General features: G+C 54.6%; 6 protein-coding genes across 9 annotated transcripts; 3 read left to right on the top strand and 3 right to left on the bottom strand.

Moving 5' to 3' along the window:
• Positions 1-383: 383 nt before the first annotated feature.
• Positions 384-3,606, bottom strand: LSM7 (LSM7 homolog, U6 small nuclear RNA and mRNA degradation associated). The gene is made up of 4 exons (XM_081076458.1): positions 3,568-3,606; positions 3,385-3,475; positions 2,105-2,176; positions 384-666 (listed from the first exon to the last, which is right to left on the bottom strand). The coding sequence occupies exons 1-4, from the start codon at positions 3,571-3,573 to the stop codon at positions 524-526; spliced, it is 312 nt and encodes a 103-aa protein (XP_080932584.1). The 5' UTR covers positions 3,574-3,606; the 3' UTR covers positions 384-523.
• Positions 3,607-3,642: 36 nt separating this feature from the next.
• SPPL2B (signal peptide peptidase like 2B) lies at positions 3,643-19,629 on the top strand. Of its 3 annotated transcripts, XM_081077946.1 has the most exons (16): positions 3,648-3,755; positions 7,465-7,584; positions 8,348-8,530; positions 9,082-9,171; positions 9,765-9,904; positions 10,473-10,615; positions 10,789-10,885; positions 11,690-11,806; positions 13,530-13,611; positions 14,071-14,145; positions 14,223-14,285; positions 14,359-14,458; positions 14,867-14,944; positions 16,538-16,698; positions 17,707-17,872; positions 18,045-18,264. In XM_081077946.1, the coding sequence occupies exons 1-16, from the start codon at positions 3,711-3,713 to the stop codon at positions 18,122-18,124; spliced, it is 1,740 nt and encodes a 579-aa protein (XP_080934072.1). In that variant the 5' UTR covers positions 3,648-3,710; the 3' UTR covers positions 18,125-18,264. The 3 variants fall into 3 exon arrangements, with proteins under 3 accessions (XP_080934071.1, XP_080934072.1, XP_080934070.1); XM_081077945.1 differs by having other exon boundaries at positions 3,643-3,755; positions 16,538-16,764; positions 17,707-19,629; XM_081077944.1 differs by having other exon boundaries at positions 17,707-19,629.
• A 16,262-nt stretch (positions 19,630-35,891) lies between these two features.
• TMPRSS9 (transmembrane serine protease 9) lies at positions 35,892-56,692 on the top strand (the record flags this gene model as incomplete). Its single annotated transcript, XM_081076813.1, has 18 exons — positions 35,892-36,033; positions 39,038-39,165; positions 40,413-40,480; positions 40,590-40,769; positions 41,472-41,509; positions 42,341-42,454; positions 42,678-42,849; positions 43,900-44,174; positions 46,209-46,345; positions 47,095-47,413; positions 48,514-48,685; positions 49,340-49,611; positions 50,143-50,279; positions 50,805-51,204; positions 54,039-54,210; positions 54,876-55,141; positions 55,247-55,383; positions 55,940-56,692. 18 exons carry the CDS (start codon positions 35,892-35,894, stop codon positions 56,099-56,101), a joined length of 3,291 nt encoding a protein of 1,096 aa, XP_080932939.1. The 3' UTR covers positions 56,102-56,692.
• A 141-nt stretch (positions 56,693-56,833) lies between these two features.
• TIMM13 (translocase of inner mitochondrial membrane 13) lies at positions 56,834-57,494 on the bottom strand. Its single transcript, XM_081076814.1, has 3 exons — positions 57,321-57,494; positions 57,164-57,232; positions 56,834-57,014 (listed from the first exon to the last, which is right to left on the bottom strand). The coding sequence occupies exons 1-3, from the start codon at positions 57,438-57,440 to the stop codon at positions 56,916-56,918; spliced, it is 288 nt and encodes a 95-aa protein (XP_080932940.1). The 5' UTR covers positions 57,441-57,494; the 3' UTR covers positions 56,834-56,915.
• A 9,464-nt stretch (positions 57,495-66,958) lies between these two features.
• On the bottom strand, positions 66,959-87,355 carry LMNB2 (lamin B2). 2 transcript variants are annotated; one of them, XM_081077642.1, is made up of 12 exons: positions 87,050-87,355; positions 80,868-81,004; positions 77,514-77,670; positions 77,148-77,273; positions 72,586-72,756; positions 72,366-72,491; positions 71,955-72,175; positions 71,555-71,834; positions 71,377-71,484; positions 70,476-70,595; positions 70,109-70,222; positions 66,959-69,408 (listed from the first exon to the last, which is right to left on the bottom strand). In XM_081077642.1, exons 1-12 carry the CDS (start codon positions 87,326-87,328, stop codon positions 69,367-69,369), a joined length of 1,881 nt encoding a protein of 626 aa, XP_080933768.1. In that variant the 5' UTR covers positions 87,329-87,355; the 3' UTR covers positions 66,959-69,366. The 2 variants fall into 2 exon arrangements, with proteins under 2 accessions (XP_080933768.1, XP_080933767.1); XM_081077641.1 differs by lacking the exon at positions 66,959-69,408 and having other exon boundaries at positions 69,768-70,222.
• Positions 87,356-97,054: 9,699 nt separating this feature from the next.
• On the top strand, positions 97,055-99,336 carry GADD45B (growth arrest and DNA damage inducible beta). The gene is made up of 4 exons (XM_081076977.1): positions 97,055-97,337; positions 97,426-97,527; positions 97,896-98,118; positions 98,358-99,336. The coding sequence occupies exons 1-4, from the start codon at positions 97,294-97,296 to the stop codon at positions 98,469-98,471; spliced, it is 483 nt and encodes a 160-aa protein (XP_080933103.1). The 5' UTR covers positions 97,055-97,293; the 3' UTR covers positions 98,472-99,336.
• The last annotated feature ends 4,183 nt before the right edge of the window (positions 99,337-103,519 follow it).

Raw genomic sequence — 103,519 nt, 5'->3', positions numbered from 1 at the left:
TGTTGGGAGGAGCAGGGGAAGGGCCCTGGGTGAGCTGGGGCTGGACTGCGGGGAGGTGAGAAGGTTGGGCCAATGCGGAGCCTCCATCTGCTCTGTTTTCTGAGGGCAGCATATGGAGGCATTGAAGGGACAAAGCAAAGCGAGGACGGGCTGCTGGGAGGGGAGCTGCCTGCTGAGAGCTTGCTGGCTGGTCCACCATCCCGGAAACACTCTGCAAAGACTCCAGATTCACATGCCCCCATCCCCTGGCCTGGACGGTGCACACCTGGGTCTTCACACCCCAGTCCCCAGCATGGACCACAGCTGGCACTTGACATCTCTGCTGGGCCAAACCCAGACTTTGCCAGAACACCAAGGCCAAAAGCAAGGCTCTGGGGCTCCTAGAAACATGAAGTTTGCAATTTTATTAAGAAAACAAAAAACGTAACCTATACAAAAAGGAAAGTGCTGTTCCTCTGAGTCACACATAAGGCAGGAGGGGCAACTGCGAGTCCAAGGGCAGCCCTGTCCTCGCCTCCGTCTGCTAGGCCTCCTGCTGCTGGATGAAGGGGTTGGGGATGGCCTCCATGCCGTCCTGCGGGCAGATGAGCACGACGGAGGTGCCCCTGCACACCACCAGGCCCAGCTGGCGGGTGTCCTCCGTGAGCTTATACTGGTCGTCGGGGTCTGCGGAGGAAGAGGCCGGGAGTGAGGACCTGATACTGAGCCTGGGGTGGGATGGGGTCTGAAGACCCAAATCGAAGGGTACCCCGATCATTCCCTCCCTTCTCCCTCAAGGACCTCGGTGGGGAAATGCTGGCCGCGCGGCAGACCAAACACCTCCCAAACCAGACATGTAGCCTTTCTCCCTGCATCAACGTTCAGGGGAGAAGCCTGCCCTGGTTCTGCAAGTGAGAACACAGAGACCCAGGGGACCATGGGCTATGGGGTGGAGCTAACAGGGGCACTGGCACCGAGCCAACAGAGGGCAGCTGGAATACAAATTGGTCTGCGGCTCTGAGTTTCTGCACAATGGCAGAGGCCCCGTGGGGCCCATTCACCCGTGTCAGCGGGGTGTTAATGGCAGGGTGAGAGGGACCCCATGGAAGTAACAGCAAGCTCAAGGGGAACTCTTCGGAGGTGACAGCAAGTACAAGTCCCCATTATTGTTACTGCAAGATGTTGGGGAGGGGAGTCAGGCGGCCCCGTGAAACCAGGCAGATCTGAGAGGCAGTCTTCCACCGTCAGATCCTGCAGGGACAACGGCTGTCTGGGCCTGACCCTCCCCTCCCGGGAACCGTGCAGTGTGTCAGGCCTCCGCTGGGGACGCAGACTCACTCAACAAGTGAGTCCGCAGCCTGGTAGGAGACACTCTGAGGAAGGAGACGCAGCCACACCTCTTAGGGCCTAATGGCCCTAGTGCTTTGCACACTCAAGCTAACTTGGTTTCCCCATGGGCCCCATGCAGTGAAGCGGTCCTACAGACGAAGAAATGTATCCACCCAAGGAGGCAGACCCAGGCAGGAAGAGAAATGATGAGGGCAAAGAGAGAGGCTCCCCGGAATTGGCTAAGCTGAAACCATGCTTCCCCCTCAAAGAGGGCCTTTCCCCTCTGGCCCCGTGACGCTCATGTGTGGCTCCATTAATTTTTCACCAGAGTAACGTGTGTGTCAAGACACTGACAGTCCCCTGAGGGACACCGCCCTCCCTCCCTCCCTCCTTCCTAGGCCTTGGCATCCCCTTAATGCCTGGCTCAGGATGAGCCAGAAAACTTGCTGGCTGATGGGCCAGGGCTGGCCTGACTGCCGTGGGCTGCTGTGAAGGGTCTGGGGACTTGGAGGGACAGGAGCTGGGGTGCACACACATGCCGGGGAACACTCTTAGTGCCCAACATGGGCCTCAGGACCAGTGAGGGTGGGTCAGCAAAACACGTCCGCATCCTTTCAGTCCCCAGACAACCGCCTATTGAGCTTGCCTGGAATGCGGGGTCAGTGAGAGATGGAACACACCTGGGAGAGGCCTGCTCCACAAGGACCATGCTCATCATGAAGATGGCAGTTGAGTGGGTCTGGGACAGTAACAACGGCCCGGCAAGGAGGCCTCTGAGCCCCCTGGCTGCGCTCACCTCTCATGTATTCGATGGTGCCATCAAGCACAAGGTTGAGGAGCGGGTCAAACCCTTTCAGGATTCCACTGGCTTGTGGGAATGACCAAAAAACGAAACAGAAAGGTGTAAGATCAATAGTCATTTGGGAGGCAGGTACCAAATGCCACCAAGTCGCATACATTAAAATGGCTAATTTTATGTTCTGTGAATTTTACCTCGATTAAAATAGGCATCCTAGGTTATGGCTTCCTGACCAAGTGATGTACCTTTGCACCTGAGACGGGGTGCGGGGTGCGAGCCCGACAGGCCCCCCATCCTTCCCCCCCCCATGCCTCTCCCAGCCGTCTCTCCGGCCTGCAGACCTGCGCTTCCGCTTGTGCCGCCCCAGCTCCCAGCCCTCCTCTTCCAGGCTCCCTCTGCCCCGGTCTCACCTAGGGGAGGCGGGCACCCCACCACGTCAGCCCTCTGCTTGCCCGTTTTCCCTGAGGTGGGAGCAGACGCTGCACTGCCCTGTCCTCACCCTCCCGCGGAAGGTGCAGTTGGGCACCATGTTAACACGCAAAGCTGCAGACTGCGCCAGGTGCCCCCGGGAGGCTACGGCCAAGGGAGGGCCGGGAAAGGCTTCCCAGAGCAAGAACCTGGGGCTGCGAGCAGGACAACGACCGGCAGCTAACCAGGTCACAACTTAACCTCCTAACCGAGAGCACTCCCGGCCGACAGAAAACGGCAGCCGCGCAGCCGTGGCGGACGAAACCCCACGGTTGCGCTGCGGTGCAGGAGGGCCGTCTCACCGGGGCAATGGGGAGCCCCACAACGCTGAGCAGCAAACAAGGTGTGACTTGTTTTTCACAGGCTCCTGTCGTCCACACCGGCAGTCCCACTGCAGGGCTCGGCGCGGGCCGGCGGCCCCCACGGGACGCGCGTGAAGGCCGGAAAGCGGCCGCGCGCCCCACGCCGCCCAGGACCCACCCACGCCCCACAACACTCGGGGCCCAGCGTCGGCAGCGCGGAGCCTGAGGAACCCCGGTGTGGGGAGGCCAGTGAGCCGCGGCAGCGACAGAAGCGCCCCGGAGGCGAAGCCCCGGCCTCGGACGCCGCACGGGGGGGGGCGTTAAGTTCGGCCCCCTTTCCGCGTCTGTTTCCGGCCGCAGAAGGGGCGACGCGGCTCCGGGCTCCCGGCGTCGCTGGGAGACTCGCGCGGGTTAAAGCGCCTGAGCTGGGCCCGGGCACGAGCTGTCACTCTCGCCGCGGGTTACTGTGCGTTAATCGTCAGGAGGGTGCGGGAGTCGGGGCCTCACCTTCGCGGCCTCCCTGAAACTTCACCCGGATGGTTTTGTCGATGTACTTGGACAGATCTAGGATACTCTCCTTCTTCTTCTTCTCTTTGTCCTGCAGGAGAAGCAGAGCGTGTGAGGCGAAGAGCGCCGCCGGCCCTGGCGCAGCCCGCCCCTTCGGCCCCGCAAGCACAGCCTCGCGCTCACCGCCATTCTGCCGTGTCGCGCCGCTCTGCGCAGGCGCCGGCGTCGCGCCCTTTGACCCCCAACTCACGCATGCGCAGAATTTGTACGGCGCTGGGGCGTTGCTGGGAAACATCTGGCGACGCCTGCGGCGGGGACCAGCAGATATGGCGACGGCGGCCACCGTGGCCATCCTCCTCTTCGTGGCCCAGGTGAGGGCTTCGGCGGCCCCGCGGGCCCCGCCAGATGCGGTGACCCGGCCCCTCGTCCTCGGCCGCGCGCACGACCCCCGCTGGGCCCGGCCTGGGGGCAGCCTCTGGGACCCGAGCCCCCGCGCGGACGGTCCGCGCGCCGGCCCGGAGCCCCGCCGTGACCTTGCGGGCCTGTCTCTGGCCCGGCTCCGTTCCCCGCCTGGGAAGCCCTTCCCAGCCGCTGCGTCACTCGTTTCCGTGCGGGTCTGAAGTTTGGGGGCCCCTCTTCCTCCCCCGGGCCCTGCTGGTCTCGGAGTCCCTAACCGCCGCGGACCCGTCCGGCTCGGTCGCCTTGGCCAGGCGGCTGCGCCTCAGTTGCCCCTTAAGCACGATGCTAGCGCCCACCCCTGCGGTTTCCGTGACTGTGCAGCGCGGCACCCAGTGCCTGGCACAGTCGGGGCGCGGCCAGGAGCCCAGCCCTGGAGGGGGGTCGAATTTCCTTCTCACTTTTACTCCATGACCTTGGGCAAAGGAGTCCCCCCGCTTTGGTCGTCCGTTGCTCCTCCGCAAAAGGAGATAAGAGAGAGAGTGCATGGGGTGATGAAGGCGCAACATACTACTTTTTTGTCATTTAACGTTAAGGGTCTTTGGTGCTGGTGGGGGACTGACCATGAGATGGCTGATGTACATTGTCATAAGCGCATCTTTTATTTCCAAATCCTTCCTCTCCCTGGATTCAGCAGCTCAGGGAATGGTGCCCCTAACAGCTGTAGAAACACAGCCGTTAACCCTGACCTGTCCACTCCAGCCCACCACCATCTCTTCGCTGTAGCTCCCAGTGGGCAGCTAGCGTTCTCCCTGTGGCCACTTTTGTCCGCCACATCGCAGTCCATTCTCAACACAGCAGTAGTGATCTCTTTTAAAGTGTCTCAGGTCTTGTGCAGATGACAGCTTTCAGGTGGCGTCCGGGTGCATTTGGGAGGCCTCTGATCCCTCTGACCAGGAAGTGCCCCTCCCTTTCCAGCTCTCCTGTATTGGAGGCAAGCTGCTTTGTTTTGTTTTGTTTTGTTTTTTCTGTTTCCCTGGAATGCCGGGGTCATCCTGGTGTCAGCTTCGCTGTTGTCTCCCCCCAAGCTCTCCGGGACGCCTCTGTACTTCCCCCGAGCCTGTTTAATCATATTCCTCACTGGCCTGAGCAATTTGAGGGCCAGGAGTTGGAGCTCTCCAAATGTTTTGAATGAGAGCAGAGAGAGGGGATGAAGGGGCATGGGAATACCTCAGAGCGAGTGGGAAGGCTTTTCAGAAGCAGTGGTGCCTGAGGGCTGTTCTGAAGCAGGAGTAGGAGTTTGCTAGGTGGTGCAGGCTGAGGGAGGGCACTGCAGGTGGTCGGAGCAGCGTGAGCTGGCAGACGTGTGAGAGCTGATGACTTATTTGGGGACGGTGAGGGGTCCACTGTGGCTGGTGTGGAGGCTGGTCTGATACCTAGATCCTGAGATAGATGTCAGTCTAAAGGAGGCCCTGGGAGTGCACTGGAAGGCAGGCTGGGGCTTCCCCCTCAGCTCGAGGGCCACAGGAGTAAATGATAAAGACAGAGGGTAAAGGGGCAGGCTGGCTATGTGGCCTCCCTGGGCGGGGCAGGGAGTGGTGGATGGCTCATGGTTCTGGGGCCTTTGCACTTTATCCCAGGCAGGCTGAAGCTTATCCTTAGCATGTAACTTTGGGAGAGTGAGGAGCACAGTGGGGCCTGCTCTTCCTAGAACAGACCTCTGGATGTAAACACACCCTGAAACAGGACGGTGCCCCCCGGGTGGGTCTGGTTCTTCCTGGTACCTGGGAATAGACTAGCTCCCCACTGGGCCCTAAACTCACTTGCTACCATTTTGAGATCTGGGCCATGGCTTTGACCTTCCCCAATAGGCCCACATCCCCCAGTTGCTATGAGACGTGTAAACAAAGGCCTGAACAGAGGCTTATCAGCAGATCTTAACTAATGTCAGTGCCACCCCGCCCTCCTCCACTAACCCCACCACCACCTGGCCCACGCCCCCCCCCCCCCCATCCACTGGAACTTCTGCTTCCCACCTGGGTCCTCGTTTCTCCACCGCCTCCCAGAACTCACCACATCCTATGAGAAGGAAGACTGCCCCAGCCTGGGCTCTAGCCTCCCTCAGATCCCCAGATGTGGATGCTGTCATGGTCACCCTAAAGCACAGGTTCCCTGGAAGTTCCTGGATCTGCTCGGTGTTGTGACATGTCAGAAGGTGGCTGATCCTGGTTCTCCGGGTGGGGATGGGCCGTGCTGGGACATGGGCACTTGCAGCACTGGGTCCTTTTGATGAACCTGTGGTTCCTTTAACTCAACAGGCAAGGAAACCACATTCAAAGTGAAACCTTGCCCTCACCAGCATTGGACACAGCACAGGTTTAGTTGTGCAAGTCGTGGGGAGGAAAGTCTGTAGCTGTGCTTGTGTACTCCTAAATGTCCTTTTTATAAAAAACTAGTTTCTACCCATTCCCATTTTACACAAAGGACAGTTTTTACCAACAACCCAGCTCTCATGGATCAGGGCTCAACAAACATTTTCGGAAAGGCCCAGACTGAATATTTTCGGCTCTGCGGGCAACTGTCCAACTCTGCAATGGTAGCCGAGAGCAGCCGGAAGCCCTGCATGCAGGCACAGGGCAGCCATGTTCCAATGAAACTTTATTTGCAAACACAGAAGGTGGGCCAGATGAGGCCTGAGGGTTGAGGGACTGTACACTCCCCGCAGTGACCCAGGGTCAGGAGGTGGCTCTGACCATGGGGTGTCCCATCGGAAGGGGCATACACTGAGCACGGTGCTTGGGGGCAGTCTGGTGGAGAGAACCTGGAAGAGGACCTCCTAATTCTGCCCCCCTGTTAAGGGACCGAGGTGCCATGAGAAGTGTGTGGAGGTTCTGTGGGAGCAGAGGCAGGTGGGGGCAGGATACTGCCTTAGTGAGGTTCTCTGACACCACCTCCGTCAGCTTCCCTACACACCCAGCTTCTTTGGAGCTTGGTACCCTGTGAGCACTGCTTTGGCAGTCAGCACCTCACTCAAGGTGACAAAAGGAAGTGCCCGAGATGACGGGCTAGCTGGAGCAGTGGCAGTTGGGGACTGTAGGGCCGGGACTTGCACCGGCGCCTGGTGTCAGCCTCCGGGCTGTGAGGTCAGGGCGCCTTCACCACCACTAGATAACCAGGCCAGGATGAAAAGCTCCCGGAGGGCCTGGCTGTCTGAGAGTCTGTCCGTACCCCAGGCTTGGTGTACGGGCCCACCTTGGCAAAGCAGCGTCCGTGCTGTGGGCATGGGCCCTGAGGTGCCGACTGGCGTCCATCCCCATCATGTGCCCATTGTTGGGAGCAGCTGCTACCTGTTTGTCTCCGTGGCAGGCTCTCTGGCTCTGTCTGGAGGCATATGTAGCCCAAGGACAGCAAGGCTGCAAAAGGATGTGCTCCAGGAGCGCAGAGCGCGTGTCAGGCCAGGAGGGTCCAGGGCCCATGGCATGATGCAGCTGGGCACTAGCAGGGCCGTGGTCACACCCGGCTCTCCCCAGGGACACTTGTCCCTGAGCTTGCCACCCTCCCTCGTTTTCTCCCCCATGAGATACGTACGATTGTGCCCCATGTGTCTTGTTGGAGGGAGGAAACCAGCCCTACCCCCATGGCTGTCCTTGTTTGGTCTGACCCGTCCCTGCCCCATTGCTCCAGGTGACCTGTGAGTACGGCATGGTGCGCGTGGTCTCTGAGACGGGGGGCCCCAAAGGCAAGGACTACTGCATCCTCTACAACCCACAGTGGGCACACCTGCCACACGACCTCAGCAAGGCGGTGAGTACTGCCGGCCCGTAGGCTCGGGGTCTTGTCTGTCTTGTGGCTGCCCCCCTTCCCTCCCCGCTGTCCAGAGAGACCCTCTAGGAGACTCATCTGCTGAAAGCCAGCTGGGGGGTAGGAGGACCTCAGCTGGGCCACCAAGGTAGGATTGGGTCACACTCAAGAGGCCGTGGGGCCTCTGGAATCTGGGGCATTCCCAGAGGGGCCCTGCAACCTTTCTGAGCCTCAGTTTCCTTGGTCATGAACTGTCAACAAACAGGCCCTGCTGGAGGCACTGGCCGGGCTTCCCTGTGCTGGCCTGGGGCTGGCTGGCAGAGGCGGCCTGGGAGGGGTGACAGCGGAGGGCATGGGTGAGCGCCTGCCCCTTCCTCATGGGAGCAGTGCTCCTCCACCCAGAGGCCCGCGTGCTCTAGAGAGGGGGGTTCTCACCACTGAGGCTGCTTCCAGCCCCTCGTGTCGCCCGTGGACATGGGAGGCAGAGCTGGAGACGCAGGGAGGATTCCTGGGGGTTGGCTCAAGCGCACGCTGCCCTGTCCCTCTGTCCTTGGCTCGGGCGTGTGCATGTGGTGTCTGCAGGCCCCACCCACCTGCCACGTGGGGCTGAGACCTGGTGGGGCCGAGGGGACGGGGACTCAGGGATGGTCACTGCGGTGGTCCGGATACTGAAGCCATCCAGCAGGCTGACAACTTGGTTCCCCTGAGGACTCGGCTCCACCCTGGCTTTGCTAGAACAGCTCATGTGTGGGCCACCTTCCTTCAGTCTCTCCTACAGCTGCGGGACTGGACGGCCTCCATGCTCTGCTCCCCATCGGACCTCCCCGCCAAAGGCTTTAGCAACCAGATCCCTCTGGTGATGCGGGGGAACTGCACCTTCTACGAGAAAGTGCGGCTGGCCCAGGGCAGCGGGGCACGCGGGCTGCTCATCGTCAGCAAGGAGACCCTGGTACAGCCGCCTGGGTGCCCCTCCTGGGCATTGGGGACCCTGGGCGACAGCTGCCCTGCAGGGCAGCAGGACCTGCCAGGGGCAAGAGTTGGAGGCAGGGAGGAGCCCGAGGGCCTCAGTGCCATGGGTCTGGACGGCCATGGCTGTCGACCTGGGCCTTTGGACCGTGGTCTTGGAGGGGGCTTGTCCCAGAGCAGTTCTGGGGCTGGGGACTATGGGGCCTCGGAATGGAGCTCCGGGGGCACCTTCTGAAGAGCAGGTGGAATGTGCCCAGGTATCAGCCTCTCCTTCAGGCTTTCCTAGGGCAGACTGGCCCCTAATTGAGCTGCCCCCAAGGTTTAAGTGAAGGGCAAACTTTTCCTCCCCAGTGGGGGATGGGGAGGAAGGATGAGCCTGCCAGTGTCCGTCCTGGCATGTCCCCTCCCTGCCTGGCACCTGATGGCCCAGCGCATGTCTGGGACTGTTCCATTCCCTCAGGGCTGGCTCTGCAGGCTGCCCCATCCTGGGTGGGCTTTGGTCAGCCAGTAGGTCTGCCTCCTCTGGGCCCCCAGGTCCCCCCAGGAGGCAACAAGACACAGTATGAGGAGATTGGCATTCCCGTGGCCCTGCTCAGCCACAAAGACATGGTGGACATTGTCAAGGTAGGGTCCCCTATCCCCTGCAGTCTGAGTACATGGCGGGTGAAGCCGTGCCAAGGCTGCCCCTCGCAGGCTGGCTGTGGGTGATTCTTGGCTACCGGCCCCTTGAGGGAGGGCCCCCAGTGCTCTCCAAAGTCAGGAACGTAGGCCCCAGAAGCGCTCTGTGGACGCCCAGGCTGCAGGCTTGGCAGGCCTGACACTGCCCACACACAGACTGAGCGCCAGCCCCTCCCGTTGTTCGCACACGCTGGGCCGGCCTCCTGTGCACCCAAGGCCCATGTCCATCTGTGACGTGCGGTACTGGGTCTGGGGCAGGCAGGTGGCATTTACAAGTCAAATGGGAATGTCCAGTCTTGGTGGAAACTTTCAGAAGGGCACAGTAAACGTTCCTGACCACAGGCTTCACGCCTCTCCCCATGGGGGCCTCCGTTGGCCGCCTGGGTGCTCCCCAGGCCACCTGCACCCTCACACACGCACACGGGGCCGCTCGCCTGCCTTCAGAGCAGATGGCCGGGTCAGGAGTGGTGGGTGAAGGTGTGGGTGAGGGGCCTACGGGTGGCAGCCCACCTCGAGCTCCTGTGCGTCTTCCGAGGCAGAGTTTTGGCCGAGCAGTGAGGGCAGCGCTGTACGCCCCCAAAGAGCCCCTGCTGGACTACAACATGGTCATCATCTTCATCATGGCCGTGGGTACCGTTGCCCTCGGGGGCTACTGGGCCGGGAGCCGGGATGTGAGGAAGTGAGTGCCCCACGCAAATGTGTGCGCGCGTGTGACAGACGGTGGCCCTAACTCATCCTGCAAAGTAAAAACATGAAAGTAGCAGGACTGCCCACAAGCCCAGAGAACCTTCTGGAATACTGCCGCTGTGGACACCCAGGAGAGCCGGCCAAAGGCCCTGAGAGCCCTGCTGCCTGAGATCCTGCTCTGGTGCTGGGGTCTGGGCCAGGCCTGCCCAGGCAGGGGCCGCACTTCGGACAGGGGGTCCCTGGGTGGTCCCAGCGGTGGTTGAGGGCATCACCTAGCTTTCACAGCATGGCCCTCGCGTGACCAAGGACACGTGCAGGAGCCCTCCCTGCAAGGACCCCAAGCTCCTGGACAAGGATCTGAGGTCCGTGGGGCAGGTCTGGCTCTCCTGTTGTGGGGTGGGGGCACTGGGAACATGCGGGTGCGTAGAGGGCAGACAGGCCAGGGGAGCACGTGGCGTGTCATCGTGTCCCGCTGAGCCTCCCTCCCCGTCTATGGTCCTCGGCCCCTGAGGCTGTGCCAGCCAGCCAGGCATCCCTGTGACTCATGTGTGCCTCACAAGAAGGTACATGAAGCACAAGCGGGACGACGGGCCCGAGAAACAGGAGGACGAGGCCGTGGACGTGACGCCCGTCATGACCTGCGTCTTCGTGGTCATGTGCTGCTCTATGCTGGTGCTTCTGTACTATTTCTACGACCATCTTGGTGCGTACGCAGCGGCCGCAGCCCCGCTGGAGAAATGCAGCAGGTGGAGGGTGAAGGGGGTGGGCCTTGGGTTGGTCTGTCCCTTCCTGTTACTGGGTGCGTCACTGCCTGGGTGTGTGGGGGCACGGGGCCCTGGCGGCCCTCGCCTCCCCTCATTGCCGCCCCGCCCACAGTCTACGTCATCATCGGGATTTTCTGCCTGGCCTCCTCCACCGGCCTCTACAGCTGCCTTTCACCATTGGTCCAAAGGCTGCCGTTTGGCAGATGCAGGTGAGCCCTTGTGGGTGGACGTTGCCCAGCCCCGCCCGGCCCCTCGCCCATGGTTCTGCTCGCAGAGGTCCTGCCTCACAGCCAATCACTCTGTCTCCCATTGCCTGGGCCCTGAGGCTCCCAGCTGTGCTTCCACAATGCGAGGACCCCTCTCTCCCCCATGGCCTCCAGGCCTTCTGGCCTAGCACGGGCATACAGCAGGTGCTCACTCAGTGCTGACTGAGGGTGATCACAGGCCTCGGGAGCAGGGCAGAATGGGGAGGCCTCTCTCTCCCCATATCCCCTCCCGGGAAGGCCCAGTGTGGATGCAGGGGCTGAGTGGGGTGACGTGGCTGCATGTGGGTACTGAGCAGGGGTGGGCCAGGCCTGGAGGCTCCCGACGGTCGGGGGCTCTGTCTGCTTCTCCCAGGGCAGGTGGGCAGCTGCTCAAGGGTGCTGTGGGCTCTTGTGGGCAGGCCAGCTTGGTGACACCTACGTGCGCTCACCCTAAGTGCCTGCCACACCTGGCTCTGGTCTGCCCTTGGCAGCCTCCCTCCTAGAAATGTAACAAAAGGCCAGGGGATGGTGGATTTAACAGAGAATGTGAAGTGGAGGAAAGGGTAGGGCCGGGTGGAATCGGTGTGGGGCTGCTGCGGGCCTTTTGGGCAGGAGTCGAGATGACCTCTCTGGGCACTGGGCGGGGATGAGGCTGGGGTCTGGACGGTCACAGCTGGGGGAGATGAATTTGGTCAGAGGTCGGAGGTGGCTGGTGAGCGGCATGCTGCCCCTGACGGCCACCCCCGCCCCCCCACCCCACAACCCCAGGGTCCCCGACAACAACCTGCCCTACTTCCACAAGCGCCCTCAGGTCCGCATGCTGCTCCTAGCGCTGTTCTGTGTGGCCGTCAGCGTGGTGTGGGGTGTTTTCCGGAACGAAGATCAGTGAGTGCTGCCCCTGGGGAGGCCCCCAGCTGGTGGGTGGCCCCTCCCTCCTGAGGGCTGTCCTCAGGCGCTCCGAGTGCTGGACCGTGACCTCCCGGTGCCTCCTCCGAGGCCGTTTGGGGGCACCTGGAGTCGGTTCACCGCCTCGGTTATTAAAAGCCCTCCTTTCAGTCCTCTGGAAGTGGTGGCCTCCAGGCGTCCGCCCTGCCTGCCTGCCTGCTGCCCGCGTCTAGTTTCCTTCAGTTTCTCCGGGTGCCACGTGAGCCGTGATTAGAAACTGGATAGGAGGTGCTGCAAACGCTCCTGGCCCGGGCACCCCGAGCCGAGTCCTGCAGGGTCCCATGTCCTCCAGGACACTCCCCGGCCCTGGCGCCACTTGTCCCCACGGCTGCCGTAGGGGTGTCCAAGGGGTGTGCTCAGCTAGCATCCCTCATGGATGGTGCAAGGAGGCCGGCTGGCTTCCCCTCGGCTCGGCCTCCCCTGCGAGGCAGCATGCCCACAGCCATGGCCTGGAGCCCGGGCTGGGCCGGGAGGACAGAGCGGGCCTGTTCCCACCAGCCCCCTCCTGTCGCTGACACTGTCTGGCGCTCTCTTTCAGCCTTTCCTGGGGCAGTCAGTACTCTTGGCGGCACCTCCGTTTGGAGCCGCAACAGTTTTAACTGGCAGAAGGAAAGTGGGAAAGTATTTAAAATCCTTTGTACACAAAGAGAATACTAAGTCACAGTTAAAGCTAAGCCAGGAGACTTTCTCCGTCGTATAAAGTTAGAACAAGCCATGGTGCCTGCACCTCTGGGCACACGCAGCTTGCGGCTGCCTACAGACCTTCCCTGCCCGAGCCATCTTAGCCCGTCTCATGGGAAGCACCTGATGAGTGACATGGGCAGGCGGAGTCCAGAGCGGGTGCAGGGCACTGCAGGAAGGGGCTCACAGAGTCTGGGCAGGGGCCGTGGGGCTGGGACAGCATGATCCCCAAGGCCAAGCAGGTGGGGCCACACGGCAAACGCCACCTGTCTCCAACAGCCCTGGTGTTGAGCCAGTTATGTCTTAGAGCCTAGGTGTGGGACGTCACAGCGCAAATGCAGCTTGTGTGGCGGTGGGATGGCGGCAGCGACAGTGTTGGGGTAATGCAGGCACTTGGGGTGGGTCTTGCCTCTGCGTCCTCCTCTGCTTCTTGTTCCCATGGGACTGTCCTGGGGGACTCCAGACGCTCGTCCTCAGGGCCTGCCCTGGCATACCAGGCCCCGAGTTCCCATGGGCAGAATCTATAGAACCTGGCTGGGCACAAGTTTGTAAATTAGCTTTTAAATATTATGGGAGAGAAATTTGAATCCAGTAGAGACAGTCTCCCCACCCTGTCCTGTGATCTGGGTGTGAAAGTCACAGCTACAGAGGCACGAGGCCCTTTCAGGGGTCTGCCTCTTTCTGGCCTCTGGCGTCTGCGTGCAGGAGTCATTCACCCCCGCCCCTGCGGTCCATCGCTGGCCTGCCTGTCCCAATGTGGTGGGCCTGTCCCGCTGGTCTCCTGCCCCAGCATGGTGGCTCATCCCACAGGTCTTGGGCCCACACTGCTGCCTCTGGCAGTGCCTGAGTCTTCACAGCACAACAGGGTTAGGCCAGGTGTAGGATTTTGCAGACTGCTTGGTGGCTGAGGAGAGAGGGACCCAGTGGGTGTGGCTCTTTGGGAGCCCCTGTCCCAGTGGTTGATGCTGCTCTGCCCTTCCAGGTGGGCCTGGATCCTTCAGGACGCTCTGGGCATTGCCTTCTGTCTCTACATGCTGAAAACCATCCGCCTCCCCACTTTCAAGGTGAGGGCCATGCGGGCGGGGCCCGGGCGGCCTGAGGCCTGCGGACTTCTTCCACGCCAGTCGTAGGCCTCGAGCGGCCCAGGCTTGCCTGCCACCAGGCTGTGCCTTGGTCTTCCCCTCTGAGCCCACAGACCCAATTCCCACTCAGAAGCACAGAGGGACTGGGCAGAGGGCCGTCACCGGCCCACACCCATAGCTGACCCGTCATGAACCGTGTCTCTCAGCACTCACCTTTGCTACCTTTCCCATAGCTGGGAACCCTAGAGTGGGACTTGTCCTCTATCCCTACCCTCCATGGGACATCACTTCTGGAACACTCTCCTGTTGCTCGAGGGCCAGGGTGGGACTTGCTCAGACTTTCTCAGAAAGGCTTCGTCCCAGTGGGGAAGCCTTGTGAGGGAGCCGAGGGTGCGGGGCGCGTCGGGGTCCCGGCCGGCCCCTCAGGACACCTGTCCGCAGGCCTGCACACTGCTGCTGCTAGTGCTGTTCATCTATGACGTCTTCTTCGTGTTCATCACGCCCTTCCTGACCAAGGTGGGCGCCCTGCCCTGCACCCCCACACCCTCCCCCATACCCCACCCTGCCCGCTTTCTGACGCCCCCCTGTGTTAGAGCGGGAACAGCATCATGGTAGAGGTGGCGACTGGTCCCACGGACTCAGCCACGCATGAGAAGGTATGTGCAGGCCCCGGTGGCCCGAGGGGGGTGGTGGCTCGCTGGGTCTTCAGGTGCTGCCCCCTCCCCACAGCTGCCCATGGTCCTGAAGGTGCCCAGGCTGAACACCTCGCCACTGGCCCTGTGTGACCGGCCTTTCTCCCTCCTCGGATTCGGGGACATCCTGGTCCCAGGTACGGGGACTGGGCACAACAGTGGGTGCCCCACGGTCCTTGTGTTGGGCTTGGGGGCCAGTAGGTGGAGATGGAGCCAAGCAGGTGGGGACAGGATGGTGCTGGTGGGACAGGTGGTGGGGAGGGCTGGTTGAGGGGACCCCGGGGGTAGCTGTGCCTGCGTTGATCACAGCTGCACAGATGTGCCTGCCTGGGTTGCCATTGCCCCTGGCCCCCGGGATCCCCCCAGGGCAGGACCCCTGTTCCCTCCGTGCTGTGGGATCTGTGCAGGCCCACTGTCTCGTGCTACAGTGCCGTTCTGAGATGGTGGCATGACCATCCTGAAATAGCAATAACAGCTGCTAGATGGGGTGACACAGCGGCCGGCCCTTTCCCACGGGGGTCCCCGCCCACGTCCTCTCCCCCCAGGGCTGCTCGTGGCGTACTGCCACAGGTTCGACATCCAGGTACAGTCGTCCAGGATCTACTTCGTGGCCTGCACCATTGGTAAGCACTGACCAGGAAGGGCGGGGCCATGGCCTTCACACCTCCATCCGTCCCGTCCCTGTCCCCTGTCCCCAGCTCCTGGAGCTGGGCGGGGGCCAGCCTATGCTCACCGCATAGTCCTGTTTCTCACTTTTCCATGATTGTAGTTTTTCTTTTCTCTTGTCTCCTTTTTTTCTTTCTTATCTTCCACTGGTTTCATTACCAAAGCCATTGACACAAGGTGACATTCCTCATTTTCTCTTGAGCCCCAATTGTTTTTAAAAACTTGCCAGCCAGTTTGACTGTGCCCACCAAGAAGTGAGGTGCACACTCAGCCCTCCTCTGCGGGAGCAGGCTGGTGGGGGCGCATGTGCCTGTGCCCAGCGAGCAGAGTACGCAGGCCCGGCAGCCCTGACACCAGTGGAGGGGGACCCGTAGGTGCCACTGTAGCACCAGACTGGCCTTCGGGTGCGTTTTCGGGTTACTACTGCCTGCTCCTTCCCACCCTGGCCCCTGCAGCTGCTGGCACGTTGTACCTGAGCCTTCCCTCGGGTTTACAGTCCTTGAGATTATTCTGCAAAGAAAGGCACAGCTGCGTAGGTTTCCTGTGAACCGCAGTGCCGGTGGCTCCCATAGTCCCATCAGTAGGACCCCTTAGGCCTGCAGACGCCAAAAACTGTCCTTCCATCGCCTCTGAGTCACTCTCTCTCTTGGGGCGCTCAGGCAGTGGACACCAATATGTAGGCACCTTCTGAGTGAGCACGTCACTGGGAAATGTGGGGTGCGGCTCAGGCAGAACAGAGCCGAGTGGAGGCTGGAGACTGGCTCGGCCCTGGAAGTCGAAGGCTTATTTTTTTGTAACTTTTACTTTGGAACAATTGCAGGGTCACTGTTGTACAATGAGTACCAGGGACTCCTGCTGTCAGCTGACCAGTTGCTGACATTCTGTCATATTTGCTTCCTTGCATTCTCTCTCTCTGTGCGTGTATGTGTGTGTGGTTATATGTTCACACTCACACACGTAAAGGTCCCCACTGTTTTATTCTGAGCTGTGAGCACACTGCAGATGTCAGCCCTTCACCCGTAATGCTTCACCAAGGGTCTCAGGAACAAAATGTTCTTTGCCAGGGTCACCATTTAGTGATCAAATATTTGATTTCCCAATTCTTTACATATGTTACTGTAATTCGAAATTATTTTTCTAACTAAAGGTTTATAAAAAGCAGGTTATTGGGGCCTATTCATGGCTCTTTTCTCCAGCTGCTTCTGTGGGTCCAGACCCTTCCACAGCTGCCAGCTGCTGATCAGAAAGCCCCGTGGTCTCCTGTCCCCATCCTCTCCCCAGTGTCCTCAGCCTTTTGGCTGCACCATCGCTCCCTCCCCTCTTCTCACTGACCCCTGACTCACATTTTACCTGCCGCCTCGGGGCCTAGTGGAAGCATGTGTCCTAGAAGACGCTAGAAGGTTCTGTTCATTTCTAGAAGCACCTAACTCTTGTTGGCTTGCCACTGTGTCATGTCTGTGGTGGCCCCTGCCCTGGGCATCCCTGCACGCGGCGGCGTGGCCTCCCAGACTGGCCGGCCCAGGTCACACCCTAACCGTCTCTCCCTCTAGCCTACGGCATTGGCCTCCTGGTGACGTTCCTGGCCCTGGCCCTCATGCAGCGCGGCCAGCCAGCCCTCCTCTACTTGGTGCCCTGCACACTGACGACCAGTGGTGCCCTGGCCCTGTGGCGCCGCGAGCTGGGCATGTTCTGGACGGGCAGCGGCTTTGCGGTGAATACCAGTTTGCTATGACTGTCTGCGACAAATAATAGCCCATAAGCCCTAACTAGAATTAAAGTTGAGTAAATCCTCCAGTTTTACACCTCAACCCGCAGCCCTTGTCCGGTGGTCCATGTCTCCCCATTTCTGGAGCGTTTTCATGTGGGTGTCATGACTGTGTGGCAGTGGGGGCTCCAAGCCATCCCCACAGAGGGGACAGCCCGTGGCTGTCGTGACGGGTGGGACTTGGTGGTGGCAGTCCTATAGCATGGGAGCAGCCCATTTGATAGGGCACCGGCTCCGGCTGCTTCCACCATTGAGAACACAGCACCACACTGGGCAAGGGTGGGCACTGGAGCCCCTCGGCCAGGGCGAGAGCTGTCACAGCTCAGGCGCTGGGCTCTGTGGGGGACCTGGCGCCTCCTGGCCCAGCCAGGGAGAGTGAAAGCAGGGAGAGTATGGGCCAGCCCAGCCCTTCCTTGACGCAACCTCAGCTCAGCACGCTGCCCGCAGGAAGGGGCGCCTGGGGCGTCCCCACCTGTGCTGCGATGCCCTCACGCTCAGCGATGCTGCCAGTTACGTCACTGTGTTCTGTTCTTGGGGAAGTGGAAACATTCGTCCTGTCCATCCTGGCAAGGAAATGCCTGGAAAGAGCAGGGCCCCGGGTGTAACCACACAGTGAACCCTACGCTCGGGCCTGTGCTCACCAGCCCCAGCCAGACCCTCTACCAGGCCCTTGGGGAAAGCCTGGGTTCAGTCCCCACAGGTGGTGGCTTTGCCACAGAGCTGGCGGGCTCTTCTTGAAGGTTTAGGAAGGGGAACAAGCCAGCAATGTCGGAGTCGGCTTTCTGCCTTGGGTGCCCTTCCGTGGCCCACATGCCTGCCTGTGGGACTATACCCGCTCATCCTGGGCCTGGAGCTTGAGCTTCGGGCCTGACTCCTCTGCCCTGCCCGTCTCCCCCACCACCAGGCCCTGCTGGCCTGCCCTGCCCCACCTCACCGCCGGCCTCTCTCTTGCAGAAGGACATACCTCAGCCTTCTTGGGCACCGGCTGCAGCTCAGGGCCCACAGCCTCCAAAAGAGTCCGAGGCCACGCTGTCCCAGCAGCCTCCGGGTGAAGCACAGGTCATGCCTGCCCTGCCTGCCGAGCAGCCTCCAGAACTGACCAAGCCCAAGGATGTAGCTGGTGTGTCTACCCAGGAGCCCATGGGCCCGCCAGGTGCCTCAGCCTAGGGGGCAGTGCAGCCTCGGCCCCTTGCTGCCGTTTCCCCCACCCCCTACTGAGACTGGACCCGCTGGCCCCCAACTTGGTGCTCTGGTCTGGCCAATGCTCACATCTCCTGCCTCCTCGAGCCCAGCCGCACCTGGACCCCAGCCCTGCTCCCAGCTCACGTGGCTGCTGCATGTCCTTTGGACCACCGACGTTGCCGTCCCATGACTCCAGCTCCGTCATCTTTCTGGTGGGAGTCTGTTGGTGGAATCTCAAAAGGGGCAGGAAGTGTCACGTCGCCCGCCGATGGCTGCAGCCCCGCCACATTGGTGCTTACCCACACGGCTGCTTTCTCCAGGTCTCCCTAAACGCGCCTTGCCCGGGGCAGGGGGCAAGGTGTCTGCCCCGAAGCCCAAGCCGTGGCTTTCCCTTTGTGGTCCAGCCAGTCCAGTGCCGAGAGCCCAGGTCCCAGAGGTGTGGACTGGGCCATCAGCCCAGCTGGCGGAGGCTGAACCCGCCTCTGGATTGGTAGTGGGCCCGTGAGGAGGGGGAGCTGGGCTGAGGGCTGCCAGCAAGGCTGGCAGTATGTGGACAGTGCTGTCGGGCAGAGCCCTGAGCCTGTTTCTTCCATCAGCCCGGGGGCATTGGCACCTGTGCTCCAGCCAGTCCCTCCATGTCTTAATAAACTGCCACGACTTTCTGAAATTTCGGTGGTGTCGCCTCACTTGGACTGCCCTTCCTGGGGTAGGGGTGGGCACCAGGCTGGGTCGACATGCCCTTGGGGTCCACAGGGCCCCGTGTCCCCAGAGCCCTCAATGGCTGGCTCTGCCATTTGCATGGGCTCCACTTTGTCCCCTTCTCACATCACGGGCATCTGCAGGATCTCACCCCATCCTAGTGACACAATTCGCCAGCCTCCAGCTGCAACGTGGGCAAGGCAAGCCCACCATCACCATGAGGAGCTTCTGGGATGTGGGAGAATATTCTGAACTGGCTTTTCATCTTCTACCTCACCGACAGGGCTCTAAACCTCACGACATATGGGTGGTAGAGCTGGTCCAGAGGCCCCCGTGCCCTGGCAGCCTCCTCCCATTGTGTCACATGTGTCACCACCACTCTGAAGCCAATGACAGTCACCAGGAGCTGTGGACCAGGCGGGCGGTCTTGGCTCCGGGGCCTACCCCTCACCCTTCTGTCCACGCAGAGTCCAGACTCAAGTTTGAAAAGATATTTCCTTTGGCGTGTCCTGAAGGCACAGGCCCTCCAGCCATGTGGTCCCCATCCATCTGTTGCAGACCATGAACGCTGGGCCAAACCATAACCCACTCCGAGAATACCAGTGCCAGACAGACTCACACACCATCTTTGTTAGCCACGCTTCTCATGGGAGACATTTTATTCCTAAGAACACAAACAAGTCATCTTCCACCTTTCCGTGTATCAATTCCTGGAAGGGAGAGCAGCTGGACCAACAGCCCCACGGAAGCTCCTGGACTTGGCGGCCGGGACCCAGACGCAGCCACCTGGGCGGAGGAGCCGCATGGACTCTGCCTGCCCCTCGGCCTTAACCTAAGCCATTTTGTAGGTCGGTGTCAGAGCTACAAATCTTCTGTTTTGGAAATTTGACAAATGTCACGACTTTAGAAGGCGATGTTAGTTCCTAAAGTTTCCGTTTGCAGTTTTGGCCTTGCTTCTGTTCCAATCTTATAATTAAACAGCACTTTTGATTTGTAGGACTCGGCCTTTACCTTGCCCGCGGTGCAGTGAGCTCGGTAGCCGGGATACGGTGGGTGGGGGCGGGGCCCTAGGCGGGGCGGGGCCCTAGGCGGGGCGGGGCCCTAGGCGGGGCGGGGCCCTAGGCGGGGCTCTAGGCGGGGCGGGGCCCTAGGCGGGGCGGGGCCCAAGGCGGGGCGGGGCCCAAGGCGGGGCGGGGCTGGCTCGTCCTGCCCGGACACCTGAGGTAAGGCATGAGTCAAATCCACGACCGTGCCCGCTGGCGCTGAAAAGGGGTTTTTGCTGCAGTGCTGCTAACTGTTGTGTGGGTGTTGTGTCCTAATTAGTGGCTTAGAAGTAACTAAGTCTGTTCCCTATGTTTTGGATACTGTTAACTTATTCGCTGTTATCTAAGGCGTCTGGAGGGGGATCCCCACAGCAGGAGCCGAGACCTGTTGTAAAGGTCCAGGTAGCCAATGTTTGAGACTGTCACACAGCCTGCCACAACTAGTCAACTCTGCTGCTGTGGCCGAAAACATTACAGACAACGTGTGAACAAACGGCAACTGTGGCCCAAACTATTGGTGGACATCGAAACGTGAGTTCCCTATACCTTTCACATCACGAAAAACTTTTTTAGTATTTTCCAAATATGTAAAAACATAAAGCCCTTTCTTAGCAAGCAGCTGTGCAAAGGCAGGCAGAGGGCCCGATTTGGTCAGCTGGACCCCATATGCCAACCCCCAGTCTGCAGGAACGCAGATCCTGAAGATATGGGCTGAGTGTGGCCAAGGGAGCTGGCCAGAGTGTCGGGGGCCAGTGTTCTGTTGTCAACAGCCCCTCCTTTCCATGTACAGGAGGCGAGTCTCTAAGGCCACTCATCCTGCAGAGGGCCAGCCCAGGTTCACGTGAACTCCTCCAGGCTCACACTGAAACGTGCTGCTCACCGGCATTACCATCCCTTTTGGGGGCAAAAAGACCCCAACCCTTGGTAGATGGGCCGAACACAAGAACACAGCCGCCAGTGAGGTTCAGGGCAGATGCCGCAAAGCCTAATTTACACCAGCAGGGAAGGAATGAATGGCTTTATCACTGCAAAGTAATTGTAGAATATTTACAGTCACAGTTGTTTGTAAATTTTAACTATTAGCGATCCACCACTAAACTATCTAAAAGGAGAGCCTCAGCGAGGACTTGGGCAGGTGTCTCACCCTGACTCTGAGTCCTCTGTGATGTGGGAATGGTGGCACAGGGGACAGGCACAGGGACAACCCTGAAATCTGGTGCCTGGAGTGGCACTGAGCAGTTGAACTGACCTGGCTGTCTGTCCATCCTACATGACAACTGATGGTGGGTTATGCTTTTGTGAGGGTGGTGGGCCCCAAGAGTTCACATCTTGTACTTAAGCTAAAGAGTGGAACGATGCTGTGAAGACAGTGATTTCCTTTTACTAAGCAGTCCAGAGCTTACCCAGTTTTTATTCATTCATCCATTCATTCAGACATTCAAGCAGTCTTCATTGAATGCCTTCTGCATGCCAGGCTCCCCTTCTCTGACTTGGGCTGGGGATGCGTGAGTCTCAGAACCCCTCTGGCCCAGGTGGCTCACCCTGATGAGGAAGGACAGGACACAGGTCAGTGCAGGAGAGGCCCCAACTCTGACTTGCAGGGGGGGCAGGTATCAGGGAAGACTGCGTGGAGGAGGTGACTTTTGGCTGAGCCCAAGGGATGCAGGAGGGATGGTTCCAGGCCATGGTGGGGGAAGTGAGCATGGCTGGTGCCAGTGTTCAAGGATGGGGGGTGAGGAGCCCGGATGGAAAGGGATAGGGGTTGCCAGCCACGTCGGGAAGGCAATAGCATGTCACTAGATGGTTAGGGGGCTGTAGCTCCAGAAAAAAAACACAAAACCAGTGGCTGGGGGAGAGAGAGAATGGTGGCCCCCAGGAGTCACAGGCTGCTCTTCACACAGCTGTCCTGGCTCAGAGAAGGAGGCAGCAGTGGGAAGAACTCAGGTCTGGAGCCAGATGACCTTGGACACGTCACTGCCCTCTGGGGCTGCAGCTGCCTCTTCTACCAGAAGGGGTGACAGCTACTTCTTTAGGGTCATCAGAAGCACCAGAGAGTCTGCACATATTCAGTAAATGGGACCACACTGTGTGCAGCTGGGACCCCAGGGGATGGCAAAGATGGCAGTTCTAACAGAGGGCACAGGCTCGCAGAAGGAATAAGCAACGTGCTATGGAAGCTGGAGGGGAAGGCTGGGCTGCCGCATGGCCATGCGAGGTGCCCAGGTGCATCAGAACAGACCAAGCCATTGCTCCAGCCAGACTGTGAGAAACACACCAGATGAACCCCAATAGAGGGGTAGCTACCAAATTCCTGACCCCCCTCACCACTGCCCAAGGCGTCCAGAACGAGGAATGTCTGAGAAACTGTCATAGCCTGGAGGGTTCCAAAGAGACCAGAAACCTGTCACATGGGACCTGGGACAGAGGACATAGGGAAAACTGAGGAATCTGAATAAAGCACGTGTGTTAGTTAATAATGTGTTGATATTAGTTCATTAATTGTGACACTAAGGTAAGGTGTAAATAATGAGGACTGGATGTGGGTACAAGTGAACTAGTAACTTCTCTGTAAATCTAAAACTGTTCTAAAGTCAAAAGTTTATTTTTAAAAATATTGTAGCAGAGAGATGGCTCCCCCATCTCTCTGCTGCCCTGAGCATCTGCTCTCCGCGGGTCCCAGCACCCCTCCTCTGCCCTCTGTCCACGGTCACCTGCGTGTGTGGGCTCACCTGCCCAGGCCCTCCCTCCACCTGGACGCCAGGCTCCATGTGCAGCAACCCCAGGGGCCAGGGACGGACAACCCCCGTGGCTCCCGGGCACCCAGTGCGTCTGTCCACTCCTTTCCCTCTGCTGGTCGGGCCCCTTCCCGAAACTGGTGGTAGACTGATGGGACCCGCCTGGGCCCGGGGCTCCTGATGGGCTCACGGGGCCGGCTACCCAGTGTCCTTTTGGAGTCTCCGCCCAGGCGGTGCTGAGGGCGGCAGGCCAGGCTCAGGTGCGCAGGGGAAGGGCAAACAGGAGGTGGGCAGGGGAGGCTGGGGAGGCTGGTGACTGAGGGGCGGGGGGCGCCCCCAGGCTGAGTCCGACCCCAATGAGTGATAGTACTCCCGTCCCAGGCCGCCCCCGCCCCCGCCCAGGCCCCGCCCCCACCCGTGCCACCCCCTAACCCAGGTGCCACCGCCCCCAGCCCGGGTGCCGCCCCGCCCCGCCCGGCTCCCTAAGGCCCCGGCTCGGCGGCGGGAACGGGACGTGGTGCAGCCTCCGGCGTGGCGCGGTGAGTCGGGGGTCCCCGGGGCGCGGCACCCCCTCCCGAAATGGGACCAGGGCAGCTCCTCCCTCCCTGTGCCTCAGTTTATCCAGGACCTCTCTGTGTGGTAGCGGCTTTGTAGCCGAGTGAACGGGCTGTGTGGACGCGGTCGCGGTGTGTGAATGAGGCCGGGCTGTGTAGACATGGGTGGGTTGTGTAGACGGCCGTGTAGAAATGTGGGCAGGCTGGCTGGACGCAAACAGGCTGCGTAGGTGCTGCTGGGTGTGTGAATGTAGCCGGCCGTGTGTACAGACATGGTGGGAGCACACTGCCAGTGCCGCCCCCCCAGGGCGCCCCACACCCCACAGCAATTTTCCCGCATTTCTGAGAATTAACTTGGCTAAAACCGAGCACCATGCCTCGGCCTGGACCCTTGGTGGGGCCCGGGGGTGCGGCAGGAACGTGCTGGACAAAGACCGGTGAGGATTGCCCTGTGTGAGATAAGGGGGCGCCCTGCTGCTCTCCCTCTCCCTTGTCGCACAGCCTTTTAGTGGCTGGTGAGTGAATAAACGACAAAGATTTCCGGGTAAGCTTTTGGGGAGGGTGTGGTCATAGGTGTGAAATTGGGGGTGGTGTTGTCTTTGTCTGGGGAAGGGGCTGTCATGCATTCAGTTACATGTGGCAGGAAAGCCACCTTGGGCACACATTGTGTGCTGTCCTGGAAGTGCCCGCACTTCGGTGAGGATGGCCAGTGCCAGGGTCCTCTGGAGCCAGGCCCTCACCCTCCTTTCCCATCTCACAGGGGTCAAAGCTAGTCTCCAGGGTGGCAAAAGGTTTGGGGAACATGTGTTCACATCCACACAGGCCCCCAGCCATGGATAGTGTCCACTTGTTGGGACTGTGAAGAGAAGCCTTTGTGACCCTGGTCACAAGTAATCCACGTTTCGTGCATCATGACCGTGGGACATAATATCTGACGAGCAGGGGTGGCGGCCCCCATAGCACTATCTATGGCCGGGGGCCAATGGAGCCCGCACACCCGCAGCCCGCCCTGCGTGTCTGCGGCCTGGCCAGGTGTGCTGTGGGTGTGAGATGGTGAGTGTGACTGTGCGTATGGTCATGATTGTGTGTGGTTGTGTCATTGAGAGGGTGTGGTTGTGTGTCTGTACAACGGTGTGACCACAGTGTGTGATTGTGTATGGTTGTATTGCAATAGTGTGTGGTTGTCTGTGGGCACACTCCCTGGTACTAGTTTCCTCATCTGGAAAACGGAGCCAGAGTCACAGGCACTCACACAGCTCTGACGGCCACACACGTTAAGTCCACCTTGCGGCGGGCAGCGTTCTTGTCCGGTCAGACAGAGTCCAGACATTGGTCCCCGCTTGTCCACCCACAGCGCGTGGATCCCAGCAGGCGGGTATGCCGCCCATGCTGGCTCTTGCCCCAGCCCTCTCAGCATCTGTGTGGCGTTCAAAGTTCCTCTGCAGAACTCGGAAGGTTTAGGGCGTAAGGCATGGAGCTTGGAGACTCTGCAGACAGAAGCATGTTGGGTGGCCTTTTGTCAAGGCTGGGACTCCAGCTCAGAACGACCCGCTTACAGAAAGCTCTGCTCTTGTTATCACAGCTGTCTGTCAAGAGTCTGGAGCTGTGGCAGGGTGGCGGAGGCCCCGCCTGGGACCCGGGGACCGCAGAGTGAACAGGCAGAGGCAGGCTTTCCCTTGACGGTGGCCAGGTGAGTCCTGGGTCCTGGAGAAGGAAGCTGGGAGCAGAACAGCAGTGGGGGGGTCTGGGCTGCTGTTCTCACCCTGCAGTAAAGGAAGGTGAGCGAGCCGTGTGGATGCTGCTTTGTCAGGTCCCCGTCTTCGTTGCTCACCTGCCTCACTTGGACAGCAGGTCCTGGGGTAGCAGAGGCCCATTTCATGACAGAGAAGCTAGCAAGCAGCAAAGTGGGTGGGGGTGGTGCATCCTGGAATTCTAAGAACTGCGTGTGTGTAAGACAGGAGAGGGAGAGAGACAGAGACAGGGAGAGGCAGAGACATAGCTGTATAGAGACAGAGATATAGAGAGAGGGACAGAGAGACAGACAGACAAAGAGGCAGAGACACAGTGGAGGTCATCTCTCCAAGGCTCAATTTCATCATCGATAAAATGGGGAGAGTCGTGCGGGTCCCTGGAGGGCTAACGTAACTCACTGATGTCGACGGCCCACACACACGTTAGGCTTGGGCTTTGTGCTCTCCTGGCATGAGCATCTCATGCACATACGTGGGAATAGCTGTGCGGAGCAACGTCCGTGAAGGGAACCTGCGTGACCCTAAAATTAACACAGAAGATGACCTTCTTCTGGGTCGTTGGCTGATATCCACAGAAAGCTTTGTTGTTTTTCCCATTTTACCTCTGTTAATTAAAGATAATGATTCTGGAATCATTTTAGTTGCAAAGACGGCAGGGAGAGTACCCGCCTACCCTTCACCCCGCTCCCCCTGGTGTTCAGATCTTACCTAACCACAATGCAATGGCCACTAGTAAGAAATTAACATCGTGTGACACTCAGCAGACTGCGTTTGAATTTCCCATGTTCCCACTCATGTCCTTTTTCCATCGCAGGATCCAAGCCTGGATCCCCCATTGCGTTCAGGATCATTGTATTCTTTTAAAATTACACAAGTCCTAAGTGATTGGAAGTTTCTTTTTCAAATCTGCACGGTTTATCCATTTTCCTGGGTATCACCCGTGTTTATCGTCTTCTCCGCTTGACATCTCCCCCCCGCCGGATCTCTGACTCTCTTTTCCCCCCGTGCACGTTAGAAAGTTACAAGAACACAAGATATCATCGCCACAAATAGTTTTCTCACAAACAACGCTTCCCATGAAAACTTAACAAAAAGTCCACAGACAAAAAGAAGAAAAAGCAGACCGAGCTTATTAAATTTCCTTTAGGCTTGCTGAGTGATTTATTTCATGAAGTTGGGGCAAAGGGGAGGGAGGTTTCCTGGCTCGGTTCGAGTCTGAGGACAGGGAGTGGGAGAAACCGGAGAGGCTGCAGCACAGACAAGTGATGTCTGTTCCATAAACAGGCCTGAGCTGCGGTGGGACTGAGAAAGGGCAGGCACGTGGGATGGGAGAGTGGAAAAGCCATGATCACCTTGGATTAGGAGAAAGCAAAAAATCATACAGAGCAAGAGTTGAGAGTGAGGAGGAGGAGAAGTTTAGATGCCCGGGGGCAAAGCTGAGATGAAGTTGGGGTTTTATGGCAGTTGATAGCTGGTCCTGCGTGGAAAAATGGGAACCCAAGCACTGTATCTCCTCTTGGAGAGGTTGAACCACTGCTGTAACCAACTAGGTAAAACCGGTCGGTAAGCCCAGGAGAAGATTCACAGCGGAAGGACAAGGGACTAAAGATGACATGAAGAGAAGGGTGCAGGATGGGCTATCGAGAACAGAGTGCTTGCTTCCTGGGAGGTAAAGCGGAAAGGCAGGCAGAAGGGTCACAGGCTATGGAGTCTTGTGCATTAGTTATCAGTTGCTGTGTAACAAATTATCCCCCAAATTTAGCAGATTAAAACGAACGTTTATTATGCCTATTTCTGTGGGTAAGAATTAGGAAGTGATTATCTGGGTGGTCCTGCCTCAGGGCCCCTCATGAGGCTGCAGTTAAGCTGCCGGCGTGGACCGCCTCATCTGAAGGCTCAGCCAGGGCTGGAGGGGCCCCTTCCAGGATGGCTCCCCCACATGGCTGCTGGCGGGAGGCCTCAGCTCCCCCATGGGGCTCCATGGTGTCCTCACAACGTGGCACTGGCTCCCCCCAGCCCCCAGAACAAGTGGTCCCAGACAGAGAAAGGCAGAAGCCACATGTCTTTTATGATGTAGTCTCAGAAGTTCTATTCCATCGCTTCTGGTACATTCGGAGCGAGTCATCAAGGCCAGCCCACACTCAGAGGGAGGCAACTTAAACTTTGCCAAAGAGAAGATGGCAAAGACTTTGTGGACATGCCTTCAAACCACCGCATCTTGTGACCTTGGGCAGGTCACCTGGCTCCTGTGTGCCTCTGTTTCCTCCTCAGTCAGATATAGCTGTCTCCTAGCAGAGTTGTGCTAATAAATCAGATATGCATGTCACTGTCATTTGGTGCAATGAATTCCTCCCAGCACATTTCCATTCTCTTGAGGAATGACATACCAGGTGTAGTGGTCAAACAGCAACCTTGGAACTGCAAGGCCAGAGTGCAGAGTGAGCTAGCTTGTTCTCTCGGTCAGTATTGTGCTAAAGAGTGGGGAGCATGTTGTGGCTGTTCTCTCCGTGGCTCCCTTCTCCCAGGGTTAGCCACTTCTCCCAAGGGGGCTCCAAGGGACCCCAGGCACTGGACCTTGGCAGAAGCCATCCTGCCATCTCTTTCCATGGGTACAGCTTATATAACCCAGGAGAAAACAAACAAAGCAGGGGAGGCAGAGGTGACTGTCATGAGGATATAGATAAGCACATCAGGCAGAGGGCACAGCACGTGCAAAGGCCCTGAGGCTGAACTGTGCCCCCTGTTTTTGAGGAACACTGAGGATGCCCAGTGGCTGGAACTGAGGGAGGGAGGAAGTAGGAGCTGCAGACAGACAGCAAAGAGCGGTTGGGACCAGGTCACGCAGGGCTTTTGCCCTGAGGGAGAGCCACATGGAGATTTGAACAGAGGCGGGACATGGCCTGACTCAGATTTTAGCTGGCAAGGATGGAAACAGCCAACCCTCAATGAGGTCGGGACGATGCTCTCCGTAGTCCAGGGGGGAAGTGAGGGGCATGGCCCAATTCTAGATATCGTTTGAAGATGACTGACAGCATTTGTTGGGCAGACTGGATGGGGGCTCTGAGAAAGGCCTCAGGACCCCAGGGAGTTCTGGAGCTTCTGTGTGAGATGGGAAAACTGGGAGGAACAGGTATTTGGGGGGCACATGAGAAGAGATATCAGGAACTCAGTTTGGTGTATGTCAGAGTTGAGAAGCTTGTCAGTCATTGGATTGTAGTGAGAAGTTGCTACAATTTTGGAGGTTTGAAACAGCTCCTGTTTACCATCTCCCAGTTTCTGTGGGCCAGGAGCTTGGGCACAGCTGAGCTGGCTTCTCTGCTTAGGGTCTCACAAGGCTGCAGAAGCAGTGCTGCCTGGGCTGCCATCTCATCTGAAGGCCTGACTGGGGAAGGACCCACTTCCAAACTTGTTCAGGTTATTGGCCAGTGACAAAGGGCCCGGCTGTGACTGGCTGCCAGCTGGTGGCCACTCTCAGCTCCTAGCGTCCTCCCATAGCTCCTGGTCCCTAGGCCTCTCCAGAACAGCCCCCAGTCGGTTAAGACGGAGTCTTACCTAATGTCATATAATCGTGACAGTGACATCCCATCACCTCCGTCATACTCTACTGGTTAGAAGCAAGTCACAGGTCCAGCCTACACTCAAGGGAAGGACATTAACACAGGGGTGTGAACACCAGGAGGTGCGGGTCATGGAGGTCACCTGAGGTCCCCCAGAAGGAATTCCAGTAGCCAGTTGGACTTGAGTTGAGAATTCAGACGAGTCTGGGCTGTTATTAAAACCACAGACTGGATGGGATCCCGGGGGTGGACACATAGCTGCAGCTAGTCCATGAAAATAGTTATTTAATCTTCTTTAAATGGCCTACTTTTTAAAACTAAAAAAAAATTTTTTTAAGGAGACTTTGTCACTGACACTTACAAATGGAAAACATGTAAGAGAATGCTACTGAAAATGTAAAAGAAATGGGAGGAAAACCAAACAGTGTTTTTAAATTGTTACTGTTCTCCAGGGCCCAGACGTAGGTGAAGCAAGCAGGACTGTCACCGTGCGCCAACATTTAGGGGATGCCGAAAAGCTCAGTCATAGAAAGAAATAATATTGTAGTGCAATATTGTAAAATATATGGGTGTGCAGGGGACCTCAGTAAGCAAAATTTCACCATTTCAAGCAAAGACAGCAGCGGACGGGGCTGGGATTAGGAGGAGAAGAGCCAGGCGAGTTGGGTCGGAAACTGTCTTTATGTAAAAATGCTGACATTTGGTCATGAAAAAAAATTGTTGCATGAAAATGTCCTTTATCTTGTGGACCCAGGTTTTTGGTGTCCCCTTACCTTTTGCCCTGAGGCCAGTGCCTTGGTCGCCTTGGCTGCGCATGCTCCTGGAAGGCTCTGCACCTGAGGCTCACTCTCCCATTTTGGAAACAGATGCTGGCAAGCGTCAGAGTGGCATTAAGGACACACTGGTCTTAAACTGAGATTCCCGGTGTCATCGCCAGGAGGCTGCGAGCAGATGTGCTTCCTGCCTCATCCATAATTTCGGCTCAGTTCCCAAAGGCCTCTTGCATAGCACTTCCTTAGAAAGCTCCCATATTTCTCCACCTTCTGGCAGATGAAGACAGATGGGTGGGTAGGGTGACCAGATGTCCCGATTTCCAGGTTCAAACTGGAACAGTTTCAGGTAACCGAGGATGATTGGTCCCCCAAGTGGGAGTGACTTGCTCAGTGTCACGCCATCACCAACAACCGAGTTGGGATGAGAGTCAGGCCTTCTGGCTCCAGCGTGGGACAGAGGACACCAGGACAGTGGCATGTGTTCAGCTGGAGGCTGGTTGAGCCACAGGCACAAGTTGGGGACATTGGCACTCACAGTTCCCAAGTTATGCCCGCACTAAACATTGGTCCCGTCCCTGTATCCTGGTGCGCCCTTCAGATCTCAGATCTGGCACCAATCCTTCTTGAGGCTGTTAGGACCATTCCTGTAACCGGGTACAGATAGTGAGTGCACCCCTCGCCCACCCGTTTCTCTCATTCAGCAACTCCAGCTTTGTCTGGGGTGTTCTCATGTATCTCTCAAGCTCAGGTGGTAACTTATCCTCCTACGTGGCTTTCAAAAAAAATCGTTATGCCCCATCCTATCAAGGGCTCTCTCGTAGCTTGAGGTCGCCGTGTGGAGCCAGCCACCGCCCCCTGTGCTCCCTTTCATTCCTAGTAATCAGCTATCTTCCCTCTTTCTACTTGGCTTTTGTTTTCCATTCTCTCCCACTCCAAATCTCTACCAAAAAAAAAATATATACAAATAAAGCAAATTCTAGAAGAGATTTTGTAGCCTAAGATTAGGAGTGTCAAGGACCTTCCGGAATCTTCCATCCCTTTGCCTCTCTCTCAAGCAAAACACCCACTTATCTGAGACAGGCTGTCTCCAATCCATCTGAGTGAAAAGAAAAAGATACATCTAAACAGGCAGATTTGGTTTTGGGTCTACCCAACACCAAAGGATTTATTTGACTGCCTTTTTTTTTAAAGCCCTGAGTGAGCTTTACATCTTGGTCAGAAGTTTACTTGGATTTAGAATTATGGGTGTTTGTAGAAAGTTAGGTGTCAAATGGACGCTGCCTTATGCCTGGAGACTGATAATTAGCCCATGACGATTCCAGCTCCTGCTGCTCAACATGAGGTGGAAGAGAAAGCGAGCCACACAGGTCGCTGCTGGGAGGGGTGGAGTTCATCTTGGCAAAGCTACCGATCACACAGCCCTTTACCTTTGGCAAAATTGTCTGCTTTTCACTCAAGTGGCAACTGTTTGCAAAGACTGCAGGAAGATGAGAGCGTGAGGAGGTGCAGAGGCTCGTGTCTGTCCTTGAGGAGCAGACGGGGGTCGAAAGACTCTGTAAACTGGGCATGTCTGAGCAGCACTTCATAAGCTGGGGCTGCACTGTTTTCTGTGCTTTGAGGACTGCATCTGCACCAGACATTCCTGGTCTTGTGTTCGCTGTGATGAGGAGGACCACAAGTTCCGCCCGTCCATTCTTTGCTGACTTTTCTCAACTATTTTTTCACTGCGATAACATAAAATTCACCATCCTAACCATTTTAAGTGCACAGCTCAGTGGCATTAAGTATATCCACACTGCTGTGCTGCCATCCCCACCGTCCCTCTCCAGAACTTTCCATCTCCCCAAACTGACACTCTGTCCCCATTGAACACTCACTCCCCGCCCCTCCCCCAGCCCCTGGCCCCCACTCTCTGTCTCTGTGAATCTGACTCCTCTGGGGACCTCCTGTGAGTGCCATCACACAGTGTTTGTCCTTCTGTGGCTGGTTTATCTCACTGAGCATCACGTCCTCAGGGGCCATCCACGTTACAGCAGGTGTCAGGACTTATTCGGGAACAGAATAAACGTGGACTGGCTGGAGCGGGGAGCAAGTAGTGCTGCGGAGGGCGTTGCGGCGGAGCATTTGAACTTGGTGCTAAGCGTAGTGAGGAGCTAAAGAAGGGCAGGGAAGGAACACGGTCATGTTCGTACAGACCACACTTTCTCCCCCGCAGCACAGCTGGCATTTGGGGCCGTCCTGGGCGCTGTGGGATGCTGAGCCGCATCCCTGGCCCCACCCACTCGATGCCAGGAGCACTCCCAGTCGTGAGGAACCACAGATGTAACCAGATGTTGCCCAGTGACTCTGGGGGAAGAATCATCCTGGGGGAGAACCCCTGCTGTAGGCAGATATCCTTACTTGTATGGAAAAAATGGATAGGTGGGGGCAGACCTGGAGTTAGCAAGAACACCACTAGCCCAGGGAAAGAGTGAAGGTTGTGAGAGTGGGGATGGGTAGGTGGGGTCCCTGGAGAGGAGGAAGGAAACAGAGTGGCCAGATTTGGAGGGGACCAGCAAGGAGGGGAAGGAGGAAGGAAGGGTGACAGAAGACTCCAGGGGTCGGTCTACAACCATGGTCTACAACCACAGATGGGAGAGGTGGTACCCATGGGATGAAGGAGTGGATACTGTGATTGGCAGGCCTGGGTCCATTGGGGACCAATCACTGATGGGGGATAGGCATGAATATTGTGATTGGCAGGCTTGAACCCAGTGGGAACCAATTACCAATGGGGATGAAGGAGTGGGTACTGTTGATTGACAGGCCTGGATCCAATGGGGACCAATCATGGATGGAGAGAAAGGGGGTAAATACTGTGATTGGCAGGCCTAGCACTATGATTAGGGTCTGACTTCCCCAAAGAAAGAAATTCTGGGAAGACAAAAAGGACATTGTCACCTACATGCCATAGAAAATTAGAACCAAAGGGTCAAAGCTGATCAATGATCAGCTGTAACTGAGGCCAGGAAAGGTAAACTGCTTCTGGGAGTCACAGAACCAGTCAGATTGAAGCCAGAGTGTAGACGTTGGTCTTCGGGCGACCAGCATTCCTCCCACTCAACCCATGAAGACAATGGGGGAAGAGCAGGTCCCATTTTCAAGTTTCTCTTCCTACCAATTACCCAGTGCCTGGATCAGCAATCAATCCTCTCAACCAAGTCAGCACTGGGTAGCATTGCCTGCAGAGCCTGTATTAGTTTCCTGGTGCTGCTGTGACAAAGTGGGCCAAATAGGGCTAAACCCAGGTGAGGGCAGGGCTGGTCCTTCCGGAGGCCCCAAGGAGAATCGCTTCCCAGCTTATAGAGGTGCCACGTCCAGTGCAGCTTCTTCCATCTCTGACTCTGAGCCTCCTACCTCCCTCTTACGAGGACCCTGTGATGACACTGGGCCCCCGTAATCCAGGGTCGTCCCCATCTCAGGGGCCTTGACTTAATCCCACCTGCAAAGTCCCTTTACTCTGTGAGATGACATGTCCACAGGTCCCGGTACCAGGATGATGTCTTTGGGGACATTATTCTGCCTGCCAGTGTCCAAGCAAAATGCCATTTCTATGGAAGCACCAGAGACACTGTCAGAATTTTTGGATCAAACAGCCACTGCCTTTTCTGAGCCTTGCTTGGTTCAAAGGCAGATTTTTGTAGCCTGATTTTTATCTGCTCCCCATCAGGCCTGCCAACTGCTGGATGAGGTTTCTCTGCCCTTCGAGGGTCGGGCCGGGGCACGGGTGCGCTGGCGCGTGAGGGACGCCGAGGGGGGCAGAGCTGGCCCGGCTTCGCCTGGGTTTCCTTGTTTGTTCATAGATACTCACTGCTGGCTCCCCTCATTCTGGATATTTCTGTGTGGAAACAGTTCCAGTGTGTCTCATTGTCCCCTGTGGTTCTTGAGCTTCCAACTCTCCCTTCTCACATTCCAGTTTCCAGCAATTTCTCTCTATCTCTCTTAATTATTTTCTTTTTCATTATGGTTAATTATATGTAACATAAAATTCACCATCTTAACCATTTTAAATGCACAGCTCAGTGACATTAAGCACATTTATGTTGTGCAACAATCCCCACCATCTACCTCCAGAACTTTCTCATCGTCCTAAACTGACACTCTGTTCCCATTGAACACTCACTCTCCTCCCCTTCCCCAGCCCTGCCCCTACCATCTGCTTCCTGTCTTTGTGGATTTGTTTGTGGTACTTTGTTACGCAGCAGTAGCTGACTGACGCACTTTCTCTACATTGTCCCTTCCTTCCTTCCTCCCTCCTGCCACAGGCTTTTGACACGTTTTGTTCTCACTGTATGGGCAGCTGTTCCTTCCGTTGGGCACTCACCAGACTCTTAATTATCCTCCAGAACTCAGGCAACTCACTCCTCCCTCAGGAAGCCTCCCCTGACTTCCTGTCTAGTCCCACAGATGCATCTCTATTTTGGAGCCTTTATTGTCACTGTACTTTTAATTTACTTAGGTCTCTGCCAGTAAGGTTTAAGCTTTATGAGCTCAGAGAATCGAATCGGCCTCATTCTGCGCTGGGTACCCAGCACAGAGCAGCCAGGTTGCAAATATCAGGCAGAGAGAGAGCAAGTGAATGGTGCTTCTATATTCAATGCTAAGTAGCAGTGGGGCCCCTTCTGTGCCCTAATGATGGTGATGACAAGACAATTTAGAGAACACAGGGATCCTTAGAAAACCCACTGGGTGGGGGGAGCAGGGGCAGCTGGGGCTGAACAAACTTAGTGTGTGTGTGTTTGGGGTGGGGGGACATCAATGAGCTCATACACTAAATTTGAGTTTCCAGCCCTAATCACAGAAGTGAATCTTGGTGTCTTTGTCCCTAAAACATTTCATCAACTGATTCTTAGTTCAAGTGTGAGAATAAAGGGGTAAGTGTTGTGTAGCCTCACTCCCTGCCAGGCCCATGCCCCGCCACCCCCACGCATCTCCCCTTTCTTGTCAGCTCTGGATGGTGGCAGTGAGGCACAGAGCAGCTGTCCCCAGCAGAGACACGTTCCCTTGATAGGATGGAACATTCTGGCTGGGCTCCAGCATGCGGTTCCAGACTTAACAGGAAACATACTGAAATTTACACTCGGGTAAATTTGAATTTCAGATAAACAACAAATAATTTTTTTTTAAAGTGTAAGTATATTCCAAGTTGCACAAGACATACTTATACTGATTAGGGACTCCAGAGAGTTCTCCAGAGAAATAGCACTAGGGTTCTCCAGAGAAATAGCACCAATAAAATAGAGAGAGGAAGGGAGGGAGGGAGAGCGAGAGATTAGGAAATGGATCATGCTATTGTGGGGCTGGCAAGTCTGAAATCTGCAGGGCAAACTGGAAACTCAGGAAAAGTTGTGTTGCAGCTTGGGTCCAAAGGGAGTCTGGAGGCAAAAGTCCTTCCTTCTTAGGGGAGCTCAGTCTTTTCTCTAAAGCCCATCAACTGATTAGATGTGGCCCACCCACATTCCAGAAGGTCGTCTGCTTTACTCAACGTGTACTAATTTAAATGTTAATCTCATCTAAAAATTACCATCATAGCAACATCTAGAATAATGTTTGACCAAACAATGTGGCACTGTCGCCTAGCCGAGTAGACACACAAAATCAGTTATCCCAGGGACATAACTTACGCTACAGAAGTATGTTTTGTTTATGTGAAATTCAAGTTTAACAGGGTGTCCTGTGTGGCCTGCCATCCATCTCTAGTGGCCTGCAAAGCAACTCCATGGCCTCCCAGGAGGCCCCCAGCCTAGTGGGCACCTTCACAGAACCCCATCAAGGGAAATAAGGATCTGATTATCCCCCCAACTTCCTTCTCTGTGGTTTTCTAATGGGGAAAAATATGACGAGGCCAGATATGAATCACCCTCCACCCACGCAGTGCAGGGAGATCCCAAGGAGCCAAGGCAGATGGTGGATAACGAGGGCCACCTCTGCAGAAAGCAGGAAGGTGATTTGGCCACTGAGGAGAGGACGGCTCCTCTGTGGACTGAGAATGCCTTTGGCTTGGTCTCGGGAACATTAGAGAATCATCCAGCGAGGGGCTGAATGGGTTTTGCATTCAAGGCTCTGTCTTAGGGCTCTTCTAGTCACAGCTGGCAGAAACCAATTGCCTTAAGTGAAAGAATTTGTTGGCTCTTGACGGTAAGTTTCAGAGGCTAAAGTACCAGGGCTCAGCCTGTCACCACCTCCCAGCTCTGCTTTCTCAGAACGGAGACCCTGGAGCTCCCAGAAGCAGCAGAGCCCTCTATTTTGAGACATCTGACTTCCAGAACAGCAGGATAAGAAATCTGTGTTCCTCTAAACCTCTAGGTTTATGGTAATTTGTTACAGCATTCCCAGGAAACTCATACATATTCTTTCCAGAAATGGACCCCAGTGACCTACGGGAAGCCCACATGCACCAGCCTAGCCAGCATGTGGAATCCATTTTTTAGGGCTTTTTTTTTCAGTTCCAGGTGTACAAACCAATGTAATAGTTAGGCATTTATACCCCTCAGAAAGTGACGACCCCCCACTACTACCCCTCTGACATCGTATACAGCTGTTACAATTCCACTGACTCTATTCCCTGTGCTGTGCTCCACATCCCGTGACTATATATGTGTATACACATTTAATTATAGGTGGCATTCCATTTGTTAAGGCTTTTTTGAGTGGAGTCCGTTGGTGCCTAGCGCACTGTTGATGGCTGTCACATCTCCACAGGTAAGACCCTGGCTTAGGGGAAAAGAAACGCCCTCCTGTGCTGATACCATTTTTCTGCCCCTTTATTGCTGGCATCCAGGCGGCTGTCGTGGGGTCTGGGAGCCATGGAGCCCACCATTGGTGAATTACAACTTGTGCCCGGGGCAACAAAGGAAGTCCCTGCTCAGGACACCACGTGCCGCCGAGCAGCTCTGTCTGCGGCGGTGGCCACCAGCATCGTCATCATCACCCTGGCAGTCCTTGTGGGTAAGTGGCTGAGGGCTGGCATGGGTTCACATGCCAGGTGCCTTGCACAGAGACTCTCAGACTTGCCTCAGTGGTGTCTGCGTGATGGTCCCAGAAACAGGGCTGAGCGTGCATACATGGAATTGAAGGCTGGCCCTTCTTCCAAGGGAGAAGACGAGCTGGCCAGTGCCCAGGCACACAGTCTGGGATGGGTGGGCACATGGGCAGCTATATTTGGGTTTCTCACCAACAGCGTTCTCCAGGGAAGTTTTCATGGCCAGGTTGAAATGGAGACAAATAGGGATAGGGAAAAAATTTTCTTAAAAATCTTGAGAAATTTGAAAAATACCGAAAAGTATTTTTAAAATGAACTATTGTCTATGTTCCCACCACCCACAATCACAATTGCTCCCATTTCATATTTGTTTCCAGTCCATATTCATAGAATTCAAGATGAAATGTGCAAAATGATGACCCATCTATATGGTGTGGGGCTGCAGTTATAAAATAAACAAAGGAAGCTCTTTTTATACTTCAGTAGAATGATCTAAAACTTCGTTCCAATTTTAGTATATGTGCTGCCAAAGCGAGTACGTTCTTATCTTTTTAAATGTATGTGTGGAACATCAAAGTCTATCTTACAGCCGGGCACGGTTGACTGAGGCCCCCTCTTGGCTGTGGGAGTCAAGGGCAGGAAAATTCGGCTCTGTGTGCGTCTGTGCACGTGAACATGTGTGCATGTGTATGTGTGTATACATGCGCCGTGCATGTATCCTTGAACCAGGGAGGGGTGGGAGCAGGGTTTCACACCTTTATTCTAGAAGCACAGATACATTTTGGGAACAAATATACCGTATTTTGCTAAAATATAACATACCGTATTTTGCTGTGTATAATTACACTTTTTTGCCCTAATTTGTGAGGGGAAAAAAAGAATGTGCATTACACATGGGTAGTACTAATTCTGTATTTATATAAATGTTTTTAATTCTTTTATTTATGCTTATGAGTTAAAAGTGTAATTGTAGAAATCAATAACTATATCTATATGCAAAATAAAGCCCAGGAATACGATAATCGGTTTTGTTGAACTTACGACAAACTTGCAATGACGAAGAGTTCTTGGCTTTCTATGATGCGTAAGTATCGTAAATTATTTTTTTAATCTGCCCCTTTTTTAAAAGTTTTTTTGGGGGGGGAACAGTGTGTTTTTCCAGGACCCATCAGCTCTAAGTCAAGTTGTAGTTTTCAATCTAGTTGTGGAGGGCGCAGCTCACTGGCCCATGTGGGAATTGAACCCATGACCTTGGTGTTATGAGCACCGCACTCCAACCACCTGAGCCAGCCGGCCGCCCCAAATGTTGTAAATTTGATACCGCTACATGAAATTTTTCATACCTTGTATCTGTTCTTGTGTTTTGAAATTATTTGGTACATAAAATTTCTTGTACAATAATATGTTAAAAAAATAAATGCTAAGGGCGTCCGGTTGCTTCAATGGTAAGGGCGCAGTGCAAGGTCACCGGTTTGATTCTCATATGGGCCAGTGAGCTGCACCCTCCACAACTAGATTGAAAACAATGGCTTGACCTGGACCTGAGCTGCACCCTCCACAACTAGGTTGAGAAAACCAATGACTTGGCGTGGAGCTGATGGGTCCTGGAAAAACACACTCTTCCCCAACATTGCACCCTCCCCAAAAAATAAAAAGCAAAAATAAAAATAAATGCTAAAATTCCTTTATAATACAAAAAACATGTACCTAAATGTAAACAAATAAAATTTTGAATTAAAAAATTAAAACGAAAGATTTTTTTTTTCTGAAAGTTTGGGCCAAAAACGTGGTTGTGCAATATACACGGGTGCGCATTATACACAGCAAAATACGGTAATCCCCAGCAGGACCCCTGAAACCAAGGAAGCCTTTAAGATGCACTTAAAATTTTAAATTAAAAAAATATATATTTTAAACTCGAGGTGAAAATGTATCTCTTTCCCCTTTAAGACAGCTCACAGCTTCCAGTGGAGGTGTTAGCCTTGGGGGGACGTAGGGGTAGGGTGCTGGGACCTCTCTGTCCGGTTTCTCCAACTTCTAGGGGTCTGTGATTATTTTGGGGGGGAGTGTAAAGGCTTAGTTGGGTACAGAGCATAAGCAATTTGGTCTACATGACAGGGTGCTCATTTTCCTTTATATTTAGTTTTTGAAGAGAAAACAAACCACTTTTAGAATTGGTTTTGAAAATTTGTTCTATTGAATAGACAAATATGTAAATATCTGTCTAGATGGGTACTCATTCAGAATAAATAGAATCGGGAGCCGGCTTTCACGGTTTATGTGGCTGCTGCTTTCGTTTCCTTATTTTGCAATTATGACCATTTTTTGCTAGTGTGTCCTTTTGACAGTTCCAATATATTTTCAACAGAAACGTGTTTTCACAGTTTACGTGCTTGCTATCATAGTCTTTGTTTACGTTTTTTAATGATTATCACTCCTTGCTAGTGTGTATTTTTGGCACAGTGTCTCCGACAGTTGGAAAGCCATGTGTTTTCAGAGGGTGGGCATCTGGGGCAGGGGGCCGAAGGTCCTGATACCCGTGACTGACGGTAGCTGTGCCCCTGTGGTTTTTGGTGTCCCTTTCCCAGGGAACAGGTGGGGACTGTTGTTCCAAAGTGCAAGGAAGGTCTCCTGAGTCCCTTTCAGCCATTTTTGACTGAAGTTGGTTTCAGGCCCTTGGACCAGACACAACTGATGAGACAAAAATGACCGGGAGCTAGTTCTGCCCTCAGGCAAAACCTGGGGCCCTCTGGGGCTTCGTGTTATACCTAGGGGCCTCCAGGTGGGTGACATGTGAAAGCTGAAAAGGGGGCACTGTTAATAATCACTCAGGACAACCCCTGGGAGTCAGCGCACTCACCTGTTTGTCTGGGTGACCCAGCCCCTGGGTGGTGGGGGCCTTCAGGGCCCCCTAGCTGAGCCCCGACTCTGCAGTTGGGCTCTCTCACGGGGCCCTGGTCTCCCCCGCAGCCTCCCTCTCTACACAGGGCGTCGATGTGGAGCACACAGCCGAGCTGCAGGGCATCTGGTACGCCTGCAGCCTGCAGCAGGAGGCCTCCGATTACTACCGCACCCTGACGCCCACCCTGGAAATGCTGGTGAGGGCCTCCCATATGCAAGGGGGTGGCCGGGGGCTTTCACCCAGAGGAGCCCCCAGGCCCGAGCAAGCCCAGCAAGGCGAGGCCCGGGCAGGCGCTGGGCAGGGAGGTGGGCCCCTGGGGGAACAGGACAGGTGGGTGTGGCGGGACTGGTGTTTTCTGGAATGCAGGGGAGGGTGGTGTTGGTGGGAACTGACTCCAGCAGGCCCCATTGAAAGGTTGCAAACTGTCTTATGGTAAAGAATCAGAATCCTCATACATGGCCAGTAGGAATGTGAAATGGGGCAGCTGCTGTGGAAAACAGTCTAGCTTTCATCGAAAAGTTGTTAAATATGGAATTACTATCTGACCTAGCAGTTTCGCTCCTTGCTCTATACCCACGAGAAATAGAAACACACTTCACACATCCCTTGCTCACGTGTTCACAGCAGCCAAAAAGTGGAAACATCCCAGACGTCCCTCAGCTGATGATGGACACACACAGCGTGGCCCACCCATACACGGGACTGTCACTCCGCTGTGGAAAGGAGGGAGGCGCTGACACTTGCCACGTGGAGGGACATGAACACACGGTGCTCAGTGGATCAAACATCCATTGCAAAATTTAAGCGTGAATTAATGCAAAAGTACAAGTCTGTTCCTCCGTGGCACCTCTCATGTTTCAAATGCTCGGCAGTCACCTGGGGTGGTGGCTGCCATACAGGGTGGGGCAGATATAGAACATTCCAGGAATTTGTGGAATGTTTTATAAGACAGAGCAGGTCTAGATGCAGGCAAGCCCTGTCCCCATCCGCAGTCGGTCCCCATTACCCAGTCCTACTTCCAGCCCCCGACAACCACTAATCACTTCCTATCTCTGAGGACGTGCCTGTCCTGGATGTTTCATAGATGTGGAATCACACACTGTGGCCTTTTGGGTCTGGCTTCTCTCACTGGGCATCATGTTTTCAGGGTTCATCCACAGAGTAATGAGTGTCAGTGCTTTGCTCCTTTTCATGGCTGCGTAATATTCTACCCTGTGGATGGACACATTTTATCTACCTGTTGACGGAGCAATATTTTCATATAAATAACTTTGAAATGCCCTTTCCTGTAGTTTACACTGCTCAGTGAAGTCACTGCATGTATTGGGTCTAAGAGGAGGTGCTTTTCCGCCCCGCTTCTCCAGCTCTCTGCACACGACAGGTCTCCTCGGGGATGGGAGCCCATGCTGCCGTCTCAACATTGCTGCTGTGTTTCCGTTGCAGTTTGTAAGCAGCTTTCGGAAGACAGAGTTGGAGGCCAGCTGCGTGGGCTGCACGGTGCTAAGTTACAGGTGTGTCGGGGCCTCCTTCGGGGTGAAGGAACCTTGGTGGACACCCCAAGATGCCGGAAGAGTCCAGGGAGAAGAGCCCTCCCTCCAACGGCCTCTCTCCTGCCTGCAGGGATGGGAACTCCAGCGTCCTTGTGCGTTTCCGGCTGCACTTCCTGCTGCTGGCCCTGCGGTCACTGGACCTGGGCCTAGAGCGGGAGCTGCTGCAGCAGGGGCTCCGAACAAGGCTGCAGGGCCACGGCATCCCCCTGGGTGCCCACGGCACCATCGTGTCTGCCGAGCTCACAGGCAAGTAAGCAGTCGAGGCCCGAGATGTCATGAGGGACATGCTATGGGAGGGAAGCGTTAAACTTGGGGTTTTCAATAATCACCCCCTCCCGTGAAAGGGAAACACATGAGTACTTGCTTCACCCTCCAGGCAATAGCCACCTGTAAATGGCCAGAGTGTGACTATTTCCCTCTTTGCAGCCCACTTCACTCTGCTATTGTAGCACAAAATCAGCCCAAGACAATGCATAAGTGAATGGACACGGCTGTGTATCAATAAAACTTCATTTACAAAAACAAGTGGTGGGCCGGATTTTGTCGACTCTGGGTACAGAGATAAAAGTAAACGCTAAACTCTAAAACCTGAGGATGTATCAGGTTGTTGTCAGATTGAAGGTGGATCACCTAGCCCTTGCCCTACAGGACATTTGTGGTCCCCTCCCTATCAACGCTGACACACCTGAGGGTTGAATCTTAGTGACTTAATAGAATGTCCTGCGGTGGTGGAAATGTTCCATGTCTGCGCTGTGGCACCCAGCAGCCCCCTGTGGCCATGGAGCACCTGTCATGCAGCCAGTGAGACCACAGTGCTCCATTTGGTTTTCTCTTAATGGATTTCAGTTAGGCTTTAAGTGGCTCCTGTGGTGGACAGCTCTCTGCTTTGCAATGTAATGTTTTCAAAGAACGTCGCCACCCCCTGACTGAGCTAATATCTCTTCACAGGAAGCCAGAAGGGGCCGTTGACAGAAAGAGACTTGAAATCAGGTATGCTTTCTCTCTGTCACGGGCTCCCTGCCCTCTGCCAGGTTTCCTGTGATTGCAGCCACTGCGAGAAGGTTCCTAAGACCTGGTTCTCCTAAGAAGACGCCCAGGGCGAGCTGGCTGTGCACCCCAGCCTCCTCCGGGGGACAGATTCACAGTCCCGTGTGCACACAGGATTTGTGGATGAGGCACTTTGATTTATGTGGCCAAGCATGAGTGAGAGAAACCTTGTTGGAGGTTTTAAAAGCGGTGGAAGGCTGTTGTTAAAGAAAAGACAAAAAAACAGTTTATGGGGGGGAAAAGGAAAAAGAGTAAATGTCACCTGGACTCTCATCACTTTTAATATTCTGGTGACTATCCTTCCAGACAGCTCATGACACATATATAGATACTTATTTAGCTTCACACCAGTGGTCCTCAATTAGGGGTGACCATGTCCCCAGGGGACAGTGAGTGATGTCTGGGGACATCTGTGATGGTCACACTGCAATGCTCCTGGCATGGTGCCCGGATGGCCCGGATGGCCCCCCACAGAGAGTGACTGGGCTCCATTAAAGTGGTTAACATGGCAAGCTTACATTATGTGTTTTACCACAATTTAAAAAATTTTTAAAATTTTAAAAATTTAACCACAGCTTTCTCACTTTTTTAAAACATGGCTCCTGGAAAATTTGGGGGAGTACACATGATACACGTACACTTACGCTGCCCAGCCCTGGCTCCATGCTGACCGACATTCTTGTGTTGTGTCCCTGCTAATTCTGAGAAAGTCATCTCAGAAACACCAGAGGCTGGGAGCGATGGATTGAGGGTGGGAATCCACTCTGCCTTCAGGTCGCTGTCCAGGGAACGCCTTCTCCTGCAGGGACAGCCAGTGTGTGACCAAAGTGAACCCGGAGTGTGATGACAAAATGGACTGTTCCGATGGATCTGACGAGGCCCACTGCGGTCAGTCCCCCCCTGCGGCAGGAGCCCACCCCCATCCCTTCCCAGGGTCAGCTGCCGCTGGGCTTCCTGGCCCACGTTGTACAGCAAAGCCAAGTGGGGGGCCTTGGGCATGTCCTGGAACGTGGGAGCTTTGTGGATGAGAGACTCAGGTGCATATATGCCAAGGGAGCATGGCCGTGGTCCTGCCTTCTTGGGGTCCTGATTGGTGATCTGTGTCTTGCAGACTGCGGTTTGCAGCCAGGCTGGAGGACAGCCGGCAGGATTGTGGGTGGCATGGAAGCGTCCCCCGGGGAGTTCCCTTGGCAAGTCAGCCTCCGAGAAAACAGCGAGCACTTCTGTGGGGCCGCAGTGATTGGGGCCAGGTGGCTGGTTTCTGCTGCCCACTGCTTCAATGAGTGAGCCCCACGCCCCTGTGGCCCAGAACCCCCCCACCCCGTACCCCATCTGCCCTGCCACCCTGCAGATGCCACCTCTACTGAGTGTCCTCAGAGCCCCTTGGAACTCATTTTTGTCTTTCTCTCTTTACTTTTCCTTTACTTTTTTGGTTGAATCCAGATACATTTCTTTTTTCAAAACATAGTTTTTAAATGGTGGTAAAACATGTATAACATAAAGTTACTATTTTAACCATTACAACTCAGCAGCATTAAGTTCATTCACTCTGCTGTGTAGCCATCTCCATTGTCATGTCCAGAACTTTCCACCTCCCCAAACTGACACTCTGTGCCCATTAGTCACTCACTGCCCGCCCCTCCCCCAGCCCCTGGCCCCACCATCTACTCTCTGTGTCTGTGAATCTGACTCCTCTGGGACCTCCTGTGCGTGCGGTCACAGTGTTTGTCCTTCTGTGTCTGGCTGATGTCATTGAGCATCACGTCCTCCAGGTCCATCCACATTGTAGTGGGTGGTGGAGTGTCCTTGCTTTCTAAGGCTGGATAACATTCCAGTGTGTGGATATGTAATATTTTGTCTGCTTTAACATGTCTCACCCTAATCGGAGCCCTGTTGGAGCCTTGTGTGTGTTTAAAATGTTCCTAATTCCCACACTGTTGGTGTTTGTTGCATCGTGACTTTTGACAATGTTGCTTAAAAATATCATCTGTCTGGATGACTGAGTTTTGGGGCGCCCCTTCCCATTTGCCCGTGGTGATCGCCTTGCCCGTCCCGCCCCCAACCCGCCCCCCCAACCCGCCCCCAACCCGCCCCCCCAACCCGCCCCCCAAACCGCCCCCCCCAAACCGCCCCCCAACCCGCCCCCAACCCGCCCCCAACCCGCCCCCAACCCGCCCCCCCAACCCGCCCCCCCAACCCGCCCCCCAACCCGCCCCCAACCCGCCCCCCCAACCCGCCCCCAACCCGCCCCCCCCAACCCGCCCCCCAACCCGCCCCCAACCCGCCCCTTTCCTCCGCCCTCTGAGCTGCGCTGTGGTCGCCCCGCCCCGCAGGTTCCAAGACCCCACGGAGTGGGTGGCCTACGCGGGTAGCACGCACCTCAGCGGCTCGGAGGCCAGCACGGTGCGCGCGCGCGTGGCGCAGATCATCACGCACCCCGCCTACAACTCCGACACGGCCGACTTCGACGTGGCGGTCCTGCGCCTCGGCAGCGCCCTGCCCTTCAGCGGGCACGTGCAGCCCGTGTGCCTGCCGGCCGCCTCGCACGTGTTCCCGCCCAGGAAGAAGTGTCTGATCTCGGGCTGGGGCTACCTCAAGGAGGACTTCCGTAAGCGCTCACCTCCCCGGCAGAAGCCCTGCGGACGGCACAGGCCGTCCTCCGTCCCCTCCTTATCCGCGGTTGCTGAGTTGCGAGCTCGCTACTTGCTAACACCTGTCTGGAACCTCAAAGGGGCGCAGACGGGAATCCGTGCGCACTTGCAGACGTGCACAGAGCAGTGACACGTTGCAGTTGGAACCAGGCAACGTCTGCCTCTTTGTTTCAGCTCAGATGTGAAGCGGGGTCCTTTTCCTGTATATTTCCTGTCACATTTTTTTTTTTGCATTTTTGTGCTTTTGTGGTAGATTGTGATGTATGGCCCCCAGCGTAGAGCTGATGCGCTGGCTGCTGACCCTGAACAAAAGGCTGGGCTGTGCGTTCGTGAAAACAACACGTGTTAGGTCAGCTTCCTTCAGGCATGAGCTACAGCACTGCTGGCCTTGAGTTCAGCGTTAATAAGGCAATGATACGTGAACTTGAAAATAAAAAGCCTTTCAAAGGGAGAGGCAACAAGCATTTACTTGAGATCAGTAACAATAGCTATTCAGCAACCATTCAGACAGAAGAGGGGGAACAGATTTAGCAAGGGGTGCAGAGAGGTGACACCTTAGCTAAGACCTGGCCAATCAGGCAAAGCCAGACAGGCAGAGTCAGAGGACAGGAGAGCGTCCTGCAGAGAGAATCCCCATCATCAAGCAAAGTTCTATTGGACAACGTTGGTCCAGAACATTCTTGAGCTACAGTGCCCAATACAACAGCCACTAGCCTCCGGCCAGCTCAGCAGGTGAACAAGTCTACAAAGACGTTGCCTGTCAATGACTCTGGAGCCTGGGGTGGGGTTCCCAGGGCTGAAGCCCTAGCAACCGCCCCCGCCACACACATACCCCGAGTTCAATGAGAATCTGAGAATCCGACACAGCCCGACCTCCCTAGCAGTGCCCATTGGCTTCCGTTCTGGAGTTTTCTCAGGTCTGTGTCTGCCTGAGAAGAAAGAAAAATCGTGGAAGAATAGGATTTTTGTGATAAGGAAAGATATTTGCTACAAAGACAGGAGATCTAAATATCTAATTAGGAGAGAAAGTCTTTGATGACTGAATTCAGTCAACAAACATTTGAGCCCCTCCAGCTCACCAAGCATTGCTCCAGCGACAGGCAGGAAGCAAAGCACATTAAACCCCTGCCCACGTGGCGCTCACTGTCTGGACCAGCGCCGTCCAGCAGAACTTTCCTCTGTGACAGATGTTCTCTATGTCTGTACCGAGCACTAATGGAAGACACCAGCCCCGTGAAGGGTGGCCAGTGTGACTGAAAACCTGACTTTTACATTTTATTTCATTTGACTGCATTTAAATCTACATTTACATAGCCACGTGTGGCCGGTGGCTACTGTATTGGACCTGGCAACTCTAAGGGCAGCAAATACTAAACAAGACAAGTGATAGATGGTGATGAACGCAATGGAGATCAATAACCAGAGATGGGGGGGGGGAGAGATGCAAATTTAAATAGGGTGTTCAGAAGGGGTCCCCTTGAGAAAGGAGGGGAAGGAGGAAGGCAAGCAGATTCTACAAGGGCAAGCATGCTAGGCAGGTGGAGCAGCATGTGCAAAGGCCCTGGGGTAGGCAATCCAGACCTGGGTGTTTAGGCTAAGTCGGGGTCGGGGGAACGCACAGGAGCATTGGAAGAAACACACAGTATTACCTGATTTAATGTTTAGCCAAGATGGCACTGGCTGCTGGTCTAAAGAAAGATGCCAGCAGGGTAGGACTAGAGTAACAGCCGGCCCCGGTAAGAGGAGAGGAGCTGAGGAGCCCAGTCTTGGATGTTAACCTAGACGCATCTTCATTGTCAAAAATGTTATAATCAGTGGGCGTTTGTGGAGCGCTTACTCTCTGCTAGTATCTGAGGCTAGTGCTGCAGCAGCTCTGCTTACCACTGGGGAAACTGAGGCTCAGAGAGGAGCTGTCCTTCAGCCTCCTGGCTTGGGGTGACTGCCTGGGGCCATGGAATGCTCACCCTGCTTGTCTCTTCTGTCTTTGGCAGTGGTCAAGCCGGAGATGCTGCAGAAAGCCACTGTGGAGCTACTGGACCAGGCCCTGTGCGCCAGCCTGTACGGCCACTCTCTCACAGACCGGATGGTGTGTGCTGGCTACCTGGACGGGAAGGTGGATTCCTGCCAGGTGAGTCCTGCTGCCGCAGAGCACACAGACAATGGCACACCCACTGAGGTGCACTAGGAAAGGCCCCCAGGTTTCTGCCCCATGGCTCTCCTCCCCCCGGTGGGGGAGTCCTCAGTTTCTGGTCCATCACCAGGGTGTCCCTTTGCTTGATTTTTAGCACAGCTCTGGATTTTCTTCCTTTTAGTTTATATTTTTTGCTCTCATTTCTAAAGCCTGGTGGGTGGGGAAAAGGTAGAAAGAGACTGCTACATGTGCTGAGGTTGCAATATCAAAACCAGAACCTGCAGAAAATGTTGGGAAATAATAAGAGAGTACTTGAGTTTGAGAGCGTAAGCGTCAAGGAGAGCTGTGGGTGATCACAAGACAGGATAGGTGAGGGCAGATCAGGCACTTCAGGAGAATACCACAGCTGCCAGTGACACTGTCAACCTAAGGAGTGATATTATCAAAGATCTACTGGGATTAGGAGGGGAGGGGATGATGTTGATTGCGACTGGGTTTTTAACTGCCAGTAGTAGAACTGAACGATATCGTAATGGTCCCATAGTCTGACTGTCCTATTCTATTTTTACAGGAGAGGAAACAGGGTCTGAGATGTGAACTATCAGCCCACATTTTATTCGTGAGCTCATGAGCTCGCATGGAGAGAGGTCCCTGTCCATGGTGCTTTCTCTGACCCTGCAGCTCTGGGATTTGAGGCTGGGGCCGGGGAGCCCTGACCCCTCCTTAGGGTGTGCTTTGTCTCCTAGGGTGACTCAGGAGGTCCCCTGGTCTGTGAGGAGTCCTCTGGCAGGTTCTTCCTGGCCGGCATCGTGAGCTGGGGCATCGGTTGTGCAGAAGCCCGGCGTCCAGGAGTTTATGCTCGAGTGACCAGGCTGAGAGACTGGATTCTGGAGGCAATTGCCATGACAAGCAAGCCTCTGGCCCCCACGGTGGCTCCTGCCCCCACCATCCCCAGCACTGCCTGGCCCACTAGCCCCGAGAGCCGGGTGGTCGACATCACCACCAAACCCACACTGGCCCCGAGCTCTGTTCCTCTTGACTCAGTGACTGCTTCTAAGCCACAAGGTATTTCCTGGGGAGACAGGCAAAAGTAGGTGTCCCCTCCCTGCAGGGTCAGATCGATTGGTACTGCCTTCCTGAAGCACTCACGGGGAAAAGATGGGTGATTGATTAGTGATGTCTGTCATGAACAAGGGCTAAGTCACACTGACCATCCTTCCGATTTACTGCCTGGCAAAGTCAAGTAGTCCAAGAAGTAAACACAGAATATCCTGGTGGGTCATCAAGAGGCTAATGACCTTGACTGTGGGACCAGGGTGGGAGAGAGACTCATTTAGAGTTTTCTTTCACACGTGGGTGTCCTTACATTCTAATATCTGAGAACCCTAATTTCTCTTCTTTTTACCCAGGATTTTTCTAGACACGCTTGTGTGCTTCTTTTCCCATGTGAAGAGTAAAACCAGCTTATCCAGTTTTTAACATTTATTTTATTTTTAATTGTGGTGACAAACACATAACACAAAATCAACCATTTAGAGGTTTTGTGTATGGTTTAGGAGTGTTAAGTCTATTCACATTGTTGGCCTGGGGAACCACCTTGATGAACACCTGGGTCTGCTCACATGTTCTACATCTGTCTTCACTTTGTGATTTCCAAGGAGCCAGGTCCAGTCACAGCCCAGATACGATACTGATCCTTCTGTATGGCCCCATAAACCTGCAGCGCTCTGAGACCATCAAAACTTGGCCTCATGTAAATGTCACCTACATCCCACCCTGTCCCCAGATCTCATAATAATCTAACTCTTCCTTTGTTTGGTGAGCCTCCCCATGGTTCTGGTGTGTGCCCCCACCCCTTGTAGCCAGCCATAACCTGACCTTGGGGGCTGTAGGTCTGTATCTGGCAGGACTTAGGCTGATGGGGCCAGGGCGCTCTATAATTTTATCTTATCCTTTTTAACCTATACCCCCAGCTGTGTCACACACTTGCTGTGAGACATTAGGACACCTTTAAGCCTTGGTTTCTTCATCTGTATAATGGGGGTAATTTGCCCCAGCACAGCCAGAGCCAGGAGGCTGCATCCCGGTGTCCCCAAAACTCTCTGTGCCAGGTGCTCTCACTCTGAGCTAAAACACCCAGACCCTCCTCTCTTGTCCCCTCACAGAGTGTGGGGCCAGGCCGGCAATGGAGAAACCCACCCGGATCGTGGGAGGGTTAGGAGCCGTTGCTGGGGAGGTGCCCTGGCAAGTCAGCCTGAAGGAAGGTTCCCGGCACTTCTGTGGAGCGACAGTCGTGGGGGACCGCTGGCTGTTGTCGGCAGCCCACTGCTTCAACCAGTAAGACCTGCCTCGGGCCAGAAGGGCTGCTCAGCTCTCCCCATCATCACGGGGTCCCCACCCCAGCCCCATCAAATCCCCATGCATTCACAAAGCACTATGACCAAGCCTGTGGCTACCTGTGCGATAGGGTGGCCACAGTGGAGGCAGCCCCCTGGTTCCCACCCCACCCCACCCCAGGGCATCTGGATATCCATATGCAAATGAGAGGACGGAACATGGCCTTGGGGGTGCCGCCTCAAGGGCGTAGGCCTGGGCTGCACCTTCTGGGAGGACAATCTGTTGAGCTGGCCTTTGGGGGACAAATAGGGGCTAACTGGGGGTGGTGGTATGTGTGACAAGTGCTCCTTCCCCTCAACTGGGGGGGGTGGTATGTGTGACAAGTGCTCCTTCCCAGGGGCCTTCAGTCTTTGAGAGTCATAAAGCTATAAGGGCCTCTCGTGCTGCCGGGCCAGTTCCCTCTTGTTACAGAAAAGGAAATAAGGCCCAAAGGGGCTCCCTGCCTTGCTCTGGTCCTCTAGCCTGGGACCGCTTTTGGGGAGCAGCCGTGTGCCCCCCTCATCCTCCTGGTGCCCCTCCTTAGAATCTGGGCCCTGTGAGTCTACCTGGCTCCCTGGGGGCAGCGAAGGTGTCTGAGTGGCCCCTTGTCAGCAGCACAAAGGTGGAGCTGGTGCGGGCCCAGCTGGGCACCGTGTCCCTCATGGGCATTGGTGGGAGCCCAGTGAAAGTGGGGCTCAAGAGGGCAGTGCTGCACCCCCAGTACAACCCCAGCATCCTGGACTTCGACGTGGCTGTCCTGGAGCTGGCCAGGCCCCTGGACTTCAACAAGTACATCCAGCCCATCTGCCTGCCCCTGGCCATCCAGAAGTTCCCTGTGGGCCGGAAGTGCATGATCTCTGGCTGGGGTAACACGCAAGAGGGAAATGGTGAGTTCTCAGAGGGGTCTCTGCTCCCCACACCTGCAGACTACGCGCCTCTACATTCCTCCATGGGTCGCAAACTTTGGCCTGCGGGCCCAATGCGGTTGCATTTTATAAATAAAGTTTGGTTGGCACACAGCCACACCCATTCGTTTTACAGATGGTTCGGGTGGCTTTCCTGCTACCAAAGCTGTCCCAACAGAGACTGGCTCGTAAAGCCGAAAATACTCTGTGGCCCTTTCTAGAAAAAGTTTGCAGACCCTGGTGCTATAACCTTCAGAGCCTCCAAGAATTAATGGTTCCTTCGAAATCTCAGAGTGGCCTCCCGCAGGTCACCCAAGGTGCTGGGGACAGTAGCAAGATCCTAGGTCTCCGAGTTGGGACCCTGGGCTCTACTTCCTTCTCGCTGTGAGCCTCAGTTTCTTCGTCTGCAGGATGGGGGTGGTACCTCATGCTGAGGTTGTTGTCAGAGCTAACGTGGGTATTGAACGGTGACCACTCTGTAAGTGGTGTGTGGGGGGCGTCTCCTTCCTGCAGCGACGAAGCCGGACACTCTGCAGCGAGCGTCCGTGGGCATCATAGACCAGAAGGCGTGCAGTGCACTCTACAACTTCTCGCTCACAGACAGGATGCTCTGTGCGGGCTTCCTGGAGGGCAAGGTGGACTCCTGCCAGGTAGTGTTCACAGACGGGACGGGGGGATCTGGACGCGGTGCCCACACACCCTCCCCCCCGCCCGGCAGTGCTGCTTGTGTGGGCGCAAGGACAGAAGGAAAATACTTTTTAGTGCAGCAGTTGAGCAGGGAGAATCTGGGATGAACCCAATGTCTTGAAATGTGTAATTCGGAGAACTGATAGTACGTGTGAGCAGCTGGGTATATGTGAGTACAAGGCAGAGCCACATACATACTCGCACTGCGTTTAAAGGTGCACAGCAATGCTAACTGGAAAAGCTAACACAGATGAGTACTCGTACTGACCATGCTGTCCCACAGGATGGCGACAGCTACTCTGCCCGGGAGGTGGGGCACTGGGTGGGGGCGGGGCTGTGTCCCTCCCTGTGTCCATGTGTCCTCAGGCCGCGTCCTCCTGCCCCACTGATGGGTCTCTCCCACTGCGAGGACTCAGGAGGGCCTGGCAACACCCTCTGCAGAGAAGGGGCCAGATGTTCACAGCCAGCCTTCTTTGCTTCTTTTTTAGGGTGATTCTGGGGGGCCACTGGCCTGTGAGGAGACCCCTGGTGTGTTTTATCTGGCGGGGGTTGTCAGCTGGGGGATCGGCTGTGCGCAGGCCAAGAAACCCGGAGTATACACACGAATCACCAGACTGAAGGGCTGGATCCTGGACACCATGTCATCCCAGCCTCTCCCCACACCTGCCCCCTCCACGACAAGGACACCTGCCACCAGCAGTCATGCTCCCAGGACGACAGCTGGCCTCACAGTCCTGGGTGTCACGGCCAGCAGACCCACCCTCCGGGCCACCAGCAGGGCCACCAGTCAACCTGCCAACAGGACCGCCATGGCCATGAGCACCACTGCTAGGGGGCACACGCCACTTCCAAACACCCCCTGGACCACCATGGGGTCCCAGCTACCAGGTACCGGGAGGACGCACTGACACGTGTGGGTGGCAGGGGCCCCATATCAGCCAGCTAGGTCTGCCGGCCCAATGTCCCACAGTCTAGGTGACTAAAACAACTAACATTTGTTCTCCCCAAGTCCTGGAGGCTGCAGTCCCAGGCCACGTGCTGGCAGGGCTGGTCCCTCTGAGGCCGCTCTCCCTGGCGTGTGGACGCCGTCTCCTCCCTGTGTCCCTGTCCCTCTGTGCGTGTCTGTGTCCTGACCGCCTCTGAGAAGGACACCAGTCAGATTGGATCAGGGACCCCCAGTGACCTCACGTTACCTTGCTCTCCCCTGTAAAGACCCCGTCTCCAAACACAGTCGCCTCCTGAGGGCCTGAGGCTCAGGCTCCACCCTCTGGATGTGGGGGCGCACGGTCCAGCCCGTTGTCAGTCCTGACAGCCAGGGACATGGGCACTGATTGGGCAGATCCACAGGATCCGGTGGTAAAAGCCTTGTCCTGCAACCCGTCTGCTCCCACTTTAAAAAGGAGACTTCAGGGCACCGCGGGCACAGGGAGTCCCTGGGCAGGGGTCTCTGTTAGGGCAGTTCTCCGTCCACTCATCCCATGCTCGCAGAGCCCTCCTCTCTGCCAGGCCCTGTACTAAGCGTGGGTGCACAGGGAGCCAGGTGCTCTAGAAACACACACCTAATAGAATGGCAGGAGTCAGGCGGTAAAGGAAGACAACGCAGGACAAAGCTAGGGCGGAGGTCGGCTGGCCCCCAGGTTCCCTGCTATGTGCGTAACTGGCTGGTGGAGACACTGAGACAGTGTACCGTGACCCTTCCGCTCACATCAAAATGCCGGGTCCACTTTTACTGACTATTAGAACCCCGTGAAATTGCCACATTTGCATCATAATTCAAAGCCCCTTCAGATACAGGCAATGTCATGTGGCTTGAGCTAAGTCAGAAGCCGTCTGTACTGTCTGGTGGACTAGAGAGAAAGGACTCTGGCTTCTGCACGACGTAGGGCGTGCCGGGTGGACCCCCATGACAGATGGTGCCGGGAGACACCATGCCCCTCATCTCAGTCTTGAGGGACAGAATGGCCACCCAAGCAGAGCTCAGTGGAGAGGACATGGCTCTCTGGAAAAAGGTGAAAGTGGGCGGGGCCCAGCAGAAGGTACGGCCCCCCCAACTCCACCCCTGCCTGGCTCTGGGTCACAAACCGACCCCCAGCCCCTGCCTCTGCGTCTCTGTGCACACAGCCCCAGCAGACCTGGATTTGGTGCTCTCACAGCCAGATTCTGGGCACCAGGTCTAGTCTGGGCACCAGGGTGCTGGGCCCAAGCTGCTTCTGGGGGCCACCAAAGGAGACAGGTGCTCAGCCCAGAGGGCTGCTGGTCTGTGCAGACTGCACCCATCTTCCTTCACACTGCGGACTTTCCCACAACTCCCGTGTCTTGGTCCCTGTCATCCCCACAGTGACTCCCCACAGGACTGATCCAGAGAAATGACTCTGCCCCTTTCCTCTGTCATCAGCCCCCCTTCCCTGGGCCTCCCCTAAGCCGCCACAGTCCTTCAGATCAGTGGTGGCCAGAGGTGTGTGTGCATAATTTAACCCCATTACAGAGAAGTTGGGGGGAAACCACCCATAATCTTACTGCCCTATCCTGACCTTCATGTCGTGTCACGAGGGTGTTTTTTCCTCCCCCACCCACATATGTTCATAGTGTCCTTGTCCCATCAGCCCAGGTCACCCAGACACAGACCTGAACCCTAAGGTTTGTGGGCTCTTTGCAATGAGGCAGCCCTAAGGAACCAGGGGTGCCTCGCCAAACAATGGAAGTCAGGTTGTTATGGGATCTGGGGGGAGGGTGTGGTGTAGGTAACTTAGACGAAGCGATTTCGATGGGCTCAGAGCAAAGCAGACCATGTGCCAAGGGCCTGGGAGTGGGTCTGGAGGGTGAGGAGGACCCAGGGCCTGTCTCCTTGGAAACCAGTTAAGAGAGAGGTGACAAGAAGTCCAGAAGCCCCTCATCTGAGCCCTGCTCCTGGACTGGAATTCCAGGTAGTCTCGGTGATTTAGACCCTCCATGGCTCTGCTTGGTGACAGCAGTTTCTGACAGTTTAGTTCAGAGAGTTTAGGGCACAAGGTTTCCAGCAGGGCCCCAGGAAACCAGGTGTTCGATGCTTCATAGCTAGCCCATTCTTAGGAGAAATAGTTTCTTGTTAACTCTGCAGCTGACTTTATCTGGGCTCGGCCTCCAGCCTGATGATTTTCACTTTTCTAGTAGGTCCAGGCTGCAAATTCTTATCTTGGGGGCCCAGACTTGGAGGAAGCCCCTGAAAGGGCAGCACTGTCCATTGTGGGAGCGGTGTTTCCAGGAGAGGGGCTGCAGCTTCCGCAGGCCTCTTGGTTCTGGGCGAGGTCCAGATGGTGTCAGGAAGGTGGAGGAGGTGGGGCTGACGGCACTGGGCAGGTGGTCCCTCCTTCTACCGGAGGCGGGGACCTTTCCCAAAGCGGCGGTGCAGGGGAGACAGGCGGCTGCGGGCGGCTGGGTGGTGGGAGAGCGCTGGAGAAGGGGGCCGGCTCCAGAGCCGGAAAATGCCCTGTGGGGATGGGGGGGCGGGTAAGAGTACCCCTGCTGGGGAGAATGGCTCCCTGGCAGCATCCTTTTGAAAGCACCTTGTTTTTTCTACAGTCTGGGCAGACAGGTTAGCGCAGTGGGACGCAGCAAGGTTCTCCTGGGCAGTGGCTTTGGGTGTGCCAAGGCTTTTCGAGGCGTGTCCCCCACGCAAGTGGCTGTGCGGAGGGGGCCCAGTGCGTCCACCCGCCGACCCGCGGCCCCGCCCCCTCCCCCAGCAGACTGCGGCCTGGCGCCAGTGGCAGCTCTGACCAGGATCGTGGGCGGCAGCGCCGCGGGCCGCGGGGAGTGGCCGTGGCAGGTGAGCCTGTGGCTGCGGCGCCGGGAGCACCGCTGCGGGGCCGTGCTGGTCGCCGAGAGGTGGCTGCTGTCTGCGGCGCACTGCTTCGATGTGTGAGTCCGGCCCGCCCCCAACGCCCCGGCCCGTCTGTGGTTCACCAGACCGACCTGTGGCCCGAAAACTGTCATGCCTCGGCGTCGTTGCCCGGAATGCTCCCCCATCCCGAGGCTGACCATACGGGAATTCAGGGGCCCAGTCCGTCCCCGGGCCCCCACCAAAGCCGGGGCCGCAGCCTCTCCCAGGCCAGGGTCAGGCTTCTCCGGGTAACTGCGGGACCTCTCCACCCCCAACGCCATCCCCCAATGGCCATACTCTGGGGGGTCCCCTTCTTGGAAGGCCGCTCAGTAGAGTGGACCAGGCAAGGGGCCCTGCCCTCCATGGAGACGCCCATCTCTTGAACGCGCACTGTGCGCCTCGTGGGGCGGGGCCCTCGGGCCACCAAAGTCCTAGTATTGGGCAGAAATGAAGACGGCTTGTGGTGTCACCTCGTTGCCCGAGGGGGCGCATTTCCGTCATGGGCACCCCTCGCTGTCCTAGGAGGGGACGACTCAGACCCATTGAGCAACCCCAGGCCGAGAGGTCAAGTGCCCAGCCCACGGCCCCCAGCCGGCCGCTGGGGCACAAGCAAGGCCTTGGACACAGCACCACCGGGCAGCGTCAGGTGGGCGGGGGCCGTGGCGCAGGGATCTGGGCCAACGCCTGTCCGCGCGCCCTGCAGCTACGGGGACCCCAAGCAGTGGGCGGCATTCCTGGGGACGCCATTCCTGAGCGGCGCCGACGGGCAGCTGGAGCGTGTGGCGCGCATCTACAAGCATCCCTTCTACAACCTCTACACGCTCGACTACGACGTGGCGCTGCTCGAGCTGGCGGCGCCCGTGCGCCGCAACCGCCTGGTGCGGCCCATCTGCCTGCCAGAGCCCGCGCCCCGGCCCGCCGACGGCGCGCGCTGCATCATCACTGGCTGGGGCTCGGTGCGGGAGGGAGGTATGCGCGGTCGGGTGCCCGCAACCTCGGGGGTGAGGGGTCCAGGGGCGTCGGGAAAGCCCCAGCCTGTGCCCGCGCGGCCCCACCGGCCCGTGTCGCCTGCAGGCTCCATGGCGCGGCAGCTGCAGAAGGCGGCCGTGCGCCTCCTCAGCGAGCAGGCCTGCCGCCGCTACTACCCGGTGCAGATCAGCAGCCGCATGCTGTGCGCCGGCTTCCCGCACGGCGGCGTGGACAGCTGCTCCGTGAGTGTACTCTACTGTTGGACTAGGGGCTCTGCGGGGTCCAGGTCCCACCCATCGAGGACGAGGGCGAGGGTCTAGTAACTCTAAAGCCCGTAAGCCAGGCCCTACTCTCCAGTGCAAACCTGAGCTGATCAAGCAGGGCGTTCTCGGTCTCAGAGTTTTCACTCCACCACTGTTTATTGGGCATGGGCATCCGTCACGAGCCAGTTCCCACCCATCCCACCCTCCCGTCCCCTGGACCTGCAGAGGAGGGACACGGACATGCTGCATGCAGTGTGAGGCCCTGTTCTGCTAGGGGACCACAGTGGCAGGTGTCCACAAATGTCCACCAGCCAAATGAAATGGCTCATCCTGGCACTGAACCCATTTCCCAGATAATAAAAGTGAGGTTCACAAGGGTAGTTACTTATCTAGCATCACACAGGGACCCCAGGCGACACTGCTGTGGTGGACAGCCACCCAGGGGTATACAGATCAGGCCAGTCCTTTCTTGGCACAACAGCTGTTGAGGAGGTACTGGCCTGCTCTGAGCACCCTTCCTCTCTCATCCCCTCAGGGTGACGCTGGAGGACCCCTGGCTTGCCGGGAGCCCTCCGGACGGTGGGTGCTAACTGGGGTCACCAGCTGGGGCTATGGCTGTGGGCGGCCCCACTTCCCAGGCGTCTACACCAGGGTGGCTGCCGTGAGAGGCTGGATCGGACAGAACATCCAGGAGTGAGGGCCCATAGGCTGCCCAGGCCTGAGATGTGAAGGCAGCAGGAACCAGCGGCCACCCCACCCCAAGGTGGAGTCCAGATGGTGGGAGGGCAGCAGGTGCAGTTTTACTGCATGTTTCACTCCAATAAACAGCCCCTTGTCCGTAGCTTGCTGTCTCAGCACCTCCGTATTACAGCAAGAACCACTCGCCTGCACATCACCCAGGGCCCGGAAATGGGAGGAAAAACGGGGTAGGGAGAGCAAGGCCTCCCAGGGAAAGGGCTACCCCACAGCCTTTGGGGCTGGGGGAAGTTCAGCCTCATCTTCAAGGCTCCCTTTTGTCCAGAGAACGCAGTAGCACCAAGGGTAACGACAGTGGGGGTGGCTCAATCTGGGGAACCATCTCCCACGGAACCCCCTGCAGATAAGATTCACAGGGCTCTCTCCGCCCCCCTCGGCAATTTATTTGTCAGCCCACCCCCGGAAGGTCACAGCTCAGGTGGACCTAACCACACCCTACACCCCCAGGTCCACAGGAGGATTTTATGCCCAAGGGCGTGAGGCTGCCCGGGCACACTAGGGGAGGTGCCACCGGACTCGCAGCACTTTGCTAAGTTCCAGGGCCCCCAAAGTCCCCAGCTACACCCGCTGGCAGAGTGCGGTGGGTTGGGCGAAGGGGAGGGGCAGAGTCCCAACTGTCCCCGCACCAGTCTCATCCTCATAAACCAGGGCTGGCAGCGCGCACACGCAGGCCCCCACCTCACAAAGAGCATTTATGGAAATGTTGCAGGGGGTGGGGGTGGCCTGCAGGCCGGGCCGGGCCCGGTGCGTCCGGGTCACATGTTGGCTCGTTCCCGTTGGAGCCGCGAGTTGTAGGCGCGGGACACGGTGTTCCAGGCGTCCATGTAGCGGTCCATGCACATGGCGATGCACTTCTGGAGACGGGGAGAGCGCGCGGCTCAGCTCGGGCTCCGCCACGACCAGCGCCCCCCACCCCCGGGCAGCAGTCTGACCACACCCCCCCTGAGTATGCGCACGAGCACAGGTCCCGGCCCGCGGCCCCCACCACCACCGCGGGTCTCACCTGCTCCGAGTTGTCCAGGGAGCCCCCCGGCTTCCCAATGCACTTCCGGAAGCACTTGTCCGTCATCCTCTGTGGGGACACGCGAACCCTCAGCCGCGACGCCCGCCCCCTGGCGGACCCCGCCGCCCTTGGCCCCCGCCCCGGCCCAGGCCCGGACCTGCAGAAGCTCCTGCGCGTTGGCCACGGCGATCTGCACCTTCACCTGCTCCATGATAAGCCCCGGGTCCAGCTTGCCGCCGCCGGAGCCCCCGAAATCCGAGCCGAAGCCGCCCTCCATGGCTCTGCAAAGTCAACCGGACGGAGGCCGCGTGCGCCGACCCGTACCTGCGCCGGAAGTCTGCCGCCCAGAGCTCCATGGGAAATGGAGTCTGAGCGTGCTGGGGGCGGGGCGACGGCTGGACTACGATTCCCACAAATTCGCGCGGACGTTTTTGCGCATGGGCAGGCGAGACTGCGCGGGGAGGGTGTGGCTACGACCTAGCTCTGGGAGAGGCACTGGACCCGCGGAGGCCTGTCACTCTGTGCTCAGATCCGGTGCTTGGCTCATCCCACCGCACGTGCCTACGGGGCCAGTGGCACGTGTACCCTGCGCCCTGCAGTGAGGGTGGAGCCGGAAGGAACCAGTGCTCCTCCCTTGACCGAGAGCACAGGTCACGTAGGAAGCTCTGGTGGGAAAACTACAGAGGGCCGCCCGCAGGGCCGGCCGGTGGCTCAGGCGGCGGGAGCTCCGTGTGCTGCCGGTTGGATTCCCACATGGGCCACTGCCAGACGGCTCAGTTGGTTGGAGCGCAGGCTCTCAACCACCAGGTTTCTGGTTCTCCTCGGCTCCTGCAAGGGATGGTGGACTGCGCCCCCTGCAACTAAAGCAACTGCACCTGGAGCTGAGCTGCACCCTCCACAACTAAGACTGAAAGGACAACCACTTGACTTAGAAAAAGCCCTGGAACTACACACTGTTCCCCAAATAAGTCCTGTTTCCCTTCCCCAATTAAAAAAACACACACCACAATGCAAAACACTGGGGTAGTGATAGCACCAGGGAAGGTTAGGAGGTGGAGCTTGTCTATACCTGCCATTGGGACTTATTTGTATGTATGTGGCGGTGGTGGTGGTGGTGGTGGTGGTGGTGGTGCTGGTGGTGGTGGTGCTGGTAGTGGTGGTGGGTCTTAACCACTTGTTTACCCTGAAAAAGAATATTCCTGCTGAGAATAATTGGGCTCAAATTCATAACCAGCATCTAGCAGCCATTGTTAACAGGGGCCCTGAACACTGCATTTTAGGGAAAAGCCACAGACTGAGCTGCCAGCCTTGTGCACTGTGTTCCTGCTGGCTGAGTCACCCTTATGAGAGCTCCTAGGATTGTAAGTCTACCAATGGACTGAAGATCTGCCCCTTCCAATCAAAGCTGCATAATTACATCCTTATTTGCATATTTACTGACTAATCAGAATGTATGAAGCTGATCAATCAGGACAGTTCTTTATGGACCAAACTGTGCAAATTTGGAATCCTCATTGCATAGGAATGGACCAATTGGAAAGGGGGGCAGGCACTTTTCTCTAGAGAAGGCAGCCTCACCTAGGCTTAAGTAGAGTACTGTTTTCCCTGTTTGCAAATGGATCTTGAACACCTGGAGCCGCCTTCCTGAGCCACTGCTTCTACTCAGCTGTTTCACACCTGAGCTGGTCCACAGCCTAAAGGGACACTTTCATAAGGAGGGGTGTATGTGAGGACGCTTACCTTACTAGCACTGGTGTGTGTGTCTGTATGTGACACCACCCATAATTTTGAATGCAAAATGGGTAACACATGCTAAAATTCTCATGTTAATCAGCTACCTCCTGGTGGCAGGGGAGGGGACTTTGGCTGATTACATGTCCAAAAATTATGGTCCAGAGAATTGCAAGTGGCTAGGCCTCTGGAAAAAACTCACGAGATGATCTTGAGCTTTCTTGGCTAAGATGAGGTTCCTTTGAAGCTCCAAAGCATGTCTATTTGTAAAACAAATGGGATGCTATGCGTATTTTAAATGACTTCTGAGACCTCTCTTTAAAAAAATTTTATTGGGGAATATTGGGGAACAGTGTGTTTCTCCTGGGCCCATCAGCTCCAAGTCGTTGTCCTTCAATGTTGTGGAGGGCGCAGCTCAACTCCAAGTCCAGTCGCCATTTTCACTCTTTAGTTGCAGGGGGCGCAGCGCACCATCCCATGTGGGAATTGAACCGGCAACCTTGTTGTTCAGCACTCTAACAAACAGCCACTCAGCTGCCCTGTGGCCTCTTTTTCACTGTCCCATCTTCTTTGGCGAGGGAGGGGAGCTGCCATTTTGTGCTCAGGCTCCATGTCCAGAGCAACCTCTCTAGGACAATCAAGCCTCTGAGGCCATTCTCTGCTTTCTGAGCTGTCCAACTTTACTGCACACACTTTTCTTCCATCTCTGTTTGTGTTTGTGGACAAGTCCACCTTAAGGGGCACCATTTTTTTAAAGGAGAGGATCTCAAGTCTCTCAGAGACGATAAAATGTGTTTTTGATTGATTATTGTATAGAGCATTAACTATGAACACAAAATGGACTCTAATAATTCTGAAGGCTATGTCAGGCACAAAGTGACAGTCATGCCAGAGCATACTGTGAAAGGTGTACCCAGTGAATGCCCTACCCAGATAACTCCAGACGCAGGGTGGAGTGTGACCATCTGGATGGCTTTGTTGGATTGCAGATGGGGGCACCGCACCCAGTCTCGAGCATAATAACATCAGAGCTCTCTGATGGCTCCTCCCTCAGCTCTCAACCAAGAAGCTGACAGCCACATCTGCACTTGTCCCAGATGGAGCCTTGAAGCCTTGACTCCTGACAGTCCTGACACCCCACACTATGCACCGCAGCGCCCTAGGGACTCTCGCTGCACACCAGGCTCTCGTCCTTCTTGCGTAAGACTGTCCCTGTTTGCCTTGCCTAACTCTACTGCTTGCACACCTGGATGACCCTCTTATGTGAAACCCCTGCACCGCGACTATTGGAGACGACCCTCTGGCTGGAGCCTTGGTTAATGCCTGTGGTAAACCGAGGCAGCAGGACTGGATCCACGGCTTTATTCTGATAAAGTCTGATCTTGCGGAAAGACACAAACGTGTGTGAGACTGCTCCTTTGATAGCTATGTCCCGCTCACGACAATTATAAATTAAAAACAACTTGAAAGGAATTCTTATAGTATGCAAAAGCTTTGGCCACCTGACAAAACCTTAACTTACTCCATCTGCCAGAAACATAATTTGGATCCAAGTTTTTTTTTTTTTTTACTTTTATCCCCTTCTTCCGCCCCCCGCCCCCCGCCCCCACTCTGGTTCAAACAGTAGTTTCTCAGTCTAGTTGTGTAGGACACAGCTCCCTGGCCCATGCAGGTGTTATGAGCCTTGCACCGCCCCCCCACCCCACCCCCGCTGAGGCAGTCGGTCACCGGTGGTCAGTTGTCTGCTCTCAGCAGCTCACGATGGCTGCCAGCCACCCCACAGCAGCACACAGCAGGCCTTGGCAGCTCACACCAACCTCCGGCTGCTCACGGCCGCCCAGCTCCAGGGAGAGCCATTGCTCACAATCTTAGCTGTAGAGGGCGCAGCTCACTGGCCCATGTGGGAATCGAACTGGCGACCTTGGCATTAGGAGCACGGCGCTCCAATCACCTGAGCCACCGGGCCGGCCGTGGATCCGCATTTTAAGTTTTGTGTTATTGTGCTGTGTTTGTGTTCACCCATGTACTTAGGTTATAGATGTGGTCTATTTCTGCTGCTGGACAGTATTGCCAAAGTTGATTTGTAATTTCAAATTAGGTTGTAAAAAGACTTATTTAATTTGCTTGAAACACATGAGCACTTATACAAATTGGATAAATAACAGAAAGTAACCCAACTGTTTCTCAAGTGCACATGACCTAGGGTCAGTCTTCAGTGAGTAAAAGCTAGCTAACTTAAGGTCACTGGATTGATTAAAATGGCAAGTCTTTAGAGATAACGGCTAATCTCGTAAAACCATCAGGGAGTAATCTAAAATTACAAGCAAAGAGTTTAAAGATAAATGGGATAAGAGCGCCACAATTTCACCTAGACAGTTTCCCAAATCCTTTGGTTACTCGAAACCTTAAAGTCTGTTAAGATCTAGGCACTTATGACAAAATGATTGCATATGGAGAATAAAAGATGTGTGCTTTGTAAAAGAAGGTATAAGGAACGGGAAATACATTCTGTTGAAGGAAATGAGTAATGTTGTCCTAGAGTGAAATGATCTAGAATGAGAAAAGAAAAAGATAAGACAAAAACTGAAAAGTTTATGAAGGTTGGAGGTTTGTGGGAATCTTAAATTTTATGTGTTCAGGCTGGCTAGGATTGGAAGGGATTTATTCAGGTTGGCTGATGCAGAATTTGAGTATGGATTTCTCTCCCTGTAAAAAGACAGTTTTCTTAGACTATTGATATGCTCTTCATAAGAAATTATAAAGGGAAATATTTTGTTTTAGTAAAATGATTTCCTGTGCTTTGCACCATTAGGTCTTTGATGGTTTAGGTAAAGCAAACATTCCTTATACTAAGAGCTAAATTGCTTCCAACCGTTTAAATTCCTATAATTGCTTGCGAAGTCTTTAATTGTTACCAGGATGAAATGAATAACCAAAGTAAGGGATTCTCTTTATACAAAAGGGGGAAATTCAACTAATTCCTATTGATATGCTCAAATTGTGAGGTTTGGAAAGTGGATGTTATCCAATGGCCTCCTACTGAAGGACATAAATATGTGGTAGTGAGGATTGTACGTATCGCTGTGTCGAAGGGCTACAGCCACAACAGTTACTAAAGTACCTCTAGGAAGGATTTTTCCAAATCGGGGAATCCCATTAGCTTCATAGTGATCAGGGGGACCCATTTTACAGGATAAATTCTGCAACAGTTTTGTGAAAACTGGGCTGATATTGCAGTTATTTCCATTGCGCTTATCATCCCCAGTCCTATGTATAAGAAAGTGATTATAACTCAATTGGTGAAACTTGTTGAATCTTTTAATGTGCCTTGGCCTAAACTCTTCCCTTGACATTGCTTAACATGAGATCTACTCCCGTTGGGAAACATCGACTATCTCCTTTTAAAATGGCCACCAGGAGACCCAGGAGGCTAGATCAGGGAATGTATGAACCAGCTTTATTGAGGAGACCCCCTGACTTATTGTAAAGAGCTTATCAAAACCTTGAAATTAAGGCAACGTTGGTAGGCCTCTGCACAGGACTCCCTCCAGCCTTGTGGAAGGGATCATCCTGGGTATTGCTAACTGGTCCCTGAGCTGCAAAGATAAAAGGTGTGGACTCATGGAACATGTTTCTCGCTTAGAAAGGCTCCCACGCTTGCAGCTCGCTTGCCTGACTGGACCGCCCGCCTGCAGGAAATTGTCCAGAGCACTTTCCTGGGACCAGCTGCCACAGCCCACTCTTGTGCGGTGTAGTCCCTACGTTTGTTTCATAGTTATCATAATAATATAGTCCTGGGTATACTAGTGATCTGAATTCTCCTGCGACAAGATGGTCGCCATCCTTCAAGTTTAGACTGTCATTTAGTTATTCCTTACAATTAATCCCTGACTACATAGGACGACCTAACTTTTCTGGTTTTAACCCTGTGAATGGGAAACCAGCCCTGACTTGACTCTCGATTTCACCAAACTCCCTCCTTCTGAGACTTACTGGGTTAGGCTACAAAAGGGGGCCCATCTCTCCCTTGTGTCAACTGAAACCCACCCTCTCCATTGATCCCAGTACATGCTCTCCCACAGTGGGACCTGGCCACCTCCTACCACTGACTTAGTCTCTAGCCGTCCCTAATGGCATCACGATCTATATCTTAAATGCCTTAAATCGGCAGCATGTGCTTCGCCCCTGACTGCTGTGGAACCCCCCGTTTTCCTGCCAGCAAGGCAGAAAACAGTCCTATTCAGCACAGTGTTCCCCGCCCCATTGAAATTGACATTGCGGTATCTTCCCCACAACCCAGTGGGGAAACAGTCGGTTATTAAGGAGAAATCGTAGCTTCGCGTTCACCCTGTACAAGGAGCTGTTTTGGACCTGTGTCCATGTGCCCTTGTTTCTGACTCATCAGTGAAGACACACTGGTGTGTCCTGGTCGGACGAAGTGCTGCTCGTTCATGGAAAGTATGTTATGTTCCTTCTATCTTGCTTCTAATGCTGGAAGGATTTGTAACCTCGCTGTGGATATTGGACCCGTTTTTTAAGAGGAAATGACCTGTATTTCAATTGAGGTGATAGAGCAACATGGAAACAATTGATGACTGAAACTGTTGTACACGATCTTTATGAACATATGAGAATGGTTATTACCCTCTCCCCAATACCTTCAACTGAAGAGAGGCAGTTTCAAGTATAAGGAAATCTCCTTGATACAGGAGCGGTGTCTCAACAGTGGTCACTGCCGGCTGAAGGCTCTATCCAACACAGGTATCCTCCCTTTGTCAGTTCCTTACCTTCTACCTCATGCCAGTGTTTTTAAAAAATTGAAATGCATTTTAAGTGATGTTAGAATAAGCCTAACCTTTCAAATATCTATTCGTACGGATAACATTTGGCAGTCTCAAATTCTGTAAATTGCATTATTGGAGTTTAAATGTACTATATGATGGATTGTCTTTTGTGGGGCAGAAAGAAAAATCTTTTCCAGATGTTATCCACCCAGTGGTACTCATGCCCCTGCACTTCAGTGGGTCCTGGAGAGGACACGGGAGCCATGACATCTGGTACTGTTCACTATATTTTATTTATTTTTTATTGGGGAATATTGGGAAACAGTGTGTTTTTCCAGGACCCATCAGCTCCAAGTCAAGCCATTGTTTTCAATCTAGTTGTGGAGGGCACAGCTCACTGGCCCATGTGGGAATCGAACCAGAGAGCTCAATGTTATGAGCACTGCGCTCTAACCAACTGAGCCAACTGGCTGCCCCCACTACATTTTCATTTGACAGAAAACATCAAACTGTTATCTGACAATTATCAACAATCTGACTTCATTCACAGCTGGTCTTCACTTCTCAATCATTGACCCACAGATATATTTCAACCAGAGGCACGGCTTCCTGGAAAACAGACTTATTGCAGAATACCAGGAATATTCTGGAAACGAGAAATTCAATTCAGTGGATACTTCAGAGCGCTTACCTCAGACCAGACACTATAATAACTGAATCAGATGATGAGAATGTGCAGAAGTGGTAGAGAAACTGACTTTGTTCCCCTTTGTCTATGAAATCAGAATGATACAGTGAAAGAGAAAGATTATTTTTCTTTTTTATTGCCTCCCCTTTGGCAATCATCAGCTTGTTCTTTGCATCTAAGGGTCTGTTTCTGTTTTGGTTATTCATTTGTTTGTTTTTTTTTAGGTTTCACATATGAGATCATACAGCATTTGTCTTTCTCAGTCTGACTTACTTCACTTAGCAGAATGCCCTCTAAGTCCATCCACGTTGTCACAAATGGCGAGATTTTCCTTTTTGTGGCCGAGTAATATTCCATTGTATGTATGTACCACAGCTTTATCCATTTGTCTAACCACGGACACTTAGGTTGTTTCCACATCTTAGCTATTGTAAATAATGCTTCCATGAACATAGGGGTGCAGATATCTTTTTCAAATTACTGTTGCTTTCTTTGGATAATTACCCAGAAGTGGAATTGCTGGGTCATAAGGTAGTTCTATTTTTAAGTTTTTGAGGAACCTCCATACTGTTTTCCATAGCGGCTGCACCAATTTGCAATCCCACCAGCAGTGCACGAGGGTTCCTTTTCTCCACATCCTCGCCAACACTTATTTGTTGATTTATTGATGATGGCCATTCTGACAGGAGGTGAGATTGTCGTTTTTATTTGCATTTCTCTGATTAGTGACATTGACCACCTTTTCACATGCCTATCGGCCATCTGTGTGCCCATGTCTAGTCAGGTCCTCTGCTCATTTTTTAATTGGATTTTTTGGGGGGTGTTATATTGCATGAGTTTATATATTTTGGATGTTAACCCCTTATGTCATCATTGGCGATTATCTTCTCCCAATTGGTAGGTTGTATTTTCGTTTTGATGGTTTCCTTTGCTGTGCAAAACTTTATTTTAATGAAGTCCCATTTGTTTTTGCTGTTGTTTCTCTTGCCCAAGGAGATACATCCAAAAAGATACAGTAGTACCTCGGTTTTTTAATGTGTCCGTTGATGAACATTTAGGTTTACGAATGCCGTACATGTTATGGATCTATGGTGTAATTAGATGGTAAAGTTTATGCTAAGTTTGCAGTTTTAGGGGTTGATTTTAAAGGTTTGGAATGGATTAATCCATTTTGCATTACTTTCTATGGGGAGACCATGCCTCAGTTATTGAAAGTTTTAGAACTTGAACAGTCTTCCAGAATAGATTATGTTAGAAAACCGAGGTACCACTGTATTGCTAAGACGGATGTCAAAGAGGTTACTGTTTGTTTACCTCTAGTTTTATGGTTTCAGGCCTTACACTGAAGTCTTTCATCCATTTTATTTTTATGTATGGTGTAAGAAAGTAGTAGTTTCATTCTTTTGCCCATGTCTGTCCCATCTTCCCAGCACCACTCATGAAGAGCCTGTCTTTCTTTACCCTGTTGTACATCCTCGCCTCCTTTGTCAAAGATTAATTGACCACATAAGCATGGGCTTATCTGGGCTCTACTTGGTTCCATTGATCTGTGTTTTCATGCCAGCACTGCACTGCTGATGGCGGTAGCTTTGTACTACTTTCTTAGCAGGGTGCGGGATACCTCTCTTTGTCCTCAAAATTTCTTTGGCTATCTTTTGTGGTTTTTTGGCTGTCTTTTGTGGTTCCATACAAATTTTAGGATTAGTGGTTCTGGTTCTGTGTGTGCGCATGCACGTGCGCCCAAGGTGGCTCACACCAGAAGAGTTGAGGAAACCAGGCCCTTCGCGATGGCCTCTCTCTGGCCAGCATTCTAACTAAGTCTTGTAAGTGGCCTGCAGGTGTCTCCACCCTCTTCCGTGTCACACATGGACCCCGAGCATGTTTGAACCAATTGGATGTGGAAAAAGCTGGTTCCTTGTAATGTTTTTCATTTCAGTTATTGTATTCAAGTCTGCTTGGTTCTTTCTTATACTTTTTGTTGAAGTTCTCCCTAAGGCCCTCTATTCCATTAAAATTTAGTGAGCCTCCTTAGGACCATTTATTTGCATTATTTATCAGGCAAATTACTTACCTCCTTTTCCTTCGGGATTTTTTTCTGGTGATTTTTCTTTTTCCTTCATTTGAGATTTTGCCTTTTCATTTTCACTTTGTATATAGGAATTAAACAAAACAGCTCTCTCCCAGGCTTGAAAAAGTGGCCTGATGCAGAAATGCGCTGTGGAATGAGTGCGGGTGGGAGCCAATCAGGCGCCTGCAGAACTGCAGTGCCCTGTGACATCGCTTGCTCCCTTTGTTGGGCCGGGAACGCACTTCTACCAGACTTACTTCTACCAGAGCCCCTGGTAGAGCCTGCCGCTCTGTGGAGGTGGGGCCGACGAACAGCCTCAGCCGTCTGTTTGTCTCGTTTGCTGTCAGCTGTTCAGTCCCTCGCTTGTCTTGCAGACTGTGTTCTGTATATGCATGTGCTGCCCTTGCTCCCAGGAGCAGTGAGGACAGCAGCCCCAGCCCCTCCAGTTGCTCATTCGGGGAAGCCATTGGCATTTTAGCAACTGGACTCCAGCAGCCCTGCGTCAGTGAACTCAGGCAGAACTTAAAAGCAAAATGTTTATTGGAGTGTTGTACAAAAAAGTTTCCAATCAGAAAATGTGTGTTACAAATAATGGGAGGAAAAAACAGACCACACATTTGGCATGCACCTTAAAGTCGCCACCACCCGCCTGCAAGGTAGTCCAGCCGTAGTTCTGGAAGCTGCCACTGCCCAGCGTGCACGTGTGCTGGGGCCGGCGTGACGTGCTGCCTGGACGAGCATCAGCTGCTTGGCTGTGCCAACGGGGGCAGAACTGCTGGGTCTCTACATCAACCTTGGCTAAGAGCCAAGCTACTGTGTTCTAGGTAGGCACCCAGCCCTGGCTCCAGACTCAGTGGGAGGGCGTCAAGGCACCCCCCCCTTCCCAGCGGCCAGTCCAGCTCTTTTCTAGGAGGGGTGCTGGGCTCGGACAGAGAAGCCCCTTCATTCTAAGTGGCTTAGGGCTAAGCTTAAGTACACGTGCACTGTTTCCCAGGCGATAGCCAGCAATGTCACACTGGTTTCTGCTCCGTTTCCAAAGGATTATCCATGAGTGTCACCAACCATCCTCCAGTGGCCAACTGGCGACCCAGTCTAGCTGTCCCTCCCCCAAACTGCCAATACCCATCGTTGCCCAACCCTCCTCCTCCCTTCCTGTCCACAAGCTCAGCTGGGCAGACTGTTCCAGCAAATCAGACAAAAATTCCAGAACAGAACTCTGATCCCCCAGATTCCCAGTGTCAGGATGTCAGTGCCCCATGTCTGGGGTCTACTACGACCCTCTTCTATGGCTGCACCTCACCCTGTCCTGCCACTCAGTGTCACATGGTTCCTGCTATGGGGGGTGGGGACGGGGACAGCCCTCAGCCTCAGGGGCCCTGGAAGCACTCCTGGGAAAGATCACACATGGGGTACAGGGTGCTCCACTGCCAAGGCAGGCAAGCCCTCTGGGGCCCACCAGAACTTTCCATTAAGTTATTCTGATGCCCCACCTCCTTCCATGGCTGGGAACATAGGGTAGCCAGGCCACAGGAAGATCTCAGATCTGTAAAGACCCATAAAGCAAAGGCTGCGGGCGGACTCGAGACGAAACAGCTCACTTGGGTAGTCAGCCAGCACTCTCCTGGCCATAAGCAATTCCTAAGGAAAGCCAGGCCCGAGGGTGTGCCCAGGACAGGGCAGGCATGCTGCTCCCGGCCGCTAAGGCAGCATGTCACCACGGCTCAGTGCTGCATCTGTAAGACTTGAGCTGTGCTTCTGGAAGGAGTTTGCTGTCTGGGGCTCAGAGCTCACCGAAACAGCCCCCCGCCCCGGGACTATCCCCATGACCCTGGCCCAAGCCCCTGAAGCAGGATCGGCAATCTGAGTACTGACCAATGTAAAAAAATAAATATCCATTAAAAAAATAACTTCTGTGTAGTAGGTGGGGGGTATAAATGGCAGGCTAATGCAGAGGGGGTCGCTGGGCAGCCAGAGCTGGCCTGTGTAATGGGGAGCCACCTTAAAGGGGTGAGCTGGTGGTGGCCTGTCTGAGTAACATTATTTCAGCATGAGCGATACAGACAGAAACAAGGTTAGCGATATATAGGCATAAGAATATACATGAGCCGGCGGGAGGAGACACTCAACCCTGCACACAGGCGTGGCGGTCCACTGCTTCACCCTGAAGCCAGTATCTCCAACAGGAGGGCAGGAAGTGGTTGTTCCACATGGACACTGTTCTGAGACCCAAGGCATTTTCTGCTGAGCTTGTCACACTTGACCCCTTACTGGTGACAAATCTTTGATCGGGAAGTGTCCCTGTCCCCAGGTTTCCTTCTCTTCTGTCCTGTTGGTCTTGCTTCAGAAGCACAAGGGTCAGGCATCCAGAAAGGGAGAAAAAGCCCCCCCATGGTGCCCCGATTCACACAGGCTGACAAGCCCCATCTGCCACCTGATGCCATCAGAGCAGGAGTTGGGAACGTGCAACTTCCAAGCACCCAGACACTGCCTTCTGGTTTCCAGTTGACTGAGCTGCCAAACTCCACAGGGGTGCCCCTGCCACTGCCAGGCAGGAACCTGGATTCTGAATTTGGTTTTTAAAAGCTTAGTAACACAAACAGCTATTGAATCCCTGCACAGTTCCTGTGCCTACCTCCAGGCCTGCGGCTCAGGCCTGGTCTGCGACGGAGGCAGGCTCTCCAAGCCTCCAAGCCCAAACCCATCAGCCATTCAGTTCCTGGGCCTCAGATCCAACCAACAGGGAAACTGTCACCAAAAAAAGTCTGGACAGTGGCGAAGGGGGAAGAGGAGCCCATGGAAACCCACCCCCACATTCTGACAGTTTGCTTAAAAATTCTCTAGAAATGTATCAAGGACTAAAGAAAGCCAATGATATAAAAATAGTTTTCAGTGGCTCTGGGTAAAGAAAGATGTGTGATGAGGCATATTCTGTTCACATCACACGGCAGCCTCGTGAGGTGGTCCTGGGGTCCCCCTGGGAGGAAGAAAGGACGGCAGCAGTTAGGTGGGTCCGGGAGACAGGCGTGTGCCCCCCTGGCTAGGCAGGCAGCTGGCGGCCCCCACCCCTTGCCAGGGAGGGGCTGGACCAGCCCAGCGCCTGAGCCACCTCAGGAAGACCAATCCTCCACCAGATGACAGAGCCAGTGGCGACAGCCTCAACTGTTCCCGTTGCAGACCTGTCTATGTCTCTCTTAACTCTGTTCTGAGCTACACATCACAATTTTATGTCTCATGCACCACAAGTCTCATAACATCTAACACAGTGTGGTCCTGGGCTCTCAATCTTCTCCCCAAAAACCATTATTTAAGTTACTAGTCTCTCAGACAAGGAATCATGCTACCAGAGAACATTCGCTGAGATCCCCAGGGCTACGTTGGTGCCACTTCGAGAGGCAATCAGCTTTCAACACCCCACTTTTGGCTCCCTGGGCCACTACCCCAAGATGCACACAAGTTAAGACTCAGAGGCAAGGAGAACTACTCACGGCCGTCTCTGGGTTGTGGAGCCCAGTGGAGACAGGGACAAGGGGTGGGTGGTACCAAGGAGAGGCCGAGGGCAGCTCTGCCCAGAGCTGTAGCAACCCAAGTGAGCATGGTTTTGGGGGTCCAGCCAGCAAGGCTAAGGGGTGTGCGTGCATGCATGTGCACGCCCAAGTGTATACCTGGGATCCTACCTGCTGATGGAAAAGGTCCTCCTCACCAAACTCAGCTCCCTCTTCTTCTCCCTCCTCCCCATTCTCAGCCTCACGCGCCACTGAGGACTGCTTCACTGTTCTGACAGCCACTTCCTGTTTGAGACAAGAGCCATGGCCACTCAACCCCCAGGGGTGGGGGGCCCAGCCCACAGTGGTGGCAGTCAGCATGCTCTTGCAGGTGTCACCAAGCTGCAGAGCGCCATCCAGGGACACTCATGGGCTCTGCCGGCCTAAGTTCCAGCTCAGAGCTCCTGCACCAGCCTGTGGGGTGGGGTCGGGTGGGCTGAACAAAGGAGACCTCAGGACTGTGGCAGAGGAACCCCACACCCCAGCCCCAGGCACCCACCTCCCCACTGGCGTTGACCAGGACGGTCCGGAAGCTCTCGCCTGTGCTCCAGCTGTTCTGGCTCTTCCACACGAGCGTCGAGGGGGGGCTGGGGGCCACCCCTGCACCAGCTGCCCACACCTGGGGACACAGGAGGGCCTCCTCATCAATGCTGGCTGCAGTCCTGGTGGCGTATGCCAGCAGCTGGTCCTCCATCACAATGCCCCTTCATTGCCCCAGGAAATTTATTGGGCAATATTGGGGAGCAGTGTGTTTCTCCAGGGCCCATCAGCTCCAAGTCGTTGTCCTTCAATCTAGTTGTGGAGGGCGCAGCTCAGCTCCAAGTCCAGTCGCCATTTTCAATCTTTAATTGCAGGGGGCGCACCCACCACCCCATGTGGGAATTGAACTGGAAACCTTGTTAAGAGCTCACGCTCTAACCAAGTGAGCCATCTAGCCGCCCCTGCCCCAGGAATTTAATCCTTCCAGCCCTACTGGGTCCTGCCCAGGGACGATGGTCACCAGGGTATGAAAGAAGAGACTGAGATCCACAGTAGCCAAGGACAGTCATTTTGGCAAACAGGCCAAGCCGGACTCTGAAGCCCGTCAGCTCCAGGGCCCACACCCATGACTGTTCCATCTCTTACCAATGCCTGCTGGCCCACATAGCCTGGACCCAGACTGCCTCCACTGTGGGACCTGGCATGTCACCGAGGCCTCCAAAGGGTTCCAGGGAGGGTGCAATGGAGCAACGCCGGCACCGATGATGTGTACAGTAGGCAGCTGTTCCCAGAGCCAGGAGCTCAGCCAGCACCCAGCCCCAAGCCATGTCCTGCTTCTCACAACCTGTCGCCTGTGTGGCTGCCACTGTGACCTCCATCCCACCGCCTGTCAGTCCACCAGTCCTTCTGCAACCACCTACCGTGACGGTCTGGCCAGCACGCAGCACGTACTTGGGTGTGAACTTGTAGGCAATCTCCTCCCCTTCCAGGACCTGCCTCTTGACCTTCCAGTTCCCCAGAGACTGGTCCTGGAAATGGGACACCGTCTGACACAATTCTGGAAGACCCAGCCCACAGCCCCAGCGCCTGGCCCCTCACCTTGTCGGAGCTGTTCTTCAGCTGCACAAACCTGCCCTCCAGGTCGACCTCCTCGATGCTGACGCTGCCCGAGGCCGAGGCCTGCTGGGCCCGGTGGAAGCTGCCACCGCCGCCACCTGACCCGATGCTGCTGGAGCCTGTGCCTGGCGGCTCCTCGGCCTCCAGCCGCCTCCGCTTGCTGCGGCCTGAGCGCCCTGCAGTGGCCATACTGCTGCCGCTGCTGCTCGAAGTGGCCCTCGAGATGGTGACCCGTGACGACGGGCTGGGGGACAGCTTCAGCCTGAGAGGGACATCGGGTGACTGGCAGTGAGAGCCAGGACAGCCCCTCCTGCCCTGCCCCAGGTCCGTCCCCGCCCCCGCCCCGCCCCTCCTGGCCCCGCCCCCAGCCCCGCCCCCCCACCTCTCCTCCTCGCCCTCCAGCAGCTTGCGGTAGGCGCTGATCTCCATGTCCAGGGCCAGCTTGACGTCCAGCAGCTCCTGGTACTCCGCCAGCTGCTGCTGCATCACGTCTCGCATCTCCGTCATCTCCAGCTCCTTGGCGTCCAGCATCTTCCGGAACTTGTCGCGCTCCCCAGCCATAGCCTCCTCCAGCTCGCGGATCCGATCCTCGGCTGCATTTGCCTGGGGAGGGGTCCGAGGTCCAGGTCAGGGGGAGATAGGGGTTCAACAGCGGGCCAGCCCCACTCAGGGCACAGAAAGGACAGTAGAGGGCATGGCCAGCTCCCGACCTCCGAGGCTGCATCTACTGCCCAGGGGCAGAAGAAAGGACCTGCAAGGATCGTGGGGCAGGAAGGGGACTCCCATGCGTCACCTGCTTCTGGAGGCCAGACAGCTGGTAACTGAGGGATTCGACCCGCATGTGCGCCTCCTTCAGCTCCTCACGGGCAGCGCTGGCGGCCTTGTCATTCTGCTCAGAACTCAGCTTGGCGCTGTCCAGCTGAGGGGACAGGGCGAGTGAGGAGCCAGGTGTGGGGCAGAGGGGCCGCCATCCACCTGCTGCCTGCCCGCCCACTGCCCTCCTGCCACCGTACCTTGGCCTGGTAGGTCTGCTCCAGCTCTAGGCGGTACAGACGCACTTGCTCATCGTGCTGGCTGCGCAGCTCCTCCAGTGCCTGTGCCATCTTGAAGTCGTACTCCTGCTGCCGGCTGCTGTCCACCTCTACCAGGCGCCGCTCGTGCCGCCGCCGCGTCTCCCGCACCTCCTGGGGACAGAGCGCGGTAATCCCGTCCTGGTCACCAGTACCCTCAACCCAAGTGCCAGGTGTGAGCAAGGGTACCAACAGTGAACCTCTGGGGAGTCGCCCCGGTTACGTGTTCACATTTCACAGTCACCAGAGAGAACACAGTCCAAGTGTCTGTCAGCAGGTGACAGACAAACATAACGTGTCCCATCCAAACCCTGGAATATTACTCGGCCATGAAAAGGAGGGAGGCGCTGACATTCACCATGTGAACAGACCTTGAGCACACAGTGCTCAGTGAGAAGCCAGACACACAGGCCACACAGTGTGTGATTCCACTTATGGGAAACGTCCAAACAGGCGCGTCCACAGACAGGATGCGGGTTAGTGGTTGTCTGCTAATGGGGACTGGGCTTATTTTGGACGATGGAATGTTCTGGAATTAGAGGTGATGGTTGCTCAACTCTGTGAATGTACTAAAACCACTGTAAATCACACACTTTGAAAGCTTTGAGGTATGGGAATATTTCAATAAAGCTGTTATGTAAGAAAAGAATTCCTGACTGGGCCCATCCCAGGTGCCCAGGGCCTGAGATAGAGGCCTGGCTATGAGGACAGCTGTGGAACGAGACAGTGACACAGCTGAATAAACCAGCTGACGGGCCCCCACGTCACATGTCCCACGAGTGCAGCTGCCCAGGCACATGGCGAGCTGGGGACTTTAGGGGAGAAGGCTCCACTCTCACACTCACGCTACCTCAGAAATCAGTCACTGTTACTGTGTCATCGGTCCCTAAGAACAACAGAAATGCTCCTCAAGGAATCCAGTCCTTCTCACAGGGAACTGATGCCACCGCGGGAGCCATGACAGCACACCCACCTTCACCACAGCCCGCCAGGCTCTCGTCATGCTCCTCTTCATGGCCCCGCTCCAGGAGCTCGTCACAGCCCACCCTGGGGACCCCCTCCAGGAGTTCTTCCTGGGTGCCTTCCTGCTTCCCTGTGCGGGCCTCTTCACGGGTCCCCTGACATATAGGGGTGCCTTGACCGGCCCCCCCTCAGCTGCCCTCCCGGCCGCCTCCCCAGCTCCCCTGGTGGCCCTGGTTGTCATGGAACCTGGCTGGAGCCGCAGACCATTCTTTGGCTGCATGGCCGTCCTCCCACCAGCAGCTCTGCAGGGCAGTGACCACATAAACCAGTCAGGCCCCAGGGTTCCATTCTGGGCCATGACAGCACAGTGGGCTGAGTGATGACGAGGTGGGAGGACCCTCATGTCGGCCCCCTCCCAGAGGGCACAGGACCACAGCTCTACTTGTGGGGACCTCGGTCTCTGCCAGCCAGGCCTGGCCAAGCCCAGGGACAGAGGCCCAAGGATTAGGAGGTCAGGGGAGGGAAGCACATGGCCCGCACCCATCCTTTGATAGGGAGGGAGTAAAACAGGCTTAATGGTGGCCCCATAAAGGTATGTCTGTGCCCTAATCCCCAGAACCTGAGTGGGACCTTATTTGGAAGAAGGGACTTTGCAGATGTGGTTAAGTTATTGGTCTCAAAATGAGATCATTCTGGATTATCCAGGTGGGCCCTAAACTTAGTTCATAAGTGTCCATGTAAGAGACAGAAAAGTGACATCAGCCTTACCCCGGAGTGAGAAGACCCCTTCCTCTCTCCCCTTAAAGTTACAAGTCTGACAGCTGTAACTCAACCAAGGACCCTGCTCAGCACACAAACATGTTTGAGATCCCAGCATGGGGACATGTGAAGGTGGTTGAATGGAATGAGCAGCAGAGGCGGGCCGCGGAAGGGCAAACGGGGCACAGATGCAGTCCCCTGCTCCCGGCGTGCTGGCGCGTTGGCAGCGGGTGCAGGATTGGGGCTGCAGCCCTCGCACAGCAGCCGGGGTCGGCAGGGGCACAAGCCACATTCCGACCTAAGTGGTGACGGGCAGAGACGCGCACACCGTGGGGGGAGCCGTGGACTAGAGGCCGCCCTTACGGCCGGGCGGCAAAGAGCAGACTCGCGAACCACCTTGGACAGCACAGCGTGCCGGCAGCCACTGGTTTCAAAAAGGAGGCGCCGGGAGCGTCACCGACCGCCACATCGCACCACAGGGGTGGGGCCCTGAGATCGAATGACCCGGATACAGAGGGGACGCCCACCACCCCGGGGAATACTGGGCGCTTTCCATGACCGAGGCAGCACCACCAGTCCAGATCCGGGAGGCGCCCCACGCAGGTCAGAAAACGAATTTGCGCGATAGCACCACCTGCTGGAAAGGAGAGGAAAGACGTCCGCTTATCAGCCTGATGATTTGCCAAGAGCTAGACAGCATCTAAACCGGAGTTCGCTGCCTCAAATCCACAGGCAGAGAAACGAGCCATCGGGTACCATGAATAACCAAGGGTACCACACTCCCTGACTTCAAATTATACTATAAAGCCACAATAGTCAAAACATGGTACTAGCAGAAAAACAGACACAGACCAAGGGGACAGAACTGAGAGCCCAGCAATAAACACACTCAACATGGGCAATTAATTTTCAACAAAGGAACTCAAAACATTCCATGAAGAAAGGATGGTCTCTTTAATAAATGGTGCTGGGAAAACTGGACGATCACATGCAAAAGAGTGAAACTAGACTGCCATCTAATGCCATAGACAAAAATTAACTCAAAATGGATTAAAGACTTAAATATAAGACTTGAAACAATAGAACAGAGAATAAAACATAGGCACTAAATTTACAGACCTTGATCTCAGATGGGTTTTTGTGAACTTGACTCCAAAAGCAAGAGAAAAGAAAAAATTAACGAACGGGAGTAGGTCAAACTAGGAGCTTCTGCACAGCCAAAGAAACGACCAACAAAACAAAAGGCAACCAGGTGAATGCGAGAAGACATGTGCAAACGACATTTCTGATAAGGGGCGAATATCCAAAATACATAAAGAACTCACACAACTCAACAACAAAATCCAATTAAAAATTGGGCAGAGGACCTGAGCAGACACTTTTCTAAGGAAGACATCCAAATGGCCAACAGATACATGAAAAGACGCTTAACACCACTAGCTCTCAGGGAAATGCAACTAAAAACCACAATGAGGTACCACCTTACACCTGCTAGAATGGCTATTATCAATAAGTAACAAGTGTTGGTGAGGATGTAGAGAAAAGGGAACCCTGGTACACTGTTGGTGGAAATGTAAATTGGTGCAGCCAGTGTGGAAAATATGGAGGTTCCTCAAAAAATTAAAAATAGAATTACCTTATGACCCAGCAATCCCACTTCTGGGTATTCCTCCGAAGATATATGCAGCCCTATGTTCATTGCAGCATTATTTACAATAGCCAATATATGGAAGCAACCTAAATGTCCATCAGCAGATAAAGACAATGTGGTATATATACAATGGAGTATTACTTGGCCATAAACAATGAATGGAATCTTGCCATTTGCGACAACATGGATGGACTTAGAAGGTATTGTGCTAAGTGAAATAAGTCAGACAGAGAAAGACAAATACCATATAATCTCACATGTGGAATCTAAAAACAAAACAATTGAATAAACAAAAGAGAAACAGAGCCTGAGGAGCAGAGAACAAGCTGGTAGATGCCCAAGGGGACAGAGTGGGGGAATTGGAAAATACATTGTAAATCATATACCTGTAAGGAATCAATATAAGTAACAGATCAGCACTGCTCTACATATTATTCATAGTGACCATTTTAGCACACTCGTTTTTAGATGTGGTTTTATCACCTAGAGAAAGAAAGGAAGAGAGAGAGAGAGAGAGAGAGAGAGAGAGAGAGAAAGAAAGAAGGAGAGAAAGAAAGAAAGAAAGAAAGAAAGAAAGAAAGAAAGAAAGACCACATAGATATTCATTCCCTTGGTTTGAATATGGAGTTCTCTCTGCACATCCAATTGGTTCAAACATGCTCGGGGTCCATGTGTGACACGGAAGAGGGTGGAGACACCTGCAGGCCACTTACAAGACTTAGTTAGAATGCTGACCAGAGAGAGAGGCCATCGCCAAGGGCTTGGTTTCCTTAACTCTTCTGGTGTGAGCCACCTTGGGCGCATGTGCACACACAGAACCAGAACCACTAATCCTAAAATTTGTATGGAACCACAAAAGACCCCTGATAGCCAAATAAATTTTGAGGACAAAGAGAGGTATCCCGCACCCTGCTAAGAAAGTAGTACAAAGCTACCGCCATCAGCAGTGTGAAGGTGGCATGAAAACACAATCAATGGAGCCAAGTACAGCCCAGATAAGCCCGTGCTTATGTGGTCAATTAATCTTTGACAAAGGCGGCGAGGATGTACAACAGGGTAAAGAAAGACAGGCTCTTCATGAGTGGTGTGGGAAGACGGGACAGACACGTGCCCGCAGCACACTGAGACCCACCTCCTCGAAGACACTCTTGCGGAAGTCCAGCTCTTCCTGCAGGCTCTGACAGCGATTCTCCAGGTCCACGCGCATCAGCGTCTCCTTCTCCAGCTGTTTTTTGGCCACTGAGTGACCATCCTCTGCCTGGGAAATGCAGGACAACAAGCTGAGGTGATTCTCTGCTTCACCACATGGCTCTTCGTGCCTGGGGGAGCCCCTTAAATACACAAACTCCAATGTGGGTGTCAACTGGGTTAGGGGTCTGCAGGCCGCTGGCATCTGAGCCCCAGGCTGCTCACACCTACACGACATCCCTCAGCCACCCGCACATGCACACCAGCTTGAGGCCTCCCGTCTCCAGACTGGGGGCTGCCCAGGGCCTACCTTGGCCAGCTGGGCCCGAAGCTCAGCCACGTCGCTCTCGAGGCTATGCTTGTCACTGAGGGCAGCAGCCAGCTCTGCCTCACTCCGGTGGAACAGGGACTCCAGGTCCTTCACACGGCCCTGGGCCACTGTGAGCTCGCCCTCCCTCTTCTTGGAGCTAAAAGTCAAGAGCAGCAACAGCCAGAAGGGGTAAGCAGCTTTGCACACAGGAAGGGCCAACAAGTTCACTTCTGCCTCTGAGCAATGGGCCCTTTTGCTTAGCGCGAGCCTGACCCACCCTGGCTCTCAGGTAAGGGAGCCTCGCCTATCGGCACAAAAGGTGACCCTTCTTCAAACCTGCCCCATACCATCGGGACTCTGTTAACTGACAAATACAAGCACTCAAAAAACCCTCAAGGCATGGGTGCTCATGTCCTTTCCTGAGATTTTTGGACACGGAAAGGATCATTTAGGGGAGAACTCTGATTTTTTTAAAAGTTAATGTATAATTTATTAAAGTTATAAACTAAAACCCTGGTCCCTGAAAAGCTGACCTCCTTTGTAAACTTAAGCTATGTTAAGAGGGTCTCGGTAGTCTAACAGACAGTTATCTCTAATATCGAGCATTTAAGATGCCAAATAGATTCTTTAACAAATAACTCTTAATAGTGTGAACTTTATGTTCTTAGACATTTCTGAATGTAATTCTAAATCTTCTCGGGGTTGAAAGTTTACCCACCTCGCCCTCCAGGGAACTGACTGGACCATACCCAGCAGCTGTGGCAATAGCCAGGCTCCCCCTTGGCACTGCTACCACCGGGGCCTGGTTGCTCTCTATGGGGGTTGTCTTGGGCACTGTGGAGGTTCAGCAGCACCCCTGGCCCCACCCACTGATATCAGGAGCACCCCCAGTCATGACAACCACAAATGTCCCCAGACATCGCTCAGTGTCCCCCGGGGGCAGTCACCCTGGGTGAAAACCACTGGGAACACGACACTGCCTCAGCTCGCCTGAGGTGGGGTGGCCTCAAGACCAGTGACTCAGCCTGGAGAACGCTGTCCTCGTGCCAGGTACATCTGGAAACAGCCCTGCCCTCACGAGACAGAGATGACAGTAAATATGCTGCCTGCTAATCTGCTGTCAGAACAGATGAGTCGGGAGATGGGGACCAGGCTTGTGCCAGGTGGAGGCTGCACCTTTAAGTGGCACAGGCCCTGCAGGAGGGGACCCTGGGAATGAGCCAGGCCCAGAATGTCCAGAAGTGCAAAGGGGATGAGCTGTGCCTGGCAGGTTCGAGACCACCAACAAGGCCAGGGTGACTGAGCAGAGAGATCAGGATATGTGGAAAATTTCTAAACAACTTTATCCAATTTTAGGTTCTGCAGAACTACATGGAATGGTCCAGAATGCAGGGGCACTCACTGGCTTACGCACCTGTCTTAATTTGTTGGGTCCTCTACAGCGCTACCTGCGATTCTGTCATCATGGGGATTTAGTGATAAATTTGTCAGGAAAAGAAAAGCACTGGATGTGACCTGTCGGGAAATTCAAATTTGGGGTGACAGCCCACCCACTTGTAGCCCTGGAGGGGCTCGCAGACCTGAAACAGGAAGTCAGGCCGCCAAGGAGCACCTGGAGATCTGTAATTGCTCAAGGCGGGAGACTGGAATGGGTGCACCAGGGCCCAGTGTGTCCAGGAAGCCTTCTTTCTAGAGCAAGGCCCTTAACAATTAAGTCATTAGCCCAGATGTTTACAGCCCCTCCCTCCAGGACCACTGCATTCCACACTCTTTATTGTCATCCTGTTTTAAATGTCTGCAGACCCCACCATGCCCAGAAGGAGGCGAGTCTCACTTAGAGGCCAAGGAAAATGACTGGTCTGAGGGCACAGTTGCCACCCAAAGAGGTCACAGAACAATGGGACCAGCCTAACCAAGCCACAGGAGCCACTGGTGGCAAACTCCCAGATGCTGGAACATGGCAGCAGCCAGGACATCAGGTCACAGAGGACATGGATCAGCAAGCCGCCTGAGGCTCGCTACGTCAAAGAGCATCATCGACATGTAACTGTATCCACCTTTAGTTTAAAAGGCGGACAAGAAACGCTGGCAGAAATGTCTGCCAGCAATCCGTCGGGGTGGGGCTGGCAGCTCACAGAGACCTTTATTTTTCTCTTTAAACTATCTTGCCTTTCCCGCTTTCTCCACAGTGAGCATCTATGACTGACAAGCAGAAAAAAACGTAACTTCTTCTTCCAGGAGTAGCCGGGCAGAAGGTCAACCCTGAACTTCCACGTTACGATTGCGGCTCATGCCACATAACAATGTAGCTCACTCATTAACCAGGCGGATTTCCGAAACTGAACTTTCCAGTCATTTTCCTGTAAACCTAAATCTGCTCATAAGCTTGCACCACACACATAAATCTTATTAATTAAAACGCCTATTAATCAAAAAAAAAAAAAGAAAGAAAAAGGATAAAAATAAGAAAATGCTGCAAGCGTGAAGGTGGCTCTGTCGGCTGCTGGGACTACGAGAGGGCCTCAGGAACCAGGGTCCAGGCCTGGGTCACAGCCAGGCTAAGGGACCAGTCCCCAACCCTGTGCCTCAGTTTCCCCCTCTGTAAATGGCGATGACAATCGGGCCTGCTGGGGTCACTGTGAGGATGAAAGGGGATCACACCTGAACTGGTGTGTTATTCATGGTATCCCCTTTATTACTTTAAATTGTATTTAAATTACTTTATTACTTCTGTATTTAAATTACTTTATTACTTCTGCTATCACCTCCAGCACCACCTTGCTCTCCAAATTTCCAGAGCCCTTTCTCATAAGCAGGCAACAGAACATGCTTTGCAAATAAAAGCCTCCAGCCTGAAGGTCGCCTGTCCATGCCTTGGCCTGTTAGGGCAGGGGCGTGCGGAAGCTGGCCCCAACATTTCCCAGTGTGGGGACCCTGAGAGGAGGCAGAGGACAAAGCAATGAGGGTTGGCACACCAGTGGCTCCCAAATCCAGGGCAGAGGAAGGAGGTGGCGGGTCCTTGAGGACGCTGAACATTACAGCCTGAAGGAGGAGGTGGGCCCAGCACTCCCAGGTCCCCTAGATTCAGTCTCAGGAGAGCTGCTTGGGTTCAAAACCCTCCTCAGGCCAAGTTATGCTTGAGGTGTAGAGAAATAAGGTGGTTGGGGGCAGATAGAAGGTCAGTGCTGCCTGAGTGGGGGCCCCGCTCAGACCCCATCCCATGTTCTCAGAGTGGTCCCCGCCACAGGAGTTGAGGGGATAAGGAGGTGGTGAGAAGCCACTGCCCCCAGCAGCCTCCCGCCCTGCACACACATGGCCCTGGGGTTGGGACATTATGCCAGCTGCACCCCGTACCTTTTGTTGGCCTCTTCCACCTCAGCCCTCAGTTTCCCTATTTCGATCTGTAGCTGGGCGCGCTCTCGGGCAGTCTCATCCAGCAGTCTGCGGGTATCAGCCAGCTCTGACTCGTACAATGTCTTGATGCCACTCACCTGGGAGGACAGCAGGGTCCAGGTGAAGGAACCCCCCAACCCCGACAGCGTGCGTCCAGGCAGGCCTGTTGTGGGACACACGCCTACTGACCCCAGAGGCCTCCCAACCAGCTCAGTCCTGCCCAACCCGGTCGACCCCTGCCCGCCCGACCTGGCCCCGTCACTTGTCTCCTGCCAGGTCATACCCACCAGCTGGGTGCACAACTCATATTTCCCCTTGGCCTTCTTGGCCCCACCCTCCCCGTCAAAGTGCACAGGGCCACGCACATGTGTTCACAAACCAGGACAGTGAGACAACCCCACTGGGTTAGCTAGAGTCAAAAAGATGGACGGTTACAAATGTTAGCGAGGACGTGGAGAAATGGGAACCTGCGTCGGTGGCTGGTGCAGCCGCTGTGGAAGACAGTCTGGCAGATGGTCCCTCAGCTGGTTAAACAGGTAAGGTCAGATATGGACTCCTGGCCCCCTTTCACAGATGGGAAAACGAGGCACAGAACAATAAACTGCCCTCCCTGACCTGAGAAGATACGGGACAGAGCAGGTCTGCTGGAGGCAATTCCAAGAGGACACACGAGGTGGGAGCAGACAAAGCAAGCTTCTCCCTCCTGTACCCTGGCTGCCTCCCACAGCCCCCACCCACACACAGCAAGGGCCCGCCCTCCCACGAAGGTGTCACCTTGGGCCGCCCTCTCCATTTCTGTCCTCTGGGAACTGTCTTCTGGAATAAACTCTGAATTCACAAAAAGCCGCTGGCTACACTCTATAAAGATAGTTGCACCTGGGTTCACATGCCTGTCTTTGCCCTGTCTCCTGTCATTTTACCTTCCAGAACTCTCCTGAGCTCCAGGGAGGTTCTACATAGACAAGGTCTCCTGCACCTCCCCCGATGGCATGCCTGCTGGGGACCCTTGTCCCGCGCCCTCCCTTCCCTGGACAGGAGGATCTTGGGCCAGACCAACACGACAGGAAACTAGGGCAAGATCAGAACTGAGCCGGGTTGGAGCACAGGACACAAGGGGAACCAGCAATTCTCAGACTGGACTTTAGGTTTTTTGATATTTTGTTCACCGTGGATTTGTTGCATTCATTTTAATTTTTAAAAATATTTCATTAAAATGTTACTTATCCCATCAGCCCAGCGTAACCATCAGAAAACATCAGACCCCAATAGAGGGGCATCTACCAAACTCCTGACCTGCTGCCCTCGTGACTGCCCAGGACATGAAAAATGAGGAACGTGTCAGAAACTGTCACAGCCCAGAGGGGCCCAAGACGTGACACCTGTCATGTGGGATCCTGGATGGGGTCCTAGGACCTCAGGGGAAAACTAAGGAAAGGTGAACAAAGAGTGGGTGTTGGTTAAGGAAGATGTATCAATACTGGTAAGTTAGTCCTAAGAAATACTAACTAAAGATGTAAACAGGAAACTGGCTTGGGGTACACAGGAACTCTGTACCACCTTTGCCATTCTTCTGTAAATCTTAAACTGGCCTAAAAACCTGGTTAAATGTTTAAAAATATATCATAGTTCATCCCCATGACTGAGATTTTGGCCCTCCCATTAGATTACGTGCCTGAGGCGAGTGCCCCCCTTACCCTTCTCCCGGACCCTGGCCCATCTCGGTGTCTTGTTTAAAGTACTTATGTTCTTCTCGGGGTGTTTCCGGTGTGTGTGCTAATAAGGCAGTTATCTATAACCAGGCCTGCAAACTCATGCCCAGGGCAGAAACTCCAGCCCACTGCCTGTTTTTGTCCAGCCTGCAAGCCCAGGATGGTTTTTAAGTTTTTAAATGACTGAGGAAAAGAAAAGAGCTATTTTGTGACGCAGGCGATTACATGAATGCCCACTTCAGCCCATATGCACAAAGCTTTACCGGCACAGGCCGACGCGCTCCTCCACATGCCATCCGTGGCAGCTTTCCCACTGTAAAGGCCCAGTCAAGTAGTAGTTGTGACTGAGACCGTCCCGCCCACAGAGCTGAAAATGACTGGCTTTTTTCAGAAAACGTCTGCTGACCCCAATCTACGGCACTGGGATGATTTAGAAAATTCTTGTGTAGAGGACGAGCAGACAGCGGATCTCTTTCAGACCACTAACAGGTGCTCTCTGCACCTGTGACCCTCACTGTGGTCACTGCTGAAGCCTGGGGCACCAAGCGGGAGAGGGACAGCTTAGGCCTTTTGTTTTTTACTGCTTGCATCAAGCTTGAGGAATCCCGACAAATGTGTGAGTACTGTTGGCTTGGGATGGGGATGGGGACAGACAACCCCAGGTGGCCTTTTCCTTGTTGCCTATGTCCCTCCGGGGACAAAATCACTCCGTTGAGAAACAGCTCTGCATGTAAAGCAAAACATGGGTTCCCACGGGCAGACACAGGCTCCCTCCCCTAAGCTCCAAGAGCCCAGCCCAGTCCCTCCTCCTTTGTTCCACTTGGGGAACACCCCCCCACCCCCACCCCAAGCAGCAACAAGACACCTGTGCTGGTAAGGGAAAAGAAACTGAAGCCTGGAGGAACTTAACACCCCTTTGGGAAGGCTCCCTGGAGAACCTTCCCTCCCTCGCTGTTCCATCCCTCCCGTCTCCCAGCGCCCAAGAGCTTCCTCAAACACAAATCTGGCCGGCATGCCACCCCACCACCCTGCTTCCAGAGCTCCTCCAGCAACAGCAGCGCTGACTACTCACTTCAGTGCTGCCCACCCAAGTACTGCCCACCCAGCCAACAGGTACCAACTGACAGCCAATGGGAAAGGCCTGGAAAGTACACGGGCTGGGTTTGTGTGGAAGTGTGAAGGAGAGAGTACGTGTGGACGCGACAAAGGCCCCAGCTGCTGGGAAGGGACACGAAGCTTTCATTTTACCTTGGGCGTCTGAATTGCTCGGGTTGTATTACAAACATATGGGATGCTTCTAGTATTTTAAATGGCAGCTTCAAAGTGTTCCTTAAGTGGCTTCTCAGCCCTGACATTAATGGCATTTGGGGCCACCCTGGGCACTGTGGGATGTTAAAGAGCAGCCCCAGTTGTGACGACCACAGATGTCCTCTGGAGGGCAGGATCACCTGGAGGGAGTGTTCAGGTAACCTGCACACTCCCCGGTGTGACATGTCCACGTCTCCTGCAGCCAGCTGCCCAGCTCCCTGCAGGCATCCCAGCCACTCACAGCCCACTCCCCTCCAGCCTGGCCAGCCTGGCCAGCCTGCTCACCTCTAATGGCCTCAACCTGTCACTCACTGACTTCCTGCCCGGGCCCCACTGTCATTTCCAGGTCACTCCCTCCAGATAGCCCTCGATGACCACCTGTACCCACTGCTCCAGGTCCCCTTCACTCAGCAGTAAAGACAAGCATTATCACCTCAGTCCCTCAAGTAGCAGGAAGCTTCTGGAGAACAAGCTAGTTGAATCTCCCAGCCCTGTCATTGCCTAGAGCCCCCCACAGCCTTGGAGCCCTGAAGGTCACAGTGCAGCAGGCTTACCCCACCAAAGCCCTTTGCTCCCAGGTGTTAGCTTGCATTCCAACAACCCTTAGTAACAGAGAAATAGGCAAAAGCCAGACAGGTAGGGGGCGGGGCAAGTTGCCTAGGCCCGCCCCTGAATGTGACCATGCCCACCCAGTGGGGCCAGTACCCTGCTCCCTTGCCACTTCCACCATGCTCACCAGGCCCAGCAGTATGGCAGGTCAGTGCAAGTCTCACCCCATTTAGAGGTGGGGAAACTGAGACCAGGGGAAAGACAAGAAACCAGCTCAAACATGTCGCGCTGATCAGCCTGGCAGGCAGGAACTGGGCCGGCATGCTGAGGACCCTCGCACTGCAGAGGCAGGTGGTAACGCTCAGTGTGGGACAATTCTAGTCCCATGTACAGGTGACAAAACAGGCTTCAAAAGGCCGAGTGACCTGCCCAAGGTCACACAGATTAAAGGCAGAGTTTGGACCCCAAGTCTGAATTCAACCCGGAGCAACCTAGGACACTCCCAACCACCAGATGGTTTTCCTTCCCCAACACCCAAGCCCCTCTTTCTGAGCTGTTTCCTGTCCCCCTGACTATTAAACAGGGACCACAGAACCCAGAACCCAGACGAGTGCCTCTGCTGGACACCAGCCTTGTATTCTATTGCCTTTACAGATAACCCCTGTAAAACACAATTGTTAGGTTCCTAAAAAATGCCGTGTTATGCAAATCCGTGTTATACGAAACAAAGAACTAGAATAAAAAAGGGGGTTAGGTTCCAAAAATTAAAATAAAAACCATACTATTATATTTTTATAATTAAGAGAAGTATCTTTATTAAAGCGATTTTCACCAAAAGTGTAACATGTTAATATGTATTAAATGTTTTCTTCGTCATCAATACTAAGCTTTTATTACATTCTTTGTTCAGGAATTTCCCTAATTTTGAATGAGATATATTTTTGCTCTTAAAAGCTCTTATTGGGCCGGCTGGGTGGCTCAGGTGGTTGGAGTGCCGAACTCCTAAGGCGGATGTCGCCGGTTGGATTCCCACATGGGCCAATGAGCTGTGCCCTCTACAGCTAAAATTGTGAACAATGGCTCTCCCTGGAGCTGGGCCGCCCTGACCTAAGGTGGGGAGCAGCAGGAGGTTGGCGTGCTGCTGTGAGGCACCCACCAGCGACCAGTGGCCTGGGGCGGGGGGAGGCTCTTATTATGCTCCACGTTGTTCCGGGATTTCTCTAATTCTCAAACTGTGTTTAGAATGAAACCCTGTTCTACGATGTGTTGTACGAGGGTTTCCCCCAATTCTCGAGCTGTGTTAGAGCAAAATTGGGTTACAGAGGTGTGGTGTTATGGGGGAGGGGGGGCGGAGGGGGTTACTTGTATTTTACAAAACAAACACTAATTCATCGTGGCCCCATAGACAAGCCCAAAAGGTGCGTATTAAAACGCAGAGACTCAAAATGGTTAAGTGACTTGCCCAAAGTCACATAGAGGGCAAGTGGTTCTCAGAAATGACCACCCTCCCATCTGCTCCTCTCCCAGAAGTCCATCATTTGGCCCATTCTCCCGATGGGGAAGGCGAGGCTCTGAGTAGCTGTGCAGGCTCCCGGACCCACCTCCCACCAGGCTCACCAGAAACCACGTGGTGAGTACTTCCCACTTTTTCCGAGGACCCCTTGAGTTGGGCGGGGCCAGCGGAAGGGAGAAAAGAGGAGAGGGGTTTGAGTTGGCAGCCGCAGCCCGCGAGCCCGACAGACCCCCCCGCCGGGTCCTCCGGGACCCCCCCCCCGCCCTCACCACCCCTTAGGGGGCGGGGCTTACCCAGCCCCTCCGCCGTCAGTCTGCAGTGAAGCTGCGCCCCACGTGACTCCTTCCCCAAGACCTCGCGTCTCTCCTCACAACTCCTGGTGGTGGGGAGGCGGGGTGGACAGGGCCTACCAGGCTTCTATCCAACAGCCAAGGGGGTCCGAGGCCAATTAAGGGCCTCCCAAATTTCCTCGGGACCCCCGAGGCACCAGACCCCCTCTCCTCCGACCCCACCCTATCCCAGGCCCGGGTTGAAGACAGGTCTCCTACTGCCCGACCGCCAAGCCAGTCCCCAAACGCCCCAGGACTCATCAAGGGACACCTGCAAAGTTCCACGGAGCACTGAAACCACGTGATTCTCCCAGGGACAGCCCCTCCTTAGGGACCCTCAGAGGGCAGGAGCCTCCAATCTCCGAGACCACAGAACCGCCTCCAATTTTCTCCCGGGACACCCGAACCACCAAACGGAACCCCGGAGACTCCCCGGCTCCCTTGGGGGCGGGACCTCGCCTAACTCACACCCCCTCCCAGTGCCCCCCGATTTCCTCGAATCCCTTGGTGCGTGGGGCTTGCCCCGCCGTGCACCGCTCACTCAGGACCCCAGGCCTCCTGAGGACCCTGCAAAGGACGGTTCTACCGCCGACGGCACTCCTCAGGGGATACCCGCTCCCCGCTGGCGCCCTCGGTGGGCGGGGCCTGCCCCAGCGTGCACCCCTCACTGAGGGCCCCCCAGACTTTCTGGGGTCCCGTCGGTGGACCCCCCCAGAGTCCGGGGCCCGCGCCCACCTCGCGCGTGGTCACCTCCTCCCTCTCGGAGATCTTGAGCAGGAGCCGGTCGTTCTCCAGCTCGAGCGCGCGGACGCGGTCGATGTAATGCGCCAGTCGGTCATTGAGCTCGCGCAGCTCCTCCTTCTCCTGCAGTCGCGACAGGCGCGTAGGCGACAGCGGCGTGGCGGGCCCGCCCGCGCGGCCGGGCAACGGCGTGGCCATGGCGGCGGCGGCGACGGCACCGACGGCTCGGGGCCCGCGCGGCTCGGGACACCGGCCGCGGATCAGCGGGCTCATTCAATCCGAGACTCCGACCAAGATGGCGCTCGCTGCCCGCTGCTGTCGCCGCGGGGCAGCCTAGGACTTGTAGTCCGGCCGGCGCCGCGCGCGGGGCACGCCGGGAGTTGTAGTTTCCTGCGAGGGTGGGGTGGGGGAGGAACTCTAGCTCAGTTTCCCTCTCTGTCATTAGCTACTATTCATTAAACAGCTAGCAGAAGGCGCGGCGTCCAGAACCAAAGCACCGGTTTCAAAATCCCAGTTTGGCCACCATATGAAACTGGGTTTCTTTCCAGTGCCTCAGTTTACCCACCTGAATCACCTACCTATCTCTTTGGAGTCTCATTAAAATTAAAAGTGGTGAAGGACCCTTAAAAACATGCTCAGTGACTTCACTTATTTGTGGAATCTTAAAAAACAACAAAAATGAGCTCATAGAAAGAAAGAACAGATGGGGGGCAAGAAATGGGTGAAAGGGGTCCAGTTACAAGACAAGTAAGTCCTGGGGACACAATGTACAGCATGGCAACTATAATTAACAATACTCTATTGTACATTTGAAAGTTGCTAAGTCAGTAGATCTTAAAAGTTCTCATCACAAGAAAATAAATGGTAACTGTGTGTGGTTGTTAACTAGACTCACGGTGGTGATCAGGTCACAATATTTACAAGTAGCAAATCACTGCCTCACATACCTGAAACTATCACATGTCAATTACACCTCAGTTTAAAAACATGCTCGGAGAAAGAAGCCAGACACAAAACGCACATGCTATATAAAACCCCCACCAGAGGCCAATCGATAAAGCATGGAAGCTTGGGCCCCATCCCTCCCTGCAGTGGGGGTTCGTCCTGTTCCTTATAGGAGGACATGGAGTAACATCCCTGCTCTCCCCTCACCTGATTCCGGAAGCTGGCGTGTCCACTAACCGCCTCCAGTCCGGACAATCAAAAATAGCTCCAGACATTGCCCCATGTCACCTGGGGCAAGAGGAACAAATTTTCCCCACTGGAGAATTACTTCCTTCCTGTACCCCTGGAAGTTGCCAGGTGTTCTTTCTGTCCAAAGAACCCCTCCCCACACATCACACCTGGGGAACTGGCTAAAACTACCTCCCTCAGGAACCCTAGCCAATCCACCAAGGTACTCACCAATCCTGACACCTGATACGCACTCACTAATCCCCTCTAACCAGAAACACAGGGCTGATCCCTAGAACCCAAGCAGCACGGAGTCCCTGGCTAAACTGTGACTGTGCTCTCTCTTTGAAAGTTACCTTGTGTTTGTGGATCTCCTACTGTTTTCTTTCCCTCCGACTGGCAGGAATATAAAATATTAAGACAAGGGGCAAAACGTGGGTGTTTAAATCAAAACATGAATAAGTGATATTACAGGAGGCAGCGCAGGAGGGGAGAAAAATGATTGAGGTTTGGGGGTGAAATAGGGTCACTTTTCCTACCCTCCACCGCCCCCCCACGTAGCTCAACCCACTCCCCATCAAAGCTCCAACTGACCACCAAACCTGATCCCCACTCGCCTGTCATTCAAGGCCCGGCAGGTCCCACCCGCCGCCTGCCCCCCACTGCCTTGGCCCCTCTTGGCACTTGGACATCCAATCGCCTCCGGGTCTTTGCCCGTGCTGTCCCCCGCTCCCCGTCAGGATACTGTTCCTCTCCTGTATTTAGGGTCGGGCCTCAGTCTTCCCCTCAGTGAATTGAAGTCTGGCCCCCATTCCCTGCCCGGATCTCTCAGCACTAGCCGGGGCCTCAGGGTGCTCGGAGCACCCCGCCCTCCGCAAGACCCCCCACCCCGGGGGCTGGACTCCAAGTCCCAGAAAGCCCTGCGCTTCCCGTGGGTGGGGCCGGGGCTCCCGCTCCCCGCGCGCAGTTTGGGAGGTACTAGCAATTTTCAAACTTTGGCGCTGAACGGGCGGGGCGGTGTCAACTTCGGCGTAGCCCGCCCCTTGCCGGGAGCCAGAGGTGTGGGGCACCCGGCCAAGCTGGCGTGTCCACTCCGCGAGCTCTCCAGGCACGACACGGGGCGCTGTCTCCGGGAAATGGGTTTTCGAGCCCATTTCTAGGGCGGGAAACTGAGGCACACAGGGATTTACGGGAACTGTCCCGAGACCCCAGCAGGGGCTTGGCGGGGGCGGGATTCGAACCTGGGACCCTCTGACCCCAGGGCGCTAGAAAGTTAATGGCCAACTGCTGTCTGCTTTGTGGGTATAGGGTGCCAGCGGTGGGCGAGGAGCCGGCGAGCCTGGGACTGTCCAGCCCCGCGAGCTCTGCGTCCCCCGTCCTTCCCTGTCTCCCACCCCCACACCCGGCGCCGCCGCCCCGACTCGGCGCGGGAGTTTGGCGCCACATTTTCCAAAACCTCTGCGCATCAGCAGCTGCTGGCTTCCGGCCTGGATCCTGAATTCCGGAGCCTGGATCTAGGGATCTCGGATTCCAGAGCCTGGATTAGGGGAGCGGTGGAGGCTGATTGAGAAGCCTGGATCTGGGATCCCCGATTCTGGCGCATGGACCTGAACTCCCGGATTCCAGAGCCTGGGGAAGATTCTGGAACCTAGATTCCAGAGCCTGGAGGCTAGACCTGGAATCTAGGATCGGAATTCAGGAATCTGGGGATGGAACCCTGTAATCCCAACTGATTTTGGAGGTAGGTCGAGTGCAGGAGCTTATGGGAATAGCTTTTTGTTAAGTGGGAGAATGGAATGATGAAGTCAATAAATATTGGTTGAGCACCTCCGTGTGTCTGTCACTGGGTCTGCCTCAATGACTAAAACAAAGGTCCCTGCTTTTCGCCAGAGTAGGGGGACAGGAAACAAATGAAGTGAACAAGTAAGTAAATGATAGGGTATATTGGAAGTTAGTAAGTGTGGAGAAAGAAAGCAGGGTAAAGGGGCTTGGGAGCATGTGAGGTAGGGGGCTGCATTCTTATATAGGGTGCGTCTCTTAGAGAATGTGACATTTGAGCGAGGACTTAGAGAGACTCGGGGATGAGCCAGGTGAACGTGTGGGGAGAAAGCCTTTTAGGGGAAGGGACCAGCCAGTACAAAGTCATGTTCTAGGCACAGTGGACATGGCACTGAATGAGAACTTCCAGTGGGCGGAGACATATTAAAGAAGGAAATAAATATGTAATATAACATCAGCGTATTAATTATCTATTGCTGCATAAAACCTAGCCTCAACATATATAGTGGCTTAAAGCAACTCACATTTCTTACCCATTTCTGTGGGTCAGGAATCTGGGAGCAGTTCAGCTGGGTGGTCTGCCTCCCGGCTTCACAAAACTATAGTTAAGGACTCACTTCCAAGCTCACCCATGCAGTTAGTGGAAGGGTTTGGGTTCTTAGAGGCTGTAGCTGAGTGCCTCGGGCCCCTGCTGGCTGCTCTCCATAGGCTATCTCTTGTCCTTAGCACATAAGAGGATCTGGTTTGGGTTTTGAAAGTTTCATTGTTTGTTGTAATAGGGAAACAAAAACTGAAAACAATCCGAATATCCATTGGTAAATATAGACCGATACCCTTGTGTATATTCACACAGTGGAATATTACACAGCAGTAAAAAGGAATGCAACCCAGCAACACCCATCCACAGGATGACCTCCCCAACATAGGATCGTACAAAAAGGCAAAGTGTAGAAGCATACCTACAGGCCCCTGCCGTTTTTATAACATTCAAAACCCGACCAAACTAGCTGTGTTATTTAGGGGTGCTCCCAAATGTGATATAATTGAAAGAAAAGTGGGGACATGGTTATCCCGGAAGTCAACAGAGTGGTTGCCCTCTGTAGGGGGGGGCAGGTGGCACATGGTCTTCAGTCTCTAGAGGGAACCAGCCCCACCGACATCTTGATTCTGGATGTCTAGCCTCCAGAAATAGGAGAGAACAAATTCCTGTTGTTTTCATCCCTGCAGGGTGTGGGGCTTGTTTGTGGCTGCCCCAGGAGACTCAGACACTATAATTGCAAATCGAGCACTTTCCTGCATTCTGAGTTGCCCCAGGGTAATCGTAGGGACCCCTGGATTTGCAGCCAGCTGGCGTAAAGTGAGCGTGGCCCTGGGGAGTGAGCTGACGTCTGAAGCCAGGCCAGTCTGACAGGAATTGTGCTCTCAAACCGTACAAGTGGCTAAACTCCATGTGTCCAGAGAAACAAATTATCTGACGGAAAGTTGGGGTCTGCCCTCTATCAATTTGCACCTACTAAGCAGATTTATTTCCTCATCCTGATTGCCTAGAAATGTGTGGTTCTTTGAGTGCTTTGAACCGGTGGGTGACATCTCTCTGCTGTTCTTGTTAATACAATCTTTGACACATGTTCATCGTATATTCACAGAAAAATCATGCTTTTTCATTTTTCAAAAAAAAGTGTATCCTTTTAAAATAATGCCAAGACCCTCAGAGTGACGTTGGGGACTCATTCAGTCATTCAACCAGCACACATTTATTGGTACGTACTTGTGTACCAGGAACACCACGCTGAGCAAAACAGACCAAAACTCCGCGTGGCAAAGCTGATGTCGCAGTGAGGGGTGCAGATAACAGCTCTGGTGAATAAGTTGAATAGGTAGTATGTTAGGTGGTATTCGGTGCTAAGAAGAAAAACGGGGGTGGGGGTATGAAATGTGTGGGGTGGGGGTGTGTGAAACATACAGTGGGTGGCCCAGGAAGCCTGACAAAAGGAGGGACAGAGGCAAGATGACATGGGGTGGGCAAGGGAATCCAGGGGTGGGGGGGAACCAGCAAAGAAGAGGGCTGGAGGGAGGACGTGCCTGGTACAGTCTAAGAACAATAGAGAGGGTTTCTGGTGATGTTTGTCTTTGGACTGTGAGCAGAGGACACACGTGGTGAGACAGGTTCTGGAAGGGGCCCTTTGGGCGCTGCAGAGAAAGCCAGCTGAGGTGGACACCAGCATCCAGGGAGGGAAGGGGTGGCTTTCAAGCTAACTACAATACAGAAGGTATACGGAGCACTTTCTCAATGCCACGCCCAGTCTAGGTCATTGTTTATGATTTTTGGACATCCTTTGGACAACCTGGTTCTCTCCACATCAAGAGGGAGTTTCAGAGAGGTTAAGTCACCAACTCAAGGACACACAGCTTGTGAGCAAGGGACGTGAGATTTGAACCAGGCCAGCCTGACTCACAGCCGAGCTCCCCTCATTGTCTCCAATGTATGTGGTCTCTGGCCTCCCCACCTTAGCTCTTGCCTTCTCCGATACCTTCATCCCCACCTCCTCCAAGCCCACCCTATCTTACCAACATCTCAAAGTTCAGGCGACTTGCCTCCACCGTGATTCCTTGGGGACAGGAATCACATCTTGTTCGTCTCTGCAAAACAAAACAAACATGATGTCAGAGGCCAGTCCTCCCCCTGCTTCAGACTTCACAATTCCTTCCTGGCACATCCAGGAGTAAATCCAGACCCCTGCCCGCAGCCACCCAGGACTTCCTGACCTCATCTCCCCACGGTCCCCTCACTCACTCTGCTCCGCCACCTGGGCCTCCTGGGGACTCCTCAAATATGCCGGCTGCTGTCCCACTTCAAAACCTTTGCACATGCAGTACCTGGAACACTGCCCTTCACAGCTTCCCAAGCCTGGCTTCTTCATGTCACTCAGGTCTCTGTTCAAAGGTCACCTCCTCAGAGAAGCCCACCCTGATCACCCCACCCAGTGCCAAATCAGCACCTAGTAGGCCTGTACTGTTTGAGCGTTAGATAACAGCCCCCATTTAGAGGTCGCACGACCAGTGTCTTCTAAAGTGGATATCAGAATGAACTTATTTTGTGCCCAGAACAATCCTAGACAATGCTACGATTTCCATTTGCAAGGGGGAAACTGAGGCACGGCGATGGAGGTGGGATAATGCCCAAGCTCACATGGCTGGTCAGAAGGGAAGATGGAATTCAAACCCAGGCAGTCAGAAATCTTCTTGGTCACCTCTATCCCTCCCATGTGCTGTTTGGGGGGATCTGTCTGCCCCCCCATTTTTTTCACCCCAGCCCCTCACACACCTCCTTCTGTAGTGTGCTCGGGCTGCCATACCAAAATGCCATAGACTGGGCAGCTTAAACAACAGACATTTATTTCTCGAAGTTCTGGAAGCTAGAAGTCTACAATCAAGGTGCTGACAGGGTCAGTTCCTGGTGAGACCCCCTTCCTGGCTTACAGACGGCCACCTGAGTGCTGTGTCCTCACACAGTGGACAGAGACTCTGTTCTCTCTTCCTCTCCTTGTAAGGACACGGATCCCATGGTGGAGACCTCATCTAACCTTTATCACCATCCAAGTGCCCCACCTCCTAATACCATCCCACTGCGGGGGAGGGTTTCAACATATGGATTTGGGGGGGACACAAACATCCAGCCCATGACGTCTCCCACAATATAGGAGCCTTAACTTTGCACTCACATTTCTCAATGTCCCTCCCCAGCCCTGGACTCATAACCCTCCTGAATTCCAGCCACCATGCTGGGAGGGAACGTAGGACTCACCTTCCTCCCAGGCAGACTGACTCCCTACCCTTCTGGAGACTTGGTTTCCCCCTCTGTCCATTGGGAATACCTACCCCCTGCCTCCCAAGTTTGCTTGTGCGGGGCTGGGGTTTAAAAACAGGGTCCCAAGAAGCAGGGCTGGGACTAAAGTGAGGCAAAAACTCAGTCATGATGAAAAATCATAACTTAATGCAACATTTAAAAAAAGTTAAAACACATGCAATAGAAAAATGTCATGCTGGAGACAGTTTCACAATTTGAAATCAAGACAGGATCAGTCATACTGATTTTCCCTTTCAGCTGGACTCCTAAGGCTTGTGTGGTGTTGGCACTGACCGTGCCTTGGTGGGAAACGTTAACATTCCATTCGTCTGGGTGTTGTGACGCGTGTTTTGATTTAAACTATTGCATTAAAAATATTATTTATCTCATCCTGGAGGAGTGGTGACAGTTGAACAAACTTGTGATTATACCAAACCCCACTGAACTCTAAAAGGGCGAATTTTAGGATCTGTGAATTAAATCTTGATTTTAAAACATGGGAGGAAAAAAGATTATTTATCTTGATACTGAGTTTTTTGGCGCCTCTTAAAATTTGTGCCAAAAATGTGAACGCTCTCCTCAGCCAAGGAGGGCAAAGCAGTGCCTCAAAGAGTATGTGTCCAGGTCTGTCCTCTGCACCAGTGATGACAGCCTCGCCCTGAGAGGCCACGCTTCTGTCTGCGCTGGGTCCTCTGCGTGGCAGTCCGTTTCCTATCTTTACCAGGAAAACAAATACTCATCCTTCAGGGCTCATTTTGCTTTGTCCTCCCCTACTCTGACTTCCCTGACCTGCATTCTCCTCAGCTCTTTCCTTCTAGACTCCAAACATCCTGTCCTAACCTTGGAATATCTACAGTATCTGGGAATATCCTCAGGGAACTCCAGCTCTGTGCCCTTGAAGCAGTAACACTGTCTTCCTGAGTCTCAAGTCCTTCCTCTGTAACCTGGAATAGTGACACCAGTGCTACTCCATTGAGGGAAAAACTGCTTACAAAATACTCAGCATGTAATAAGCGCTCCATGAATGTTTGTTCTTATTTGTATTTTCAATGCAATGCAACATTGATAACAAAGTAAGTACGTTTATGGATTCTCATTTGCAAGGTGGGTATGAATATACCCACCACTTTCCTGACCGGGGAAGTCCCTGCCTCACACATTCTCTCATGGGGGTGGTTCTGGGTCCCCTCACCCTGGTAGATGTGTCACCTCTCCTTGGGGCAGACAGGGACATCCTCAGGGATGGGCTCAGGGCAAGGGAGGCATTGGCCTCAGGAGCAAAACCTAAGGAGGCACCAAAAAAACTCAATCAAGGTGAATATCTTCATGCAGTATTTTAAAAAAATTAAAATCAACACAAAAATCCACGATGAAGAAAAAAATCAAAATTGTAAATAAACAGGATCTCACTCTGCACCGGTGCAGCTCACCTCCCAGGGCCTCTCCTAGTCCTCGCCCTGTTGGATCCTGTCTACATTTAAAGTCTTCAGCTTCTTTTCATCGTGGATGGGGTTTTGCATAAATTTTGATTTTTAAAAACTATTGCATTTGGATATTATTAAATACATGTTGTATCTGTAAAATATTGTGCATATCAAATATTGCAACTGTTACCCAAGTTCCAGCCCTCCTCACCGCACCATCCCTGCCGGTCGTTCCTTCCGGCGCTGCAGCCGCAGAGACACCGTTCGGCCACCAGGTGGGGCCGCCGCGCCTCTCAGCGCCTGGGACATTTCGCGCCCCGAAGGTGGGAGGCGCGGAGGCGGTGCGATGCGTCAGCGAGTCCGCAGGCCGGGTGCCTGGGGAACCGAGCGGTGGGGCTGAGGCAAGACCCCAGGCGTAGCGGGGGAAAGGACGCAGCTGTGAGTCACCTGAGAGCCCCCAATCGGCCGTGGGGGACAGTCCCACGCGGGCCTGCCCGCCTAGCTCGTGAACTACCTTCGCGTGAGACTGTGAGACTGGCCGCCGACCCTGCGTGCGGCTGTTCCTGGCGCACACGTGTGGCTCCAAGTAGCTGGTGGCTCGGGAGAGTAGCGACCTCACCAAACCTCAGTTTGCCCTTTTACATCATGCAGATAAGTGTGGCTTCCCGGGTCCTTAGAGATTAAATGAACCATGATACAGGAAGGCTGGTACATATATAGTACGCGCTCAGTACATATCAGCTCCTACCCTGGACGGAGGAAATAAAAGTGACGACCGTCATTGCAAGGGGACCCGAGGTGGCAGCGTGCGGCACAAACATGAACCATTTCCTTGATTTCTCTCAGACCAGGTGTCCAGGTACAAATGGTGGCAGGAGAGGCGCCGGCAGGGGGCGCACAGCTGGCTGAAGCCCAGCCACCTGCGCCTCCCACGCGCACCCCACCCTGAAACTCAAAGCTGGTGGGGAGGGGGCATCGGGCTTGTCCTTAGGGCTCCTAGGGTTTTGCAGCCCCTGCTGCTGGGGACCTCGAGATGGCCTCTCGCGACCACTAGATGACATTTATTGAGTGCTTACTGTGTACCCCTTATTTTATGTCATGTTCCCTGCAATCTAGTGAGGCTAGTATACATTCTCATAGGACAGGTGGGGAAACAGGCCGACATTCGCAGCCCCCAACATTGGGGACCTCGAGGTGGCCTCCGGCGACCACCACCGTTTATTAAACGCTTACTTGTGTACACCTTATGCTTTTAACGCTCCCCGTAACCCGAGAAAGCCGGAGTTGCATGCCCATTAGACAGGTAGGGGCGCAGAAATTTAGTCACCCAATGTCTAGGGTCCTGCATGCAGGGGAGACCCTCACCATCACCACCTTGGGAGGGGTCAGGCTGCAAACCAGGCCCCCACCCCGTGCAAGCCCCCAGCAGAATCTGGGAAACTCGCGGGCCCGGGACTCTCCAGGGACTGGGAGGGGATTCCAGCGCCCCCCGTCCCCGAAAGTCCGGTACGCCTCGCGCGCTGGAAATCCCGCGCGCGCCCCGAAACGCGGCGCGGCTGCCGGGAAATCAGGAAAAAAACTTCTCCTTTTTTTTTTCTTTTCTGGCACTCTGGCTCCCCCCGCACCCTCCTCCCGGCTCTCGCCCCCACGTGGGACGCCCCCGCGCGGCGCCCCGACGCCGACCAATCGCCTTGTGGGTTCGCCAATGGGCGGGGAGGACGGCCGCAGAAGACACGCCCTATTTTCCAGTTTATAAAAGGCGGCGCCCAGGGATGCGGGTTTAGATCGCTGAAGCCGGTAGCTCGACTGTTTCCTTTGTTGCCACCTGGATTATTCTTGCTGAGAACTTTGCAGTCTTTTTCCGCCTATTTGGGGGAGGATTTCGCTGCCATCCGAAGATCTGGGACGAGCGCTCAAGCTCTTTGGGAAGGTTTTGGGCTCTCCTGCTTCGGATTTTCCATTTTCTCCTTGGGACTGTCGTGGGGCTGCTTTCCACTGTGGATTATAACTGCAACATGACACTGGAAGAGCTGGTGGCGTGCGACAACGCGGCGCAGAAGTAAGTAGCCTGAGGTCGGGCGTGCCGGGAGGGGATCCGAGCGCTGAGTGACCGGCCGGGCGTTGACCCCTCCTCTTCCCTGCCCCAGGATGCAGATGGTGAGCGCCGCGGTGGAGGAGCTGCTGGTGGCCGCGCAGCGCCAGGACCGCCTCACCGTGGGGGTGTACGAGTCGGCCAAGCTGATGAATGTGTGAGTCAGACCCCGTCCGAGGGCTGGGCGCGGGTGGGGACCCCACTCAGCTTTGCAGGCTTCCTGCTGCAGCCCTCTCTTGCATGGGCCTGGGACTTCCCCAAATGTCCCCTTTGTGGATGGAGGGCCTCTCTGCTATTTTGGGGGGTTGAGGGGCTGCAGTATCCTGACGCTGCATCGTTTGCAAGCACTTCCTTTATTATGCTTCTACCTTACCCCCCAATACTTTGAACCGTGGTCTTCTCACCCCCTCCCACCCTGCCAGCTGCTTGCACACCTGCGGTTTCTGTTTTTGCAAACTTCCACGTGCACGGTGGCCCCTCCCCAGGACCCCAGCTGACCGGTTCCCTTCCTCTGTCTTCCCTCAGGGACCCTGACAGCGTGGTCCTGTGCCTCTTGGCCATCGACGAGGAGGAAGAGGACGACATTGCTCTGCAGATCCACTTCACACTCATCCAGTCCTTCTGCTGCGACAATGACATCAACATCGTGCGGGTGTCAGGCATGCAACGCCTGGCGCAGCTGCTGGGCGAGCCCGCCGAAACCCAGGGCACCACCGAGGCCCGGGACCTGCACTGCCTCCTGGTCACGGTGAGCTGGGCCTCCTGGGTCTGCCCCGCCCCGCTTGGGCACCTGGACTGGTGTTTGTCAACAAAGTCCTGCACCAGCTCAGCCCTCAGCCATGATTGGCATGTCCCGTGGGCAGCCACACAGGGGCCTCGTCACCCTGTAAGCTATTTTGAACCAGCCTGTTTTCCCCACAGGGGCCCTGGGAGAAAGAGGCCACTCCTGGGGCTGCCTCTGAACCTCATCTTTTTCCCATCCCACAGAACCCTCACACAGATGCCTGGAAGAGCCACGGCCTGGTGGAGGTAGCCAGTTACTGTGAAGAGAGCCGGGGGAACAACCAGTGGGTCCCCTACATCTCCCTCCAGGAGCGCTGAGACGCCTGCCAGCATCAGAACCGGTGGAGTTGCTGCCAAAAATAAATAAATAAATATTTGACCCCCTCCCCCCAGAACAACCCCCCAAAACAACCTAACCCATGAGACCATCGGGGGCAGAATCATTGGAGACAAGGAGAGGGGAGTGCGCGGCCACCCCCAGGGCGGTGAGCCTGGAGCAGCGCCAGTGGGCGGCCACGGCGAGAAGAGGAGAGGGGGACCCAGGCCGGCAGGAGAGGGGACCCTGGAGCTCAGGCCTTGTGACAGAGCAGAAGCTGCAGTGGGGGAAGGCCTGGACTCCACGCTTCAGTAGTGGGGTGAGATTGATGGCATTCCCCCACCCTTCTTGAGGTTGGAGCTGACATCTGCGCGCAGGCCTTGGATGATGAGGGTTGCAGACCCTCACCAGGACTAAACTTTGGGACTTGGGAACTGGGGCTGCTGTTGCTCTGCACCCATGAACTCCCAGTTTGCAAACTAAATAGACAATATTTTGTTACTTGCACTGTGACTTGAACCACTGAGAGGGGAAGCTTACAAATACATCTATTTTTACTTCTATGAGGATGGCCTTGTAATAAACTTCTAAAGCTTCTGGGTTCTTGTGTGTGCACGCGGCCTCATAGAGGGACCAGGACCCTGCCCCCCCCCCACTCCAGCCGCCCTGGCCCGCCCCCCTCCTGCAGGCTCACCAGGAAATGTTACTTAAGTCCCTGTTAGCAGCTCCAGGCTCCTTCGCAAACACAGTGCCTCTTCTCTGTGCAGCCGGCGCCACCCAAGTCCAACAAATCTTTGCCTCTTTTTTTTTTTCTTTTCCCTCCTCCTTCCCTGTAGCAATTAAAAGACCGGTTTATTACGAAACCTGGCCGCCGTGCCACTGCTGTTACTGGCTGTGCTGGAGCCAACCCCAAGCTCTGGGCACATACAGACGCACCCTCCCCGGGGCTGGCTGCAGCCCCTGCCTGCTCAGCCACCACCGCAGCCCAAGGTCCAGAGAGGTCAAGGGGGCACGTGCGACCACACAGCGAGGGCTTGGGCCTTGCAGGAAGTTCCTCTGGGGATCCCCCAAGGAGCCCTCCTCACCCCACCCCCCCCCACCCCGTACCCAGGCCTTCTCCTTCCCAGGATGGGCCTCTTCACTGCACTAAAGAAAAAAATTTTTTTTTTTCTTTTCCCAAACTAAAATCAACCAGCAGAAAAATACCCCAGGAAGTCTTGCTCCTGGCCCAGCTGGGCTTGGCACGTTACAGTGTTTTGCCTCTAAACCGAAACTGTTGGGCCTCCTCCCTGTTCTCCCCAACTTGCTTGTAGTGACTCCCACTGCCCCGGGCTGGGAGCTGGGAGCGCCTGAGTCTGCAGGGTGGGCTCCTGCCTGGGCAACCTCGCCTCCCCTCCGCCCGGGCTGCCTGGCCCGGGAACAGGGGGAGATGGAGGGAGGGGACTCCTCCCTCAGGCCGCGACCTTTCCACGGAGAGCCCCACGTGGGCGCGTGAGGAAAACCCCGGCGGCCTCCCCCCCGCAGTCACAGGACTGGGGGAGCCCCGCGGAGAAGGATGAGGGGAGGGAAAAAGAGGGGGGGAGAGTCCCAGAGGGAGGGGGAGGGGCGGGGATCCCTTCAGGGGTTGGGAGGAGGGGAGAGCCCAAGGGGGGAGGGGCGGAGAAACACCTGTACGAGGTGGGGGAGGGGAGATGCTAAGTGGAGGGACCCAAGCCCCCGCGGGGAGGAGGGGGGAGCACAGCTGGATATGGCGGAAGGTGGGGGGAAACCCAGAGGGGTTGGGGGTGGGTGAAATAAACCCCTATAGGAGGTGGGGGAAGGGAGTGAAGAGACTGAAGTGCCTAGGGGAAGAAAGGGGGACTCCACCAGATTGTGGGTGGGAGCTGGCTGAGCTGGGCGGGGCAGCAGAGGCTGAGGGATGTCCCCCTGAGGTGGGGAGCTCAAGGGGAAAGAATGAGCAGGGACAAGTGTCAGTCCAGAAGCTCAGGCTCTTGGTGTCAATCAGCTCCTTCCAGAGAGGCTTATCCCCGTTGACTCCTGTGGGCTTGGGACCCTCTGTCCCCATCATGACACTGGCCATCCAGAAGTGCCGTGTGACCTCTGACCCTCTCATCCCTCAGTCCCCTGTACAGTGAGAGCAAGACCCCAGGCTCCTGGGCCCCAAAGAGATACAAGGCATGGATGGGACTCCAGCTGTGTGACCCGCTGTGGGTATGTCTGTGTCTCAGTTTCCCCCTCTGTAAAATGGGGATAATAATACTACCTACTCATAGATTGTTGAGGCAGTTCAATGAAATATGAGTCTATTCCCTAGCTCAGTGTCTCCTACATAGAAAGCCTAGAAAGGATTGGCCATTATTGCTAATACTACTATTATCAGCACTATTATGTCCCTGCACTTCCAGATTCATCTCTAATCCTCTCACAGCCACCCTGTGAACCAGCCCAGCTGAGACCAGGGTGAGGCCAGGGTGACACGCCTTCCATGCAAAATTTAAGAGAGCGGCACTTCAAACCTCAGTCATCAAGTTAAAGAATATTTTCAAGCACTATTTTTTAAACGAACGATGCAAACCAAAAAAAGAGAAAATGCCGTGGTAAACAGTTGTTAAGTTAAGAGCAGCAGGGCAGACTCTTCCTTTTGCCAGACTCCAGGCATCTCTCAGCGGCCCTGGCTCGATCCTGTGTCATTTAAACGCTTGATACTTGGTTCATTCATTTTTTCGGGTGTAGAACTGAAGGCTCAGAGGAACATGTGACTTCCCAGGACCCCAGACTCTCCCCTGTCACCAGCATGAACACAGAGGGTCCTGGCTCTTACGAGTAGTCCTTCTATTACCATTACCGTTGGTATTGTCGCTGTCATTAAGAAAAGTATTAAGTCTAGGAATCGGCTTGCAAAGCTGCTGTTTTACTCAGTTAATAACAGCAGTTAGGCTTAATCGGTCTTCCCTGGTACAAATACCCTTAACCTTGACGGTTGCTCCATGGGAATGGTGCTGTTGTCTCACTTTCCAGAAGAGGAGACTGAGGTCCAGAGTGGAGCTGCCACAGCCTGGCCAGGAGTCTTGAATTGTTGGTGGCCAGCTAGCTAGTCAGCCCCTGGGGAAAACCCAGGGGTGGAGGGGTGCAGGTTGCACCACCCTCAGTACCTCCCACCCACCAGAGTTCACGCTGGACCTGGTAGAGGTTGTCACAGGTCACCAAGGCTCAGTCACAGCTGTCGGTGACTCCCCTGGGCTCCCATCACTGGGGTGCCAGGAGTCATTTTGCAACCTCAGCAGGAGGGTGCAGGCAGCTGGGGTGGCTGGGGTACATGCTCACCTCGTGGTACCTACACCTGCCTCTGTCCACACCCACACCCATGGGCCCGAGACATACACACACCCCGTACGAGGTTATATGTACTCAGAGCCATGCACACAGCTACCCAAACACCATACATACTGTCACGTACTCAGGTCCACGCACTCCCAGGCAGAGGACTCAGATTCCAGCTGTAGTCCGATCTCCTGGAGACAGCAGCTTGGCTTCTCTGAGCTGCCTTGCCATGTCTGTCAATTAGACATACCATCTCTCACCAGCGTATGTCCACACGGGTACACACACGCCATGGACACAGGGACACGCTCGGGGTGCCCAATGTGTAAATACAGATATGCTCGCTGCCACCAAGCCTCAAAGGTTTGTAGGATTCTAGCTACTTCCCTGAACCCTCCCGGCCTGGAGAAGGGGGAATGGGTTTGTGAGCATGTCATAAAACACATAACACATCCCTGGACTTGGGGACCAGGCTGGGGGCTAGGAGGAGACAGCCAGACACGGCCCCCCTGGTGGGAAGAATAGCACAAAAATAGCTGATGGTACCCTGGGCCCGCCCTTTCGCCCTGTTGTCTCTTCATTCTTGAAACAACCCTACAAAGTAAGTACCATTATCATAAGTGCTTTCTACCGAAAGGGAACACCAGAGCTAGGAGAGGTGCAGTGACTTGCCGAAGGTCACATAGCTGGACAGTGGCAGAGTCAGGGACCCAGCGAAGCCCGGCATGATTCAGAATTAGACTTGTTTATGTTTATAGACAAAGGAGCTATAACTCACATACCATAAAATTCACCCTTTAAAGGGTAATTCAGTGGTTTTTAGTGTACTACACCAAGTTGCGCAATCATCCCCACTATTTCCAGAACATTCCATCACCCCAAAAGGAAACCCCATGAGCAGTCGCTCTCCCTTCCCTGCCCCCAACCCCTGGCACCCATGAATCCACCTTCTTTCTCTGGATATTTGCCTGTTCGGAACATTTCACATAAATGGAATCAATCACACACCAAGTAGCTTCCTACCCTTGCATGTTTGGGGATTCGTCCCTGTGGTAGCACGCGTCGCTCTCAGAGTCTGGACTCGGATTGCCGCCCTGTGTCTGTGGCCCCCAGTGTGTGGACTACAGCACCCTCCCCTGTAGACGGGATATACAGGAAGGCACTCCAGGGACGCAGTTTATGGTCAGAACGCACCTCCACGTGCGGCATTGCACACACCCCCTGCCTCCAGACAATGCTTGCACACCTGGCTCTCTAACCTCTGGCTTGTGCATGCTGACCCCTCTGCCTAGAACCCTTCCGCCCTACCTTTCCCCAAGCCAATGCTCACTTGCCTTTTTGTTCTGTCAGTGACCCCTCCTCGGGGAAGGCCTCCAGACAAGACCCTGACAGCCACCCAGCTCCGTCCACCTCCCCTTCCTGGCACCTGCCCTAATGAAATGACTTTGTCCTGCCGTCATTGGCTTCTTGACTGTGTCCTATGTTAGGCTGCAGACTCCAAGAGTGCTCAGAGAGGGTCTGTTTTGCTGGCCCCCTCGGCCCCATGTGGCCGAGCTCAGGGCCTGGGATTTAGCTGACATGTCATAAATGCTTGTGACATAAAGACTCAAGCCTGAGCCCCGAGTCGCCTAAAACTAGACATTTACCTATCACTGACCTCCTTCTCTGGGACCGACGGTCCGACTGTTGTGTCCCTAAAGGACACGCTAGCCTGCCAAGGGCTGAGCCC

This window comes from Rhinolophus hipposideros, assembly GCF_964194185.1.
Source record: "Rhinolophus hipposideros genome assembly, chromosome: 16".
Classification (NCBI taxonomy): domain Eukaryota; kingdom Metazoa; phylum Chordata; class Mammalia; order Chiroptera; family Rhinolophidae; genus Rhinolophus; species Rhinolophus hipposideros.
This window is presented reverse-complemented; position numbering and strand designations above follow the sequence as displayed.

Excerpts from the sequence above, each read along its gene's own strand:
- LMNB2 (XM_081077641.1), bottom strand. The coding sequence starts at position 87,328 with ATGAGCCCGCTGATCCGCGGCCGGTGTCCCGAGCCGCGCGGGCCCCGA. Across the intron at positions 81,005-87,049 it reads AGGAGGTGACCACGCGCGAG|GTGAGTGGCATCAAGACATT; the intron begins GTGGGCGCGGGC and ends CTGTCCTCCCAG. Across the intron at positions 72,176-72,365 it reads TGTCTGGCCTCCAGAAGCAG|GCAAATGCAGCCGAGGATCG; the intron begins GTGACGCATGGG and ends ACCCCTCCCCAG.
- SPPL2B (XM_081077946.1), top strand. The coding sequence starts at position 3,711 with ATGGCGACGGCGGCCACCGTGGCCATCCTCCTCTTCGTGGCCCAG. Across the intron at positions 9,172-9,764 it reads ACATGGTGGACATTGTCAAG|AGTTTTGGCCGAGCAGTGAG; the intron begins GTAGGGTCCCCT and ends CTTCCGAGGCAG. Across the intron at positions 9,905-10,472 it reads GGGAGCCGGGATGTGAGGAA|AAGGTACATGAAGCACAAGC; the intron begins GTGAGTGCCCCA and ends GTGCCTCACAAG.
- LSM7 (XM_081076458.1), bottom strand. Across the intron at positions 2,177-3,384 it reads GTTTCAGGGAGGCCGCGAAG|CCAGTGGAATCCTGAAAGGG; the intron begins GTGAGGCCCCGA and ends CATTCCCACAAG. Across the intron at positions 667-2,104 it reads CACCATCGAATACATGAGAG|ACCCCGACGACCAGTATAAG; the intron begins GTGAGCGCAGCC and ends CTTCCTCCGCAG.
- TIMM13 (XM_081076814.1), bottom strand. The coding sequence starts at position 57,440 with ATGGAGGGCGGCTTCGGCTCGGATTTCGGGGGCTCCGGCGGCGGCAAG. Across the intron at positions 57,233-57,320 it reads ACGCGCAGGAGCTTCTGCAG|AGGATGACGGACAAGTGCTT; the intron begins GTCCGGGCCTGG and ends GTGTCCCCACAG. Across the intron at positions 57,015-57,163 it reads CCCTGGACAACTCGGAGCAG|AAGTGCATCGCCATGTGCAT; the intron begins GTGAGACCCGCG and ends CCCCGTCTCCAG.
- GADD45B (XM_081076977.1), top strand. The coding sequence starts at position 97,294 with ATGACACTGGAAGAGCTGGTGGCGTGCGACAACGCGGCGCAGAA. Across the intron at positions 97,338-97,425 it reads TGCGACAACGCGGCGCAGAA|GATGCAGATGGTGAGCGCCG; the intron begins GTAAGTAGCCTG and ends TCCCTGCCCCAG. Across the intron at positions 98,119-98,357 it reads TGCACTGCCTCCTGGTCACG|AACCCTCACACAGATGCCTG; the intron begins GTGAGCTGGGCC and ends CCCATCCCACAG.